The following is a 144,179-nucleotide window of genomic DNA, read 5'->3' as shown; positions in this document are numbered from 1 at the left end:
TTATGTTATGTACTTTAATAAGAAGAAGTTCAAAACACCGGCATAAAAGTTATAACAATAATCTGATTTTAATGGTAAAAAACTACAATACGAAATACAGAGTACTCTGGACTTCCAGTTCTACTGCCGTGCGATACAGGTATCGGGACCAGCCAGTCAGAAACAGGGAGCCCTGTGCATGCCCCCCTCCCCAAATCGTGAATCAGAGTTCTGGGAAAAAGTATTTTACTTCTGAACAGAGCGTGAGAGCTTCGGAACTAAACAAGGACAGAGTCAATCTTTTATCTTGCAACTGAATTCACTCCTTTACTTTCCCAAGGAATATTTCACACAAACTATTCTTTCCCAGACAATCAAACATTGTACACAGATATATTGGTGTCCAGAAAGGACCTTGAAAAGAATATGTGTGTGTGCTGGTATCTAGGTCAGTGAGTGTGAGTGAGAAGGTTATATATATATATATATATATATATAGGATTACTTGAAAACAGTCCCCAATAATACATGTTTACTTCAAAACAGTTCAAAACAATACATGTTTACTTTAAACAGTTTCGAGCAAACAAATTAACTTTAATCTTTAATCCCTCTTTTGATCTCACCTCAAGAGATCAATTTATACAGCATTTGAAACATAACCACTGTCATTCTTTTCTACTGTGTCTGTCCCCTAACATTTACAGTATATCAATCCATCAGAAGCTGGGATTTAGAGCACTTTAAACCTTTAGGAACAGTCCACCATAACAACTTCTTATGACAGTGGAGGGAGACCAAAATATGTTTAAAAAAAATGTGTCCTTGTCGGCTGAGTCAACGTGCTCGTCCTCCTCCGACGCATAAGCCAACAAGGGCATTTGGTACGAAGGGGAATGGGCAGCTTTTCCCTAAAAAAATGGCTTATTAAAACAAAGTTCCACAAAAAATGGGTTATTAAAACGAAATCTCTCAAAAAATGGGTTTTTAAAACCAAGTTCCACACCGGCTATATCAACCTGTTTCAGCGGAAAGTGGAGTCCCCTGTGCCGTCTTGGCTTGCCGTGTCTTTGTCCCCCCAGCCCGCTGACGGTGGCTTCTGGGCTGCCTGCTAGAGAGATGTCTTCTGGATCCGGAGGATTCCCCGCCGCACACTGGCTCCAGTGGTACCAGCTGTCCCCCTTTCCTCCTAGGCGGACGGCATGAGAGGTCCGCCGGGTCACTCTGTAGGGGCCGGAGAACCTGGGGTTGAGCCACTTAGGCCTGATGACCTTCAGCCAGACGAACTCCGCTGTGTCGGCCTCGTGCTCCTCGGGTCCCCCTTTGGCGTCAGCAACCTGTGTGGAGAAATCTGATTTTAATGGTAAAAAAAACACAATACGAAATACAGAGTACTCTGGACTTCCAGTTCTACCGCCGTGCGATACAGGTATCGGGACCAGCCTGTCAGAAACAGGAAGCCCCGTGCATGAATAAACATCAGTATACATAGACAGATTTGGAGGCAGAGTTTGGTCGGCTGCTAGTGTTTCCTATCCCCCAAACCTCCAGGGATGTACACAGTTTAATACTGGCAACTTCTTATTATGGGAAATACAAAAACGTCTTTTAAAACGACAACTCCCAGTAGAGACGTGCCATAGATAGAGAACATGTTGCGAAACACAATAGCCAGCATGTGTAGTTCTGGGGACGGGGTGGGGGAGGGGGGGGACGAGGTGGACCAGTTCAAATCCAGTTTTGGACAGTCTGCCTTGGTTCCATCCCATTTCAAGTGCTGTTCGACGCTCGGCGTAACCCTCGGAGCACAGTCTCCAATCACAGAGCTTGAGGACTATCACGGGGTTTGTCAAGCGAAGCGGAGAGAATACTTACTTCCTGGTGTAATATTCTCAAAAGCAAATGAGCTGCTCCGACCCTCGGTCCTGACGGACTCCAACTTGTGTTTATTAATCAAACAAATAAATAAACACAAGGATAATTATGTGTTATTGTTGAGTAAATGGAGAATTGCACAGGGGAAAATAACGTATCTATGCCACAATTTTAGATGCGGATTTTGTTAAACTAATACATTTGCGCTGTGGACCAACGCTATACATTGACGGCGAAGGGCTTAGCAATAAAGATAATACCATTAAACAGTTACACAACAAAGCAGAAATAATATCGATAGCAGCGTCCCTAGCAAGCACCTTGGTAACAATGAAAATGTTGTATGGACAACATTTCCTGAAGTAATCTTCGTAATAACTAGTAATAACATCCACTGCACACATAATCTGAAATAACAACTCATATGTCTCGCATCAAATGACATCAAAATGCATTTTAATGGCCAAACTAACTTTATAATAGGCATTTTCCACCGAGAATAAAACGAAGTTCGGCCATGTTTTTAAAAAAAAATACAAAAGCATTGCACACAATTTAAACCAATCAATGTTGTGTAATTAACAAGGATAATCTGGTGTTTTTTAGTCGATGAGTAGTGCAGATATCACTGTAAAATCGACAGTAAGGGGAATACTTACTTCCGGGTGTACAATTCTCCGTTATCCAATGGGAATGGACGCTCACATTGCCTTTAAGGGCAGCCGACACAAAATAATGCCGTGCTTCCATGAGCGTCAAATCCCGCCGCAGATGGGAATACATTGCAATCAGTTGAAAGCTATTTGCGTCCCTTTATGAAGCTGAAGGAGCCTAGGAGCGTCACAACTGCACGCCACAGGACCCTGACCAAGCGTCGCTCCTGGAAGATTATGGAGTGAGAGTGTGTTGCCTGCTTCTGTGATTTTAGAAACTCACCACAGTGTATTGTCAGTGACACGAACAGGCACAGGGCAAATGTCAAATTCACTGAATATAAATGTATCCCCATGAGAGGAACAGCATTAATATTTCACATCATTCTCCATTTATTCCATCTCTTTCCTAACAATGGGTTTCCAGCAGTGACACTGTGTAAGATTGTTAAAGAAGGTGGTGGTGCCCGGGCACAGGTCTCTCACCTTGTCTAGAAACTGACTTGATGTACACCCCTGGAACATGTGATTACATCAGCTAGCTGCAAGCATTGTTCTGCAATTGTGGGTAATGGTGGGAATCAGAGTGCAATTTTGGAAATAATGCAGTCTGATGAAGACTGTGGGGGGCTTTTGAGATAAAAAAAGCTCTGCTATTTAATTTTATTATCTTTCCCTTATTCAAAAAGTAGCATAGAGGGTTTAGGAGTTTAGTGTCAATCCATCATTGAATCAAATTTGATTTATAAAGCCCAATACCACACATTTTACTCAACAGGCTTTGCAATCTGTATAGCAAATGACAAGTTGCAAATGTAATGGATCAAATAATACTGAGCAATGTACAGCATGTGGTAGATTGTATGCAGCACAGACACAAGGAAAACTGTTAATCTTACCTACCGTTGGCACTATGCGTTTAATGCACTTTGCTCACGTATTTGTACATGCAGCCTTTGACTGGAATTTAGGGTAATGTTTTTTATCAAATAATAGCGTCTATGATTTGGTTTTTTATAAAAGCTTATTACTATCTTTCTAATGTATTTGTTATCTATAATAATTTGTACTTGATCAGCCAAAAATGAGTGAGGTTCAAATCCTAGTCCTTGAAATGGAGGATCTTATAATAACCAACACCATAGAACTCTCTGATCTGCATATTGATCCGTAGTTCCAGCATACTACGGTTCATGCAGAAGTCCATGAAAATATCCCATCATTTTGTAATCCACATAAATATCACAATATTACTCTTGTTTGTTCTGCTGTCCATTACCTACCTATTGGCACTAGACTACAGTCATGCTAGCATCCCTCTATTCCAGCCCTGTTAGAGAATGGCTGATCTGGGTCCTTAGCTTGAAAAAAATAAAAGAGCGGGAGCTTGTGCCTTCTCAGAATTCTACCGGCAGATACAGCTGAATGCTGCCGTGATTAAACGCCATATCATGTTCCAAACCACATCAAGGATTATTTCTGAAACAGTATGAGTTCTTTTTTATATTTCCTGCTTTTTTACACATACTCTCTCCAGTACAGGTTAGCTCTGAGTGTTAGCGATGCTTGCTAATGTAAACACAGACCATATTACGTCCAAAACACGTCGGGTATTGTTTCTGATAGCAACTGCTCTGATAGAGCTGTGGGTGTAAAGCCAGTCCACATTTCAGATATTACGTAAAATCAGCAGCAAATCTGGATCAGCTCCGTTGTACCCCCGTTTTTAGAGATGTGAGTACGGAGGAAAGGACAGGGGGTTTTGTGTTCTAACACTTTGTGAGTTCCCTGACACACCGGGGACACATATTTATGTATAAAAGACATCAAGAACTGCATGATTTTGCATGATAGGTCCCCTTTAAGGATAGATTACATTCAAGACTATGATGAATCAGCATTGGTGTTTATAGGCTCAGAAAAGTCTCATAATACACACATGCACACAGAAGGATTCAAACTTGTATTTCATGATCCGCAAAAGGATTCACACTTGTATTTCAGGCATAGCCGTGGGAACATGTTTCAAATGGGGGGTGCTGTGGGGATGACACCAGGGCTGGTTCTGACCAATGTGCTGCACTATAGGCAAGATTTTAGCTGGCAATGAAAAACCTCCGCAAAAGACAAATACACTACAAAAAGAGAAACATATTGACATGGTGGACAGCTTATATAACAAGGCTTCAAATGTATTTAGTATTATAACATGTTTTAATTGGAGGGGTGGACTTCACATCCTCTAGGGGGGTCCAGGGGTACCCCCCGGGAAGATTTTTTAACATTTTAAAGTCAAATGCTTCATTCTGGTGCACTTTGAGCGCTCAATTACAAGAGACTGATCTAGAGGGTACAACTCTAAACACCCATATGAAAAAGATCGGTTTGCATTTTATTAATCAAATAAGTATGTGAACATTTCCAATAACCTACAATAGCCAATCACAAATAAATGTAACTTATTTTATTTGTGTTTATATTTTTTTATATTTTTTAATCTCTCCAGTTTTAAACAATATTTTTGGTTTACTGTCCTATAGTATACATTGGAATGATTTCAAACCTGTTTTTATTTATCCTAATAATTATAAAAGGTGTGCCTTGGAAATATTTGTTTACATAAATTGTGATCAAAACGTTTGAGACTCACTGAGATAACTTAGACTAAAGTGAACTATCCAAACCCTCAGAGTCCTTCACCTCACTGAGCCTCTCAGTCTGACAGGACAGAACTCTCTCTCCACATTATTGTAGAAGCAGCTTCTTATATCCGTTAGCGCAGCAGAAGCTAACAACAATCCCCGCCGGTACCGCGGTATCCCCTCTCTCTATCTCTCTCACTTTGGCTGTGAGGTGCGGGCGCCTGCTAAGCCAACATCCCCCACTTTCATCACTACGGCGCCCATCGTACAGGGCAAATGGAAAATGTTACCGGGTTGAAAAGGGTGTTATCTTTACTTAATTATGAATGTTGTTACATCAAGGCTGAAAATTCGTTTTTTTTTTTATTATATCTTTTTGAAGTGCAGATCCCCTGTACTCCACCAGGGGGTGCTGCAGCACCCTCAGCACCCCTACTTCCCACGGCCCTGATTTCAGGATCCACAAATGTGTTCCGTTTCATATACATGTAAATAAAATCCAAATACAGAAAAAAGTTTTACAAAATGTATTTTTTGATCCACACATATTTGTCTATATGTGTTTGCTGTATGGCGAACACAGCTTTATTTATTTCTGTATGAAGTAGTTGTGAGTGTGGAAGGAGCAGCTACAGGTTAGCTTAGCATGATTGACCAGTGCCCTGTAGCCCTACTAGGAAGCCAGTTCAACAGACCCTGGATATCTCTGAGTTATCTGGCTTAACTAACCCTAACAAGCGAGATCTCGCTACGACGCTGCTTATCAACCCAGGGTTTCTCTGTCCGGCCGAGAGCATGTTCACGTGAAAGGGGCGGGATTAGCAACATTTGACCAATCACAAACAGGGACAAGCGTACTGACAGCGCAGCGTCATACTTCATGAATGAAAAGAAAACTATAATGTTAGACACATATGAAGAAGTTAAACTTTAAACATCCATGACTTAAACACTTTATCCAAGATACAAGCAACATAGTTGCACCTGCAAGGTGAATACAGAACAGCTGGTGAAAAAAGATTACAGTGTTTGAATGCGTACATTAACAGTTTTATTATATCACTGCCCCATCTAAGAGTGGATCTGATTTTAGTTACATTTGAGTCAAGTGTTTCGTCAACTTAATGTGTTGCTTAAAATAACACTTCTGCATACAGTATTGGCGCCTTTCCCCTACAGCCGTGCCCGGCCCGTTTTTGATTGCGTTTCCACTAGGCGTAGTTTCGGCTAGAGGGTACTTTTTCACAGTTTTCTGGCTCTCCAAAATCGAGGTTCTTTCCGGGCCAACAACCGGGCTGAGTATGCTAAACTAGTGAGAGAATCGCTGGCAACTACAACAAAATGAACATATTTTACCGTGATTTAATTGTAATACACGTTTCAAAATAATTCCGAAGTAACAACATACTGATACCGGTTAGCAAAAACCATGAATTAATGCTTTGACAAGTCTGCAGACAGACGGCAGGCGAAAAACCTTTTAAAATGCGTGTTTTCTAAATGGAGCTTGGCTAAGCTAACGCAGTATATGCTCCGACCGTCCACACTCACAACAACGGCCTATACAGATATAAATAAACCAGCGACTGTATTCACCATGACACAGACAGTCTGTGGTTTGTACTTGTTTAACTTTTGTCTAGCTTCTGAACAGATATGAGGAGCTGTGAGCTCTGAGGGCTAACAGCCAACGGCTGATGTTGGTTTTGTGTTTCGCATTGAAGATGAAGTCACGGCTCCGCCTACACTGCGTTACTATAGTTACTACCCCAGTTCTAAACTGTAATGGAAACGCAGCATAAAGTGAGCCTGCACTAACAAGGCCTAACGAGGCCTAGCCATAACGTACTAAGCCAAGCAAGGCCCTGCAGTGGAAAAGCGCCATATGTAACAATGTACGTGTTGCACTGCCAGATACGGCTCGAGAATCTGACACAGATGAATGAGGCGAGTAAACACAGCTGACAGCCGGCAAGAAACTCGAACGATTATTCGCATCGCGTCCAGTTTGAACGCACCATTATTACAAGTAGGCTATTACAAAATTATATAATTACAAAATAAAATCGCCACTCTCAGTACAGCGCCACTTTCCGAACAGGAAATGCACGCAAATACAATCTTTTATATTATTATTATTATGAATAATATATATATAAATAAAGACATTTTGTATTTTAGTTACACCCGCTATTGATTAATTTAGTCAACATTGGACCTTGACACCGTCCACATAGCTATTGTGAAATAACATAATAGAAAACATCAAGCCTCTTTGATTTAATAATTGGTGCTGAAACCTCTCTGCCATCTCATATAACACACACTTCCTTATTTATCTTTGAATAATAATAACGTAAAAATAACAACGACTATACTACGGTTCATTCGGTCCGGAGATTAGCGCCTGCAGGCAGGCTCCATGGACCCGTCAGCTCCGGACAGCGCAAAATGCGTATATGAAGTGCTACGTCAAGAATGCAATAAATCATACTCTCGTGGGGGCGCGCTCATGTGATTGGCTTAGAATGGAGGTGACATCTGATTGGCTATAGATAGAAAAAATTACAAGTACGAATCAGGTGACTGTCAGGGGAGTCTCAAAAAACCCACACACGAATGCACAGCGATCCGTGCACAGAAAGCGGTTTGTGTTTGCAGGTTCAGAGGTTTTAAACGGAAAACAAATATGTGAGGATCAAAAATACATATGTACAACTTTTTTCTGTATATGGATTTTATTTGCATGTATATGAAACGGAACACATTTGTGTGTGCATTGACAAACACAAGTGTGGATCCGGAAATACAAGTGTGAACCCTTTTGCGGATCATGAAATACAAGTGTGAACACAAACTTCAGAAAGACAAATTCTGAAGTTTGATGAAATGATTCATTCACTCAATGATCTTCCATTTGCTCACCTCCTTTCTAGCTTCTAACAGACTCATAGCTTATACAGTTGCAAGAGGGTCAACAATGTAGCTTGGTGCATTTGTTGGACCTATTGATGATGATGTTGTTCTCCTAGACATTGCTTTTGTGTCTTTAAGAAATAAAGGTGAAAGTGTTGTTGTTTGTCAAACTGACAGCAGAGGCAAGCTGGTTACTGATAGATTAATAAGTGTTGGCATAGTGATTACATTAAGGGACATCCCTTGAAGATTCAACCTTTGTTTTTTAAGATATTACTATAAAACAAGGTATAAAAGGTAGGAGGGGGAAATGCTATTGGGACTATGGACATTAATGCCAAGTTTCATATTGATCTGTACAGTAGGTCCATACAATATTCTAGGTCTATGTGTTGGACAGACCACCAGACTCACATCTCATTCTTAGTCCCTGCTGCTGGCAAATAAAACAGAGCTGGAGCTGTTGGATGTTCCCGTCCATACACTGCAGTGGTCAGTGAGCTCCGGGGCCTATTACTCCTCAGTATGATGAGCAGACAGGGGAAGGGAGCAGAGACTGGGGATGTGCAGATGGATAAAGGTTAGATACAGTATCTTCCTTCTGGGAGCACAGAACAGCAGGAGTGAAGGATTACATCCCTCTGTCTCCCCTTCCTCTCCCCCAGCTGAGACGTAGCTCAGATCATTTGACCTCCCAGCGTGGGCCAGCAGCAGCTAATTAGCAGCCTGCCTGTCTCTGTCTGAACCATGAAACCAGTCATATCTTGAACTAAAATGAGTCTGGAGTGATACAACACAAGTCTGATCCTACTAATAAACACTTATAAATCCAAGTGTAAATGCTCCCTAGTTGCAGCTTTGCAGTGGAATTCACTGTTCTGGTAACTTCACTTGTCTAAACCTGGACTTGAGAACAACACATTTCAACAGAGCGCCTTTGTTACCAGTTATGATTTAGAGAAATAAGGCTATAAGAGGCAGGGAGGGTCTAACAGAAGATGCCATCAAGTTGCATTATGTGAAGAAAACATCTGTGTTGTGAAAAATGATGATTCTTTATGTTATACTAAATAACTGGTGTGCCTCTTTAGGAAGGTTTAATGACAATGACAACTATTTCTTTGCATGTCCTTGGAACAAATACAAGCTGCTTTGTTCAATATGATCTATCTCTTCCTGTCCCACAAACACTGTGGGTAATGGTTCCCCCCCTGACTTTCAGCATTCAAAGTCCAACATTCTATCTTGGACAAGACACTGAGGGTGTCCTCTCTATTTGTCTGGAATTGCCGTTTCTTTACTGGAGCTGTATACTACAATAAAGAAATAACTTACCATATACTGTATATAAGTACAGATCACTCAATATTTGTCAATGCAACTACTTTTAGGACACCAAATAAAACACAAATATCAGCAATATTAAAGGTGGGGTAGGTAATTCACTTCAGAAAAACTTGTTGTTATATTCCATGGAATCCCGATAGCAATGAATATATTAAATGTTTTGACAATAAATGCATAAAAATGTTTATCTATGGAAGCCGCGTAGTACTGTAAAAAGCACGACCAATCATCTGAGCCGGTCCGGCTAAAATAACTGGATGGCCTACCTGCCTGTCAGCCTTCCATCTGTGCACAAACTTATCTTGTGCCCTCATTGGTCATGTGCACGTCTGTGTGTGTTGGAGCTCTGTAAGGAAGTCTGTGTACTTTCAAATTCTAGCGCATTCGAGCTGGTTTCTCCAAAGTTACCTACCCCACCTTTAAGCTAAATAGCTATAAGGAGGGCCATCAATCACGCTTCAAAGGTATTGATCTTGTATTTTAGGCCATCAAGCCTGATATGAAACCTGTTACACCTGGCTGGGTTGATTTTGAGTCTATTCATATTATCGCAGAATGTTTCCAAATACTTTTCTCTGACCATGCGTCTGAAACCGGACCTTTGCTTCTCCAGTGGGTACATTTTCAACTAAAAAGCAAAGGAAACAGGAATACACCCTGCTTGAGTCACCATTTACACCCTTACCTTTCTGGTTTTGCACTCTTGGTTTGGATTTTTGTTCAACAATTCCTTGCTGTCATCTTGCAGACCTTCCTTGTTGGGGCCATGCTATTCTCAGGCTGTTTGTGGCAGTGTGCTCAGCACAGTCATCTTTCTTCCGAAACAGGCATGTCATGTTAAGGTCGATTCTAAAGACCGGCCTGGATTCGCAAATTAGACTCTCTGAAGTGCACCAGGTTCCTTAACTTTTACCCATGCAATTTCTAGCTTTGCGTAACAGTTTACTCTTTATTGTTAATGCATTTCTATTACTCCCACTTTTGAAATCTTTTTAGCCCTTTTGGACAAACACTCCTGCTGCTTTTCTTGGTATTTGTAGCAGAAAATCCTGCACTCGTACCCACCCAAGCACTTCCAATTGCTTTCGGATGACAAGCTGATCAGAGTCCACTGAAGGCTGTTGGTCAAGGATATCTTGTCTTTGATAAAGCAAGACGTTGAGACCTTCTACTTTGGATCATTTTAGTTATCTTAATGCAATCACTGTAGTCTTGCTATGTGGTGAGTGGGCATAAACAGTGTTTGTAATAAGGTTGCATTCAAGCACAATATCCAGGAGAAATATGAACTAAGAAACTTTAAACTAATAAGGTCCATCCATCCATCCATCTTCTCCCGCTTATCCATGGTCGGGTCGCGGGGGTAGCAGTTCCAGCAGAGAGCCCCAAACTTTCTTTTCCCTGGCCACATCAACCAGCTCTGACTGGGGGATCCCAAGGTGCTCCCAGGTCAGCGAAGAGATATAATCCCTCCACCTGGTCCTACACTCTAAAAACAAATGCCTTGGCTCAACAAAGAAAATCAACGCAACAGTTTGCATCGATGTTTATTGAGTTAAGACAACTTCTAATGAAATTGTCTTAAAGGTCCCATGTCATGCTTTTCCGGTTATTACCCGTCCCCTTGTGTGTTATGAAGGTTTTTATGCATGTCAACGGTCTGCAGAGTCAAAACCCTCAAAGTACACCCTGTAGCGAGTAAAACTCTAACACAGAAAATACCTCCCCAAAACGCCTCGTTGGAGATACGTCACTGTCCATTGATTCTCCCGGGTAACTCATGATGTCATAAGTTATTCGGAACCAAATGGACCAATCTGTGGAGCCGTTACGTTACGTCCGCGGAGCCGTTACGTTAAGCCCCCGCTGATTGGTCCAAATTGACCAATCCACGGACTTCCTCACACACACACTCAGTGCATGCAGCTCTGCTGATCTCTCCTCCCTGGCTGCAGGTTGATAACAGACAGTTGGGATTGCGGCGAAATTCTCTCTGCAGACCCATTCTCACAGCGTTTATCAACCTTTTTCTTACTCAATATCAAGCCACACTTATTGTTTTTACTTCGGCTGTGACTTTGTGTGTGCTCAGGGTGAGTTTGGCTGTGTTTGGCTGTGTATCGCTAAACAAGGAAACCACACCTCCACGGAGCTCAGCGCGATTCACAACGTCCCAACCAATCAGAGCACACTGTGCTCACAGGGAGGGTGGGGGGTGGAGCTATTGGAGCTACAACGAGCCGTTAAAGGCAGAGAGTGAAATTCAGTGAATACACGTAGTTTACAGAGATGCTGTATGAGAAACCAAAGTGATTTTGGATAATTGCACAATATAAATCTATTCTAGTAGACCTCAACAATGGAATTATGACCGGTGGAAATGGCCATGACATGGGATCTTTAAAGCAACAAAGTTATTTGAGTTAGGGGAGAAGGCTTTTCCTCTACAATCAGAGGTGTTCTTAATTACCACTTACTTAATAATTGGTAGCATAAACACACGTTTTGAAGTTGATTACTCAAAAGATTAAGTTGTTCCGACTAGTTTTACCACATGATTTAAAAGGAACTTGAAGTTCTATGTACTTAATTACCCTCATTCGGGATATACGTTTTTAAGTTGATTACTCCAAAAATTAAGTTGTTCCAACTTGTTTTACCGCATGATTTAAAAGGAATTTTAAGTTGTATGTACATAATTACCATAATTGTGAACACACGTGTTTAGGTTGACAACCATTTATACATTAAGATGCTCCAAATATATTGTATTCAATAGTTTTTTTTCTCAGCTTTTTCATGTTTTTGCCTTTAAATAAATAAATAAATTGATTCCACAACAAAAATATTAGGCAATTCACTTTTTATTTTGAACTGCAGTTGTTTATTTCAACACATGATATTTCAATCAGGAGATAATTCATTTAGTTTGAACATTTATTGACACATGCAATATGATAAGGTGCATGAACACCTGTAATCACAGCTGACTGCAGGAGAGAGGAGAACCATTTTATAGTTTGGCTGCAGCACGGTGATTGGCCGCTGGAGATATGTAATAGGTTAAAGAGAACGCCTGTGATAAGCTGATTATAAGCAGCTGCGGAGTGAATGTATATACACCCAGTCTTCCTGAAATAACTTGCGCTGAGCTTCATTTAAATCTTGAAAAAAAAGATAAATAACACACATTTAAATTGCCCCACAAATAATTAGCCATATTACCATGGGAAATGGGGACACAGCAAATACATGCTGCCATCACAACAAAGTTAGAGGCCTTTGCTATTTAAAACCAGTGCCAAATATGTAACATCTGTAAAGTTTTTGTAAAACTACAGTAACAAACTCTCAATGGCCACCAATCAGCAGATCACACACATCAATTGTACAAAAGATGTAACAAAGATGTTTACACTGCCGACAGTCATTTTTTCAAACAGTATGAAGACATTTAACGCAGAATGCTTGCTCATTCATTTGTTTCCCTCGACCACGATGGTTGCCATAGTATGGTCAGATCCTGGGGTGGACCGGTCACTGATGAAGGCGATATTCATGTCCTTTTGAAGCAAATTAAATATTAGGTTAGCGCATTATATATTGTAAAGTCAAGGCTTTAATAAATACAAGAGTAAAAACAGACTACAAGTAGTCAGAAAACAAGTCACCAATTAGTAGGGATAGTCAACAGGTGTAAACGATCGCAGGCAGTCCTGCCTCCCTAATCCGAGAGCCCCAGCTGCATTAGGAAGAAGGTATTTAAATAGTTGCTGTGTGCGATCCAGGGAGACGGAAGCATGCAGACGGGAGGCATTTTTCTACTAAGTCAGGACAGGCAGCCGGTAAGAGCAGATCAAAACGTTGTGTAAGAGCTCCGCAGAGCCGCTGATGTTATGTTTGGATTGTTTGCGTGTGTGTCAAATGTATTGTCAAAACTCTGCGCAGCATCGTTTAGAGAGTAGGTTCAGTGTGGTGCGCTGGTTGTGGGGGGCATTCTGTGCTTGGACGCTCTGTTGGTTATCTTCAGAGGGATAGGTGGGAGAGAGAGGGATTTATTCTTAGAAAGTTTAATTTTTGATTTACTTAGAATCCTGTTGTTTTGACCCACTGAAGAGTCCTGCTAAAAAGGGGAGAAAGTTATTCATTCATGTTCATTTTGTTTGTTAGAAGCATTTGATAGTGAGATTTATTTACTTGTTTTGATCACTAAAATGCACCTTTCTTGTTTCAAAAGTTTTTCACCTGAATAAAGCTGCTGAATAAAGCTGATGAATAAAGCTGCTTAAAGCTGCTGCATGAAGCTGCATAAACTACTAAATAAAAAGTCTAAAAGCAAAGCTGCGTAATGGAATCCTGTTATTAACGTCCAGTAGATGCCTCGAGTCCCTTTAAAGTGGGGAAGCTGCACCAAAATCAGAGGAAACTTGACAGTGAAAAACCGGGAGACCAGGAACTGGAAGAACTCCTGAGACGCTGAACTACAACTCAAGCAGACACCTGAGACCTGATCATCCAAGGTTCCTCGTTCTTGAATCACACCACTCCTCAGGCAAAGGATGAATGAATGCCCAAAAGAGGGGAAATCATGGCGGATCAAGCGAGAGGAAAGGCTGTTCAGCAACTAAAGGTGGAGAGAACGACGGCAAAGCGGTTAGCCTCTCAACTGGCCAACACCATCACCAGGACTTATAAGGACATGTTTGAAGAAGAACTTAGAGATAGTTTCAAGAAATTCACTGAAGAAGTTGAAAAATTCATGGAAGCAAATGACGATTTGGAGGCTGGGTTCATCGCAGAGCTGGACAAAGCTGAAGAAGCTGAGTTAACGAGTCAGCAAAAAGAAGACCTACAAGAAACTGCAGAGGAGATTACGCGGAAGCTTGAGGAGTTAAAGAGACTTATTCAAGAAGCTCTGTGGACTACCTTTGGAGAACATGAAGTGTCAGTAGCGCTTCATGCGGCGGAGGCTGAAGGTGAACGTGCTACTGCGGCAGAGCCTGGTGGTAATCTGGAGGCCTATGACTTCACACTCAACTATCTGAAAGAGCTTATGAGGACTGCAAAAGAAGTGCACAGTCGATGGAGGCTGTGGATCCCTCAAGAAATGCAGGAGGACAGGCAAAGCCAGCTACGGGGGGTTGAACTTCATTTCCCAAGATTAGTCTCCAGAAAGGCAGACTTCATTCAGGCAAAAATGAAGGAGGACACTGAAGGATCATGGACGCCTGCTTCAGCCAGATATCCAGTGGCATCCATTAAGTTGAAGCCAACAGCACTTCCCAAGTTCAGTGGCATCAAACGTGAATTCCACAGATGGAGAATGGACTGGGAGGCACTTCAGAAGAAAGGTGAGCCTACTGTATCAAGAGAGGTGAAGAAGGTCCAACTGCTCCACAGTCTCGAAGATAAAATGACAAGAGATCTTCGCCTCACTAGCTACAACACTGCAGATGATATCTTCCGTGTCGTAGAAAACCGCTATGGAAATCGCACATCCATCGCCATCAAAATAGTGGATGAGTTACAGAGGATGCCAGCTGTCAGAGGATATCAGCCACGTCAAATTGTGGAATTGATCCAAACTGTTGAAAAAGCTCTTCTAGATTTGAGTGACCTTGGGGACACAGGCAGTGCTTAATTTGTAAAGTGGGAGGTGCCGGAACGCAGAGGGGGGGTGGATCCGGCGGCTCAGTACGGGGGTTAGAGGTAAGGGAACAAACAAAAAAATACACTTACAGACGATGTTTCTACATCAGGTCAATTTTTATTTTTGTAGCCTGTTAGCCTTCAGATTACAGAACGATGTAACACTGCACCAAATGAGTGCGGAATGTAAAAAATATATATACTGCAACATTTTAACAAGCAGCAATTATATCTGTCCGTTAAATTAACGGGAGAAACAAAACAACGTAACACTGCACCAAATGAGTGCGGAATGTAAAAAATATATATACTGCAACATTTTAACAAGCAGCAATTATATCTGTCCATTAAATTAACGGGAGAAACAAAACAACAGGTGGGAAAATTACGATTTCTACGAAGTTACGATTTCAATATAGATTTGCAGACATATTAAACCATAGACCACCCAATAATCAAACACAGCATGGACAAATATATTCCTACCATCATTTGTCCAAAACGGCCCATACAGCAGCCATAGAGCCCCCGGCCTCCATTTTCCTGCTTCTGTCTCTGCACCTTGTGTCCAGTGCAGTTCGATGTCCTTTTGCAATCCATGACCTCACATATGGAACGGGGTTGAACCGGGTAAGTGGCGGGCCGACAAGGCAAAGGAAGAGTAGGGAGGAGATCGTTGAGGGGAGAAGAGACGCCCTGTTTTCTGAACAGATTAGGTTCATCTGGGAAAAGCCCCTCTCACACTCAGCACTTGAGATGGGGTTCGTGTTGACCGCAGCCAAGAGGTCTTTCAGTTCATCTGGGATGAATGTCCCATCATTGTCACGGTATTCCCTGAATGCCCTGATGACCCTCCGCGGGCTTTCGATGCAAAACTGCTGGCAGAGCGTCTCAACTTCACTCTCTCCAAACAGCGCGTCTGCGTCACGATCCTGTGGCCAATATTGTGGATAAATCACTTTTAAATCATCAATTAGCTTGTTGTATCCTGATTGGTCTCCCCCAAGTGATAGCATGCGTTTCTCCAAGTTTCTTGCCAGACTCCCAAAAAACGTCCTCTGGTCCAGGGTTCTGTCAGTGAGCCGACCTGCATGAAGGGGTACTCCCTGAAAGGTGTTTTCCTCGACCCCGCGCTGGCTTAATAGGCTGTGTCGTCCGGGCCGCTCAGACATAGCCTCGAACACCCTGATCTGTCGGCAAATGGCTTTATGAGCCGTTATAATATTGCATTCTCGATTTAGGAGCTCGAGAGATAGCTCTGACAATTCATGCAGTGCGTCAAACATAAGTCCTAGATTGGAAACAAAGGCATGGGATGAAAGGCGCTTTGCCAAGCCATGGTAGCTTTCCCGAGATGTGCTCCCGCGAGCAGAATCCTCCGCTGCGTGTGTAAAATGTGTGTTGAGGGCAGCAAAACTTTTCCACACAGCTTCGACTGTTCTGAGACTGGATGCAACCCACCTGTTGTCTAACACCCGGCCAATTTTGCACAATTGAATGTTCAGACCGTCAGCACACTCTTTGAGCTCCAGCCGGTTTTTGTTTGATGTGCTGTAAAGTGTGTAAAGCTTATCCATGAAGATCTTGAAATGATTAATAGCCCCCATCTCTTTCATCACATCACCAACTGCAAGCTCAAGTCGATGCGCAGAGCAGTGCCACACCATGATGTTTGGGAAGAGATTTTTGAGTCGAGCTGCCACCCCACTGTGGCGCCCGAGCATCACTGACGCACCGTCACATGTGAGACCGACGAGAGTTTTTGAGAGGAAGGCCTTGTCTAACTTGGCGTGCTGTAAGGCATCCAGCAGTTTGCGGGCAATGCCTTCTGCACCAAAATCACACAACTCCACGAGCTCAAAGAAAATGTTCTCGGGTGAATCCATCTCTGGCAACTGCACTCGTAAATACACGATTAATGCGCTCTTTTTATTCAACCCTGTGGCCTCGTCCAGCATGAGTCCGATTTTTGGAGCGCAAGTGACAATCCTTTCAAGCAGTTTTTTTTTCATGTCAGTTGCAATGTGCTGTTGTATATGAGAACATGCGACGTTTGAGTGGAGAATCCTCCCCATTTCCACACCATTCATTTCCTGACAGTCTATCTCATGTTCAAATCCATAAGATGGCCTATGACGCTTGGCCTCCTTGTAAGCTGTGCGAAAGATTCTGGCAGTCGTTTGCACCTGGTCATTTTGGGCATTGACTACTGTGTTAACAAATACATTTGCCTTTGCCTTATCCAAAATAGTTGATGCCATTGCGTGTGCTTTGGTATTCCCATGCTCAAAAACCTTTTTCCTTAAGGCTCTTTGCTTTTTTTTTTAAATCGGGCGCAGATGATGTCACCGAGCCCGAGATCCATTCTTTTGCAAGTTTCACACCTGCAGTTTTTTCCGGACCCAGTGATCCCACTTGTTTGCAAATGGCACAGCCCAGTCCAGTGGTTTCCATTGTCAGCCATGGATAACTTTTTTTTTTCTGTGTAAACTGGGCATCTGTCCAGATGTGCCCATCGTGAGTGTCCCTGACAATACCTGCTTCATCGCCATCACTATCTCTCGCAGATTCCAAGTTCACATCATCCGTCTCGTCCCCTTCATCTCCTTCCCCGTGGGGGTCTCTAATATCCCCTCTAACGACAGGTGCATTAGCAGCATCGATGGTAGGCTGCATACTACTGCTCTGTCCACCGTGGTCTTCACACTCATGATTTTCGGAAACTATTTTTGATCGTTTTGGATCTGACTGCTGGTCACTGACTTTGAAAAAGTTAAGTAAAGTTTGTTGTCTATTTGACATTGTAGACACGAAGCTAACTGTTATGTATTCAACCAGCGCAAGCGTAGGCTATGTGTCACACCCCTAGTCTCCCCCCCTCCCCCCCTCTCCCGCTAAAAACCTTAAAAATGTAAACGCATCAAAAAGGCAAACACAAGATTTTTGAGGAACTTCAATGGGGAATAAACACTAACAAGACATATAACAACATTGAACACCGAACAAACAGTCGTTTTTTTTTTTTGGCGTTTTTTTTTTTCATAGTGACACGGGAGGTGGCGGATCCAATAAAAAAGGTTCCGGATCCAATTTCAGAGGTGCCGGAACATGTTCCGGCGTGTTCCGGCTCAAATTAAGCCCTGGACACAGGTACTATAAAAAATCCACTAGTAACCAAATCCATTGAAAGTAAGCTGCCAAATACCCTCAAGAAGGAATGGCTTGTCTATTCCACTAAAAGAAAAAGTTCTGGTCTGACTGTCTCCTGACTTTCCTTAAAGAGCAAGAGAGCATACTGTATATGAGCAGCTCGAGCAACTGAGGGAAGAGGAACTACGCAGAAAGGAGGCCAAGGCATGCCAGGACCAAGTCTACCAAAATGACTGACGACCAGGCAGGGTGTGTAATCTGTGGAGACGAGAAACACAGGAGAAAGCTTTACTTCTGCAGAAAGTTTAGAGCACTGGAACTAACGGAGAAAAAGAGTGCAGTGAGGAAGCTGGGAGCATGCAGGAGATGTCTTGAGGTCCATGATGGAAGCTCATACTGCAAACCTGGCTTTCTGTTTAAGAATCAAGACTGCAGGAATGAGCATGTTCCTGACCATCACTTCTACCTATGTCCCAACACCAAGGCCAGGAGAAGCCAAGAAAGTCAGAATTAAAGCGGACCTGGTTCAGAGGGAAATAAAGACAGGAGGAGATGTACAGAGAACCAAGAAGACTTCCTCAACAAGCTACCTCCGGAGTTGGCTAAACAGTGTGGGGATGTGTTCTCAAATACTGAATCAAGAACCCTCAGCACTAGGAAAGACCAATTAGGACTTCTAGAGGAGAGTGGATTAGAGGAACCACCGGTGCTGATGATGATTCTTGAAGTCACAGCCAATGCTGGAGGAAAACTTGGGACACTAATTGATTTAGCCTCCGACACGAACTATATAACCCACAAGGCTGCAAAGAAACTGAACTTAAGGAGTGAAAAGATCACACTTGTCATCCATGGAGTTGGAGGGATGAAGGTTTTCGTGGAGACCCGAAGATACCTTCTAAAGATCAGAGTAAAGACTCCAAAGGGCACCCTCAAATCACAGCAATCGGTTTGTTATGGTCTGGACAGAATAGCAGATGTCCAGGGAAGTGTGACTCCAGAGCAATTGAACAAACTGTTTCCAGACATACCACTCTGTGAACTGAAAAGACCCAGGGAAATAAGTCTGCTGATAAGCCACAGAGAAGGTCAGCTAGCACCTCAAAGAATCAGAGCTGTTGGAGACCTAGTCCTATGGGACGGACCTCTAGCGAAGACTGTTGGAGGAGCTCACCCTGAACTCTTTGAGGATGTTACTGTGTCGGCTCACATGTCCAAGACACATTTTGCCAGGTCAATGAGGGCAGCTGCTGTCCAATACAAAGAGGTAATTGGAAGGCAGCCTGCACCAAACGAACAGGTCATCGACAGGTTCTGGGAGTCATGGACTTCAACCAGCAACTGGGACTTCCTAGAGTGGTGGAAATGGGACAGCATTGGAGCAGCTTGTGAGCCAAAATGTGGAGGTTGTCGCTGTGGTAACTGCCAGCCAGGTGGAAAAGAGATGTCTTTGGCTGAGGAAAGAGAACTGGAGGTCGTAAAGGACGGCCTTTCTTATGTGGCATGTGACAATCACAGCAAAGAACCTCATTGGCACGCCAAATATCCATGGTTGGAGGATCCCGTGTCATTGCCAAACAATAAGCGGGCAGGCGAAGCCACATTCCTCAGAACGGAGAGACAACTAGCCAAAGCACCGGACTGGAAAGATGCCTACACCACACAAGTGCATGAAATGGTTGATCGCAAGGCTGCAATCAAGTTGTCTAAGGACATGATCAGCAACTGGGACGGGCCTGTCTGGTACGTAAGTCACCTCATCGCTCCCAACCCACACTCTGTCACATCTCCAGTAAGGCTTGTGTGGAACAGCAGCCAGAGATTCAAGTGCATAAGCATGAACAATCTGCTAATGAAAGGTCCTGACGTCCTCAACCCTATCCGTGCTGTCCTCCTAAGATTTAGGTGTGGAGTTCATGCTGCTCTGGGTGACGTGAAGAAAATGTATAATTCAGTGTGATTGGAAGACAGAGAGATGCACCTATATAGATTCCTTTGGAGAGACTCCGAAGATCAAGAGCTGGAGGAATATGCAGTCACCAGGGTAAACATCGGAGATAAACCTGCAGGGTGCATCGCACAGCTAGCCATGCGGGAGACTGCTAACCTGCCCCCCTTCACCCAACTTGAAAAGGAGCGGAAGGCACTTCAGCAGGACAGCTACGTTGATGATATACTCACTTCACACAACAATCGTGAGCAGCTGTATACCATCACAGCAAATGTGCAGCAGATTCAAAGGGCCGGAGGGTTTGAGCTCAAGCCATGGGTGTTCTCTGGTCAAAGTGGGAGGAAGAAATGCGGCAACAAGTTGGGATCAGAGGAAGACCATGATTCTACCAAACCAAATGTGTGAGGAGAACAATAAGGCGCTAGGCTTGGGCTACATGGTGGAAGAGGATAAACTCCATGTCATGGTTGGAATAAACTTTTCCAGGAGAAAGAAAAAGATGCGACTTGGTCAAAACCTTCTACAGGAGGAAATCCGAGCCCAGACACCAAACCCTCTTACAAGAAGAGAACTGCTGAGCCAAGTGTCAGGACCTGTATGACCCAGTTGGTCTGGTAACTCCTGCTAAGCGGAAAGGAGCCATTCTGGTGCGGCGGCCTTTCCAGGAGGCAAGAGGCAAAAGTTGTGCAGTAAAGGACACGTGGGACATGGAACTCTCAGATAGGCTCAGGAAGGATGCAATCAAGCTTTTCGAGGAGTATGCCCAACTTTGCAAAGTCAAGTTCAGCAGGGCACTAACGCCCCCATGCTTTGCAGAGCAACCCTGGGGAATCACACTCTCTGATGGAAGCGAGCATGCTTACGGAGCAGTACTGTATCTAAGATGGAACATTGACGATGGCCCGATTGTCAGGCTGGTGGAATCCAAAGCCAAACTGTCTCCTTTGGACAACAGAGGTGATGCTGTCAAATCAGAGATGTGTGGGGCCGTGTTTTCCACTCGCCTGAAAAAGTACTTTGAGATACACAGTCGTATCAAGGTGCAGAAGTGGTATCATCTCATTGATAGCCAAACAGTCCTTGGTGCTATACAAAGGGAAAGCTATGGTTACCAGACTTTCTTTGCAAATCGGATCGACAAAATCCAGAACAACTCAAATGTACTTGACTGGCATACTTGCCAACCTTTAGACCTCAGAAATCGGGAGAATTTCAGCATGCTTATTGTATTTGTAAGTGCACTGACTTGCGGCCTGAAGCACCGTCCTTGATGGAGCATACTGTATGTGTGGGCTGGACCTCTATTTTACAGGAAAGGAGTGAGCAGAGAGTAGAGCAGTTGTCCGTTCTTGTTCTGTTTTCTGTGAATATCTGCCTCACCCTCTCAGACTTTGAGTTGCGCGCGCTACTAAAGAGACGTGTTACCATGGAAACCAAACAATGGTGTAGCTGTATTGAAGTCCGAGTGGAAACAGTCGTGTGTAAATCTGATTTTGTCAGAAATCGGGAGAAATGCGGGAGAAATATGACCCCGGGAGGAAACCGGGAGAGGGCAATGAAATCGGGAGTCTCACGCGAAAATCGGGAGGGTTGACAAGTATGTTGACTGGTGGTGGATTCCTGGTCCATACAACATCGCTGACATAATCACCAGAGGAGCAAGCCCTCAAGACCTGGACGAGAACTCAGAGTGGCAAAATGGGCCAAAGTTTCTGAACTTGCCAGCGAAAGAGTGGCCAATCAAATCTGGAAGGGACCTCGCTGACACTGCCAGAGAAGGCATCAACAGGCTGCAAAAGAAGGCATTTGTTGCTGCACTAACGAGGGCCAAGGCATAGAAACAGTAACCACAGCAAAAGCAGAACCCAATCCAAACAGAGAGGAGACCACCTGCAGGGTTAGCTATCCAAAACCTGGTGAATGTCAAGCAGTTCAATGTGCTGAGCCGATTGGTTAAGACAGTTGCATGGATCTGGAGGGCAGCAAAACACTTCATCAAACCCAGCAAATTTGTGGGAAGTGGGAGGCAGTATCCTCTTCGGGAGTCATCTCTGTAAAGGAGCGAGAAGATGCCCTGCGAGACATTTGACTGTCAGCCCAAGCAGGTGTATCATTCTCTAAAACCACCACAGACAGACTCGTAGTCGACAGGGACATGATCTCTGGGCTGTCGCTTTGTGGGGGCAGATTCCAAGGTTTCAATGAAGACAAAAGTGGTGTTCCCATTTTACCTTATGATTCCTGGGTATCAATGTTGCTGACTCGAGAGGCACACAATGCTGGACATGATGGTGTGGCTGGAACCTTGCTTAAAGTGAGAAAGAAGACATGGATCATACGAGGAAGAAAACTTGCTCAAAAGGTTGTTGATGACTGCATAAACTGTAGAACAAATTATGGGAGACCTGCCAACAGAAAGAACAGAGTCTGCCTGTCCATTTCAGTTTACAACAGTAGACCTCTTTGGACCCTATCATGTGAAAGATGACGTCAAGAAAAGAACCACACTGAAGGTCTGGGGAGTTGTCTTCTGTTGCATGGTCAGCAGAGCAATCCACACAGAGCTAGTAAGCACAGTGTTGACTGAAGGGTTCCTCATAGCATATCAAAGATTTACTGCAATCAGTGGGCACCCAAAGAAAATCTGGTCAGACCCAGGAACCAATTTTATTGGAGCAAAGCCAATCCTGGAAGATCTATACAGGTTCCTAAAAAGCCAGAACAAAGTTGCCCTGGAAGAGACAGCAGCAGAAAATGGAACGTAATGGATGTGGAAAATCCATCCGGCTGACTCCCCATACAGGAATGGTGCCGCAGAAGCTGCTGTAAAGACTGTGAAGAGGGCACTCCAAGGTCTTGGAGGGGGAGCTGGGCTCAGCTATAGTGAGTTTCAAACAACCCTTAGCATAGCGGCTAACTTGGCAAATGAGCGCCCGATCGACGCCGGAGTAAAGACCAGAGAAGACTTTATCCGCAATGTCAGCCCAAATACTCTTCTCCTGGACCGAGGATCTCAAAGCGGGGACTTCAGGACCTTCGACTTCTCAAGCTATCCCTACAAGAGACTCCGAGCAATGCAAGAAGAGGTAGCCAAATTCTGGCGGAGCTGGAGCCAGCTAGCTGGTCCAAACCTCTTTATCAGGAACAAATGGCACACTTCACAGAGAAATGTCACTGTTGGGGACATAGTCTGGCTGTGTGACCAGAACGCGCTAAGGACAGTTTAAGCTTAGCCGAGTCATAAATACAAACCCGGATAGCAAAGGAATAGTGAGAGATGTCAACATCAGGATTTTCCCAAGCTATCCTGTCCCTGTGACAAGAGCCCAGCAGAAGACACTAAATCCAACCTCTAAGAGAAGTGAAAAGATCCCTTCTACCATTCTGCACAGAGACGTCCGGCGGCTGGTCGTCTTGTTACCTGCTGAAGAACAGAAAGAGTGATAGGGTTTATGGTTTGCCTCAAAGTAGCAATCTCTCAGTTTTCCAAAAGAGACAGGAAGATCGAGTGGGAGGTGTAAAGTCAAACAGAGCCAAAGGCTTTAATAAATACAAGAGTAAAAACAGACTACAAGTAGTCAGAAAACAAGTCACCAATTAGTAGGGATAGTCAACAGGTGTAAACGATCGCAGGCATTCCTGCCTCCTCTAGGAAGCTGGGTGCAATCACCCTAATCAGAGAGCCCCAGCTGCATTAGGAAGAAGGTATTTAAATAGTTGCTGTGTGCGATCCAGGGAGACGGAAGCATGCAGACGGGAGGCATTTTTCTACTAAGTCAGGACAGGCAGCCGGTAAGAGCAGATCAAAATGTTGTGGAAGAGCTCCGCAGAGCCGCTGATGTTATGTTCTGTTTGGATTGTTTGCGTTTGTGTCACGTGTCTTGTCAAAACTCTGCGCAGCATCGTTTAGAGAGTAGGTTCAGTGTGGTGCGCTGGTTGTGGGGGGCATTCTGTGCTTGGACGCTCTGTTGGTTATCTTCGGAGGGATAGGTGGGAGAGAGAGGGATTTATTCTTGGAAAGTTTAATTTTTGATTTAATTAGAATCCTGTTGTTTTGACCCACTGAAGAGTCCTGCTAAAAAGGGGAGAAAGTTATTCATTCATGTTCATTTTGTTTGTTAGAAGCATTTGATAGTGAGGTTTATTTAACTGTTTTGTTTGTTTTGATCACTAAAATGCACCTTTCTTGTTTCAAAGGTTTTTCACCTGAACAAAGCTACTGAATAAAGCTGCTGCATGAAGCTGCATAATCTACTAAATAAAGTCTAAAAGAAAAGCTGCGGAGTGGAATCCTGTTAATAATGTCCAGTAGATGCCTCGAGTCCCTTTCAAGTGGGGAAGCTGCACCAAAATCAGAGGAAACTTGACAGATATACAGGACTGTCTCAGAAAATTAGAATATTGTGATAAAGTTCTTTATTTTCTGTAATGCAATTAAAAAAACAAAAATGTCATACATTCTGGATTCATTACAAATCAACTGAAATATTGCAAGCCTTTTATTATTTTAATATTGCTGATTATGGCATACAGCTTAAGAAAACTCAAAAATCCTATCTCAAAAAATTAGAATAGTTCCTCAGACCAAGTAAAAAAAAAAAGATTTATAACAGCAAAACACAATCAAACATTTGAAAATGTCCATTAATGCACTCAGTACTTGGTTGGGAATCCTTTTGCACGGATTACTGCATCAATGCGGCGTGGCATGGAGGCAATCAGCCTGTGGCATTGCTAAGGTGTTATGGATGCCCAGGATGCTTCAATAGCGGCCTTTAGCTCATTAGCATTGTTGGGTCTGGTGTCTTTCAGCTTCTTCTTCACAATACCCCACATATTCTCTATGGGGTTCAGGTCAGGGGAATTTGCAGGCCAATCGAGGACAGTAATGCCATGGTCAGTACACCAGTCACTGGTGGTTTTGGCACTGTGGGCAGGTGCCAGATCATGCTGGAAAATGAATTCCTCATCCCGCATGTAGTGCTCTAAAATCTCTTGGTACACAGCTGCATTTACTCTGGGCTTGATGAAACACAGTGGACCAACACCAGCAGCTGACATGGCTCCCCAAACCATCGCTGACTGTGGGAACTTCACACTGGATTTCAAGCAACTTGGATTTTGCTCCTCTCCAGCCTTTCTCCAGACTCTGGCGCCTTGACTTCCAAATGAAATACAAAACTTGCTTTCGTCTGAAAAGAGGACTTTGGACCACTGTGCAACTGTCCAGTGCTTCTTTTCCTTAGCCCAAGTCAGACGCCTCTTCCGTTGTCTTGAGTTCAGAAGTGGCTTGACCATGGGAATACGGCTATTGTAGCCCATTTCCCGGACACGTCTGTGAACAGTGACTTTTGATACCTGGACTCCAGCTTCAGTCCACTGTCTTTGAAGCTCCCCCAAATTCTGGAAGCGACTCTTCTTCACAATGCTGTTAAGGCTGCGGTCATCTCTCTTGGTTGTGCAGCGTTTCCTGCCACATTTCCCCCTTCCAACAGACTTTTTGTGGATGTGCTTTGAAACTGCACTCTGTGAACAGCTTGCTCTTTGAGAAATTTCTTTTTGTGTCTTACCCTCCTGATGGAGGGTGTCAATGACGGTCCTCTGGACAGCAGTCAGATCAGCAGTCTTCCCCATACTTGTGATTTAGTTTACTGAACCAAGCTGAGTGTTTTTCAAGGCTCAGGAAACCCTTGCAGGTGTTTCGAGTTAATTAGACGATTCAAGTGATTCGTTGAACACCCTACTAGTATACTTTTTCATGATATTCTAATATTTAGAGATAGGATATTTGAGTTTTCTTAAGCTGTATGCCATAATCAGCAATATTAAAATAATAAAAGGCTTGCAATATTTCAGTTGATTTGTAATGAATCCAGAATGTATGACATTTTTGTTTTTTTAATTGCATTACAGAAAATAAAGAACTTTATCACAATATTCTAATTTTCTGAGACAGTCCTGTAATGAATTAGGTAATTGCATACTTTTTAAACTGTCACTCTTAGCTAATTCAGAGCCATTATTACCAGCTGCTAAAGCAACGCTGGTATTGTTTTCACCTATTGAGTCTGCATGTGTGTGTCATCATGGCAATGTGGTCCTGAAGACACACAGAGGTGGCTTTGAGTAGCCTACTTTGCCTAGTGTTTAAATGCATGTGGACAGATTTTGTCAATCACAACCGTGCAAGTTTTAGTGTATCTTCTCATCGTTTTTGCAGGTTCCATACAATATTTGAACTGGTTAAGTGAAGAGCAGAAGCCACTTTTCAAATTGTACACAATCCTTTGCATGCCATTGCTGTCAACACCTATCCATGCTGAACGTTGCTAAGATATTATTGATTGGGGTGTGGACAAAAGTGCAATATGCTTCGAAATGTAACTGACAGAGAGCAGTGCTTTTTTCCTTGGATTTTATTTTATTTCAAGATTTTGAATTACGTCGCTAAACTCCTTGAAAAGCTCCTCTTCCTTTTCTCCAAGGTACACGACAAGGCAGCGGATGGCTATAGTCCTCGGAGTACTTCAATTGTATTGTGCTATTTTTGAAAAAGGAAAAAAAGAGAAATTACCTACATGAATATATTCTGAATGGGTGACTGCCAACAACTTGCATTTCAATGACAACTCTAAATAACGATCCTACCTCAAGAAGCATGTCCTTGATCTGCTTCACCAAGATTCATTTTTAATAAAAAGCGATATCACAATAGTAACCAAAGTATTTTTACTCTCACAGTAGCCTCTACTACTTTGTATCCTCTCACATAACTATTCACAGTTCAAAGGATGCTAATTTTGGTCAAACAGCAATTTACCTATACAGTGCAACTACAAGGCTATCTACTGTATTTGAATGACTATTTGAAACTATGCGGATCCAACCCGTTTTGTTCTCGTGTAAACGAGGCCTTAACTGTCGGAACTTGCCCAGGCATGTTAAGTGGGAGTGGACTTGAAATCCTTAACTCAAGGTGTAGAACAATTAAGTTATCAAGCCAATTACTTACTACAACTTGAATTTTTTGTTTTAAGTCAATTAACGCAGAAATCAGAGTTCAAATTACACACAATATTAAGTTGATGTAATTACCAACATTATTACATCAACACAACTTATAAATTAATGTTTGCAACTTAAAATGTTTATCTAAATCAATTAACTCACATTTTTATCTTGCAACCATGCATTTAATTAAGTGGAGGTGAAAGGTCGCCTGAATTCGTTTTTAGAGTGTAGGTCTACTCCTTGGTCTCTTCCCAGCTGGACGTGCCTGGAACGCCTCCCTAGGGAGGCGCCCAGGTGGCATCCTTACTAGGTGCCCGAACCACCTCAACTGGTAAAGTAACGTGTTATAGCAGAAAGTTTAATACAGCGTATTTCTGGTATATTCATTTTAATGTCACCTGATGTATAGGATGTGTGTTAAACTTGAATGGACGAGTCAATTTTTTCCTCTTGATTATAGAGGTTTTTTTATATATATTCCAAAAATGATGTCCCATTTTAAGTAGAAGTAGATTAGCGCGAATGCTCTTTTCTTCCACTTTTGTGTTATAATCAAGAGGTGTTCTTTTGGCTATTTGTGAGTAGGTAAGGTACAGTACAACCTTTGATTTCTGCCATGAGTAAAATGATTACCCGTTGATAAGAATTTTTCAGAAAGTCATTTTGGGCTTTCAAGGGCGGAACTCAGTAGGTTATCTGTAAGAGTTTTTTGTATGATCTGGAAACTTAAATTAATAAAAGGAGAAAATGTTATGTCAAGTCTTGGACCTTCTCAATATAACTATAATTTAATTACAGTTTCCAGATATTAGAAGAGGCCCATGAGTCTCTTTGCTAATTATCAATGGTCTTTGCAATTAACAGAGGAACTCCAAGAGAGGGCTTCCTCAGATATAATACAGTTAAAGTCTTGTTAGTTAGTGGTTCATATCCTGCAAGACTCCTAAAGACGCCTTGAGACGATTGGGTCACACAGTTGAATTATCAATAGATATATTCATTTTAAGTGAGCTGACTTCAAGGTTGGAGGAAGTTCAGAGAAGGCCTTAGGGTATAAGAACAGTTAACCTTTGTTAGTTAACTAATCGTATGGATGTCATGGGACGATGACGTTTAAACATATACAAATATAGCTTTCAGAGAGATAAACATGTGACATTTGTGTGGTGGGCTGCATGATCAAATGTGTGTGTGATCTAAAGTAACTGACATGTATTACTTGTATTAGCCAACTATAAACAACTATATCTTAAACATATCTTTAAGATGCTAAAAGTATGTGAACAGTATCTGTATTAAACTGATGGGGGAGGGGGCCAGAGAGAAGGAAGTCTATGCAAAATGTGTGTGTGTGTGCAGGCTGCCAGCAGTTCGTGCTGGACACCAAATGTGTCTGTTTTACCTCAAACTTAAGACTCTTGTTTCCGGGTCGCCTCGGTTGGTTTGAGCTGATTCGCTGCGACAGGCTATCGTTTTGTATCTCCCAATAAGATGACCTGTAGGGAGGAGCAACCGACACAACTCCTCCCCACTTGTGTGTATGAATATTATGATATTCTTATACACGGGGCTCCTTCTGACTGACCATCCCGATATTGTATTGCACGGTAGTAGAATTGAGCCCAGAATACTCTGTATTTTGTATTGTTGTTGTTAACCATTAAAACAGATTATTGTTTAACCTTTATCCTGGTGCTTTGAATTCCTTCTTTTATAATTTAACCAGCTCTTCAAAGGAAGCGCAGAGCCGAGGTGGGTTTCAGACTACTCAGCGCTCCAACACTGGCTCCTTTCGACACGAAGGAGGAGCGGTTCAACTCCGAGTCCCTCCCGGATGACTGAATTTCTCACCTTGTCCACACAGCAGCTTTGAAAAAATCTTGAAAATCTTGGAGCTGGGCGTGTCTGAAAGCTTGGGGATTTTTTGCGAGCAACACGACCAACAACCAATCACATGAATCTCCCGCCCCGACATACAAAGCAATAGCAATGTTAAAATGAAGTAAACTGGATATAAAATCCCCAAACAGACGAAAACCTACCAGTTTCACCCACTGTCTCTGCCACCTCCCTCCATGCCTGGTTCCTCCGGTTTGTATCTCGGTAAATAGTCTGGTCGTAAAGAACAGGGTGATTTGCTACCGTAATTTCTCGTTTGGAATATGAGGAAATGAACTGCGGTCTGTCTCTCCCAGCTTACACACGGTTTGATTGGCAAGCGCTTGTACTGTCAGATTTGCATAAACAGGATTTGATTGGCTGAGGCTTCCACCTCAGCTTCAAAAGTTGAACATTGCTCAACTTTTGAATCCTGAAAATCCTGGAAATCCTGGAAATCTTCGCTTTGCTTCCCCACAATGCAATTCGGCGAAAAGCGAGGCAAAGTGACGTCACCCCATTCAAAGTGAATGGACAGAGAAGCATTGGAAGCGTTGTAAGATTTTTTTAAAGCTGCTGTGTGGACAGGCCGTAAGGGAGACACCGCCACCCTGCGGAGAAAACCCATCTCGGCCGCTTGTATCCGCAATCTCGTTCTTTCGGTCATGACCAATCCTTCATGACCATAGGTGAGGGTAGGAACGAAAATGGCCCGGTAGACAGAGAGCTTTGACAGAGAGCTTTGCCTTCTTACAACGGTGCGGTAAAGCGACTGCAGTACCGCTCCCGCTGCTCCGATTCTCCGGCCCATCTCACGCTCCATTGTTCCCTCTCTCGAGAACAAGACCCTGAGATACGTGAACTCCTTCACTTGGGGTAAGGACTCATTCCCTACTTAAACTAATAAGGTGAAACTGTAATATCTTGTCACTAGTTAGACACATATTATTGTTGTTTTTTGGTTTGGAACATCGCTCCTGTCATTTCAGATCCCGCCTTCCTCCAGGCTCTTGCAATCAGCTCACTCCCCTGGAGCCTCATTTATAAAGGGATATACGCCAAAAAAATGGCGTACGCCAGTTTCTACGCAATGTTTGCAATTTATAAAATACTAAGTTGACGGGAAAATGTGGGGTCCTCCACGCAAACTCTAACCCATGCGTACGCACAAAAACGGGAGAGACGAGAAACTGCGACACGTTGGCAGAAGGAAGAATGGAGAGAAATATGAGGAAATAATACCATAAATAAAATGTTACCTCATTATTGAATTGAATTGAATGTATGTGCTTGGACCTAAAGGGCTGCGCGGGGGCCTCCACACGCTGCGTCTCACTCCGACTCATCATGAGGCTCGTACACGCTCAGGGGATGGATGGAGGTGTGTGCAGTGCTGCCCACATGAGGCGTTATAACGGCGCTCATGGGTTTATTAAGGCCGTGTGTAGGAGGCGTATCTCGGACAGAGGAATGCCGCGAGCGCTGTAGTTTATTAACCGATATGTTAAAACCAGGCTTTAGCAACGAGCCCTGCTGGCTATTAACCGACAGGTTATAGGCAGCTGGTTTACACAGGGCGTGAGGCAACCCGATTTGTGTGTGGTCCACGGGTAGGTGTTGGACTGGATGGTAGAGCGACTCCCCGCTCTATCTCCAGAACTTTTACCCTTAGGTGCATGGCTTCCACCTCCAACTCCTTGTGTCGCAGCTCTAACTCCCTGATGCGCAGAGTCAGATGTAGCTCCTCTACAGACATCCCAGCTTGGGAAGGCAGGCCTTGGAGTGGGGAGGACAAACCTGCGAGATCATTTACTTCATGTGTGTGAACTTTCTCCTCAAACACACCCTTTTCGAGTAGTTTTGCATACAAGAGGTCTTTTAACTCTTGTTTTTGTAGGCACAAATACATCATAAAACTGTGCAATTAATACTAAATCTGCTACTGTGCAGTCATCTAGTATCTCAATGGAAGGTTCCTGAGTAAACAATTCTAATTGACTTTCCATAGTGAACTCCAAACAAAACAAAAAAAACTGTCAACCAGAGACTTAGAATGTACGAGAAGAGGAAATAGCCATGTTTACCCAACACGATGAAAAGAACGGAAGACCGGATGAACGAGCCCCCGATTATGTTACGCCTAGACCTAGGGGAACCTAGGCGCAGCATAAAATGCACTCTCCCCACTTTTCCCACTCCCAAGAAAATGGACGCCAAAACAGAGAAAGCTTTGGTAAATGTAATGACCCAAAATTAAATTACACACAGGAGTAGCAAAACCACAAAACAAAGAAAACCTTTTAACACAAATCTTACCTAACAAAGGAGAAAAATAAATATTACCTACTCTTATGCAAAAACAGGAGAAAAAGAATATTCCAAAAGAAAAGGGTTTTGCACTCCTAAGAAAAACATAAAGTGTGTGTGTATACACAGACAGGTTTAGTCGCTTTTCTAACACAGTCTCACAACACAAGAGACTGACCGGCATACAGTATAACTAAGCACTCGGCATTTAAGGACAGACATCGCAACGCAAAGTTGTGTAGGGAGTAGGAAAGGTCTAGTCGGAGAGAGCGAGGAACTGCATGGCTGCAGCTTAAATGCTCCCCTCTTCTTCCAACCCAGTCTCACGGCATTTCGCGTTCACCAACACGATTTTTAATCTATTGATTCGTGTTCACCAACACGATTTTCCCCTTTTTTTCGTGTTACACAGCACGATTTTAAAAGCAATGTATTTCTACTGGTAGTCTTTCCCCTTTTTTTTCGTGTTGCACAGCACGATTTTAAAAGCAATGTATTTCTGTTGGTAGTCTCACGGCATTACGTGTTATAGGAAGACCGGAAGCTGTGTGGTTCATAAAAACATGTTCTTACTCAATAGCAAGCCACGATTATTGCTTTTATTTAAAATCGTATAATTTCGGACTTTTGTTGCTGTCTGTGAGGAAAATAAATGGGGCTCATTTTTCCTTTTAATTTGTTATTCTCTTCAAAATAACACACTGTTATTTAGTCAACAATAAAACACAATTATCCTTGTTTTTATTTATTTGTTTAATTCTATAATCTCTGGCTTTTTTGCCGTCCTTCAGGAACTGAATTTCAAAATAAAAATAACCGGAAACAGACGTAGGCCTATAAGGGACATTTCGAGCATCATCGAGTTTAGGATGGCCGAAGACACTACACTACCCATAATCCCCAATTAAAATGAACCGATTAAACATCTCTCTGACACAGTTTAAACGCATTTCAAGTGGAAGAATTGTTCGTGTCTCCTCTTCGTGTCTCGGGAAGCTGGAAGCTGTATTATTTAAAAAAAATAAAAATAAAAAAAAAATTTTTTTAACCATAACGGGTACTTTACACAACATTGAGTCAAACTTATCCTTGTTTTAATCCTTGTTTTATTTATGTTAAATTGTTGTTGTCGGTTAATTTTCCATTTTATTTATTTTGGTTTAAGATATCATTATTTTATTTTTTTTATTATCATGTTAGATGTTTAAACTTTTCTGCATTTTATAAGGCAATATATACTTTTTTGTTTTTGTCCGTAGGCTACTTAGTTTATTAAAGAGTTATCGTGTCAAAATATAGGAAATGTATTAATATTTTATTGTATAATCGGTACAGGAAATTACATAATTCAGAGCACCACCTATTGGCCAAAGACGCTGCCACCGGCATTGCGATCCATCCTCTGACAAAGTAAGTTGGGTCACTAAAGTCTGATACATGTTTTGCTTAGATTTAATAATTGGGGCTTTTTTTTAAGCCTTTACTCGCATGGTTCATCATACATACTGAACATTTCTAAGTCTGAGAAATGCTTTCGCCATAATCAGCAAAGCAACATTAATGTGAAATTATTCTTGCGGGCGGCTAGCTAGCTAGCTCACGTTCAACATAAGCTTAAACTAGTTTAGCTACATTTATATCAGCTCATAAGTGGTGTGTGAAAAATATTTGTCTTAATTACGGCTACATACGTCGGTGTTAAAGTGTGAGTTATACGTTATCTTAATCGCTTTTGTTTTACACATGACAGTACTAACGCTGGCCGACATTTTAATATATGTTTGGGGGGGAGGGTGTGATATAATTATTTTAATCTCACCTTATATATTCGTGGGTGTTACATTTGAAAGTACATTTTTACTCACTTTACCCACTACTTAGTAATAATAAATTAAAGCAATAGTCTTTTCTTCCACTTTTCATGTGTAGTCAAAAGGGTGGTTTTATGACCTTTGACATCTGCTTTGCAGTTCCCAGCAAGGAAGGGGCCCTGAGTCTCTAGCTTCCTCTGCTAATTGCTAAAACCCGTATTGATTCGCCCAAAGGGAGATGTGCCTCAGATACAAGACAGTTGAAGCCTTGTAGAATTAATGATTTATCTCCTACAAGACCCCAAAGAGGCCTTGAGAATTGAGTCAAACAGTTACCGAGGCCATAGTCTTTTGTTCTCATTGATGTCTGTATTCATTCCAGTAAAACGGACTTCGAGGTGAAAGGAAGTTCTAATAGGGCCTTAAGCCACCAGAACAATGAAACTTCTGTTAATCAACCAAAACTCATGACTGTCAGGGGACAGGACATTCGGACCTATAACAAGGGTCACTTCATAGAGAATATGTGTCTATTCCTTACTGTGATCATATGTCCTGTATAATCATTTATCAACTATTCCTGTATTGGTGTTTTATTTGATTCCTCTGTTTTTATTCTTTCATGTGTGGGTACTGGAGGGCTACAAACAGTGTGGAGAAATTAGCTTAAACATTTTTTATTACTCTATATGAAATGGAAGCAGCTTTTATGACAGGGACGAGAGAGCTGGGGGAGGGAACATTCTTCTTAAGATTTTCAGCATGTCAATTATCAGGGAAATCTACTTGTTTTAAATAGATGTGTGTGGTTGATTACTTTGTATTAATAATAACAGTATGTGTAAAGGAAGTTGGAAATATGCAATGTGAAACCTTTCATTTGAAATAAAGATTCTGCAGGGAATATTCTTAAAGAACAATAGCTCAAGTGTCTGGAAGAGCTGCAGGCTAAATGAGTGTGCGGTACTTTTCTACTGCTTGAGATCAGAGCTGATGTTTTCCTCTTGTTATTATTGTTTGAGGTTAAGGTAACTCACATGTGTTATTTGTATAATCCAACTATAAAAAACTATATCTTAAACCTATCTTTATAAAATGCCAAAAGTATGTGAAACTTGCAAGGAGGGGTTTGTTATCTCGAATGTAAAGGTCGCCTCTGGCTCGCGCTGATTGGCTGTCTTTTCTAAGTGGAGGACCCCTCGGGGGGGGGGGGGGGCAGCCGCATAGCTCCTCCTGGGTTTTTTGGATATAAGCCTGTGTTTTCTTTAGACCAGTCTCTTCTTTTCTTCAAACTGACCAGATCCGTAAGATTGGAGGAAGAGCAGGAAGTACTTCCTTTGTATTTGTATTGTTACTTTTTATCATTAAAACAAGATTATTGTGTAACTTGCATTCTGGTGTTTCTTAATCCCTTCCTTTTTTACGAATTTACCCAGCTTACCAAACGACACGCGGAGACGAGGTTGGTTTTAAACATCCTCCAATCTCCAACAAGGGGCATAGTCCACGTCCATGTGCTTGTTACGCGTATGGAACAGGAAACACGTAAATGAACTCAGTCTGTCTAAAGTAGTTAAACCGTCACAATGTGCATTTAAAAAAACTAGTTTCACTACAGAATTCACTTTTTCTGTTCTCTCCTGCAGCTCCTGTACCCACACCACAAACCCATACACTGATCTACACCATCATAAAACCAACGGCACTTTTAAGAGCCAAACTCAACCTATCTCCCTATCTCCCTATCTCCCTATCTCCCTATCTAGCTCTCTTATATCTATCATCTATTTCTTTATTCACCCTTCTATCTATGCTGTGTACTTCTCTACTTTCCTGTGTTTGTCAGTTTGTCTGTCTGTCTGTTTGTTTGTAATCCCGTGTTAATCATGCCAGGTGGGTCTACAAAAAAGACATGTCCCTTCTGTCAGAACATTTTATTTTGTGCACAGAAGATGTGTGAACATTGCCTTAAGGAAACGCCAAAAAAGCCGCGGCTTGAGAAGAAGCTCAAGAGGTTTGATGAGAAGCGAGGGGGTTGGGTGTCAGGGCGGAAGAAGAACCACAACATTGCTTCCATCAAGGATGAAGCCATCGTCTTGGTATGTACACTTTTTACTGTATGTTAAGGCCCGGACACACCAAGCTGACACCAAAGAACTGACACAGACGGACCCTGACTGTTTGCCAATATATTGGGCCAGGATCAAGTTGAATGTTGTTTTTACATACATTTATTTCTTTATGATGTTTGTATCTTATTAACCAATATACACTTTGATATCAACTTCAAATATAGATATTATTGCAAAGGTATTATTTAATATTCTCTTTTCTTTCAATTTTAAAACTACTCTTATCTTAACTTTCACAGCCAAGGGACACTATTTTAATTTAACTACACATTTCAATAAACAGAGCACTTCCTTCACTTCCATGTTGTGTTCCATTCTTGCTTATGTACACACTTTTAGACCTTAAAGGTAGGGTATGTAAGTTTGACAAACCGGCTCGAGATCGCTAGAATTTGAAAATACACAACCGGAGAAAATCTGCCACTTCCTTATAGAGCCCCTCCTCCGACACACACGAACTGCACATGACCAATGAGGGCACGAGATAAGTTTGTGCACAGATGGAAGGCTGACAGGCAGGTAGGCCATCCAGTTACTTTAGCAGGGCCGGCTCAGATGATTGGTCGTGCTTTTTACAGTATTACGGCTTCCACAGATGACATTTTTTTATGGATTTGTTGTCAAAGCACTTAAGATATTCATTGCTATCGGGATGTTAAGAGCATTCCATGGAATATAACAAAAAGTGTATCTCGAGCCGGATTTTCAAACTTACCTACCCCACCTTTAATAAGACTACATAATTGTATGTTACTACTCTATATTACTCTTACGACTGCAGCCACAACATACGGGAACGTTTTACATCGTAGCACGCAATTTCAATTTCAACAGTGTCAAGCTATGCTTGGATTGTGTTACATTTTTAATTATGCAATAGTCATTGTAAGTGTTAATTGTTGAGTGGTCACACATTTGTATCTTATTGTAATTTAACTTTAAGATTATCAGGGTTTGAGCTGGGACTCGGGATACTGATTTATTTGTATTTTGTGTTTGTCTATAAAAAAAATTCTGCTTCTACTGTGTAACCCTTCCTGGTAAATACATGATTCTGCAAAAGCTTAACTCAGCATCTAGGTTTATGAATGGCATACAACTAGATGCTGTCATCAGTAATGTTATAGTTGTAGTTATATAGTTGTTGTTGATGTTTCCTTTCCATTTCTTTAAACAGTAAATATATTATTTTGTCATTACAGCTTGAGAAACTCCATGCCATTGGCTTCAAACCAGTGCTGCTTCTTGGCAAGGAGACCAGGAAGAAGGACGTCAAATGTGAAATCCTAACCCCTCGCTGCACACTGACCGCCTATGCCCAGGATTACCTTGACAAGATAGGCACTTTTTATGAGTACCTTTGTGAAGGTGAGATGCTTGCACTATATCTTCACAGTATTGTGTACACAAAATGTTTGTATCAATGGAGAGCTTAACATTTCCTTATAACCAACACAGTTATATGGAATGAGTTTGGATCAACTCATTTAATAAAGTCAGTTAAGTTAACAACAACTTACAGTGACAGTTTTCAATCCATCCAAATCTTGTGGGACAACAACTTGATCCAGTATTTATCCTTTGATACAGCCAGAAAGCAGTCATTCGAGCCATTTATTTGGGTTTGGCAAACTATATTTTTGTGAGACAACTAACACACATCCTTTCTACCTGTTGACTGTCACTATTTTTAGCTGCAAAGTATTACAAAAGTTGAAAGTAATTGCAAAAATATTTAGGGTTATGGACAACGTTTTGACGGTTTTTATTTTGGCAAACTACATACAATAAATACATTTTTAAACACTGAGTATGTAGCCTAATGAGACATGGCTTACTCTGCAGAGGGGACTTGTGGACATTTAACTGTTATTTATCAGGAAATAGTTAGGCAAGTTTACGTGAATCCATTTTGGGGTATGGTGCTACCACTTGCGCATTCATTGTATACAAATTGAAAGTTGTAAAGTTGTTAATGTCAAGGTAGTTAGGTTTGAGGAATGAAATGTATGTTTAGGCTTGAGCCATCCCTTAAGCAATTTCTTTTTAGCAAACCGTTCCTAAACGATTTCCTTTATCAACGCCCAAAAGGGAGAAATATTTTGAGGTTAATGGTAAGAGCACAATACATGAAGACGATCCCAGTTGACCACATATTCAGTTTGGCAGTTCTGTATTAAGGTCATGTTTCTCAGGGTTGTAAACAAAAGCAGTTATCCAGTGCATCCAGAGGTCCCTTTACATTACATTTATGTTTTTATCCAAAGCGACTTGCTACTTATTTGATTGCACTTATGCAAAACACGTTTGCGTCAGTCTCATAAATTCTGAACAAAATGTGTGGATGTAAATAATGTAAGGGAACATACATGCACACGTCTATATATTGTCTACCGACAAATTGACATGTCACATCACATGTAGAATGTAGGCACAAATCGGAAGAATAATATCGCAAAAACAAAACCATAAATGGTTGACTGGATAAATACCACTATTTCTCTGCTATTAACTTTGACTGCACACTATGACACACACTATGACATGAAGAGTATATTTTTGACCCTTTCTGGAAACGTACCTTAAGCACGCTGTATTTCTTATTTCTAGATATATGAGTTAACCTCTTTGTCTTAAGCAAGTCAAGACCAACATTTGTTTAACTTGCACAGGTTGGACACAGGACTCCACTGGCCAGGGGGTTGCGGAAGATCCTGAGGAAGAGACAGTCACGCTGAACCTCACACCCTGTGACCCATCTGAACCAGAAAACAACTGGCAGGAGGCAGGGACCACAGAGAGCCAGGTGCCAGAGACAAGCACCGTGCAGGTGGAGGTGCTGAAGACCCCCCCCCCCCGTGTGTAGCAGTGCACCATCATAGAGGTGGGGCAGGAAGAGCAGCCGCAGCGGGATGATGTGAGACAGGCTACCACCACGGAGGGGCCAGGTAATCAAATAGATAGATAGAATCGGAGGGATGAAACCCTCTTTAATGGTCACACATGCAGAGCACACAGCACACACAGTGACATTTGTTCTCTGAGATTTGCAGCTGTTATATTTATAAAAGTCAAGAGTGTTTTCCGATATTTTCCTAAAACATTATTGTAGGTAACTTGTTGACAAGTCATGCTTCTACAATAACTCAAAACACCTAATTGCACTTCTTGCATTTTTGGGAATAATGATTGTTCCAATAGGTAAATAATAATAACAACAATAGCTTAATCTAAATAACAATTTCACCTACAACTTCATAAATATGAAAGGAAAATGGGATACTTGGGTATGTGTATATCCTTAGGTACTCGGATATAAATAAATATTAAACGTTTAGAAAAATACAGTCTTTCATTTCTGAACAGACATGTGGTTACTATATGGTTATACCTTTTTCACACAAAAATGCAAAGCAACAGCAGGCTTACTTTACATTTGATAAATCACAAAATAAAACTCCTATGTGATTTGGTTTACACACAGAAAGGGTCTTACATTGTAGCGTTGGGCAGTAGGTCGATTACATCAAAAATGATTTGGCTCATGTCCATATATTGTACGAGAGGTTGATATCATTAATATTGTGGTCTACCTAAAGCAATCCCTGACCATAGGGGTAAACTTCGAAGCAACTAATGCAACAACGTCATGCAGCATATTTAAACTTTATACTCAAGAACTGCATTTAGATACGACACTGTCCCATAATGAACATACGGGGAATAAACTTAGGTTTTTGAATCAAAGTTAAATTCATTTAACGTTACAGCACAACATGTTAATATTTATCAAACTATTCCTTACACATAAAGTATGGAGTCAATTATATAGGCAAGACAACAAAACACCTAGACTTCATAGATCAACCTCAATTAAATCGCAATAACAAAAAAATATCTGTACCTAACACCTATTGCATCATGTGATGCTGCATTTGTGGGATGTATTTTGAAACTTGAGTTTTAGCTTAACTTGGTGTACTGTATGTATATAGTAATATTTCTTCTTCAACCCACAGCTGTCAGGACAGGGTCCGTGAGGGACACAGTACTTGGTCCTAGACTGAAAAAGAAAAAGTCAGGTATATTAACAGTATTAAGTATTTTTGACTGATTATAAACATTTGCATGAGTCGAATTGATTGGTATTCTAATAAATCTATCGACATGTACTTTAGCAAAGTGCATGTAAACGCAGTGATTGATGCTTCTTCAGTGAATTAACAATGCTATATTGTGACTAATAACTATAACTGATACATTATCCAAAAATCCAAAGGGCTTTAATTGTGTAATTAGACTAAAATACATACAGTCATAGTTGATAAGGTGGTGATGAGAATGCTAGGCAGTAAAGGAAGCAGCAGTGCAGTATTTTCTTTGGTCATCTCAGGCTCAGCAGTGGTATGGCCATTCAAACAAGCATCCCATGTTAGGACTGAGAGCAGCTTGGTTCCATTTCAATGATGTATACACTATACAGTAACTTTTGACCAGTGATAACAGTGTGGTCACTTTTCATCGTGCAAGTCTGGTTGTTACTTAAGTGTTCATAGTTGTATTTATTTTATTTCTAATATGACTAATACTGTATGTGGAACCTGCTTTGATGTTCACAGATTGCTCCTACCACACTCGCCTAGAAATGTTCCCCATCAGGAGTGTAATAAAAGAAAGAATGAGAAAGGTTGGACGGGAATAAAAGTAATGCATAGGGTGTGCTTTATGATTTACAAACTTCCAACACAAATGTTTGCTAAATAGCTAATATGCGTTTGGTCTTTCCGAAATTAGAGATTTGTTTTCTTCTCTTGATAGGGAAAAGCAGAAATGTTGGTGGAGTGGGAGCCCTGTCCAGTATGGTATATATCTTCCAGTTACTTGGCTTCATGTCATCTGATGTAGTCCCATGTTGGAGAACAAACACATGATATTTAACAAATGCAAAACATCCAAATCTACCACCAGTCCTCTTATATATTTCACTGCTGTTGTTCTGAAGCAGCTGAAGTAGTGTAGGAACAAATGATTGTTTAACTTTATTGTTGTTAATGTATGTGTTTTTGTTTGTTTTTATTGTTTGTTAGAACATTTGTTTTCATTTCTATGTTCACTTTTTCTAAATGGTAAATGAAACATTTACTTATATAAATTGAGTTATAAGATGTTTGCTTCACACATGGTTTATGCTTTTCGGAAAGACGAAACCAGTAACTGTAACTAACATTATTCCATTCTGTTTTCAGTGGCAAGGAGTGGGCTCATTCCTGGCAGCCGAAGAATTCTCCGGGATAATGCATAAAAATAAAATCTGTTATTTGGACACCAGTTTTGTTTTTGCACATTTGTTCTCTTGTTTATATGCTCCATTTGAGTCATATTTAATGTTTCTATTAGAAATAAGATGAAAACCTCCACCAAAATGCATTTGACTTTTTAGGAAATTACAGTTGAAATACTACATGATTTCATTGTCAGTGATAGGAACACCATAACCTATTTTAAGCATATTCATGTGTGAAATCTGGTACTTTGCCATCCACTGCCTTATCTAATTTGTTTAACTTTCGAAGTATAATGCTTTGGAGGTAGGCTTGCATATAAAGCGTCTTTGGGTTTCAGAAAAGCGCTCTAAAAATAAAATGTATTATTATTATGTCATTTAATTATAGGCCTAATTAAAATGATCTTTATCTGGATCACTGGTTTTGCTACTACATTTGAAAGCTTTTGGGGACAAATGCTTGAGATATTAAAATAATAGTGATTACTTTGAATTTTCTTTTTCACTTATTGAAAACCACAACTCGAGTATCAGGATGGTCTTTATCTGGAAAGTTATCCACATCTCATCACCACGTTGTCCCGGGGACCCTTTGTCACGTCACAGATACGGTACCCGAACTCAGATCGCCACCCAAACGATACTGCCGTTGCTAAGGAGGCAAAAGTGCAAATTTTTATTTTATATTTTTTTAAACACAGGGTTTGGTTTCGGATCGCGCCCGATTGACGGATTTCTGAAAGGGAATGGAGCCTATACGGCCGTCAACGCAAAACAAGTCGAACGAGTCCACGCACACACGCCGGAAGAACTACAAATATGTCATCTCTGTGTACTTCGTAACGATTGTTGGGCGCGTATCTAATGGGAATTGTAGTTTGTAGCACTGCTCTCATATCATTTCAATGGGTTAACTGTCTATTCTTCTGTGTTTTTGTATGTTTTGAGCTGAGGTGCCAACTCAACATACAATGTTGATGAAATGAATGAAATTTGGTGATGATTCATGGTTTTTGTGTTAATGTAATAGCAGTTAAAACAGGACCGGTCAAATTTGACCGCGAACACCAAAGTAAGGGGGGGAAACGAATACAATAGGAGGGTTTTAATGTAACCATTGCTTATGACATTGATGATATTTTAAATCAAAAAACATATTCCCTAAAATGTGGAAGCTCTGGATGCCATACAAATGAATAGTTGATATTTTTTTAGGGCCACAACTTTGGCACTAGAGCACCTAGTGTTATCAAACGCATTTCAATGGTGAAACTATCCAAACATATTGCATATGACAACATTGTCCACTACGATGAAAGGCGTGTAAGCCAAAAAAACCTTATTCTGGTTCCATCATGGGTAACCCCACCCATCCTCTCCACCTGCAGCTGGACAGACAGATAACCCCCCCACCTGGACAGACAGGAGCTCCTTCTCCAACAGACTGCTGCAGCTCCGCTGTCACAGGAACCGATACAGGAAAACATTCCTGCTCACTGCAATAACTCTGTACACAAAACGTTCTCACTCCCAACCGGTCACATGTTGACGGACGGTCAACTCCTTGCAGTATCAATACTAATTCGGCTGACTTTTATATTTGATCCAATCGGTATATTGGTATATTTACACCATAACGGTGCACAGCTGATAGAAAGGGACACCTAGTGGTTAAAGCACGTTATTGAAATTTATTATTTTTATTATTAGATATTAATAGGAGACACAGACAGACAAACTAATAAGGCTTTATTTAAACATTAAAGAATACTTTAGGTTAAAGTCTTATTTTGAATAAGAAAAAAGCTTTGGGGGTATAAATATTAAGCCTTACAAAGTACTAATATATTGCTTTCCTGCAATGTTAACTACTGTATGTTTAAGCACTTATTTTAACTGATATTATACATATGTATTATACTCTTATAAGATGTATGTAGATAGTATAAGAAATGTGCAGAATATGACAGTTTAATGGTGGAGATATACACACATATTGATAGATGTCTTGTAATGCACTGTTGAGGAACCTGCGACCCAAGTTGTTCATCTCCGACCTTGTCAGGTATTGAACATTCAATAAATAAAGAACACAGAATTATTAAATATAAAACACAGAATTTGTGTGATTATACTAAATGATTTACAAATAAACACCACTGCATATTTACAACTGTTACACATGCTGATGTAACGCAAATGTTTCCAACTTGGGATCAATAAAGTATATCTTATCTTAAGATGATCGATGGCTACTGCCATATTTGCAAAATTTGCCTCTGAACCTTGACAAGTGCATGTTTCAGGCTTATCAATTTACAACAGGAGGGGTCACAGACATAAGACGAGCTGTTAAATAAAGCTCTTCTGACCTTAGCTGGCATGTGGGTATATATACCCACATGACAGCTAAGGTCAGAACAGCTTTATTATTTATATTATATTATATATATATGTATATATTATTTATATTATATTATATTATATATATTATATATATTATTTTATTATTTATTAATGCTGCCCATAATGGGCAGCATTAATATATATATTAATGCTGCCCATCATGGGCACAAGAAATTTCCCCCCATTTATTAATTATATGTTTTAAATGTGAGTGTTTCCTATCCCCTAAACCTCCAGGGATGTACACAGTTTAATACTGGCAACTTCTTATTATGGGAAATATGAAAACGTCTTTTAACAATTCCCAGCAGAGACGTGCCATAGAACATGTTTCGAAACACACAATAGTGTGTAGTTACTACACAGTTACTACATTTGTAGTTCTGGGGACGGGGTGGGGGAGGGGGTGGACCCGTTCAAATCCAGTTTTGGACAGTCTGCCGTGGTTCCATCCCATTTCAAAGTGCCCTCGGCGCACACTCAAACATCCAATCAGAGCTTGAGGACTATCACGGGGTTTGTCCATGGTTATGGCTAGAAAGGATCCGTCTAGTGTAAATATGACGTCACGTTCTCGTTGTAACTCTCGTTGTAATCGGAGCGGCTCGGAAACACATCTACAGCAGTAACATGATGCAACATAGACATTAATGCAGCAGCAATATTAATAGAGAAACATCAGACATAATAGTAAAACACTGCAAGGGAACATTTTATTGCACCAGGAGCTATCTTGGGACTTTTACTGCGACAACGTTGACTTGTCTGTGAATAAAAAATAAACCATAGTGTTGGTGATCTACAGTGTTGTCATTCTTCTTTGAACACCAGCAAGATCGCTAACACCCTATTTCAACAATCACACTCCCTGTAATTGACATAATTAATAGATAGTTTAGCTTCTCATCATCAGTTGCTGTGGCCCACTGATGTTAACGATCGTAACTGAAAGGCTGCCTGCCAAACGTAAACATTCAGCCATGTGACATTTAGCCAAACTCTCGCGAGAGTTTTACACAAGACGGATCCTTTCTAGCCATAACCTTTGTCCATGGATGGGTTTGTCAAGCGAAGCGGAGAGAATACTTACTTCCGGGTGTAAAATTCTCTAAAGCAAATGAGCTGCTCCGACCCTCGGTCCTGACGGACTCCAACTTGTGTTTATTAATCAAACAAATAAATACACACAAGGATACTTATGTGTTGTTGAGTAAATAACAGTGTGTGGTTTAGAAAAGAATACAAAATTAGAAGGAAAAAACGATGAAACAATAGATTTCAGTATTCTGAGCCCCTACTCTCCCCATAACTGACGGCAACAAAAGTCCTACATTATTCAATTAAAATAAAGTAAAAAAAATAAGTGTGGCTTGATATTGAGTAAGCAAAAGATTGATAAATGCTGTGAGAATGGATCTGCGGAAAGCATTTCGCCGCGATCCCAACGTGTCTATTACCAACGTTCAGGGAGCTCTATGCAAGTCGGTGACGGGGAGGGGCCCTGAACGTCCGTCAACATGTGACGGGTTGAGAGTGAGAACGTGTTGCTGTACAACAAATCACCTCTGGCTGGAAGAGAACTCTCTGCTCCATAGTTTCTCTCTTCACTGTACATTTGACATATTCAGTGTAATATTTAATATTCCATCTGTCACATAGTTATGTAAATATAATACCTTGCATATCTTGTTATTGCTCATTTGTAAATTCAACATGTATATTTTCTTCTTTATTTCTTGTCTTTTTATTTGTATTGTATAATGCCATGTGTTTTAATGCTGCTGCAACGTAAAGATTTCCCAAATTGGGATCAATAAAGTTCTATCTTATCTTAAACCAACAACCAGTGTTCCGGATGAGGATCATCTCTTTACAAAAATATTCAAGTGCTAACCCATATTGTTACTTCTAAATGAATTTATTTCCAAACGCATTGTAATGCAGTGTGATGTAAACAACAAAAAGTACCACAGACGTATGCTTAATTTATATTTATTCATCAACCAACCACATCAATAACATTGTTTTTAAAACAATAAAATGGTCCTCTCTGGCAATGGTTTACTTATTTGTTTCACCACAATACAAGTAAAAGTCCACCATAAGGGTGTATGTCTTGACTCTAGAGCGTTGGGGTTAGTCTAACATGAAAAGCATGGACAACAGAACATAAAATCAAGTTATGCAAACGGTTATAACATACAGTATTAAGAAATCATACAACACAACCATTTTTTTTATGATTTAACTATGTATATTAAACATGTACATTCTATGTGTAAATCAAATATAACAATTTATAACAATGTATTATTTGGTTTTAAGAACAACAATGAGGTGATTCACCAAATAAACTATTTGTTGTTTATCTCAATGTCCCTAATTATACATCCTAAAAGACTGTGCATTGTACATGTTGATTGAAGTACTTCAATCAATCAGGTTAATAGCTGGAGACCAAAAAGGAAATATAACTGACAAAGCAATTAAAGCAAGTAACGCAAAAGAAACAAAAATGAACAATTAGAGGAAAGCTGTTATTGGCCTGCGGTGTAACAGGTGCAGTCATATAAAGTTAATGACAGGTAAATCCTATTCGAGATCGAAAATAATAATGCATAGGCATCCCGTTCTGGGAAAAAAGGGAAAGACCTCCTGCTCTTGGACAATGATGTGCTCACCAAGTTGTATGGTAACCAGCAAGATATACTTGGAGATTTAGGAATTGACATTCTAGTGTTTCAAAAAGGATCAAAAGTGAATGGTTCATTGCTCAGGATGCATTCCAGGGATGCTGAGCATTTTCTTCAATACAATTTAAGTTGTGTACAAGTGAAATGTTTGGCCTGATGCTGCGGCATAGGGAAAAGTCATATGGTCAACATATTCAAGGGTGATCTTCCATTGAGGAGTATGAATACAATCTCTAAATATAAAGTCAGTAAAGTATTTACATTTCTGATAGCACATCAAGTCTTGGCGGATATTCGTGCTTGAGAGCAGCAGCAATCTGGGGAAATACAGAGAAACAAAAAAAGAGGGGCAGATCAGAAACCAAATTTGAGGTTTTTGAATACACAATGTATGTTTAGCATTAATGGATACAAAAGTAACAGCAACATGTCTAGGTTGAGGCTAAATCAACAAAGATACTGTACATTAATTCATAAGTAAATTACCTAAATTATGTTCCCTTCTTCATCTTCACTGGTGTCTGGACTGCTTAGGCCACTTTGACTTTCCTCTTCATGTTGAAGGAAACAAGCATCAGGACCTAAAGCAGTCTTGTACTGCTGCAGTACCACCTGCAACCTCTCCAACGCCTCAGCATGCTTCCTTCTTAGGGTGCACCCAAGTCCTCCATTCCCCTTGTCTACATCTGAAAATACACAAAATATTGTTATATGGACATACTATAAAGTAAGATTGCTTCACGAGGCCAGAGCACTTCAATGGAGTATATTCTCTCCCATGTACATATAAAGATGATTGTCACTGTCAAGGGACTTCATTATGTAAAATGGCCGGGTCGAATGGGCAAAGGCCATTATACTCCATCCAATTTCTGTGACCAAGAATGATTTGGGCTGACTTTTCTTCCTTTAAAACTCATACTTTACAAGGTAGGTTAAGTTTTGCTTTCAACTTACCTTCCTCAGCCACCTTATTTTTTAGAGCAACTGCCATGTTCTGCAACAATGTGCAATGCTGCGCCATCTCCCACAATAGGATGCCTTTCTCCTCTTGCAGTCTCCGTGTAAGCATGACTTGATCAAGTATCTTTTTCTTGGCTCTAAAGTTAGCTAAAATCCAATCACAGTTATGTATATACAGTACTGTACATGAATCACATTTTCATTATAGCATAACAATATGTTTAAAACTCCAAACATGTACTTTCAAAATAATCAAATGTATACACAATAAGAAAACTTAAGATATGCCCTTAAACTAAATGAACGTTCTAACACTCTACATGATATGTGCATAACTCAGCAAGGTATACCTTCATATAACAGAACTTCAAATTAATTATTATGAAATATCTGAAAACTGACTGCTACGTTCCCTATTGGGCTAGGGGAGCCAAAGGGTAAATAACACGACCAGAGTGGTATTGGTAATAATTATAAGTGGTTTTATTACACCAAGAGAGAACTTCAAAAGGAAGTTTATAAAAACAAAATGGTGACTCAAGAAAGCTGCACACACACAGCTGTAGCTGGTCTACAGGTGCTAATCACCTGGGTCTAAGCTAATGCGTTTTAAACAGATCCCAACGTCACACAATAGGAAGGTACAACACTCTACTTACACTCGGCTAAGTATCGGCGGATTACAGGGGGAGCTAACAGTATAACACACACAATAAGTATCGCGATGCTAGAGGCGTCTGTCTCCCAACACAGAGCCTCCCGAATGATCTCCGTTCCCAGCCTTTGTACTCCTCCCCCCGGGGAATGTGCCGGAAAGGGCGGGGATTGGATGACGTCTCATCCAATCACCTCTTCGGATGCAGCGAGGGCCCGACGTCAGAGCCCCCAGGAAAGCAGCGGCTGTAACACTGACCCATGCCATGAACTTCCCACGGCCACAGCGTGGACATGATGCTCCCTCCAGAGAGGGAATGCTCCACCGCAGCAACATCTATGCCTCTGGCAGAGTCGTGTACCAGCTGGTTGTACTTCAGTACCTCCTGATTAAGGCGCTTTTTGTCGTCTGCAAGCTTCCTTCGAAGTCGATGGCGGAGCTTGCTGCTGTCTGAAAAAGACATGAATTAGTGGGATAGGGATATGTGACAAACTATATTTGCAAGTGCAACAAATATATATAATTCAGTAGGTTGAATCTGCAACCTAAAACATTATATTGTTATACCATTCTGTCGGTAAAGGGATTGCTTCCGCTGCCTCACACTTAGGTAAAGCCCTTCAATGCTTTGCTGCAGTGCTGTTGGAAGGATGTCTTCAGAAGTACCCGATGTTTCTGATGTTCCTGTAGAAATAATATTGGCAGTAAAATGTACTGTTACACAACACGTAACGGTTTTGAGAAACAAAATTGTGCAACATATTTAACACCTTTTAACACAAATTGATCATACAACTATGGAAACTGGAACATATCAGAGATAAACATGGACACATAGTTGGCTTGCTATTGCTTGAAGATTATGTCCCTGTCTACTGAAATCCAGTGAGGGTCCCATTACGTGGCATGAAAAATCAGCCTTATTGCCTTAAAATTGGCTGCTCTTTAGGATCAAATCTGTAAATTAAAACAGTCATGGACAATGATATGTAGCTGGTGTTATCTCGTCGTGCTTACCAGATGCCCATTCCTTCACGTCGGAAATCCACGTCGACACCATGTCATCTGAGACACAATGTAGCTCCGTCTTGAGTTCCTCAAGACTTGCAGTCTCTTCCAGGAGCCTCTTACTAGTCTGATAAACAGTAGACGATGGACATTTATCAAGATTAAAACTTGCTATGATTAACAACAAGCCATGTGCAAATGACAAAGGACACAACAACACCTTCAATAGGAGGCTCACCTTCACATATCTTGTGGAAAGTGCCTGATGAAGGAAGTCACCTTTTTTCCTGTTCCATCCCATTGCATGCACTGTGAGCATGTCCAGTCGTGCTTTTGAAAGCAATAATGAAGTTATGATGTGTCATCTATAAAATTATGCAATGATAGGGCAAAACCTTCCACTCACCTGCTTTGGACATGTATTTTGTTGTCAGGGCACAACGGGACAGGTAGCTGTTGACCTTCTCCACCTCTTCCCCAGCGGTCATCCCTGCTCTCTCCTGGTTCTTCCAACTCCATATAATCTGATGTTAAAAGGTTGCTGGAATTGTTGTGCAAAGAGGCTACATACTACTATACTAAACAGTGTAGCTTAGATATTTACTACTTCAGTATTATAAATATAAAAAATATAAATGTACGTGATACAAAAATATTTCACATACCTCGCATTTGGTAGCATGGGCTCGAGCATGCATTACACTGAGGAATGGCTTCATGGTGGTCAGCTCCTGGAGAGCAGGAAGGACACTTGCAGCTTTCTCCATGTACGGCCAGTACTTGCAAGCCACATCCATGGCGAAGAACTTGGCTTTGGCTGGCATGAGTTCCTTTTGAAGATACAGGGGGTAGGCGAATATCTCCCCCCTGTACATATTTAAGGCCTTCAAAAGAAACCCATGGCGACATACAGCCACCTCCATCCCTTCTTCATCCAGCCCTCCTTGACGTCTCCCTCGCTGCTGTCCACTGGGAGTCCCCACATGTGCCTCTTCCCTGGGTCTAAGACACACATTACATCATGACAAATCAGTTAAAAGCAATGGAATCACGATCTACAACATTTGTTCTAATTATCTGATTTTGGAGTAGATGGTAAGGAGAAGTAGCTGAATTTGAAGAAAGTCAGGGTCGGATATATGTACATGGCTATTTTTGTGATATACCTATAACGTAAAATGACGAATAAAAACTTCCATTTTTCAGTGAACTCTGTATTTTGTCGACAAATGCAGCCACCGCGCTGTCTTCTGCTACAAAGAGCCCATTAAAAAAGGCGCTGCCATCAGAACTGAGGAAAAAAAGATGAGCAAATATATCCATGAAATATAAACAGTAATCAAAAAAGTTAAATAACAACATTGTAAAAACAGCACCTTCCACTTCGCCGAAAGCGATACAGCTTCCTGTTTCCATCGGCAGAAACAGCCAACATCTCCGGCGTGCAGGCAGGGCAGATGAAAGGAGCACCACAGCAGAGCTGGTCTTCCTCATACGAGGCATAGGAGAACTCCAGAAAGCTGCGCTGCAGTGCATCTCCGTTGACAGGTCCAGACTGGAAGATAATTACATATATTGCTGTGATTTTGTCTATTTACGGAAATGTTATAATGTATAATATGGTAAAGAATATTTACACTTACTCTTCCTCCACACTTTGTGCGATGCTCCAGCAGCTTTGCAAAGGCCTGTCTGGAGAATCCCGGAGAGATGACCTTGAGCTCTTCAAAGGAGCTCAGGAGGTCCAAGGTGTAAAGTGTGGAAATACTGACCGAAGCTGGCCAGTATCCACTCTTAAGGAGAACTTTCAAGTCGGGGGTCCACTGCTGCTGGCAAGTTTGACAGACATATAGTGGGAGATGCAAGTCATAACGCCCTTGGAACAAGTAAATAAACATAATTAAGACACATTTTACAACAGTTCCATCTACAAATAGTCAAAGATGAACATATATTACATGAAGGTTTTACTCCAAGTGGAAGCACAATGTCTCAGCCCACAACAGTAAACATATAACAACAATTCAATAGAAATCCAAATATATATATATATTTGTTTACCATTGATGGTAATTACAATCACTGGTTTGCCTGGTACCACAGTGAAGTTTGTGCCTTTACCGGAGCAGTTGGGTGCCTTCACAGTTGGCAATATGCAAGCTGTCAAAAAAAAAAGAAAAGCACTAATTACCATTATATGCTGGCCGAAGAGACTTGTGAACATCAAAATGCAAGTTTGAGAGAGCATACCTTGGTCATGGGTGTCATATCCACCTTCCACTCTAACAACACATGTTGTTGGACTAATTGGTTTAAAAAAAAAACATTCATTAAACTGTCCCTGTTGTGGAGTGGCTAGTTCTTGTGATGAAGTACATCACAGTCTCCACAGAACCACTCCTCGGGGAGACACTCTTTACACCTTGGGAGGAAATACAAAATTATTCTAATATCCTAGAATTACTTTCATTTTCATGTGGGTTTTCTCTAGGTATCCAGTTTTCTAACATCCCAAAAGTCATGCATGTTAACTGAAATAGCAGGGCACTGAGCATTAATACTGAAAAATTACAATTAGGTAAAGTAATTTAAATAAAGGTAAATGTTATCTCACTTAATAACAGCCGGCTCTTGGCAGAGGCCATACAGGGGATGACCAACAGCCTCTTTTTCTAGAAGGCATTGTAGGTGGTGTGGTCTCGCTTCTTTCCAGCGCTCTGAGGCTTTCTGCTGCCGAAAAGACCAGGATGAGGCAGAGCTTTTTTGAGGCTCAGGAGGAGGACATGAGGAAAGAATGTCAGAGAGTTTCTCCATATTCTCTTCTGTGAACAGAATGGGAAACTTTAACTGTAAATGACTATATTTAAGATGAACACTAAAAATCAAGGATCATTTCTTTGCTCAGAATGGAACTGGCCAATATCTTTACTGAATTACATTCCTCGTTCGAGTCCTGAACTGTCAGTTGTGTATAAGGTTATTTTCTCTCACGAACACAATTTATTTAAAAATTGATTTTAGTTTTAAACTTAAAGCCATTTTTGTGATTTACCAAATTCGTGTTGTGCTGAAGGTTCAGTACGCAGAACCTCCACACTGGAAGACTGGAAGCCCTCAGTCGGGGGGGGGGATGTGACTGTAAAACATCACACAGAGGGTTAACAACAGATAACTGATGATTTGTATTATCTACCTATTGTTTAAACGCTTGTGAAATTAGATAAAGCATAGTTCTTATGACACCACAGTGGGAATGTCTCCGACTGTAGTGTCACTATGCGTTTATATATTGGAATTATTGTAGACCCTCAACAAGCAATTACTGTGTTTTTTCGATTTTCCAACCATTTACTTAGTAAATTCATAAAAATGTAAAATAATTGGGATTTCAACCTGTAGCTGAGCCTTGGCGTCGCCCTCCACGCCTCCCTCTCGGCTTGCCACGTCCTACACAGCCCCTTTTAGGGGACTGTAAAGTGTCTCCTACAGAGCGTGCACGTTTCCTCTCCTCAGCTGCTTTCTGTGACCAAGTAACAACTCATGTAAGGTTGATGTTGCTGATAAACTGATACCATATGACAGTGGACAAATAAAAGTAAATTCATTCACTTGAAGAACATTTTTGCTTCAAGTTTTTCCTACCATATACAACTAATGAAGTAAAACAAGTTGAACAAGCTTTATTTAGTAAGCCTCTGCCCCCCATGTTGTAATGATGAACCGTTTTGCAAAGGCCCTATACATTGATCCAAAATCCAGTTACTCTTGGCCTGTTCAGCATTTTTTGGATAACAGATAGTGCCAAATTAAAGTGGGAAATGAATGAGGTCATATGGGTTAAAACACCAACCTTAGCTTCAGCTAGCATGTGTTCATGCTTCAGCTCAAGAGCCATGCGTTTCCCTTCTTTGGATGTGGGATTATTGGGGTCTGGGTTGTGTTTTGTTGCCATTGCAACACAGCCAGCCAGACAGACAGACAGACACAACAGATATGCAACAGCTGCTGTATGAGACAAACAGAGATAGAGAGACAGATTGTAAGATTGAGATGGATAGATGAAGAAATAGATAATGAATGATAGAAAAAGATAGAGACAATAACTATAAGAAAGGTAGGTAAATAGACAGAGAGATAGGTTGAGTTTGGCTCTTAAAAGTGCCGTTGGTTTTATGATGGTGTAGATCAGTGTATGGGTTTGTGGTGTGGGTACAGGAGCTGCAGGAGAGAACAGAAAAAGTGAATTATGTAGTGAAACTAGTTTTTTTAAATGCACATTGTGATGGTTTAACTACTTTAGACAGACTGAGTTCATTTACGTGTTTCCTGTTTCATACGCGTAACAAGCACATGGACGTGGACTATGCCCCTCCCCCCCAAACATATATTAAAATGTCGGCCAGCGTTAGTACTCTCATGTGTAAAACAAAAGCGATTAAGATAACGTATAACTCACACTTTAACAACGACGTATGTAGCCGTAATTAAGACACACACACCACTTATGAGCTGATATAAATGTAGATAAACTAGTTTAAGCTTATGTTGAACGTGAGCTAGCTAGCTAGCCGCCCGCAAGAATAATTTCACATTAATGTTGCTTTGCTGATTATGGGGAAAGCATTTATCAGACTTAGAACAGTTCAGTATGTATGATGAACCATGCGAGTAAAGGCTTAAAAAAAAGCCCCAATTATTAAATCTAAGTAAAACATGTATCAGACTTTAGTGACCCAACTTACTTTGTCAGAGGATGGATCGCAATGCCGGTGGCAGCGTCTTTGGCCAATAGGTGGTGCTCTGAATTATGTAATTTCCTGTACCGATTATACAATAAAATATTAATACATTTCCTATATTTTGACACGATAACTCTTTAATAACCTAAGTAGCCTACGGACAAAAACAAAAAAATATATATTGCCTTATAAAATGCAGAAAAGTTTAAACATTTAACATGATAATAATAAATAAAAAATAATGATATCTTAAACCAAAATAAATAAAATGGAAAATTAACCGACAACAACAATTTAACATAAATAAAACAAGGATTAAAACAAGGATAAGTTTGACTCAATGTTGTGTAAAGTACCCGTTTATTTTTATTTATTTTTATTTTTTGAAAATAATACAGCTTCCAGCTTCCCGAGACACGAAGAGGAGACACGAACTATTCTTCCACTTGAAATGCGTTTAAACTGTGTCAGAGAGATGTTTAATCGGTTCATTTTAATTGGGGATTATGGGTAGTGTAGTGTCTTCGGCCATCCTAAACTCGATGATGCTCGAAATGTCCCTTATAGGCCTACGTCTGTTTCCGGTTATTTTTATTTTGAAATTCAGTTCCTGAAGGACGGCAAAAAAGCCCGAGATTATAGAATTAAACAAATAAATAAAAACAAGGATAATTGTGTGTTATTGTTGACTAAATAACAGTGTGTTATTTTGAAAAGAATAACAAATTAAAAGGAAAAATGAGCCCCATTTATTTTCCTCACAGACAGCAACAAAAGTCCGAAATGATACGATTTTAAATAAAAGCAATAATCGTGGCTTGATATTGAGTAAGAACATGTTTTTTTTAACCACACAGCTTCCGGTCTTCCTATAACACGTAATGCCGTGAGACTACCAACAGAAATACATTGCTTTTAAAATCGTGCTGTGCAACACGAAAAAAAAGGGGAAAGACTACCAATAGAAATACATTGCTTTTAAAATCGTGCTGTGCAACCCAAAAAAAAGGGGAAAATTGTGTTGGTGAACACGAATCAATAGATTAAAAATCGTGTTGGTGAACACGAAATGCCGTGAGACTGGGTTGCTTCTTCAGGTGGACCAATCAGCAGGTTGAAGGTAGCTAATCAGCTAACGGGCACCACCTGCTTACTCACACACACTCAGACAAACTCACAGACACAGGAGGAGGGGAAAATGCACACACAAATGACCTTACGACCCAGGGTCGTAACAGTGGGCTTGGACCGAAAGGGCTACACGGGGGCCTCCACACGCTGCGTCTCACTCCGACTCTCATCATGAGGCGCGTACACGCTCAGGGGATGGATGGAGGTGTGTGCAGTGCTGCCCACATGAGGCGTTATAACGGCGCTCATGGGTTTATTGTGACCGTGTATAGGAGGCTATCGGACAGAGGAATGCCGCGAGCTCTGCAGGTTATTAACCGAGGTTAAAACCGGAAGGCTTCTGCAGCGAGCCCTGCTGTCTACTTAATCAACAGATTAGTGGCAGCCGGCTTAATTAGCGAGCTCTGCAGTTTATTAACCGAGGCCAGCGAGCTGTGACGCCGTGGCGCTGCGGGTGCTGCCGCTGGGGGCACTCAGCCTGGAATACTGCTCATTCCCCCGTTCTGGCTTCTCTGTGATGTGCTGTAATGGTCGTCATGGTGACGAGCCACGCCATTGCCCTCGCCGCCGCTGCCCGTGAGGCGAAAGGGCTGCGAGGAAGCCTCCACACGTTGCATTTCACTCCGGCTGTCATCATGACGCGTGTACACGAGTGGTGAGTGGTGTGTGCAGTGCTGTCCACATGAGGCATTATAACGGCGCTCATGGGTTATTATGACCGTGTGTAGGAGGCGTATCTCGGTGAGAGATTCCGCGAGCTCTGCAGGTTATTAACCGATAGGTTAAAACCAGCAGGCTTCTGCAGGGAGCCCTGCTGTCTACTTAATCAACAGATTAGTGGCAGCCGGCTTAATTACCGGCTCCGCTTCCTCTGAGGCTCTCGCGGAGCAGACCAGGAGGGGGGAGCCTCACTCGACGTAGCGGACGTAAAAGTCGGGACGCCTTCGGTATGCGTTCTTTGGTCTCAGGTTGGTGTGTAGCAGCCTTTAAGCCTCCTGCCCTGGCTCCCCTTCAGCAGGGTCACAGCATTTCTCCTGTCTAAGGTGCTCATATGACACCCTCTCATTGTTTTCCTAATAGTGTCTGTATACAAATAAATATTGAATCAAAGCCAATACAACAAAATTGTGTATGTACAACCTGTTAAGATCGATGAAAAGGTAGGAACCAAAAGCAGACTACAAAAAGAGGTAAAAAGGTCTAGAAAACAAAAGAGAGCTTTATTTTAAAAGCTGATGGCAAATAACATGGCATAAATCACAACGGTAGCACAATGAAGATACATTACCAAAAACCTGACCGTGACTGACATGGAGGGAGACAGGAAAGACAAACAATGAACCGACAAGGGAACACAGGGAAAGACAAGACTAAATACAGAGAGGGGTAATCACGGGACGAGAAACAGCTGGGTAAGGGAGGCAGAAACACAAGGGCAACAGGTGCACACAATGAGACAATCAGACACAGGAGGAAAACAAGAGACAGGGAGAACAGAACAGCAAACAAAACCCATAACCAGACAGACAACACTAAAACCGTGACATAACACCAAGATCGTGACAGACCCCTCCCCTCAAGGGACGGATTCTAGACGTCCATAACAAAATCCAACATTCCCAAAAGGGTGGGTGGAGGGGGTCCGGAGGACGGGTCTGGGTCGACAGCCCAGAGGCAAGGCAGAGTTCATGGAGGGGGTCTCGGGCGGACGGCCCGGGGGCAAGGCAGAGTTCAAAAAGGGGCGAAGGCCACAGCGGGCGAACTCAGGTGGCCGGGCATGAGGGCGAAGGCAGCGACTGGAAGAGTCAGGGGGCCGGGCTCAAGGGCGAAGGCCGCTGGGGAACTCAGGAGGCCGGGTACAAGGTCGGGCAAGAAGGCGGCGAGGGGACAGCTCCGGAGGGCGGGCAGGAAGGCGGCGATGGGGCAGCTCCAGAGGAAGGGCACGAAGGCGGTGATGGGATAGCTCCGGAGGACGAAGTATGCCGCAATGGGAACCCTCCAGTGTCAGCTGGATCGCCGGAGCACTGGGATCGAGAGCAGGAGCTGGTGGGACCCCTGGCGGGACAGGCGTGGACGGGACCTTGGACGGAACATGGGCTGGTGTCAGTGGGACCCCCGACGGAGCAGGTGTTAGCTGGACCCCCAACGGCACAGGACATGGAGTTGGCAGGACCCTCAGCGGAACCCCCAACGAAACAGGACAAGGAGTTGGCAGGACCCCTGGCGACACAGGTGACGGCGGGACCCCCTAATGGAACAGGAGACAGAGTTGGCAGGGCCCCCAGCAGAACCCCCAACGGACCAGGACGAGGGGTTGGCAGGACCCCCGGCAGAACAGTAGTCGGCGGGACCCCCAACGGAACAGGACACAGAGTTGGCAGGACCCCCGGCGAGACAGGTGTCGGCGGGACCCCCAACAGCACATGGGGTTGAGACTTGAGAAGGGACTTGAGAAGTGACTAGAGAAGGGACTAGAGTAGGGACTTGAGTAGGGACTGGAGAAGAGAATCGAGAGGGAACTTGAGAGGGGACTCGAGAAGAAACTCGAGAGGGAAGCGGAGAAGGAACTTGAGAGGGGACTCGAGAGGGAACTCGAGAGGGAACTTGAGAGGTGTCTTGAGAGGGAACTAGAAAAGAGACTCGAGAGGGCACCTGAGAAGGAACTTGAGAGGGGACTCGAGAGGAGACTTGAGAGGGAGCTTGAGAAAGAACTCGAGAGGAGACTTGAGTCTTGAGTTGGCGGCACCCTCGAGTCGGCGGAACCCCCGATGAAGAAGGAGCTGGAGTCGGCCGGTACGCCGACAGGACACGAGGAGTTGGCGTCAGCCAAATAGCCAACAGGTGACGAGGAGTTGGAATCGGCCAGTACGCCGACAGGACACAGGGTGCTGGCGTCGGCCGAAGAGCCAGTACTGGAACTGAAACCGGAGTCGGGACCATGGCTGCTGGGCCCGGTACTTGAGCCGGAACTGGAGCCGGAACCATGGCTGTTGGGACCAGAACTGGAGCTGGGACCATGGCTGTGTGGGCCGGTACTGAAGCAGGGACCATGGCTGCTGGTACCGGAACTGAAGCCTGGATCATGGCTGTGTGGGCCGGTTCTGGAGCCGGAACCATGGCTGTATGGGCCGGGTCTTGAGCCGGAACCATGGCTGTGTGGGCCGGTATGGAGCAGGGACCATGGCTGTGTGGGATGATACTGGAGCACGGAACCATGGCTGTGTGGGCAGGTACTGGAGCACGAGCTGGCCTCCTGACCTTGTGTCTTTTAGACACAAACGCCAGGCGGGATCCCAAGAAAGGGTCCGAAAATGGAGACTGGCACTCAGGGCTACGTGAAAAAACTCTGAGCCATTCAGGCAACGAGCTCCTAAACCAAGGCATGTTGGCCACCTCCATTTGTGTCTGGTTTGACACATACAGCTGGTTCGAATATTCTATTTATATTCTGCGGAAAAATGCAACAGGGGCTTTCAAAAAACACAACGGGAGTGCAGCACACAGGTTTGCCATGGAGCCATGGGCTGAATTTAAACAGACAACAAAAGATGGCTCAAGACTGGGAAACATGATTGATGCAGGTCATTTAAAACTTGTCAAAGAAAACCGTGAGTACATGAAGGCTGTGGTGATGTCCTTACATTATACTACATGTCAAGGCATTGCACAGCGAGGTCACCGGGAGCAGGAGGGTGAGGAGGACTCGGTTAATAGGGGAAACTTTAGAGAGCTGCTACACTTAATTGGTGAATTTGACGTGACTGTAGCAAAGAAACTGAACAACAATCCTCAAAATGCTAAATACACACATCAAGACATCCAAAACGAGATTTTCCAGATAATGGCAGATATGGTCCGAAGTGAAATAAGTGCAGACATTAGGGAAGCTGAATGTTTCGCCCCAATGGTTGACGAAACCAAATATGTCAGTAAAAGCGAGCAACTGTCCATCGTTGTACGTTATCTAAAAGGAGAACAAGGGTCGGCCACTATCTTCCCTGCCCGCCTCAGGGTCCTGGAGGCATGCAGGTCGTGGAGTGATGGCAGATTGCAGCCGATCACCTTCTCTGCAGAGCGATTGAGACGCTGCAGCCTGCCCTTATCCTTGGCTGTGGCGTACCAGCTGGTGATGGAAGAGGTGAGGATGGACTCGATGATGGAGGTGTAGAAGTTCACCATCATCATCTTTGGCAGGTTGAATTTCTTCAGCTGCCTCAGGAAGAACATCCTCTGCTGTGCTTTTTTGATGAGGGAGTAGATGTTCTGCTGCCATTTGAGGTCCTGGGCGATGATTGTGCCCAGGAAGCGAAAGACTCCACAGCAGTTACTGGGGAGTCACACAGAGTGATGGGGGTGGGTGGGGCTGCGTTCTTCCTGAAGTCCACGACCATCTCCACTGTTTTTAGGGCGTTGAGCTCCAGGTGGTTTTCCCCACACCAGGTCCCCAGATGGTCCATCTCCCACTTGTAGGCAGACTCGTCCCCACCAGAGATGAGTCCGATGAGGGTGGTGTCGTCTGTGAACTTCAGGAGCTTGACAGACTGGTGACTGGAGGTGCAGCTGTTAGTAGTAGCCTTGAGGGGAACCGGTGCTGATGGTCCGGGGGTCAGAGACGTGTTTCCCCAGCCTCACGTGCTGCTTCCTGTCAGACAGGAAGTCTGTGATCCACCTGCAGGTGGAGTCGGACACGTGCAGCTGGGAGAGCTTGTCCTGCAGCAGAGCCGGGATGATGGTGTTGAAGGCGGGGCTGAAGTCCACAAACAGGATCCTGGCGTAGGTTTCTGCTGTGTCCAGGTGCTGGAGGAGGAAGGGAAGGGCCATGTTGACAGCATCGTCCACAGACCTGTCGGCTCTGTAAACGAACTGCAGGGGGTCCAGCAGTGAGTCTGTGATGGATTTCAGGTGGGACAGGACAAGGACTTCATAACCACAGAGGTCAGGGCAATGGGTCTGTAGTCATTTAGTCCTGTGATCCTTGTTTTCTTTGGGAACCGGGATGATGGTGGAGGTTTTGAAGCATGCTGGGACGTGGCATGTCTCCAGTGAGGTGTTAAAGATGTCAGTAAACAAAGGAGACAGCTGATCAGCACAGAGCTTCAGGGTGGAGGGGGAGATGTGGTCCGAAACGTTGAAGCAGCAGCCTACTTTTTTGAAACTGTACAAATGCTGTACAAGTTCTTCGCCAACTCAGTCGCCCATGATATTTTCATCAAGAAACAGAGAGAAATGGAGCCAACTTCACAACCAGTTGAACTTACAAATCGGAAACACGCTGGTCATGTCAATATACAGCACTGGTGGCTATCCGCAAATCACTGCCTGCAGTAAAAGCAACATTTACAGAGATCATGTCTCAGCCCAATGCAGGGAGGAAAACGGAGGCCGGAGCGGTTAGTGGACTAATTGCTGAGCAGTTTGTCTTGCTTCTTACGCTTTTCGAGGATCTTTTCCGTGTCACAATATTCATATCTGACCAGCTCCAATCTCCCAGCCTTGAGCTGTCCTCCGCAATGGACTTGGCTGATTCGGTCATAGCTACACTGACAGACAGACGCGTCATGGAGGGACATTTGGGACAGAGCAAGCAACCTGTGCACCAAAGCCAATGTAAAGCACAATGACACACCCGAAAGGAGACAGGCCCAGCCTCCTCGACATCTACAGGAGTTTGTTGTGGAGGCCCAAATCGAACACACACCAGTTACATCCCTAGATGCGCTGCGCACAGAGTGTTTCTACCCGGTAATCGACAGACTTGTGGTTGAAATGAGAAGACGTTTCTCAACCGAGGCCGGTGGTGTCCTATCTGGAGTCTCGTCACTCAGCCCCAAACATGCATCCTTCATAGACAATAAATGTCTGCAACCCATGGCCAAGTTCTATCATGGGAGTCTGCCTGCAGACCTCCATTCTCAGGACAGTTCCGGTGCAGACCTCCACTCTCAGGACACCTCCACTGTCAGTACAGGAAGTGACGATTCTGACGAACACGTTTTTTTCCCCGCCCACCGAAAGAATCGTTTGATGGAATTTTTCAAATCACAATGGAGACTCATCACGGAGGTGATGAGTCCGCCCACCATGCACTTTGGGTCGGCCTTGGTCAAGCCCTTTTGACCCCCCAAGCCTGGTTATCGTAAATGTTTTTTACTCTTACTCTGCCCGCCTCACGAGTGCCTATTTTCGGACACTTCTTTTCCCCTTCCCCGGTTTTATTATTATTATTATTTTTGGCTATTTCACCCGGTTTCTACCGGGGACATTGCCCGGTCTCATGTGTCCCCCCACGGCCTGTGCCCAACCCCCCCCCCCACCCCCAATCATCCATAAATTAACGGCCATTGACCATTGTTGTTGCATTTTTCTCCTCTCCTCTCACTGATCGAATGGCAAACGCGACCCATAGTCCAGCAGCAAGTCCTCAAAAAAAGCTTTAGTTTTCGAGATACCCCTATCCGAGGTAGAACAAATGAAAACAATGTTTTTTCTTATCTTTAGGGTCTCCAATTAATGAAATTGATTGTTGTCAAATTTAATTTTGGGGGAAAAAATGTTTTTTGCGTTGTTCTTTAGAACTACCCCAATCCCTGAAAAAGAGCCAAATTAGACCAGGCCGAATGTGGGAAAGGTGACTAAAAAGCCCATAACTTCAGAATGACCTCTCTTATCCTCTTTAGATTTGCTGAGGTATGAACCAGGTGGCTGTCCTACATCACCAAATGGTCAGACAATTATTTAAGTAAATAAATACTGAATTATAGTCCTGTAAACTTAGCTTTAGTTTAGACGGAAATTGTACTTTTTGGTGATAGGAACATAGGACTCAATCACTTTTCTCTCATTTATCAGAAAAATAGAAATCCCTAAAAAATATACCATGAATTAATTGTCTAGGGTGCTATTGAACACCAACCAGTAGTTGTATGGAAATATCTGGTACAGTTCTATTGCAAATGAGATTTATTTAGACATAGGCCTACCTCTTCTCTGAGACAGTCAAATTCCGAATGGGGGATAAGTGGCATAATAGGCTATAAGTTAAGAATGCTTACTCTGATGGTCATTATATTTGGAGAGGGAAATACCAGGTGGCTGAACTACATCACCAAATAGTCAGAATAAGAGTAACCCAATACAATCAAGTGTATTAGTTCTAAATGGCAAGCCTCTAAAACATACAGTAGGTGTAAATAGTACAGGTTTTATTGAAACTGGAACCTTAATTCAAAGTACAGTATACAATTCATCAAATAATTCTGTGAGAGGTCAAGTATATAGATATTAGAATATAATGTTAAATGTCAGGTTCCTCAGAAATGTTAGGGGGCACATTTTGACATTCTGCACAGCAGGTGAGGAAATCCGTACAGGGAAGGCCAACAGAGAGGCACTGGCACTTTCCACTCCCTCCACACTTTTCATCTTTGCAATACAAGTGAGGAATGTCTCTCACTTCTGTAGGTGCTGGGGGTTTATGGTCTCAGAACAGTATCATAATACACACATGCACACAGAAGGATTCACACTTGTATTTCATGATCCGCAAAATGATTCACACTTGTATTTCCGGATCCACACTTGTGTTTTTCAATGCACACACAAATGTGTTCCGTTTCATATACATGTAAATAAAATCCAAATACAGAAAAAAGTTTTAAATGTGTATTTTTGATCCACACATATGGACTTTCTGTGCACGGATCGCTGTGCATTCGTGTGTGGGTTTTTTGAGATTCCCCTGACGGTCAGCCGATTCGTACTTGTAATTTTTTCTACGTGTAGCCAATCAGATGTCTTCTCAATTCTAAGCCATTCACATGAGCGCGCCCCTACGAGGGTAGATTTCTTGCGTTCATGACGTAGCGCTTCATGTACGCATTTTGCGCAGTCCGGAGCTGACAGGTCCATGGAGCCTGCCTGCAGGCGCTAATCTCAGGACACCTCCGCTCTCAGTACATTGCCAGTTTCCGAGCAGGAAATGCACGCAGATACAAGCCTTTATATTATTAAGGTACAGCGCCACTTTCCGAACCATTGATGAATGCTTGTGTGTACACAAAAATGGCAGGCAAAACCATTTTAAATGTGTGTTTCCTGTATAATAATAATAGTAATAATAGCCTAATTCATTTATTTTATATAGGCGCCTTTCAAGGCTCTCAAGGTCGCCATACAAACACATACAAAACAAGATACACAATACATAACACCAGCATAAGAGACATAAACAAGACAATGCAGTATATAACGCAACTGTATGGCGAATACAGCTGCTTTATTTATGTCTGTTTGAAGTTGTTGTGAGTGTGGAGGGAGCAGCTACAGGTTAGCTTAGCCTAATCGATCAGTGCACTACGAAACCAGTGCTAAACAGTGAACTGTCAACGGGGGGGAGCCCCGCCGGTCATTATTAACAGGAGAGCTGGATCTGATCGATATGGACATAAACGCGAGGGAAGTATAACCGGACGCGAGAGAGAGATCAGATCAGCTGCTGAGTCTGACGGAGACACGCAGCTCTGCATGATCACCTGAAGCTCCGCCCTCTGTTTAGCGAGCTGACCGGACTGCGCAAAATGCGTATATGAAGTGTCATGAACGCAAGAAATCCTACCCTCGTGGGGGCGCGCTCATGTGATTGGCTTAGACTGGAGGATATATCTGATTGGCTACAGATTTAGCACTCCAGATAGGACTCACATGGGTGTGTCCCAGTCAAAAGCCCAGCGGATCCCAGTGGATGGGGGTGTTGCCAAATTTCCCCATTTGTTCAATTACAGGATTTAACCATGAGATGGCGCTTCATTCACAAATACACAAAGACAACTGGGTGTTGTAGAACTTATTCTGTTTGCAATGTTTGCAGCTCTGCAGTTGTGTTTGCTGAATACTGTAGCATTTAATCACTTATTTGTTATGGTTTTCACAGGCTACTATAATGAAAAAACATCAATATTTTAGATCAAATAAAGTATATAGTTTGCTTTATGCAGTATATTATTTGTAATATTGTTGGGGTGTTTTTACACAGTACAGCAGATTGAAGTAAATCAATTTATACATTAAGATAAGATAAGATGGACCTTTATTAATCCCCGTGGGGAAATTCAGTAGTTCAAACAGCAACAGGGTAAGAGTGAAAAACAGGATAGCACAGATTCACACAGATTAATCAAATCAAAAATAAGATGAGCGATAAAAATAATAATAATAAGAAACTATGAAATAAGAAATGAATAAAACTAAAATATAATTATCATATCATATCATATATTATAATGTATTGTATTATTAAGTAATATCATACATTAACCCCATTATAGCAGATGCCACATTGAATGAATGAACACATTTATGCATCAATAATTACAACAGAGTATTTCTAAATACAAGTTGTAAAAATACAATATGTATTTAATATGAATAAAATAATGAATAATTTCAGATGATAATGCTTTTCAGGGTTAGGTCCGGTCTGACAGCGCTTAGCTCTCTGCTGAAGATCACTGCTGCTCTAAACAAAGTCAAAAATCCTACATCCAAACGGAATAAATATAATTAATTGTTATAAATACGTTAAGTCTTGTTCATTGTTTTTCACTTTTATTAAATGTTTGATATTTCCGGCACAGACCCTTTCATACCGGCAATGCGCGATAGAAACAACAGAAAGTGCGACAGTTTAAAGAGCCTGTGACAGCATCCCAACAACTGTTGTGCAATGAAATATTGGGCTACTAGTCATCTCGAATCATCAGTTTAAAAAAGAAGGTGCGATACCGTTCCGATAAATATCAATAATTTCGAACATTGCGGGGAAATTCCTTCGACTCATTTTGAAGTATTGGGGGAAGCCGGAAGTGACGTCAATGCGGGAACGCTTCACTGTGCGGCGAGAGAACCAAACACGGACAAAGTTTGTTGTCATGCGTAGAAATGGTGAATTACTGAGTTTAGGCACGTTAATAACGTTTTAATGAAGTTGACTACAGTATATTCATATTTGTCAGTGCTTTCATGTCAATTCGGGGAACATAAACATAAATGATCGTGGTGAAGATGATGATTAAATTAGGATTAAAAATCGGTAGTGAGAGCTGCTGAATTTCCTTCCGTGGGATGTGATATAAAAACAAATCGATTATTTTTGTAGTTGTAAACTCAAGTGGATGAAACTACATTTATTAGTGCTTTCATGTCAATTCGGCGAACACATGATACATTAAATGATCGTGAGGAAGATGATTTAAAAATCTTTTGTTTGAGCCGGTCTGAATTTCCTGATCAGAAAACAAACCGATGCTTTTTGTAGTTGTAGTACACCAACATGGATTAAACGTGTGTTTTTTTTACCACAATGTTGGGGAAATTAATGGATAAAATGACTGGATTATTATTATTATTATTATTATTATTCCCACTCCGGTCGGGACACTAGGTCCAGCGTTCCCCCAGCAGCGAGGCTCCCCCCGTTGACAGTTTACGTGAGCTGGGCTGGGTGCAGTGGCGGACTGGCCATCTTGTCTGTCAAAATGCATCTTACGTTTCTAACTTGCAATATCATTATTTCCGCTCTCTTCACTCCAGAAGAGCGATCTCCCTGTGTCTCTCTGTGTGCGGGGGGCGGTGCCTAACAGACATGCTGCAGCGAACACAAACCTAAAGACTGGGGGTTGGGAGATCACAGGAGGGGGTGGGGGGGGAGCTGTGGAATGTGAGCATCCCCCTTGTAGTCCATGGGCCAGAGGCCAAAATTGGACTTTTTGGTACCACTCAGAGTGGCAAAGTCTAGTAACATTTTTTGAAAAGGTACATGTCCATAGATGATATTTTGGTATGATAACCCATCCTAAGTGGTAGCTTTTTGACAGTTATCAGCTCATAAAGTTATCAACCCCCTGCAAAAAATAGGCCTCTAAACGCTGGGGGCATATTTTGTTTTGTGCTCATTTTCAGAACTTTACTCATATGTTATGAGGGCATGTTTGGTAGCATTTTAAAGTGTACAATCCTAGCTTTCATTTAGACCTAGTTTTGGCCTATCTAAAAAATATAAAGGTCACATGGTCAAAGGTCAAACTGTCTCAACAACATTTTTTCCACTATTTTCGCCTAAACTGTAGTCTTTTTTATAGCACTGTGAAATGTAGGAACAGCACTGACACAAATAACAAAAACTGAAATACTCACAGGACTGTAACAATTCAGGAAATGTTTAATCTTCCCATAATATCCTGCTATGAGGGAGGATATGGGTCTTTAAGTGGAACATGGGCCCAGGCGAGAATTGACAATAACTGCTAATTATTTGGTATTTGTCACAGAGTTTTTATTTAGATTTCTATATATCTTTGCCCTAATCATCATCATCATCATCATCATCATCATCATCATCATCATCATCATCATCATCATCATCATCATCATCATCATCATCGTTGTTGTCCAGAGTTAAGACAACTTCTTCATCCTCCTCAACCCTCTGATTTGTGCATGTTTGCAGTTTGCACATTTTCGTGCAGTCAAGATTGTTGGTGAGGCAGGAGAAATCTGGTAGTCTACAGGTCTTCACACACTTGCAGGCCATGAGAGATTTTATTTAGTTTTCTTTACATCTTTGCCCTAATATCAGCAGCAGCAGTCCAAAGTACATACAGTAGCTCTGGAGGTTTGAGCATCCTAGCCCTTTAAATTTGAACAGCCAATGGCTGACAGTTATTTCAAATTGTTGCTAAATTGTTGCAACTGTGCATTTAAAAAATATTACAGTTTAAAAATCATACAGTTTTTTTGATGGGTGGACAGTTGCTGTTGGGGGTGCTTCACTGTTCCTGCCTGTGAGGAGAATTGTGAGGTGAGTGGCCTAGCAGACAATTCTTTCTTGAAAAATGTTGATAAATTAGTTATAAATACCCCTTTCTTGACGTATATCTGTTTTCAATACATATTGGGATTGCCTCCATCGGATATAATGTAATTTATTTGCTTAGCTTACTGTTCATTCTTTTTAGGTGGCCCAATATTGTGGTAAATTGAATCCTAAAATTAGCCACCTACACAGTTTACTTTTGATGTTTCCCCTTATTAAAATCATTAATATATGTATATTAGGTAGGTATATTACTATATAATGACATATTCATGAATATGTCATTATATAGTGCATACCTCTTAAAATGTCCCTCCTATTTATGGAGCCCTGATGTGTTTAAGCTTCAGTGAAGGATGCAGTGTCACCTGCACAGACAGACAGACAGACAGACAGACAGACAGACAGACAGACAGACAGACAGACACACACGGCCTATATCATTAGAAGGGAACACAGACACATGCACACACAAAAACATGAAATCTGTGCGTGGAGGTAGCTTTGATTGAATGATGAAATGGACATCTCAATGGTGATTTTAGATGTGCTAATGTTAATGTGCCTTTTAGAGTACCTCAGTTTACATCACAGCAGTGGTGAGCTCATTAGATTTATTTATTGTGTTTGTGTTTGCAGGGGATGTACATCACAGAATAGAAAAGTATGGCAGAACAAAGTGAGACAGAGCCGAAGTGTCCCATGACAGAATGTGTCATACACTGTTCAGATGATAATTCAAAGCTTGTGGCACCTGTAAATATAGAGTCATGGAACACGTTACTGGGAGCAGCTAAAATAAGAGGCTACAGCCCCATCCTCGATCTTGCCAAAGACCTCCCTGAAGGTAGCATACCATCATTATTCTATCACAGGAAATGTCGAAGCATCTTTACAATGAAGAAACTGCTTGACAGCATTGTTGCAAAAGAAAGCTCTTCAGAAAATAGTTTGCCAGAAGATTCAAGAGAGCTTACTAGACGAGAACCACAACCATCAAGGGTTTATGAAGCAAAGTGTATATTTTGTGACAAAGTCAGCAAGTATTTGAAAGGTCAAAGAACTAAAGAAAGTCTGACAAAATGTGCAGAGTTAAGAGCAGATGACACCATCAGGAGCGCAGCGATCAGGAAAAAGGATACAACTTTGTTAGCCACAGTCAGTCGTGAGCTAGTGGCAGCTGAAGCTCATTACCACAGAACCTGCTACAGAGCTTACACAAAGGACCTAGAAAAAGACACTGATGAAAGTAACATGGATGAAATAGAGTCCCCATATGAAGCAGCAGAAAAAATGGCACTCTCTAAAGTGTTTGCATATATTAGAGAAGAACTGATTGAACATCATACAGTAGTCGCATTCACAGACCTGACTAATATGCTTGTTACAGAAATGGCCAAGTGTGGTGTAACACAGGTGATACCCTCAATAAAAAAACACTTACGCCGCAGAGTTGAAGCTGAATTTGGTCCATCTTTACATATCACACCAAATGACACAGGAAAGCTGTTGGTATATCCTGACAATTTGAAAATGGATGAACTTGTAAAAGTTTTCCATGAACTTAAAGAGGAACAGAAGTTGTTCAAATCAAATACTGGCAGTGATGTGATATCACAAGTGGCACTGAAGATCAGAAATGATATCCAGAAACAGGATATTACTCAGGCATGGCCACCACATGTGTCAGATCTGGAAAAGATGAACAGCATTCCTCTGTGTCTAGTAGAGTTTCTCCAGACACTCCTAACAGGTAAAACCACAGGAAGTGATAACCCATCGCAGAGAGTGCAAAGGCTCACTGCATCCTTTGGTCAAGATTTAGTTTATGCTGTTACCTCTGGCAAAGTTAAGCCTGCAAAACACATTTTATTGCCCTTTGCTGTCAAATCTCTTACTGGAAATGTGGAACTGATACAGATGCTAAACCGACTCGGCCATAGTGTATCATATTCTCAGGTAGAAGAAATAGACACGGCCCTCTGTCTTCAGAAGCAAGCAGCAAGTAAAGACACCATCCCATTACCACAAAACATCAAACCCGGTCTGCTCACAACATTGGCATGGGACAATATAGACAGACTGGAGGAAACAATCAGTGGCAAGGGGACATCACACAGAGTGAATGGAATCGCTGTGCAAGCAAAGCCTATCACTGACCATTCTGCTGAGATCAGATCTTTGCCTTGTATCCCAAAAACCAAGATGAGAAGCATTGGTGCAGTTGAGATGATGCTTCCTATTTACAACGCAGGAGAGCGTGCCAACCCTCCTCTTGTACAGACAATTGATACTGATCACACCACATGTCTAAAGGATGCAGCAGACAAAAACCACATGTGGCTGATGGCTCGTCTTTCCAACAAAGATATATGTAGCTGGACTGGGTTCAACATCCTCACCCACAGTGAAACATGTGTACAAGAAGATAATATAGGCTATTTGCCTACAATCAATGCTCCTGCTACACAGCTATCAACAGTAAATGAGATACTTCTCCAGTCACTAAACATCATGAAATCTCTGCAGCTTAACAACATAATTGTTGTCTTTGACCAGGCATTGTATGCCAAAGCTGTTGAAATTACTTGGAAAAACCAGGAGCTACTCAAGGACATCATCCTTAGAATGGGAGTCTTCCATACCACCTGTGCCTTCATGGCAACAATTGGCCAACGGTTTGGAGAAGCTGGTCTAAGAGACCTTTGCATAGAAGCAGGAGTGATAGCTGACGGCTCAGTCTCAGGAGTTATTGATGGGCACAAGTATAATCGTGCAGTAAGGCTCCACAAACTGCTCTATGAGGCTTTCTTGAGACTAGCATGGGAAGGTTTTCAACCTTGGTTAGAAGAGAATCACCAGGATGATATTATTCACCTGGAAACAACTCTGCAAACTGCCAACAACCTGTGTGAAGAATTAACACAGACAAGATTTGAGGAAACTCTCAAGCAGGATTCATGTCAGCGTATTCTGACACAATTTAATGAGTACCTCAGCTTCCTCAGAAAAGACAATGGTCCCCTGTCTGCCTTCTGGATGTCCTATGTGGACATGGTTGAGATTCTGCTTTGTCTAATTCGAGCATCACGAGAGGGAAATTGGATGATGCATCTTACAGCAATAAGAGCCATCATTCCATGGTGCTTTGCATATGATAGGATCAACTATGCCAGATATCTGACATACTACTATGCACAAATGTCTCGCCTGGAGACTGATAATCCTGCTGTTCATGCACACATTGCAAAGGGTGGTTTGTCTGTCCAGCTCAGTGGGAACAATCCCTTTGGAAAGATTCCAGTTGACCAGACAATTGAGGAGACCATAAACAAGGACACCCAGACTGCTGGAGGAACCAAGGGTTTCAGCCTAAAAGCAGGAGCAGTCACCAGATACTATCTCACTTCAGAAAACAGAAGTCAGTACCTAAGGCAACTCAGGAACATGACAGGCACCAAAACTACAGGCAGTTTCAGTCATCACGATCTACAGAAGACCAGAATAGAGAAGGACAGGGCTGATGTGAATGCCTTTGTAGAGCTTATGAAAAATAGCTGGGTAAACCCTCTCAGTCCAGATCAGTCTGACATCATCAGTCTTTCCACAGGAATCGCTGTGTCACCAGACATAGCCAGTGATCTGCTGCAAGCTCACCAGACTGGAGAGGAAGCATATCAGAAGTTCAGAAGTGAGCGTTTGGAAAAAGAATCACCAGAAACCAAATTCCACGACAGAATGAAAAAACAGAATCTGAAGACATTCTCAAGCCTCACAAAAAGAGACAGAGGAAATCAAAAACAAAACAAGGAGTTGATATTGAAAGCAGACAGAAATCTCTTTGGGCATATGATAATTGTTTCACAAAGTAGAAGTCTTCACATTAAAGATGTCCTGGCTCATCCACTTGGTCCACTGCCTTGGTCACTTTCAAATCCAGACGGTTCGCTGCGAAAGACCAATAAGGCCGCTCTTGCTAGAGAGTTAGAGAAATCAGCATCAGCAGTTGAAGATATTGGAAATCTCTCTGCATGCATCATTGATGGAATGAGCCTTGTTCAGAAACTGAAAGGTGATGGCAAGACTTTTGGAGAGATTGCTGGTTCTGTGCTGAACTTTGCTTTGCATGAAGGAGGAAAGAGTACACGAATAGATGTGGTGTTTGATGTGTACAGGAAAACATCCATCAAGAATGCTGAGAGAGACAATCGAGGTGCAACAAGTAGCACTCAATGGAAGAACATTGCCCCGGGACACAATGTTGTGCAGTGGAGAAAACTCTTAAGCAATCCAGAGAGCAAAACTGCCTTGATCAAGTTCATTGTGGACCAGTGGAAGCTGCCAGAAAACCAGGTGAAGCTTCAAGAAAAGCAGCTTTTTGTAACATGTGGAGAGACATGCTATTGTCTTAAGAACAAAGATGTGAAAGTTGTGATGGAGTTAAAGTGTTCCCATGAGGAGGCAGACACCCGCATGCTCCTACATGCTGCTCATGCCAGCCAGAATGGCTATAAAACTACAGTGATTGTGAGTGAGGACACAGATGTCATGGTCCTTTGCTTAGGGAACTGTAAGAAGATAAACTGCACCATGTACCTGAAATGTGGGAGTCAGAATAGAACAAGATACATCAACATTAGCACCCTTGCTGAACTCCATGGAGATGATCTCTGTGATGCTCTTGTAGGTCTCCATGCCTTTACAGGTTGTGATAGTGTGAGTGCTTTTGCAGGAAGAGGGAAACTCTGTGCTTTCAAACTTGTTAAAGGAAACAGGACATATCAAGAGGGCTTCAAATCCCTGGGAACATCATGGGATGTATCAGAGCACTTACACAGAGCCATGGAATCCTTTGTGTGTCAGATGTATGCACCATCATCCGACATATGTGATGTGAACGACCTTCGGTACCTGATGTTCTGCACCAAAAGGGGTGAAATGGAGTCAAGCCTTCTTCCGCCTTGCAGGGACTGCTTACAGCTGCATACACAGCGCGCAAATTACCAGGCAGCAGTATGGAGGCAATGTCTGGAAGGACAACCAGGCATACCAGAGCCAAAAGGTTATGGATGGAAAACAGACGTCAAAGGTATGCTTTTAGTAAATTCACTGCAACAGTATAGGTAATTTCTGTACATTTCAGTTCTTTAGTGAAGTAGATGAGACATGGAAAGTGTGTGACTTGGATCTTACACTTCTTCTTTTACTGTAGGTATGCTGGTGTTGGACTGGATGCGAGGGCTCCCAGCTCCAAAGGCTGTCTTGGAGCTCATGGCCTGCAAGTGTGTAAAGACCTGTAGGCTTCCAGGCTGCTCCTGCCTCGCCAACAACTTCAAGTGCACAGAAATGTGCAAACTTCAAAAATGCACAAATCAGAGGGTGGAGGAGGATGAAGAAGTTGCCTTCACTGTGGACTATGATGATGATGATGATGATGATGGGTGTGATGATTAGGGCAACCCCCACATGAGACCCCAGGTAAGATACAAAAAATAGTAAAAGGTAGCGATAAATTAAAGATTTAAATAAAATAAGATAAAATAAAATAGAATAAAGATAAAGATCGATCTATATAGGATACAGAAAAAAGTTATTGTGCAAATGTTCCTGTAGTTTTTATTCCTGTGCCCCCATGTGCTCCAGGTGCTGGTGCATCAGACGCTGAAGGAGCTGCTGATCCTAAGAGCGGAGCTGCAGAAGGAGGCCACCTCCCACTCCCTGTCCTCCTCCTCCGAACACTGCCCCTCCGCCCACACACACCACAGGAACTCCCCTGCACTTGGCCGTCTGATACACACACAGTATAGTTCATGTTTCAGTGTTTACACTCTGAGGGATTCTTCTTACATTTCTATTAACATTATAACAAAAACCCATATGTTTGTAAAGTTTTTTGAAAAGTATTTAAAGAGAATTTAAAACCTGACGCCCCACCATGCCCCACCACCCCCACCCCACCTTAACGCTCTTAACGCTGACTTCAGATGTTCAATGTTTTCAAAAATGCACAAATCAGAGGGTGGAGGAGGATGAAGAAGTTGTGTCTTCACTGTGGACTATGATGATGATGGATGTGATGATTAGGGCAAATCTAAATAAAAACTCTGTGACAAATACCAAATAATTAGCAGTTATTGTCAATTCTCGCCTGGGCCCATGTTCCACTTAAAGACCCATATCCTCCCTCATAGCAGGATATTATGGGAAGATTATACATTTCCTGAATTGTTACAGTCCTGTGAGTATTTCAGTTTTTGTTATTTGTGTCAGTGCTGTTCCTACATTTCACAGTGCTATAAAAAAGACTACAGTTTAGGCGAAAATAGTGGAAAAAATGTTGTTGAGACAGTTTGACCTTTGACCATGTGACCTTTATATTTTTTAGATAGGCCCAAAACTAGGTCTAAATGAAAGCTAGGATTGTACACTTTAAAATGCTACCAAACATGCCCTCATAACATATGAGTAAAGTTCTGAAAATGAGCACAAAACAAAATATGCCCCCGGCGTTTAGAGGCCTATTTTTTGCAGGGGGTTGATAACTTTATGAGCTGATAACTGTCAAAAAGCTACCACTTAGGATGGGTTATCATACCAAAATATCATCTATGGACATGTACCTTTTCAAAAAATGTTACTAGACTTTGCCACTCTGAGTGGTACCAAAATCTGGTCTGGCCCATGGACTATTGGGAGACTTACTCCACACATTCCGATGGCCAATTAGCTTTAAACAAAGAGTTTGCAACATGGGGGGTGGGGGCTTCTCAAAAGAGAAAATGCAGATATAAATCACTCTCTCGACTCGCTGGTATCTCGAGCTGAGCGCTCATTGGTGGTTTGTACCCGCTGCTGATGAAACTCTCCATTGGCTCGGCAAAAGTTTGTTGTTGTTTTGTGTCAGTTTTACGTCGCCACTTCCATTCACATTTTTCATCATTGTTCCACAATGTTTATCATGAAATTAATATCCATATATTTTATACTATACTACATGCCAACCCTACCGATTTGGGCGGTAGTCTACCGCTTTTTACATGTTTCTACCGCCTACCGATTTAGCTGGCTTTCCCTACCGATTTTCAATCTTCCCAAACTATAACAAATACAAATGACACTCCATAGACACTGGACTCCACTTTTGGTGGACATCGTTTGCAGCGTGATCGCATCATACAAACAGTAGTCCTCTGTGTTTCTGAAAGAGAAACAACGTGCAGACCGGGGGTAACGCTGCGGGAAAGGCAGCTTAACCCCCGACGAGGCATCGGGATTTGCAGGATTTCCCCGTTAATATCAGTGTCTCCAAAACACATGTTGGCGACTGAAAGACATCCAGTGTTTGGTCTTTTCCGGAAGCATCCTACAGTGTCTCAACTGAAAGAGGATCACAAACGCACACAAAATATAATGCAATTTTGAGATTTGGGGATATTTATCTCCCATTCTTTCACTTTTTCTGACATTTTCAACACCAAACATGTCGTTAATGTGTTTAGTGAACTACAGCAATCTGAAAGCCTGTACATTATTTATATGACACTTTATCAGTATAAAAATGCAGGAAATGACTTTTCTAATGCAGTATTTTCTGATTTATGGCGCAACACAAAGATATTTCGCTCTGTACAAACCTTTGACTCTAATATGTCAACAACATGAAGGAATAATAATGTAGCGATCTGCATTTATTGTTCAAGTGTTCTGTTAACTGTTTGTGTCAGGCTTCTGTGAGGAGAGCAGGTAGGGGCGGGGTTGGGGAGCAGAGGGTTTGGTGTGTGTGTGTCGGTGTGGGCGCGTGCAGGTGGGTGAGAGGTTGGCGCGAGAGGAGAGAGAGTGAGAAAGGACGGATGAGAGCCGTTGGTTGTTAATAAACCTATTTAACTTGAGAACGCTTCACTCGTCATTCCGACACGTCCGGGTGGATGTTACATTGGTGTCAGAAGTAAAAAAAACAACAAAAAAAACAGAGTTTTATCCGCTAATCGCCGGTAGCCGCAGCTAGCACTGACTCGGCTAACGTTAGCTCTGCTTCATCGGCCGGTAAATAATGGAAGCACAGATGAACCGGACCGGAGCTCGTCCGAAAGTCAAGGAGGAGATGGATGACTTATGGCGTGACTCAGAAGACAATTTATGGCGTGAATTAAATGCTGCTGCCGGTTTCGACTCGGCCGGCGGGAAGCGGCACGTCGGCGCAGGGACCTCCCCCGGGAGTGGCGCGGCGCCGGTTGTAAACAATGATGGCGGCGCCCGGCTCCAAGTTAAAACACCGAAATACAACGGTAAAGCCGACTGGGAAGCCTTCCATGCCCAATTTGAACTGTTATCACGGGCTGTGGGCTGGTCTGAGGACAATAAGGCGCTCCAGCTGGCCCTGTGTATTACAGATGAAGCTTTATCCTGTTTGCTACTGCTCAGCCCGGCTGAAAGAACTGACTATGGGGCCTTGGTTGGGGCTCTGAAGCGGCGGTTTGGACAATGCAGCCAGCCTGGGGTGCTGCGTTCGGAGCTGTCAAGCAGACAGAGACAGCCGGGTGAGCCGCTCCGCATATTGGCTAATGACATTGAAACCCTGGCGAGAAGGGCATACAGCCACATGTCCCCTGAGGTGCAGAGCGAGCTGGCTAGGGACCAGTTTATCCGGGCCATAACCCCCAGGGAGCTGCGCGTCCAGACACAACTGGCACATCCCCGCTCTCTGCAGGAAGCACTGGAGCTGGCGTTGGAGAGAGAGGTTGTAGGAGGAGCGGCAGAGAGCACGCACACGGGAGGCGGCCCGGTTGTGAGAACGGTGAGACAGGAGGAGCCAGGACAAGAGAAACCAGCATGGGCCGCTGAGTTGACTGAGCTAATCCGTGCTATGGCACTGCAATCGCCGCAGGGCAGCAACCGTCCTCGTCGGGGTCCTCTGGTGTGTTGGGGGTGCGGCCAGGTCGGCCATATTAGCACAAGGTGCCCCATGAATGCTGATATTCAGGGGAACGCCCCCGGGTCTGTGTAAATGGGACGTCACAGACCCCCGCCGTTGGGTCCCATCCTGCCTGGTCTCCAGTGGACAGAGCCCAGCTGCACGGAGGGGGGAGCGGGGCTCCGCTTCCCCCAGAAGCAAACGACATCGCAGAGTCTGTGAGGGTGGTGGGCTGGACTCACGCGGGGGATTTCTGCCATGTCCCCGTCACCCTGGCAGGGGCCCCATGGACGGCCCTTGTTGACACCGGCTCCACAGCGACACTGATGAGACCGGACGTGGTCCCAGCGGGGACACGGTTGACACCCACTCTGGTGAAACTGCGAACAGTAACCGGTGAGCTAGCCCCTATGCTTGGGAGAGGGGTGGTGGTTATACAGGTGGGGGGGCTGTCAGTGTCTGTTAAGGTGTGGGTTGCGGCAGTACAGGACTCCTGCATATTAGGACTTGACTTTCTGCGGGTTGCACGCTGTGTGCTAGACCTGGGGAGGAACACGCTGGCCTTTCCAGGGGGTCCCACAGTTGAAATGGTGCACCCCACACTTGCCACGACACCACACCCACCTACATCAAGAGTGACTGAAACACTTCCCCCACCCCAAAACCCCCCCCCTGCAGCCATGCCCCCTGTCATCAATGCTAACCCCAGCCCCAACCCCACACCCCGTACTCCAGTTGATGTACGGCCCCCGGCCCCGGAACAACAACCTGCAGCTCTAAAGGGGGACAGACGGGCGGCAGTGAAGGAGGTGTGGAAACGCAGCTGTGATGACTTAAAACCCGAGCAGCGGGAGGAACTGTGGCAAGTGCTGTGGGAGTTTAAGGACATTTTTGCTCTGACAGAAGAGGAAGTGGGCCTGACACACCTGGTGCAGCACGATATCGACACGGGCGACGCACGGCCCGTCAAGACACGCCCCCGCCGCCTTCCCCTGGCCCATCAGACAGCAGCAGACAGCGCTATTGATGAGATGCTGTCAGCTGGCATTATTGAGCCCTCTGACAGCCCCTGGGCCTCGGGGGTTGTGATGGTCAATAAGAAGAAGAGTTCAAAGATGAGGTTTTGTGTGGACTACAGACCGCTGAACAGTGTGACCAAGAAAGACTCATACCCGCTGCCCCGCATAGATGAGTGTTTGGACTTGGTGTCTGGCTCATCCTGGTTCCCCTATTTAGACCTGCGCAGCGGGTATTGGCAAGTTCCCCTCAGCCCAGAAGCCAGACCAAAGACAGCTTTTTGCACTGGGAGGGGGCTGTGGCAGTTTCGAGTCCTCTCCTTCGGCCTGTGCAACGCTCCGGCCACGTTTGAGCGGCTGATGGAAAGGGTGCTCGCTGACGTTCCCCGACAGGAGTGCCTGGTCTACCTGGACGATATCCTGGTCCATGGTAGCTCCTTCCAGGCGGCTTTAGGAGCCCTGCGGCGGGTTCTACAGAGGATAGCAGCAGCGGGGTTGAAGCTCCACCCCGACAAGTGCTGTTTCTTGAGGAGAGAGTTGGAGTTCCTGGGGCACCGAGTCGGAGGAGAGGGCATCAGCACGCTGGAGGAGAAGGTGCGGTCAGTAAAGGACTGGCCAGCCCCCATCAATCTGCGGGAGCTGAAGAGCTTCATTGGGTTAGCGTCGTACTACAGGCGGTTCGTGCGTGGCTTCTCTTGCATAGCTGCACCCCTGTTCCGCCTGCAACAGAAAGACTGTGATTTTGCTTGGACTCCAGAGTGTGAGCTGGCCTTCAGCTCTTTAAAGAAGGCCTTGACGGAGTCTCCCATCCTCACTCCCCCAGACCTCAGCCTACCGTTCGTCCTGGATACGGACGCCAGTGACGTCGGGATGGGGGCGGTGTTGAGCCAGGTGGGGCCTGGGGGGGGAAAAAGTGGTGGCGTATTTCAGCAAAACCTTCAACAAAGCTGAACGGCGCTATTGTGTGACACGCAGAGAGTTGCTGGCAATTGTGAGAGCAATCAGCCATTTCAGGTACTACCTGTGTGGCCTGTCCTTCACAGTGAGGACTGACCACGCAGCCCTCCAGTGGCTGATGTCCTTCAAGGAGCCCGAGGGATAGATTGCACGCTGGCTAGAAGGACTGGCGCCGTACGTCTTCACAGTGGAGCACAGGGCGGGGGTTCGCCATACCAACGCTGACGCCCTGTCCCGGCGCCCCTGTGCTCCCAGCGGCTGTCGGTACTGTGAAAAGAGAGAGGACCAAGAAAAGGAGCTCTGTGCAGAGGAGGAGCGAGACCACAGGCATAAACCAGCCGAGCCGGTCTGCAGAGGTGCACGGATCATCGACTCACCCGAATGGAGAGCGCGGCAGGAAGAGGATGCTGACCTACAGCCAGTGCTGAGGTGGGTGGAGTCAGGACAAAAGCCACTGTGGAATGAAGTTGCTGGGTGCTCGCTTGCCACCAAAGGACTGGTTGCAAAGTTTGAGGCTCTCCGGACGAAGGATGGAGTGCTGCAGAGAGCCTGGAAAGAGCCTGCAACGGGGGAGGAGAGGTGGCAGGTGGTGGTCCCCAGGGCGCTGAGGGAAGAAGTGCTTAAGGCCTCCCATGGAACTACTGGGGCAGGACACTTTGGGGTCTCCAAAACCTTGCGTCGACTCCGCCAAAGCTGTTACTGGGGCCAGCTCAGGAGAGATGTTGAGGACTTCTGCCGCCGCTGCGACCTTTGTACGGCGTACAAAGGTCCCACTGATCAGTCACGTGCCCAGCTTCAGCAGCTAGCGGTGGGGGCCCTGATGGAGAGGGTGGCGGTGGACATAATGGGCCCATTCCCGTGCACAGAGAAGGGGAACCGTTACCTCCTGGCCGCCATGGACTATTTTACAAAATGGCCAGAGGCGTATGCTATACCAGACCAGGAGGCGGTGACCGTTGCAGGTGCCCTGGTGGAGGACATGTTTGCCAGATTTGGAGCGGCCGAGGTCATTCACAGCGACCAAGGAAGAAACTTTGAGTCGAGGGTGTTCGCCGCTATGTGTGACCGGCTGGGCATGCAAAAGACGCGGACTACTCCTCTGCACCCCCAGAGTGACGGACTGGTCGAACGGTTCAATAGGACTCTGGGAAAACAACTCGCTATCCTCACCGCGGAGCATCAGCGTGATTGGGACATGCACCTCCCTCTTGTTCTTTGGGCCTACAGATCGGCTGTGCAGGAGTCCACCTCATGCACACCGGCCCTGCTCATGCTGGGGCGAGAGCTGCGGACACCAGCAGAAATGGCTTTTGGCCGACCCCCCGACACACCAGCGGTTGCTCCGGGACCGGAATATGCCAGGAGGCTCCAGGATAGAATGGAGTCAGCACATGCCTTTGCCCGCGATCAGCTGCAGAAGGCGGGCATGAGACAGAAAAGAAACTATGACACGAGGGCTAGAGGGGGGGACTTCAAGGCCGGGGACCTGGTGTGGGTGTATAGTCCAAGAAGAAAGAAGGGCCGGTGTCCTAAGTTGGACTGTCACTGGGTGGGCCCTTGTGAGGTGCTGGAAAAGCTGGGAGAGGTGGTCTATAGGGTCCAGCTGCCGCCTAGAGGGAGACGGGTGGCCCTCCACAGGGACCGGCTGGCCCCATACAGAGGCGATGCACATCCGCGGCCTAGACCCCCAGCATCGTCTAGGAGAAACCAGACAGTCACTTCCCCTGATTCACTGACTGTGTCCCCTGCTGACCCCCCACATTCACCCCCACCCCCAAACTCACCCCCTGTTCCGGGACAGGATGTTCCAAGCCGGCAAGCGCAGCCGCCTGTGTTCACTCCAAGGCGGCCTCAGAGACCAAGAAAAGCCCCGGGCCACCTCAGAGACTTTTTATGCATTCCCTCGGGGCGAGGGACTTAGTAAGGGGGGGGGGCAATGTAGCGATCTGCATTTATTGTTCAAGTGTTCTGTTAACTGTTTGTGTCAGGCTTCTGTGAGGAGAGCAGGTAGGGGCGGGGTTGGGGAGCAGAGGGTTTGGTGTGTGTGTGTCGGTGTGGGCGCGTGCAGGTGGGTGAGAGGTTGGCGCGAGAGGAGAGAGAGTGAGAAAGGACGGATGAGAGCCGTTGGTTGTTAATAAACCTGTTTAACTTGAGAACGCTTCACTCGTCATTCCGACACGTCCGGGTGGACGTTACAATATGAACCTGGCTTTATCCAATGTTCACACAAGAGTTCTACATCCTGACACATCCTTCATCTACACTATCTCAACTGAAAGAGGACCAGAAACACATTAAAAATATGGAGACTTTGGGATATACATTGATAAAAAAACATAGCGATGGTTTTGTACTTACACCTACGTGAATTAAACAACATTATTTTGTTAAATAAAAACATGGTGATGTTTTGTAAATGATTACATGTCTCTTATTTAGCACAGAATATGATCCTATCCGTGACATATGGATCTTAACAAATATCCGCTATATCAGACTGTAGATCTATCAGCTATTTCACATGAGTTCCAGTGTGGCAGCTTTTCACGGCTCCCCCTGGTGGATCCATGATCCATTGCAGTTGGTTTAATTAAAATTACATTTATTTATCAAGGGGGCGTATCAAGTCCTGCGGGGGGGTTTTCCTTTTCAGCAGGGGCCCACCCCGTGCAGATCAAGGACCCGCACAGGTAGGCGTCTGAAATGAAACGCTACATCTGTATAGATGAGAGAAATTACAAGTACGAATCGGCTGACCGTCAGGGGAGTCTCAAAAAACCCACACACGAATGCACAGCGATCCATGCACAGAAAGCGGTTTGTGTTTGCAGGTTCAGGGGATTTAAACGGAACACACTATGTTTGGATCAAAAATACATATGTAAAACTTTTTTCTGTATTTGGATTTTATTTACATGTATATCAAACGGAACACATTTGTGTGTGCATTGAAAAACACAAGTGTGGAGCCGGAAATACAAGTGTGAATCCTTTTGCGGATCATGAAATACAAACTTGTATTTCTGTGTTCATGAGTGTATTATGAGACTGTTCTGAGCCCATAGGGCAGGGATCACCAACTACATTTGTCCAAGGGCCAACATTTATCCAATAGACAATATCGCGGGCCAGCAATTTTTATATAGCCAAGAATTTTGAAGTTGTTGACCGGGGAGGGATTGTAAATGTAATCAGTTACTGAATACTGAATACATGCTCTGAAAGTAATCAGAATACAGTTACAGTTATGTGTCTTAAAAAAGTAACGTATTCAGATTACTTTTCGAATACTTTTGGCATACTTTCTTTTTTCATATAACAGATGGGTATGTTTTGGTGAACAGGAGACACTTATTTTACTGTTTTAATGGCTTATTAAGAACTCAAACACAACATATTGGTGTCATTCTGGACAGCTCCCTCTCATCTGCACCCCACATAAAAAACATCACGCGGACTGCATTCTTTGTACTGTCTTAAAACCTTTCGTTGGAATATGTTATGAATTGTAAGGTGTCCTTGGGTGCTTTGAAAGGCGCCCCTAAATAGAATGAATTATCATTATTATTTATTATCTGAAACGATGTAATAACTTTTAAAACGTTTTCCGGTCACTTGCCCCATGCATTCAGCAGCAGCAGGCCATTCACTTCGATTTGATCACGTTATGAAATGTCATCATGTCGACAATAAATAAATGCTACATAAAAGTTATCTTACACATTTTATCTAACCGTCTCCGTTTCTAGCTTTCAATATATTTTAAAAGAGATCTCTCTCTCTTATGCGTGCGGAGGCGGGGCCTGAGAGACACGCTGCATCTCTCTCTCGCTCACAGACATGCTGCAGCGCTGTGCAGTGTGCACACAGTTTTGTCAGTAATGAATATTACATTTTGTGAGGAAACTTTTCCACCAATAATTCCAATAAGTATTCCAAAATGTATTCACTTCAGGTTTATGAAAGTAACTGTAATCAGATTACTCTTTTTTCAGCTGAATACAGCTAGCCTACTTGATTTTTGTATTCTGATTACGTAACGCCGTTATATGTATTCAGTTACAACTACAACCCAACCCTGCTTCTAGGCTACTGTCCCGCAGCTCCAGCTTCTCTGTTGGACTCTGTCGCAGCGGGGCTGCTGCTGTGGTGCCGAGCGCACAAAGCAGACTCTTCACAACAAGGATCACTTCTTCTTCAAGGCAAGGAAGGTTTCGCAGTACGCAGTCTACTGTCCCGCAGCTGCTGCCTCTCTGTTGGACTCCGGTACTGCACCTTACTCACGAGACGTTGTAAAAAATGGGTGGGGGGCGAACGCACTAACCACTCCGCCAACGCCACAGTCACCCCCGTCGTGCGGGCCGGATAAGAATGTCTGGCGGGCCTGATGTGGCCCGCGGGCCGCCAGTTGGTGGTCACTGCCATAGGGGTTTTGTAAGTAGCAGTGGTTGAATGGCCCCATCTCTGACAATCCACCCCTTGCCAACAGGACTCCATAACAAGGGTTTGGGCTGTGACACCATATCGCTGTCTGAAACATTGCTCTTTGTACATGTTGTTGAAATGCATCCTCTGTTGGCGGCAGATTGTCCGAGGCTGCATCTGTTGTTGATGCAACTATGAACCTCAGTTCATCCAAGTTAGTGCACATCAGTCCAATTTCCTCTTTATTTTTTTTCCATGCAAATTCTCTTGCAACTGGCAAAGACTCTTCCAAGCTGGCAGAGAGTCCAAAATGGACCAGATCTTTGAGCTCGCTGAGATGGGTCTTGAGTTTGGTGAAAGCTGTTGTCTTTCCTATTCTGTACAAACTACTGGTTGTGCCACAGCCAGTGAGTGCATGACATGCTGGTAGACAGTTAGACATGTAGTTGTCGCCAGTGGCGTTGCGCAATATTTCGGGGCTCCCCCGCAGGTCGGACAATGGGGCCCCGCCCCCTCCCCTATATCAATAATAGAGTGACATGGGATAGACATCGCGGCAACTTTTTAAAATGTTTATCTTTTCAGGCATCTTTTGTAAACAGTATAGGTCATTAGGAACTTTCTGTATAAAGATACATCTGATTTAAACAGTATAGGGTCAGTAGGAACTTTCTGTATAAAGATACATCTGATTTAAAGAGTAGGGTCAGTAGGAACTTTCTGTATAATATACATCTGATTTAAACAGTAAGGTCAGTAGGAACTGTATAATAATATACATCTGATTTAAACATCATTGAAAAATACAAACAAGTGGCTGTGTATTTTTTGTAACATGAAGGTATATTGTAGAACGTTATAGCCTATCATCATTGGAGTTCACACAACGGAACGGTTCACAGATATATAACATTCTGTATAAAAGAAAAGTAGCCTACAAAAAATAAAACACATCCTATAGGCTACATAGAGGATGCAATCAGGAGCTGCTTTGTAGGCCTATTATTTTATACGAGCTCATCTCCTGGCATTCTTCTGCGCAAAGTCCTGTATAACAGTCTTTAAATCTATACTGCGCGCGCGTCGGCTCTCAATACTAAGGACTGCTAACCCAGACAGTCTCTCTTGCGACATTGTGCTCCTCAAATATGTCTTTATTAATTTAAGTTTTGAGAAAGATCTCTCAGCACTGGCAACAGTCACGGGTATAGTTAAAAACAATTTCAGTGCTGTGGCAACATCGGGGATACTTGGCAAAATGGACTGATTTTCAATGAGCAGGGTTTGTGCAAGGTCTTTGATTGTTCCATGCTCAATTTTCTTTATGGTAGGCCTAAGAGCATTACGGAGGGACAGGATCTGGAAAGCAAACTCGGCTGACAGGTCGTCTTTATACTGGCCTGATAAAGCACTTGCGGACTCAGACAAATCCTTGTCTGTTGCGCGCAAAAGTTTGCGGGGAAGCAGAAAAGAAAATCGCTGTGCAACTTCGCTCATTCCAACAAATCGATTTTTGAGTTGGGCAACGACAATATCGATATTTGCGTAAAATACCGCCACTCTAAAATGCTTCCCTGGGTCTTGGAGCCGCTGGTCCTCGCAAAGCTCTGAAAAGTGCCTCTTTGTGCGCCTTGCGCGTCTGTCTTTGAAGAGACTGTGGACACCCCGTGAAGATGCCAGGTCTTGCGCTTTTAAGCCATCAAACTCTCCTCGGAGTTGGGCAAGTGTATCGGTTGCGTTACCAAGCATTGCTGTCGCCTGTAAGAGGTCCACGTCTTTGCGCTGGAAAGGTTGGGACACAATGTTGACTGTTTCAAGGACCTTGCCCTGTATTACAGTCATTAAAACAAACTCAAAGCTCTCCATGGCCTTTTTCAAGCCAGTCGCCTCGGCACGTTCCTCGCTTTTTTTGGAGAGCAAGTCTATCTTAGTTAGCGCTTGCATAATGTCAGCATAACGGAACCGCAATGATTGGACGGCGTCTTGTCTTGATGCCCATCGTGTCGGGCATAGTCTCTTCAGTGTAGGCTGGCCAGCCTTGGGCACTGAGAGATGTGTTTCCAAAAGACACTTCCACTAAAGCAGTGGTTCTCAACCTGTGGTACGCGTACCACTGGTGGTACGCCAGCTCCCGCTAGTGGTACGTGGAGGAATCTGACATAATTTGTTTTTTTAACCCTTAGATGCATGAACGACCAATACCTACACTCTTCCATGAGTGGGGTCAAAAATGACCCCAATTAGAATCAATGTGTTTTTGCAATGAATTAAAAAAAATGTCTTTAATTTTGGTTAAAGGTGATTATATTTATTATATTCGGGTCAACAAAAGACTGATTTTACATTTAACATGCTTATTTATAACTTTTTATAAAAACAATTCACAAGAAAAAACATCAAAAATCTTCAAAGACTATTGTTAGTATGTCCATCTGTCTGGAGGACAAAAAAGAGAATGAACATACATAAGACCAGAACACTGTCCACTCACATGTGCCCACACAAACGTCTTTTCTCTATTCACTGTGTGCAGTTGTCACAAACTATTTGCTTTTGGCTGTGACCATTGCACACTGGGGTACTGCATTTCCAACAGCAATTGGTGGCTTTGCGATCTTTGTTTCTTGGACACATCTGGCACCTCTTTCTCTTCTGTTGGCCCTCTGTGCTTCTCTCCTGTTGCTGGTTTGCAGCTTTTGTCACTCCACACCTTCCCATTGCTTCAGTGATGTAGGTTGGTAGGTTCGGGGTACCTTCCAGTCGACTTTTTATATGAGGAGTCACAAGCTCCTTTGACAGCTCTGTGAGGAAATGTCGCCGTGCGTTGGTGATACCTGTGGAAATTTCAGGGTGCTGAGCCCTGAAAAATGAGTAGGCGTTTAGAGTGGCTATATCAATCATGTTGTACCACAGCACCATGAGCCACCTCTGTGTCTGGCGCTTGCAGGTGTAGTAGCCAACCATCTGGTCAACGGTATCTACACCTCCTTTGGTCTGGTTGTAGAAGAGGATTATTTCTGGTTTTTTCTTTTGGCTGTTTTCATCCACCATCTTGCTGTGGTGCATTGTGCTGAGAAGCAGAACAGCCTTTCCCTTTTTTCTGATATAGCTGATCATGGTCATGCTGCCATTGAACCCAAATTCAGTGCTGTGGACCTCCCTCGACTTGGAAGCCTTCATCACTGGAGGGATGTCTGGCTTGTTCTGTCGCAACGTTCCCACAATAGTCAGACCCTTCTCCAGGAGATGCTCTGCAAGAGGCACACTGGTGAAGAAGTTGTCTGTGGTGATGTTGCGACCTGTGTGTCTGAATCCATTGCACAACTGACGGACAGTGTTTTCCCCTAGATTCTTCTGGACTTCTTCCCCTGGTTGTCTCCCTGTGTACACAATTCCATCAATTGCATAAGGGGTGCGTGCATCACAAACCCAGAATATCTTTATGCCGTACTTGGCAGGCTTGCTTGGCATATACTGCAAAAACTTGGTCCTCCCTCGAAATGGTACAAGTTGTTCGTCCACTGTGACACAATCACTGGGGATGAATTTCTGCCTGCAGTTGACCAGGAACAGGTCCCATATGTAGCGGAAGGCTGTCATGTGGTCTGTTTCCAGTCGGGAGGCTCTGGTCCTCTTGTCATCAAAGCGCAGCAAACGGCGAATATCTTCAAAACGTCCAATTGACATTGTGGCCTTGTACATTGGGTTGTGTAGAGCAGTGGTTCTCAAAGTGGGGTCCGCGACCCCCCGGGGGTCCGTGGCACTCTGCCAGGGGGTCCGTGAAAAGTTTTCAGATTCATTAATTTAAATGATCATGATATCATTTTTTTTTCATTTTTTTTTTTTTTACAAAAGGCTTCATAGTTCAACAAATAATATTTTATTTTTTTAATCTAAAATAGTTCATAGATTACGTTCTAATCTAACAAATCTATACATTTAAAAATCAAGCGCCTCACTCGTTACCATGGAAACAACAATAACTGGTACGTCAGTCAGAGAGCGCCACTGCTAGCATCATAGAGATATAACACGGCTAGCATACTACGAAGATGGACCGATTTTTAAAACGACAGGTTACGGCTACAAATGAAGTAAATGAAAAACAAAAAACAAAAGTAAGGAAATACGATGAGGAGTATCTCCAATAAGGATTTATTGAAGTGGAAGGGAAACCGAAATGTCTGATATGCCTGCGGTGTCTTGCCAATGAGGCGATGAAGCCTGCCAAATTGAAGAGGCACCTCGAGACCAAGCATCCAGATTATGTAAAAAAAGACCGGGCTTTTTTTGAGAGGAAGGGCGAGGACTACAGCCAGCAACAACAACGGATGGTTAATGTTACGTCTGTTTCTGCTAAAGAGCAGATGACGAATTTAGGACATGTCTGCTGATATCAAATCACAACTGCTGGAAAGACTGAGAGGGTCTAAATTCGCGGTTCAATTGGATGAGTCCACTGATGTGTCCGGCTCTGCGCGGCTCATCGCACTGGCGCGAGAGGAGAGGGAGAGCCGCAGAAGTGAGACTGACTGAGATTACTTTGAGCAACATGCATGGGAATAAGTTACAATGTAATACATTTGTGTATATTTCTCGCTATTCAGATGGTCTGCTGCCTGGTGCTGCTGTTGCGCAATGTGCAGTAGTGTCCTCTTTTCGCACCATGACATTATCAGTTATGAATTTGTTTTTCACTGCTTGAGAAAATGGACTTGTGGCTGAGAGCGTGTGAAAAATGTCAATTGTGTGAGAGTTGGCAGCCCTGTGAACTCGCTTGACATTATTATGTATGAAACTGCCAATCAGATTTATTTACTTATTAATCGAAGGTGCCGAAACGCTGTTCTGGATCGTTCCCGCCCACTTTAAACTGTGTGTGTGTGTGTGTGTGTGTGTGTGTGTGTGTGTGTGTGTGTGTGTGTGTGTGTGTGTGTGTGTGTGTGGTTATGTGTGTGAGCAACAGAAATGTCAGATACTGTATGTTGCATTTATTGATTTAGTTTGATATGTGTGTCTTCACTTACAGAGAGAAGCAATCAGCTTCATGGACTGCCTTGCATCACTCCAATAGTGTCCAGAGCTGGCTGCCATTATAAGTAGTGGTTTGGGATTGTAGCAATGCAGTTGCAGTTGTTTTGCAATTTACTTGATATATGTTGCAATGCAGGCATGTGTTCAATTGTTTATAGCCTGCATTTATTTTGTTATTAGACTTTTATAAATCATTTAATTTTAACTAAGAGTGAAACACTTGGTGTGTGTGTGTGTGTGTGTGTGTGTGTGTGTGTGTGTGTGTGTGTGTGTGTGTGTGTGTGTGTGTGTGTTCTGAAATGCACTTCAAATTATCACTTTTCTCTTGATTTCCCTTTGATATTTTGTTTAGGTACAGTATTACTTGCAGCTAATTGATTGATTGTTTTATGGGTATTCTGTGTTGAGATGGTGCAAATATTTTTAATACATATCTAATATATTTCTAATACATTGCTCTTGTGTTCTTCTTTCACATAACTAAGACTATAGAAGTGTAAAAAATAGGCTACATCAGATTATTCCAAGGGACATACATGTCGAGTCAAGTCAAGTCAATTTTTATTTATATAGCCCAAAATCACAAATCAGAATGAGGGGGTCCTTGGTGTATTCTCTATCTTGTAAGGGGTCCTTGGCTGAAAAACAATTGAGAACCTCTGGTGTAGAGGACTCCCAAAGAGCACACGGATTGGTACATCCCAGTTTTTCTCACTTCCTGCAAGAATGGTCAATCCAATGAAGGCCATGAGCTCCTCTTTGCTTAGCTTTTTCCACTCTTTTCCTCTGTTTGTTGCGACTCTTCTTCCCTCCATGTTTGTGCATCTCAACACCTCTTCTAATATACTATCAGTGATAAACAGCTTCCATGCATCTATTGGAGAGACGGTGCTAAACCCAGGTGCAGGCCCTGACCGACTTCTCAGTAAATTGTGGCTTGGTGTTTTAGCCTGGGTGGGAGGTAACTCTGCCCAGTAAGAGCCCTTGCGGCTCATTCTGTTGGATACAATATCCATTTCCTCTTCGGAGGACTCAGAGGACACCTCCGTGTCCGACTGATCTTGTTCGGCAGGGGCAGGTTGGTTCCCAGACGGCCTGACATGTCCAGGTGGACAATAATCTGGATCCTCTACATCTGAGTTGTCAGATTCCGAATCAATCCCACCGATGGGCTCTTCATCCCACCCGTTCAGGATCATATCTCGAGCAAGGTCTGCGGGTATCCTAGCTGGCCTCCAAGTAGCCATGATAGTCTAGATGAGAAAACATAAAACAGACAATGTTTGAATGACACACAAAACTATAAATCAATATGTAGCTATCTAAGTAAATGTCGGTATGTCGGTGTGTGTTTGTGTGTGTGTGTGTCACACACACACACACGCACGCACGCACGCACGCACGCACGCACACACACACACACACACACACACACACACACACACACACACACACACACACACACACACACACACACACACACACACACACACACACACACACAGACACACAGACACACAGACACACACACACACACACACACACACACACACACACACACACACACAAATCAATATTCAATAATCATATAATAGGTTACCTAACAGGTTAGCTTTTATTACTAGTGTAATGTTAGCTAACACAGTACTAACATTACTACTAACATTATTTAGCAGTTAGCTAACTAGTGTCTACTTTGTTGACCAACATGATACTCTATCACAGAAAAGTCATGGAGTTGATAAATGAAGATAATACTTACATGTATGCTGCTGTGTCAAACTGACCTCCTGGTGGTGAGACTGCAGGCATCAGATGTGTAAGTGGGACAGAAAATGTATCCTGACAGTCACAGTTGGTAAGAATCAAAGGTTCCCAAAGCAAACCCTTGAGATTCTGTAGGAAATGCTTGGGGTCATTTTTGACCCCGCTTATGAAAAACTGGGGTAGTGACACAAAAACTGCAATTTCTTAAAATGTATAAAAACATTAAAAAAAATTCAAATGGCCTCAAGTCACAAACATGTTTTATGAGGAATACCTGGAATATGGAAGTGTAAAAACTTTTAATTTCAGAGATTTTGAAGAATAACAACCCTCGGGGTCATTTTTGACCCCACTTATGCATCTAAGGGTTAAAAAAGATTTTTTTTTTTTTTTTTTTTTTTATTCAAAGGTGGGGTACTGTAGGTAATTTTGGAGAAACCAGCTCGAGTGAGTTAGAATTTTAAAATACACAACCGGAAAAAATATGCCACTTCCTTACAGAGCCTTCCACAGATGACATTTTTTTAATGGATTTTTTGTCAAAGCACTTAAGATATTCATTGCTATCGGGATGTTAAGAGCATTCATGGAATATAACAAAAAGTGTATCTCGAGCCGGTTTCTCAAACTTACCTACCCCACCTTCAACCTTTACACATAACACAGACATATAAAATACAGGAAACACAACTAAGTAAACAAAAAGGCGAAAAGCAGTCACTACATTATGAACATTTGGGACATTAAGGTACACTATTATTACTGCAAGAGCAGCTGATGGTAAGGACCTCAGACAACTTCAATTTAAAACAGGCTATAGGGACAAGTGCCATCAGTTTGAGGCTTGATTAAATAACATTAATACAAAAATAAATCATACTATCAAAATACTACAACGAATGAAAATAAGCTTGAGATAATTGAAACTGTGTTTAAATTAATTCTAATAGGCTATTGCTGTTTTTAGATTTAGAAACGAAAACATTTTTTAAATTGTATTTCTGGCGTTGCTAATTACGACCTTACTACCCGCTAACGTTGCAAGCAAGCTAAAGAAATAAGAAAGCTGAATGATGTTAAAAACGTGGCTCAAAACGGGAGATATTCAGAAGAGAGGTACAGAGGAGAATATTACCAGCGAAAGTGAACAAGTGAATGAGGAAGAGGACAGTCATCAACCGAGCACAAGCAACGCAAAAGTGATATGCACAGCCGCTGTGATGGAGGAGAGAAGTGACTCAGGAAGAAGGCATTTGCTCAAATAATGGAGAGAAGGCTGTGACCGAGGTCAAACGCTGAAAAAGCACACACTTGTCCTTAATTGTTGTCTTTTTTCTTATCTTTTTTCTTTTCTTTTTTACTTTGCCACCACAGAAATGGCAATAGCAAACATCAGCAGACTGAAGATGAGCTATTAGCCCTTAGGCTCATCTGCTCCGGGAGGCTTCATTATTATTGTGGAACAGAATTCCCAATAGGACATTTTCTGTTACGATGTAGGTTGTTGCAGGAGGCCTACATTCAAACTTTGGTATAGGTCCAGGAAATGACATGTGTGTACAGTTGACATTTGTTGTGTGAGAATAAGTTATTATTTTGTTCTTTATATTCTCACCTGTGGTGAGTGAGAGAGAGAGTGAGAGTGAGAGAGAGTGAGAGTGAGAGAGAGTGAGGGAGAGAGAGAGAGAGTGAGAGAGAGAGTGAGCCAGAGTGAGCCAGAGTGAGAGAGAGAGAGAGAGAGAGAGAGAGAGAGAGAGAGAGAGAGAGAGAGAGAGAGAGAGAGAGAGAGAGAGAGAGAGAGAGAGAGAGAAAGAGAGAAAGAGAGAGAGAGAGAGAGAGTACATTTGCCTCAGAGTCCTGCATGGACTGTATTTTAACATTGGTCATATGGTGGTACTTGGAGAGCCAACTATTTTCTCAGGTGGTACTTGGTGTAAAAAGGTTGAGAACCACTGCACTAAAGAATACATATAGCCTTTCAACAGTGTCGTAGAATTCTTTTATCTCAGGTATATTTTGGCATGCGTCATTGAGTACAAGGTTTAAATTGTGCGCAGCACAATGAATGTACACTGCGTTGAGCTCTTTATCCCTTATGCGTTTTTGTACACCGGAGTAGACACCACTCATATTGCAAGCCCCGTCATATCCCTGTCCGCGGCACTTCCCAAGTAGTATCCCCTTTCTCTCCATCGATTCGAGAATTTCTCTCTCTAGACCTGCAGCAGTTTGGTCTGTGACTGCATGGAAGCCCAAAAGACTTTCGTTTATTTTCACCTCTGTAGGGTTTCCATTTTCATCATTTGCTATAGTAACATATCTGAACACTTGACTCAGTTGGTCTACTTTTGAAATGTCCTGTGTAGTATCCATTATAATCGAATATAATTCTACATTCTGTATGTCTGTAATGATTGTGTCCTGCACTTTTTTCGATAGCAATGAAATTATTTCGTTTTGAGTTTGAGGACTTAGGTAGTGCACCTTCTTTTTGCTTTCAATAAGCCTTTGCAAAACTGGATCATAACGCGCCATAAGTTCTATGGTAGATAAGAAATTACCATTATCTATATCACCTATTTTCTCTCTGTGACCCCGGAAAGCAGAGTTGCGAGAGGCCAGTGTTAGTGCAACATCAGTTATTTTGGTTAGGACCTCGGTCCAAAACCACACCTCTCTCTTAAACTCAGATTATATTTGCGCGTCAATGGTCAGATTATTTTTCCATGTGTCATACATGACACATGCTGCCAAATGAGAGCGAGAGAATTTGTGTTCCTTAATCTTTTTAGAGAGACCCTGCCAATCATGTATTCCTATTCTTCACGCTTGGTGGAGGTGATGGGCAGACGGTCTGTCACCGAAAAGCCAGCACTGCTCACAGTACACCCGGTCCATAGATGGCGAGCAACATAGCCACTTGCGCGGAATTCTACATCCAATTTTAGATGTTTTGTTATAGAACTCTTTTGAAAAGCACCTTCCCTTCCCATCCCTTTTGAATGGCCCTTCAGGCTTGCATGGCCCGTTATTCAGAATGTACCGTTTAACATCATCGTCCTCTAAATCTACAGGGAATTTCCCCCTATCAGTAGGGTATTCAGTCACAGAGTTGTTGCTGGCCAACGTGTCCCTAGGGTGGGTGGGAGCTGCTGTCACTGTCGGGGCACGGCTAGCTGGCTGGGCAACCTTGGCTATGTCTGAACTGGCCTCGGAGGGGGCACAGCTGACTTCTTGCTGACCTGCAAAAATGAACGGATTAGATTCCAATTCCAATGTAACCTGTAGCATACTCTTACTGGTTATGGCGAATAAAACTTTCTATTATTCTAATGTCTAACCTGTCTCGAAGCGTGAGCCACGACTAGCTGGCTCGGCTGTAATGGGGCTGCTGGGCTGTCTGCCTGGACTCGGAGCTGACGGCCGGGGGCCGGGGGGGGTTGCTAGCGGTCTATCTGCAGTAATGTTAGAGTCTACGTCTACCTTTGCTGCCTGCCAGAACAATGACGTTATCTTAGGTAGTTTTGCCCTCTCTTGTTCGGCTTTCGCTCTCATTTTGCTTTTCTGAGCACCGCTTGGGTAGTGGCGCTTCATTTTTCATGTTTACCGGCAACGCAACTAATGAACGTTATTTATATGAGCAATGCTTCCCGCTTTGTTTTGAACGCTGCCCAGCCTGCCAATGAACATTAGTTATCAGCCGGCTAGCCCAATCGCAGGTCAGCAAATAATTATAATGATACACTGTTGTACTACTACAGGCAGCGTACACATGACGGGGACGGGGTGCCTAGCAACATAGCAGGGAGGGGGGGCCCCGCCCTCTGCGCCCTGTTTCTGCATTACGAAATCTAAGAGGAGAGCCTACAGTGGGGGCGGGGCCCCCTAAGGTCCGGGGCTCCCCCGCACTGCGGGGGGTGCGGGGGCCTCCGCTACGCCACTGGTTGTCGCCCAGCTTCAGGACCATCTCCAACTAAACGGCCTCTTTGAGAAATTCCAGTATGGTTTCCGTTCCGCCCACAGCACTGAAACAGCTCTGGTCAGGGGCCAACCAAAGATCCGTGGCGCTATGGTATCGTTTATGGTATCGGAGACAGACACAAGGATGGTGCTCCATGCCCTACATCTTAAAGAGTCATATTCCAGCATCATTTTGAGGTCTGATAACACAGGTGTGGAAGTACTGCTCATATATTATGCAAGCAAATACATGTTTGGTTCATCTCTAGTGTACATGCATGCAGGCCATGGAATGAGAGAGAGATATGTACCCGTCAACACCTTATGTGAGAAAATGGGAAAAGACATAATAATAATAATAATAATAATACTACATTGTATTTGTAAAGCAATCCCAAAGTGCTACAGGAGGGGTAAGAAACAAACAAAATAAACAAAAGTTTAATCAAAGGCTTTTTTAAAAAGAAAGGTTTTTAGGCCTTTCTTAACGGCATCAAGGGTCTGGGGAGTCCTCAGGTGGTCTGGGAGGGAATTCCACAGGTGAGGAGCAGCTGCACAAAAAGCCAGATCCCCCATTGTGTGAAGTTTGGTCCTGGGGGGTCGAAGCAGATGGTTGCGTGTGGAGGTTTGTGATGTGAGAAGTTCCTTCAGGTATGAAGGAGCGTTCCTGTGGATGCACTGATGGGTCAGTAGTGCGATCTAGTATTAGATCCTGATTGAGACAGGAAGCCAGTTGAGGGAATGAAGGACTGGTGTGATGTGGTTGTACTTTCTCACCCTCATCAGGATCCTAGCGGCACTGTTCTGTACGTATTGGAGCTTCTGATGGCTCCCGCTAGAAGTCCCGATGAGGAGAGCGTTGCAATAGTCAAGCCTTGAGGAAACGAAGGCATGGACCAGTTGTTCAGCATCTGACAGAAGTTCTGCAATGTTCCTGAGGTGGTAGTAGCAGGTATTGCATAGGTGTTTGATGTGGATGTCAAAGGTCAGATGTCAGTCAAATCTTACACCCAGGTTGGTAACTGATGCAGAGAGGGGTATGTTTTGGCCAGAAAAGGTGATGTGGGTTATGGGGGATGACTGGACCTGGTTTGGTGTGCAAACTAAAATAGCCTCTGTTTTGGAGCTATTCATCTGCAGGAAGTTTTGTTGCATCCAAGCCTTTATCTCCTCAATGCAGGTGTTAAAGGATGTTGATGGGAACGGTGATGATAGTGACAGTGAGGATGCATGTGGGATAGGGTCTGTCTTTATATATAGCTGCGTGTCATCACCATAGCAACGGAATGATATTCCATGCTGGCTGATGACACGGCCAAGGGGCAGAGTGTACAGGGTGAATAGAGTGGGCCCGAGGACCGACCCTTGAGGGACACCACGGGTGAAAGGGTGTGTCTGGGACCTCACACCTCCCAAGGAGACGTACTCTGTTCTTCCAGACAGGTAGGACTGGAACCAGCTCAGGGCGGAGTCAGAGAGTCTGATGCTGTATTGGAGGCGCTGAAGGAGGATGTTATGGCCGACAGTGTCGAATGCTGCAGTCAGATCCAGGAGCATGAGGGGAGATGGGGAACCAGGTTCAGCCGCCATCAGCAGGTCGTTTGTGACCCTGACCAGAGCTGTTTCAGTGCTGTGGGCGGAACGGAAACCGGACTGGAATTTTTAAAAGAGGCCGTTTAGTTTGGAGATGGTCCTGAAGCTGGGCGACAACTACATGTCTAACTACCAGTATGTCATGCACTCACTGGCTGTGGCACAACAAGTAGCTTGTACAGAATAGGAAAGACAACAGCATTCACCAAACTCAAGACCCATCTCAGCAAGCTCAAATATCTGGTCCATTTTGGACTCTCTGCCAGCTTGGAAGAGTCTTTGCCAGTTGCAAGAGAATTTGCACTTCTGCTATATTGAAAAAAGAAAAAGGAAATTGGACTGATGTGCACTTGGATGAACTGATGTTCATAATTGCATCAACAACAGATGCAGCCTCGGAAAATCTGCCGCCAACAGAGGGTGCATTTCAACAACATGTAAAGAGCAATGTTTCAGACAGCGATATGGTGTCACAGCCCGAACCCAAACCCTTGCTATGGAGTCCTGTTGGCAAGGGGTGGATTGTCAGAGATGGGGCCATTCTACCAGTGCTATTTACAAAACCCCCAGCACCTACAGAAGTGAGAGACATTACTTGCTTGTATTGCAAAGATTGCAAAGTGTGGAGAGAGTGGAAAGTTCCAGTGCCTCTCTGTTGGCCTACCCTGTACGGAGTTCTGCACCTGCTGTGCAGAATGTCAAAATGTGTCCCCTAATGTTTGTGAGGAACCTGACATTTAACATTATATTATCTAGTATCTATATACTTGACCTCTCACAGAATTATTTGATGAATTGTATACTGTACTTTGAATTAAGGTTCCAGTTTCAATAAAACCTGTACTATTTACACCTATGTTTTAGAGGCTTGCCATTTAGAACTAATACACTGGATTGTATTGGGTTACTCTTATTCTGATTATTTGGTGATGTAGTTCTCTTCCTTCCCGGGCCGGCCGATATGAAACGTGACCAAGACGCACCGTCCAGGGGTCTCTCAGCGGGGTGGAGGTTCCCAGCTGGAACCTCCCCACCTCCGCCTCGTATATATATATATATATATATATATATATATATATATATATATATTATATATATATTATATATATATTATATATATTATATATATATATATATATATAATATATATATATATATATATATATATATATATATATATATATATATATATATATATATATATAGGGACACCTTGTATTGTATTTACACCCGCTATTGATTAATTCGGTCAAAATTAGACCTTGACACCGTCCACATAGCTATAGTGAAATACAAATAATTAAGCCTCTTTGATGTAATAATCGGAGCTGAAACCTCTATGCCATATAACACACACTTCCTTATTTATCTTTGAATAATAACATAAAAATAAAGACGATATACTACAGATGATACTCCATATGATTAACCGACAGCTGTGGGTATTTGATATAACAAGATGATTTGTCTACTTGTATGATACATATTTTAACTATGTCAGCATGACACCACTTAAGAGGGCAGTAGAAGTTAGTTAAAGCCATATTTATTTTCTTAAAATTATTAGCCTCTTATTTATGTCATAAGCCTGAAAATGTTATGTATAATTATGTTACTTACAGCTCTATAGTCTAATTACTGTTTGCTATTACAATAGACTGTTTCACTTCACTCCTACATACTTTATTTCTCCCTTTATTGCACTATTGGATTAAGAATCTGCATATTAACCAATTTGCTAGAAATTATATCCATTTTAAATTCCATTGTGTATTAAAATTTCAATTATTTTCATATTTGGTAGATATTTTTTCTGCTAGATCCCCTTGATGTACTCCTAAATTGCCCTTGTGGTGTGATGCGGGAGACAATAAAAGGCTTATCTTAAAGTAAACCAACATTCCTCTGTGGTGTTCATGGTATAATCAAGGTGAATTATCAAATGCTTCATTGAAAAACAAAACAAAGCAAAACACACAAAAACTGACAAAGTGTTCCTGTTGCCCTTTATTCAAACATAAATGCATTCGCAGAATGCCAGATACCCTCTTTTGTCTCTGATCTCGTTTACGAAGGTCCACATGTCTTCCATATGTTCAAACCTAAACTTGAATGGCTCCAAGATTCCCTCCATCTCATCCTCGTCACATTCGTCAGGTTTTTCCTCCCAAAGCTTGACAGCCTCTGATAGTTCAATCAGGAGAGACGTGATGTATGGAATACATGTTTATTATCGGGTCACATTATATGAATGAAACATAATGATGACAGATTATAATCGTGAATAAAATGGTGTTTGGCGATTAGGCCCGGGTTTTGTAGGATATCATTCGGGAAGGGAAAGAACCGTTTCCGATGAACCCCCCTGGGTCTAGACACTGGTGGTGGTGATAAGTGGTTAGGTCCGGTTGGAAGGGAGAAGGTTAAGCTTGGCCCTGAGTTGGAAGCAGGAGGCGAAGGGGTGGAGGAGGGTTGCGCGTTGACACCTGGAAGACAGCTGATGGAAAAGGGGAGAGCATATATAGAAGGATTAACAGGTTCGATAATTAGGCTTGTGGATGGAGGGGAGTGATAGGTTAGCTTGAGGAGTGGCGCTCCCTATCAATTAGTGAAGGGAGCGAGTATTGCCATGACGTGCAATACGAAGTGATAGGTCTTCCTGCCTGCGAGCAGCTTGGTATCCAGCACGGACCAGTCCAGGCGGATGTTAGAATGAGCTAAGTGCAGCGCTGCTTTGCTAGAGAAGCTTTTATGGTATTGGTAAAACACGGATTTCCCGTATTTGATGTGAAGATCGCCGATCATGGCCAGATAAGCATCTAACCCCACTCTCCTTTCAGGGTAAACTGCGCAGAGGGCATCGCGGAAGATGCTAAAAGCTACCAGAAATTGCCCTAGAGAAAGGTCTTTGAGGAGCCGGGGGTCTGCAGATTTAAATACCGCAGTAATGCTTCCTCCCGAGGCGATGGCTTTGTCGCACTCCGGGGATGGCAGAATAAGGCTGACTAAATTAATGTCTTTCCCGTCGAGGATCTTAGCTCTGAGCCGTGAGGAGATGTTAGCGGCTTGGGGAATATAGGGCCTACCTGAGGGAGGAGCCGGGAGGGCGGAAGCCAGAGAGTGAGAAGGAACTACCATGCCAAATGCAAAATCCTGACCCGGCGGGGCCGCCGCAGAGGTTGAAGCTCCGGCCTGGCCTCTCTCCATGGACTGGAGGCGAGCGTCGATTATAGTTGGGGGCCTAGGGGGTAAAAAAGGACCGTTTGGTTCAGATTCTCGCAAATTCGCCAAATTTGGCACAGATGTTGTCCATACCGTACTTAATCATTTTAAGATGGGTGCCAAGATTGGCGCCCCATGGTACTGCCATATTGCGCAATCCAATATGGCTGCCACCCGAAAAAAACAAAAAGGCCTAGAATCATAAATGATACCACTTTTTAGGGGTTTTCTGGGCCGTAAAATCTGATTCTGGTGTTATTTAAATGATTTGAGGTCAAGATTACCCCTCAAGGTCAAGTTTACTCATCAAAGTTAGTATATAAAGGTAATATCGGGGTAAAATTCAGTATTTCTGGTGCAACATGCCAGATTCTACCCCCATTTTTTTTTCTCATTATAAGCTATACTTGTATGTATCAATGTTTTATTTCACAATTCAAAACAATCTGATTCTGGTTTCATCTCAATGATATGAGGTCAAGTTTACCCCTCTAAGTTAACATAAAGGTCATTTTGTGTCATAAAAAATAAAATGGTATCATTATTTATTGGAAATAATGTTTTGCCATTTAACCTATTTTCAAACTTGTTTGAGAGACAAGGCAGGAGTCAAACAGTAACAACATGTGCTGTGTTTGCTGAATCAGCCTGCCAGTTAAACCAGGTGAAGGTAACCTAATGAGGCTGTACTGGTGATTCATGGTCCACATACAAAAGACAGGTAAGTTGTAATGTTAGCAAAAGTGCATGCATTTTCTGATAGACAACATAATGAAATTAGTGTGCTGTTATAGTTTCATGGTGTGAATACTGTCAAAGAACATGTAGTTGATGTTTTCAAGCTAGCTAACATTAGCTATATTAGCTCTGACTAACATTAGCTAACAATTGCTCAGAGATTAGAAGCTAGCTAGCTCAGTGATTGTTGGTGATTGATATCTTGCTGAGCTAAGGTTAATCTGCCTGTACACTTGCCAGCTAATAAGATAACTAATGTCATTTTGAGAAATTTCATTATTAATTCATTATTTTGCCCAAATAAAGTCATCAATAAATTAGAACAATGATATGAAGTGAATTAAATGAAGTCCTGGGGATACTAATATTGCTATCATTTTTGCATGTGCACTCTGCTCTCTGGTCCCAACCAACGTTGATACCAAACCTATGTCCTTGTTTTTAGGTGCCTGCTATGTCACCTATAAGACGGGATGGCAAGTGAAAGTTCTTTGTGTCGACGAGCCTACATCATCATAATGGACTAGAACAAGAGTGTCAAGTCAAGCATGTCTTCTATCAAAATTATGAACTGGGAACTCTGTTGTCTTTGTCAAATGGTCAAACCTGGAGAAAGCTTGACAACTCCAAAGACAGAGGGACTTGTATCACTTGAGAGGGATCTAAAAGACTTCAATGATATCAATGCCAATGATCTTCCTTGTAACGTCACGATTAGTCAGTTGAATGATGGTTCAGGCATTGCAGCAACTCTTACATTGCATAAGGCTGTGTATCACAAAACGTGCAGGCTTTATTGTAGTAGTTCTCGGGTTAAACGGGCGAGAGAGAAGCAAGACAAAGAAGCTGCCCCCAGTGCAGAGACTGGCCCTAGTCCCAAAAAACTCAGATCATCTGGGAATTTTCAGCAACAAGGCAATGTCAAATATTGTATCATCTGTGAGGGCGTGGATCCAGCTAACCTCCACAGGGCAACATCTGATGATGTAGATAACAATCTAAAGAGTTGGGCGAAGACCAACAAAAACTTTGCTTTACTTGGCAGACTAGTTGCCCCAGCTTCTGATGCACATGCGGCTGATTTCCATACTCACCATAACTGTTATGTAAGTTTAAGAAACACCGCTATCGCTACTGAGAAACGTGATTCGGTGCGGCCTGCACCTTCGCCCTTCAATACGATCATCTGCGCTCAGATAATAGCCCTGATCGAACATTCAGAGAACACTTTATTCAAGCTCTCAGAGCTACGCAATATGTATCGAAAGTTTACGAGTGATCAAGGTCATCAATGCCAAGATGAAAAAGTGCCACACTCAACCCGATTCAAGGATCACCTTCTCAAGTTTCTACCTGAATGGGTTGAGGTTTCCAAGGAAAATAAAGGCCGGAAGGATATTTATCTATCTCACAAGTTTAAGGTTGCTGATGAGCTTGCCAAGACATATAGCGCACAAATTGGTCAAGAAGATGCTCTTATTTTCATGCGGGCTGCCATGATGATGCACAACTTTATACAGAGTCAACTGCCTTTTGATGGCTCCTTTCCTGCTAACTGCCTCACAGCTCCAGTTAGTGAAGAGATGAGGAGTTTCTTCAATGTAGTGCTCCAGGGCCCATCAGCTCTTGAGAAGATTAGTGAAGACAGCAATCTGAATGCAAGGGAGAGAATTGCATGCAACATCTCACAACTGCTTATCTACAATACTAGTAAGGGTACACACCACGCTGTGAAGACGGATACAATACGCCACAACAAGGAGCGAGAAACCCCCTTCCCCCTGTATCGTGGCCTCAGGCTGCATGGACATGGACGGAACAAAAAACAGATTGATATTGAACATGCTCAAGGCATGTCAGTATCATACAAACGGGTCATGCAAGTTAAGCGAGGTATTGCTCAAGCGGTGTGTGCTCGCCATGTCTTAGATGGAGTGGTACTACCAACCAACAGCCGTCTCAATGTCTTCACCACCCATGATGTGGATAATTTAGACAGCAAGGCTCAGGGCAACTTCTCACTTGATGAGTTCCACGGATATGCCCTTAGCGTGACCAACCATCTCTCGCATGAGAACCTAGGTGTGAAGCGGGATCCAATTAAGCTTGACCCCTCTGACACGTCGACTCCAAAGCTACCAGACTCTTACGTGATCCAGCCCCCAGTCCAACTTACTCAAACAGATGTCTTTGCACCAAAATATGGCAACAGCAAAGTCAGACCACCGCTTGATGTGCAAGGTGCCACGGTCAAGGATGAGGTATGGATGGCACACGTTAACAGTGTGCTGAAGCAAGGCACGTTAGCAGAGGGTGACATCATCACTTGGTCGGGATACAACTCTATGCTAGCCAGCGAGCAATCAGTGAAGCCCCCAGCTGAGATCGGCATCTACCCCCTATTCCCAGACAAGGCCGCATCCGCATCTTCAATGAAGCACGCGATGGAGCTGACGATGCAAGGCACAGAGTTCCTCAACCCAGGCCAGACTAGCGTACTCGGTGCAGATCAGCCACTATTTGCTATCATCAAACTGCTCCAATGGCAATACCCCAACACTTTGGGAGAAGACAAGTTGGTTGCCATGATGGGTGCGCTGCATATTGAAGACAAGATGCACCTAATGATTGGGAAGCTGCTGCTCGACTCCGGGTGGGCCACCATCCTCGCTAAGGCTGAGGTCCTGACATCCGGTCGCGCACAATCTGCGCTCAATGAGCATCACATCAAACGCACAAGGTATGCCCATCAAGTTTCTCTCATGTCACTTTATGAGCTCAAACAGACCGCCTACGCAGAGTATTGTGAGAGTATAATGGGCCCACCTGAGTCATTTGATATGTGGGATCAACGTTCACAAACTGTTCCCCAGTTCAATTTCTGGTCAACCATAATGAAGCTGGAGCTTCTGATGTGTCGCTTTGTGCGGTCCCTGCGGGAAGGGGACTTTCCACTATATGTGCAAGCATGTGACGAACTTTGCGGCTGGTTTCACGCCCTGGACCACACAAACTACGCACGTTGGATGCTAGTCCATGTCCGTGACATGGTTCAGATAGCTGATAAACACCCTCAAGTACATGCTGAATTCATGAAAGGCAACTTTGTTGTGCAGAAATCAGCTAGAAAGTTCAGCCTCATGGCCAAGGACCAAGCACATGAGCAGTCCAACAAAAGCCTCCAGGCGCATGGCGGAGCCGTTGGACTCTATGAGAATCCTGAAGCCCTTACATTGTTTATGCTGGCTGGACCTGATTGCACACGGATAGTTGAGGAGTTTGAGGCCATCAATGACCCACCAACGTCATCCACTGCTCATCATGAGGAAGGACATAACTTGCAAGTAAAGTTTCGCAAGGATGTACTCTCGTTCATCGATGTGGTACAGCAGCTAGGCAACCCCTTCCTTGCTACAAGCCAGGAGCTTATTGCACTCGATACACAGAATGTCATGGAGCCGGCAGTTGTTGCTTCTTTATCTCAAATCCATGAAGCCGGCCAGACCCTTCATGCAGCATATGTCAAGGAAAGATTGGAAATGGCTTCAGTACCAGTATCTGATACCGTCAAGCGGAAAAACATGCTAACATTCGCCAACCGAACTGGCCCCAAGAAAAAAGGTACAAAGGACGGTGGCATACAGAAGCAGAACATGGTTTTAATCACACAACTGTTCCTTTCACTCCAGTCACGTCCCAATGCTGACATGACAGACTTCTTTCAATTCGAAAATCAGAGAGAGCCACCGAGCCTGGCGGACAGAGGGTCTCTGCGATCTGGGACAAAGTCTGACATTCTTCAATGCCTCAATGCTAGCACAGGTCGTGCAGCTTCTGCCAAACAATCTACCGTTGTGGTGTTGGATATGGCAGCAGTCATCCACATGGTGCGCCCCACAACAGCAAAGACATTCAGCGAGTATGTCTTGCTCAACATTACACCATTTCTGGAGGCCCAAATGACAACTAGTACCCACCGCATTGATGCTGTATGGGACAACTACCCAGAGGAAAATAACCTAAAATATCTTACACAGAAACGGCGTGGGAATGGTTCACGGACAAAAGTCGGTGATGGTAGCACTCCAATCCCTAAGCATGAATGGAGTGGCTTCCTAAAAAACGAGGACAACAAAAAGGAGCTCTTCTCATTCATCAGCACACAGATCTCAAAGAATGACATGCGTGGAAAGCTCCTTCTGACTACCCACTTTGAGACTGTGCTCTCCAACATGCCTTGTGATGTCACAAAACTACAGAAGTGCAACCATTCTGAGGCAGACACCAGGATCCTCCTGCATCTGGCACATGCAGCAGAGCAGGGTCATACAACAGCCTTTGTTCGCACCGTAGACAGCGATGTTGTCATTTTGGCAATCCGGTTTTTCGAGACCCTTGGCCTAACGGAGCTCTGGGTGGGTTTCGGTACTGGTCGAAAATATCGTGACATACCAGTCCATACCATCTACTCTGATCTCGGTCCATCAAAGTCATTGGCACTACCCCTCTTCCACAGCTTAACAGGGTGTGACACAACTTCCCAGTTTCTTGGATGTGGCAAGAAGACAGCTTGGGCAGCCTGGAGAAGCATACCAGACCTCACCAACACACTAGTTGCTCTCACAAACACCCCTGACCTCTTCAGTCTTGAGTCTGTGCATATGCAGAACATTGAACGATTTGTCGTGCTCATGTACAGCAAGGGGTGTGGTGCAGCTGGTGTCAATGAGGCCAGACATTGCCTCTTCACCACTGGAAGTAGATCCCTGGAAAACCTCCCACCTACCCAAGCTGCACTGTTCCAGCATGTCAAGCGAGCGCTACTGCAGGCAAGTTTCTACTGGAATCAGGCAACCTCGGTCCAGCAGGAAATTCCTGACTTCAGTGAGTGGGGCTGGCACAAAGATGGCACTGGCACATGGCAACCACTGTGGACCACTCTTAGTGATGCATCAGCAGCATGTGACCTTCTTGTGCGCTGTGGCTGCCTCAAGGGATGCATGGGAAAGTGCAAATGCCACTGTATCGGTGTCCGATGCACAATCCTCTGCAAATGCGAAGGTGGGTGCCTTAATAATGAAGATGACAGCCAGTAACTCCACACCTTGCAAGGGATGGAGACACAAAGAATGTGAAAGACAACATTGTGATCTAACTTTTTGATTTTAGCAAGTTTTACGGAGTAACTATTTTGATTACATTGTCCCCTACTGTTGTTTACTGTTGTTGAAGTTGGACTTGTATTAGTTTGTTGTTTATAATAAACAATCTACTGTTTTGAGTTGTGAAACATTGATATATATACAACTACAACTTATAATGGAAAAAAATAACTTTTTGGTGGTAGCATCTGGCATGGCGCACCAGAAATACCGGATTTTACCCCAATATTACCTTTATGTACTAACTTTGATGAGTAAACTTGACCTTGAGGGGTAATCTTGACCTCAAATCATTAAAAGAACACCAGAATCAGATTCTACGACCCAGAAACCCCCTAAAAAGTGGTATTATTTATGATTCTATGACTTTCCGTTTTTTTCGGGTGGCAGCCATATTGGATTGCGCAATATGGCAGTACCATGGGGCGCCAATCTTGGCACCCATCTTAAAATGATTAAGTACGGTGTGGACAACATCTGTACCAAATTTGGCGAATTTGCGAGAATCTGAACCAAAAAATCCCCTAGGCCCCCGACTATTAGGAGCATAGAACTTGCCAGAGATTGCAGTGTGTTGACAAAGCTGCCATCGAAGAGGGGCTGAGTGCCGGAGCTCCCGGGCTAAGCGGCGCTGGGCTGGGCGGCGCTGGGCTGCTGAGCGGCGCTGGAGCGAGCCTGAGGAGTGGAGGATTTTTTGGCCAAGCCAGCTCCTGGAGGACTCGCTTTTTTAGTCCTTTTGCCCCCGCGGCCGCGAGAGCGCCCTCGCCCTCTTCCGGGGGGGCTGGCTGGAGCTGCTGGCCTGGGCTGGGAGATCGCGCCGGAGGCTTGGTCCGACAGCTCACGGAGCTGGGAAAGCAGGAGATCTGGGCCTGGGGTGATGCCCTGCTTGCGGAGATGGGCGACGAGGAATTCTGCCTCTGCTGTGCGAGAGCCGCTGCGGGCGCTCAGACGAGAACTGAGGCGACGGTGACTTGAGGAGTTTGACGCTTCCTCTGGAAGTGCATTGGAATCGGGATCAAGATCCTTCGAAAAAGGTAGGATCTCTGAAGAGTCTGAATTAGACATGTTTGTTTTCTTTTTCTTTTTTCGTATCAAGTGTTTTTTAGGCGTAAGAGGAGTGTAAGCTACCAACTTAGCGCGTTGACACCTGGAAGACAGCTGATGGAAAAGGGGAGAGCATATATAGAAGGATTAACAGGTGCGATAATTAGGCTTGTGGATGGAGGGGAGTGATAGGTTAGCTTGAGGAGTGGCGCTCCCTATCAATTAGTGAAGGGAGCGAGTATTGCCATGACGTGCAATACGAAGTGATAGGTCTTCCTGCCTGAACTTGCGCTGAGCTTCATTTGTGCTTCCCCCATGCTCACTGCATCGGGCAAATGCACCCTGGTGCACAAATGTTTGTGTGCCACCACCCATTCCGCTGCCTTCTTGCAGTCCTGCACGATCTTAGATGTTGGCTACGGAAAAGAGAGAGAAAATATATCATACCCACTGATACATATTAAGCATTAAGTAGCTTTTTGGCTGACTAACCCAAGGAAAGGGCGTCCTCCTTGGATATGATGCATGGAACTAGTAAACAAGCCTACCGCTTCAATTGTTTTCTCCACATCTTTTCCAACTGAGACATCAGCTGGATGAGGCTGAAGTTCCTCCTCTTTCTAAAAAACAAAAAAACTTTGAATGTTCAAAATACAAGGGACTATTGCCAGGAACCACCATACTTTTAGTAAAGTATGCTATTTTCAACATTCTTTAGTTTAAGGACTGTCCTCCAAGATCGTCCTAAATACTGATACCACGAGGAAGAATAAATGCAGTAAATATTGACAAAATACATATATTTGTAAAGACAGAGTGGTGAAACAAATAATGAAATTGAAGCTTTAGTGTGAGAGTACAGTAGATACAAACACAATTTAAATGAAATAGATTGCAATGCAAATCTGACCTCAGTGATGTCATCCAACTTCCTCTTCCTCACTCTGAACACTGGAGGCACCTCACCTCGCAGGAGGGCTTTAGATGTCTCCGTCCAGTGGGCAAACATTTTGCCATGACTCAAATAAAAAGGGTTAAACAAAGAAACAAATAAAGGTACTGTAGGTATAACATTGTGTTTTTTAACCATTTCAATGTTAATCTAACGTCAACATTTTAGTGGTCTCACCTTCCGAGGTCGAAATTCTCCATTAGCATGACACACCACCATTTTCGCAAAGCTGGCATGTCAGTCTAAAAAAGGAAAGAAATATATTATCACTGTATGTCAGATTAAATGCCATAATGGGATTTTGAGTTTACTTTAAATGACCAGATCAACTTACAATAGTGAAATCATAGGGTGCATCTAGTATGGTGTAAAGGGCATACTATGAAAGATAAAATATATTATTTCATGTTATTATCTTAAAAACAACAGAATTAAATCAGACCAATAACGTAGCCTACCATCAACATGAAGATGCCACAGTCATTCCCATACAGTTGCCTGGGGAAACCCTAGCATGTCAGAAAGCATTTCGTTTTTTTGTTATGGTTTGACATTTCTGTTGAATATAAATGATACAAATTGTATACTATTACCTCTATTTCCAAACCAGTCGTCTCTTTCCACGGTCCAGGATGTATTGACTGTGAAAGGTTTCTAGAATGAAAAACACAGCTGTATGAAGATCTAAACAGGTAGCTATCAAAATGATCAATATGGTCCTCTTTCATGCACAACACACACCATCAGAGGTGGCAAAAGTACACACTCTTTACTTAAGTAGAAGTACAGACACTTGTGTAAAAAAATAATTTGGTAAAAGTAGAAGTACTGATACAACATTTTACTTTAAAAAGTACAGGCTTTGTAATCACACTACAATGTAACTTTAAATGCCCCTTTTTCGTGGTTTGCGGTTATGGTGCATGATGTGCACACCAAGGGCTCGTCTTTGTGTGTTATTGTCACATTATCTAATTAAGTACAGTAACAAAAGTATTTGTACTTCGTTAGTTCCCACCTCTGCACACTCTCTTGAACATTTCCATGCAGTCAAACATTCGATTTAAGCAGGCTTCTTATGGTGCAGGTTTATTAATTTAATTGCTGGTTTGAAATATTGTTATGGTCATCATATTAACTTTAAGATTGAAATAAATTGATGTTTGTTTCCCTTGCACCATAAAAAGGCTAAAACACAGATCTGAACTTGATCTGGTGAAAAAAAACTAACTTCTCACAAGGGCATAGGAACATGAACAACAATGAGAACCAAATTGTTGAACAAAAGTTGTTGTTAGTGACCTCAACAGCTCTCTCATTTCCTGATCACCAAATCCAAATTGTGCATGTGCACATTTGGAATCCAGAAAGACTATGTCTCTCTGTGTTGGCTTCAAAACCTACAATTAATCACATTTAACTCAGCATTGCATGACAGCATCACTTCACAACACAACGAAAGACGATCACAGTACAGTGTAATGTAAAATACAATTACTTTTTAAAGGCATTAGATTTATTAGGTCTCCCTTGTAAAAGACAACGTTGATCTCAATGGGATTTTTACCTGGATAAATAAAGGCTACAAACAAATTAGTAATTTAGAATGTTCCTCGTGAAATCCACGTCAGTTAGTATCAGTACTTACAGCCAACAGGAAGTGCCCAGGTTTCCACACAGGAATACAGATGGCGTCTCTGATGGAAGCATCATTCTATAAAAAAGGAAAAGTTTAAAACAAAACTTTAATAGTCCGGAAAAAATATATTTTTGTGACGAAACCAGTAGAGCATGCAATACTTACAGGTAAAGTTGAGAGTGGGTTGCATAAAGCTGGGTGTCGCCCTGTTGGCACAACATACAGATCAGCAACACAGATGTTCTTCCCCTGTGGAAAATATTGATATGAGCCCAGGCCCCACAAATGTATAAGAAGGAAAAAAGTGTATTCCGAAAAAAAGTGTTATACCTTTTGATTGAGTAATTCTTTCGATAAGCTCAAAACAGGCGTTTCCTATCTGCAAAAGAAACCGAAAAAGGGTTGATTTTGTTAGCCTTAACTACATGAGCAATTAGCTGTCAACAAAATAACATAAACTGTTAACTTACAGTTGATTCCATTTCATTGGTTAGGCCAAGGGTCCAAAAGTCACCACGTGTCAGGCAACTATTTTCTGTTCTGACAATCAACTCTGCCTCTGGCCTCTCGATATCCAAGACATAGGTGAGCTTATATTTTTTAAAGAAATAAAAAATAATCAATTATTTAAACATTCATAAATAACAGTATATAACAGAAATCGTTTTTCGCAAGGACACATTAAGAGGACTTTCCAGGATCGAACTGGTTCATTTGTATTTTGTTATATTTACCAGTGTCTTTGCTTCCGGCAACAAAGAATGACGTAAAAGAACAAACAAAGAAGGTAGTGGAGGGGTCTGACAAAACAGTAACATACAGTTCTGTTTAAAATACACCCTTCCTCCTCCACTCTTATTTTGACAGTTAAGATATCACCATGTACACTCCTCTGATCGTTCTTTTTTGATTTGCCTTGTTTTTTTATGGCAATATATTGTTTGACATGTAAATGATCGGATGGAACATACCATGATGACATTTGGGATGCGGATTTCTATATACCCGTCCCCTGTTAAGGAGGAGAATTAGGAAGACATTTATTTATTTTCAATGAGAACTGAGGATGGGAGCTCCAAGTTGCCAACACAAAGAGGACATTTCGTTCGATCTGAGATGCACATTTCTCTGACGTTTGTTTCTCTCTGGGCTACAATAAATTGGGTAGATGAATTGCCAGGGTCAGAAGACCCTGGTTTGGGTGGGATGTTATATTGTTTTCTTTTTGTGTTTTGCGTTTGTGTTACATTAGTTATAATGTTAAATAATAAAAGCAGTGACAATCCGTTTTGTGTATGGGGCCAAAATATACAACATATTAAATATAATCCCACAGATATGCAGCAGTCAGCATGCAAAACATGAAAATCTATTCTTGGAATATTAAAGGCTTGGGAAATCCCATAAAAAGGAATAAAGTACTATCTCTTCTTAAAAAAGACAAAGCTGATGTGGTCTTCTTACAAGAAACCTTTCTCTCAGATACTGAACATCTTAAATTGAAAAGAGATTGGATAGGTCAGGTGTATTTCTCATCATATAAAACCCATAGTAGACGGACAGCTATTGTGATAAACAAAAGTTGCCCATTTGAATTAGAAAAATTAGTTACGGACCCAAATGGTAGGTTTGTTTTGGTTGTTGGTACTATTTTTGGAACCCCAATCACCTTTTTAAATATATATGCTCCCAATATAGATGAACCAATATTCATGTCTGACATGGTGCTGCTGTTCAATGAAAACTGCAAAGGATCAGGACTGATGGGCGGCGATTTTAACTGCACTCTTAACCCTACATTAGATAAAACTAACCAGTCCAAGAGCCACAATCTTAAATCCTCAAAGGTCCTTCAGGGGCTTTGTGCAGAATGTGGCCTTATTGACGTATGGCGTCAATTAAATCAAGATGTCAAAGATTACAATTTATTTTCAAATGTCCACAACTCTTATTCTAGAATAGATTATTTTTTTATTCCCTCAAAATACATGCATAGGGTAAAAGAATGTAAAATTGATTCCATTAATATTTCAGATCATGCAAGAGTTCATCTATCTATTCACTTGGAGAGTGGAGAATTGGTATCCAGGCGCTGGAAATTTGATAACTCCTTACTTAGAGATGAAAAATGCGAATGTGGATAAGGTACTATATAAAAGAAAATAATGACCCCTCTATAGATCCGAATATTATTTGGGAAGCTGCGAAAGCTACTTTAAGAGGACTTATTATCTCATACACATCTTTTAAAAAACGTGAAAATGTTAAGCTCAGACAAGAACTTGAAAGAGAAGTAAACTGATGCGAAGTACTTCATAAATCCGCATCAACAGATGAAAACTGGAAACAATTAAACACAGCCAGAGCTAAATTAAATATTGACTTAACAAATGAAATCATACCACAAATGAATCTTATCAGACAAAATAATTATGAATTCGGCAATAAACCAAGTAAACTACTTGCCTATCAATTAAAGAAGGAGCAAGCAGAAAGGGCTATAAAGGCAATTCGTCTGAAAGACCACCCAAAATAGATTAACCAGACTTTTTATGAATTTTATAACAAATTATACAAATCTCAATGTGATTACTCACAAGATGAACTGGACAATTATCTCCATAACATTAATTTACCTACATTATCTGATTTAGATCAAGAGTATCTAAACTCATCAATTACAGAAGTAGAAGTTTTGGCTGCAATTAAATCTATGCCTATAAATAAAAGCCCAGGGCCAGATGGCTTCTCGGCAGAATTGTATAAAGAGTTTTGGACTGAACTTCAACCTATATTTATATCAATGGTTAACAACTTCTCTCGCAACAGAACACTTCCTCAATCAATGAATCTTGCATATATTACTGTTCTACATAAAGATGGGAAAGACCCCTTGAATTGTTCTTCATTTAGGCCTATAAGCCTCTTGGATCATGATTATAAGATTATCACCAAATTATTAGCAAAACGATTGGAAATTATTTTACCTAAACTAATTAGTCCTGATCAAACAGGTTTTGTCAAAGGCAGATATTCTTCTGATAATATAAGGAGACTTTTGAATATTATAAACCATTTGGACACCTGTCAGAAGCCATCTCTGCTTCTTTCTTTAGATGCCGAGAAGGCTTTTGACAGGGTTGAGTGGAATTTTCTTTTTGCTATCTTGAACAGATTAAATATGGGCTCTCTATTCATAGAGCGGGTCAAATCAATTTATAAAAATCCTAAAGCAGCGGTTATCACTAACTGCAGTTCCTCAGATTTTTTTTCACTAACAAGGGGGACAAGACAGGGATGTCCACTGTCACCTTTGCTTTTTGCAATTGTAATTGAACCACTGGCGTCATGTGTGCGGGACAACATAAGTATTAAAGGAGTGAAGATTAACGATGAACACAAAATGTCTCTGTATGCTGACGATATCATTCTTTACTTAACAGACCCAGAAAATTCAGTACCACATCTGCTCGACACGATAGAGCAATTTGGAAGATACTCAGGATATAAAATTAATTTTAAGAAATCGAATGCTTGTTTCTTACATATGACGCCAACAGCAAATCTGGAAAAGTCTTGTTCTTTTAATTTGTCACCAGGTGGCTTTAAATACTTACACCAAACCTGGATAATCTCTTTAAAGAGAATTTAAATCCGCTCATTGACAAAATCAAACAGGATTTATCCAAATGGTCCACATTACCAATATCACTGCTAGGAAGAATCAATGTCATAAAAATGAATATTCTACCGAGATGTATTTTTCTTTTTCAAATGTTACCATGCTATTTATCCGCTGATTATTTGAAATCTCTCAATAGACACATCTCAAAATATATCTGGTGTAATAAAAAACCAAGAATGTAGTTAATTACTCTTATGAAACCAGAAACCATGGGGGGTCTTGGTCTTCCCAACTTTCAACACTACTTCTGGTCAGCTCAATTAAGAAATGTACTATCTTGGTTTCTGGGAAGAAAGGATTCACTATGGGTTCAGATAGAAGCCAGTGTCTTTGACCCGCTGCCAGTGGAAACTCTTATATTTGTTAAAGACTTCAATAAGGTGAAAAATATGGCCAAATGTTTTACAGTGGTCAATACACTTTTAGCCTGGAGGGACTGTACAAAAAAAGTTAATGTTAACTCAGGTATTTCAATCTTTTCTCCTATTTTGTACAATCCTGATCTTAGCAAATATTTGTTGTCAATCAATATAAACAAATGGACGAAATCAGGTATAAAGCAATTGAAACATTTGTTTCACAAAGATATAACATTGAAATCATTTAATGATTTAAGAGCAGAATATGACATTTCAAATAAGGATTTTTTCAGATGCCTGAAAATTAGGAACGTGATCCAATCAATTATTAAAAGCAATAAATTGAGATCGGGATTGTTGGAAGAGGAGGAGATATTGATGTCATCGAGCACAAACAAAGGTAAAATTAGGGAATTTAATGCAGTTTTTTCAGAAGAGCTCAGTCATCCTTTCCAACCTTAAAAAAAATCTGGGAAAAGGACTTAGGGATACAGATAGATGAAACTACATGGCTGAATATCTGTGAAAGAACACATTTTCCATTCACAATCAATAAAATCAAAGAAACAAACTTTAAATTTCTCAACAAATTTTACCTCACACCCAGAAAGATGCATAACATTTCCAAAGAAAACTCTCCAAAATGTCTGAGATGTAAAGTAAAAGAAGGAACATTTATGCATCTGTTTTGGGACTGTGATCTCTTGAAACATTTCTGGGATTCGATTCATGCGCTCACAAAAGCCGTTTTAGGAATCGAAATGAGCCAAAATCCATGTTTTTTCCTGTTAAATGACATGCCAAACTTTAAACTGAACCCCAAACATTATAGAATACTAATCACAATAACATATTTTGCCAAGAAATGTATACTTTTACTCTGGAAGAATGAACGTCCTCCAACATTTAAACTTTTCATTGATCAGATAACACATTTTTTACCTCTGGAGAAAATGACTTTGGAAAAATATAATCATGGACATATCTTTCAAGCTCTGTGGTTGCCATTGTTTTCATATTTGGAAAATATATCTGAGATATGACCAGTGATGGAATGGTGCATTCTGTGGCTATTTTTCCTGACGGCCGGAAATACTAGTTGTGTTGTCATTGTCTATATTGTCGCTGTATTGTATAATTAATTGTATAATTATTTGTTTGTTTTACTTTGAGGTGGGCTTATTATTATTATTTTTATTTTTATGTTTATTTTCATTTTCATGGCTCTGCTGTTTGAGTTATATTGAGAAGCATTTTTTCTTTTTTTTTTCTAAATGTTTTTGGTTTCGTTAGTGTGGGCATGTGCGGGTGGAGGGAGGGAGGGGGGAGTGTAGTGAGTGTTCTGTGATATTACAATCTATGAAATGGCATCGATTATTGTACACTATAATGAAATAAAAAGACTTGTAAAAAAATAAAAAATAAATAACAGTATACTTTCCCAAGGCATTTCATGGGTGGCTGGGTTTCAAGATGAGAAACACAAACCTCTCAAGAATTTCAGAGCAACATTTTGCCTTCAAGAGACCTACTACGTACCAGCTGCTCTTGGGCAGGATGAGTTTGCAGTTTCCATGATGCTTGGCATGGTCGTACTTTGTCACATTTGGTGATGTCTTCACAATGTGTTCCACATGAGACATCATCTATCAAGGAGAAATAAAGTGAGCAAAAGCATAGCCAAAACAATGTTATGTTGATTTGACAACCTAATACCTACCTTTGTTTGTATGAAGCCCTTGTTGCTGCACAGAGGTTCCAACTGCTGATAGTTTGAACTGTACAACCTTTTCAGTTTGTGGGTGTCCTGAAGATTTAGGAAAACATCATTATTACTCACAAGCAATATATTTCCAATTACAGCTATAAAACCTAACACTTCTCTTCATATTTACCAAATACTGCTTGTCCAAAGTTGCCCAGAGTGACATCCTGCAAACAATGTGACTTATGCCCTCTCTGCAGCTGCTGTTCCAAAAGTTTTGCGTTTGTGTTGTTGTTTTTCGGTGATGTATGATGTTTCTCATCAGAAAGATATGTGTTGATGGTGCCATATTATCGAGGAAGTAGTTGTTTTTGCGCATACTTGAAAAAAGCTGCTCTGCAACCTGGCTATTTAACCAACCCTGAAGTTCTGGGACTAGGTTGGTCCTCCTTAGCACTTCCTGTGGATCTTTGGTTTTGCCCTCATGGAATTTATCATACAACACATAGTGGTTTGAGGAACCAGTGAGTGGATGTCCATCCTCATCAGGAATGTTCAACATCTGAGTTATCCATGGTAGAGAGACCTTTAGTTTGTTGTTCTGAGCAGCTGTGATGTTATCATGGGTTGATGCGGCCAGTCTTCCTTCATGTGGCTTGAAAGGTAGTGATGCTGGGAAATGGAGGTTTGCATGAGTTGCCAAACCTCGAGCAAAATCATAAATACTGGCATTTGGCAGATGTTGCCATGACAAAAGAAGATCTGTAAAATCTCTTGGAGACTCTGCCCTGAGGTTGAACTTCAAACTGTAGACCACACCATGAGGGCACAGAATCACTGAAAACCCACCTTTGAAGGGAATGTGAAAAACAAAGTTATATAGTAAATGTGCAAATATCAAATCTTTAACAGTTTTTATGAACAATGTGTGACCCTTACCAGACGCTCCCCAGATTTTCTGGAATATCTTGTCATATCCATGTCTTGTCTTCATCTCCTCCCTTAGTCTATTGACAAGATCATCCCTTGATCCCTTTGAATCTAAATTGCAGGCCATGCACAGCTTGCGCACAGTCGAAACCTTTTGAAATACAGACAAGAGAATAGGTAGGACAACATGGCATTACACAACTCAAACAAACATACATAAAACAGTTGTACCATCTGCTTCTTAAGCTCATCCACAAGACGATCCTCTGACACCATGCTGAGTTCCGCTTCAGGGGAGGACTTTGAAGAGGATACTTTTTTGAACTCTGTGTTCAACACTGTGTCGGATTTGTGTGTGTTCTTCCCAATCCATGGGCCCCAGTGCTCAAAACTAGGATTTACAGCAAAGCTGTTTTTTGCACGACCTGGGTAAAAACAAACCACACATTCATAATATGATAAGGTGCATGAAAGGGGTATATAAAAAGGGAAATACTAATTAGGAGAAATGCAAGAGCATGTTAATACTTTGGAAAAAGCCACAAGCAATTATCTCATGATGAACAGAATCCCAGAACTCTTCAATGTTAACTTCGCCAGTATAGTTCTCAGAGGCCTCTTTCAGATCACTCACTGAAATAAAAAAACAAACATTTACTTACCGGTACTCTTATATTTGTAACTAACACAAGATTATCATTAACATAAACATGAGACATTGGGACTTACCAGGCAAGTTGAACACTCCTTTTTTGTGCAGGCCCATCACAACTACTGGAGGATAGTAGCCACAGCAAACACAAGAGTAGGAATAATCATTAGTCGTCAATGCCTCAAAGTGCATGTACCATTGGAGGATAGTGTCTCTGGCAGGAAATGTTACTTTCCTCACAACTTCCAGGGAGTTTAACACCTTGGACACGGAAACATTGTTCTAAAAGAGAGAGGGGCAACATTTGAAAAGAAATGTAGGTTCTAAGCCACACAGAAAAAAAAACACTTAAGCATTTTTCCTGACCACAAATACCATTGCCCTTACCTGTAAGCTGGCTCTCAAGTAAACGCATAGCTCAAGGTTCAATATGACATGGTCATCAAAGTTGTGAAGACTGTCCTGCCATTCCTGGTATCGATATATCATGTGGCACTGTGGGCATCGCCGGAAATAGGTTGATACGTCTGATGATAATAAAACACAAATAACTAAGGAACACCGTTTGATTTTTAAACATTTCAAAATGTGATAATATGAGGTGAACCATTAATAACTTACTTTCAATTACACCATTCATGGTGATTATCCTGGCATTTCTGGTGATTCTTGCCGACTTCTCCAGAAGAACAGACCCTGGACAGACAGTGCAAAGGGTTTCTGTTGGATGCAACTCTGTGATGTATTCTGTTGGTGCCTCTGGTGTAACAAGATCATCTGGTAGGTCGGCTGGAAGCTTTTTATTACTAAATATGTAATCCACAAGTCGCTTCAAGTCTTCAGCCAATGGTGGATAGACAGTGTCTTGATGCTGTTGAGGTGCACTTGAGCAGCCAGTCTCTGTTCTAAATATCTCCCGGTTTGTTTGAAATAAATGCCATTTGCCTATGTTTTTGTGCACACATGACATTCTTGGTTTGGCACAGGGACAATGCCATGTTTTGGCTGGTTAATTGTATGTCACCATGAATCTCCCAAGGCGACTATATTGTTTCAAAGTCGGCTCGTGGATTGAAAAACAATATTGCCTGTGGGTCTCTTCAAATGCCACTTCGACACAGAGAGTGGCGTGGGCTGTCTGGGCATTTTTTTGCCTTTTCACACAGATTGCCCTTTTAGCCTCACCAAAGAATTTCAACTCCACCATTTCAGATAAGATTTCTTCTTTTAGAAATTCTTCGGTAGCTGTTTCACTGCAGTACTCCAGTGACCGAATGTGTTCACAATGGCTAAATATGAATCCACTTCTCAGACCCATTAAGTGATAATGCCTGCTAACTTCCAACTCGCACTGAATGTTATGAACATGACCCCAGGTTTTACTTTGGATATGTATTGAAACAGAAAAGCCGTGACATGCTTTTTGGACTGCAGATATCCCCAATGTTGCATCTATACAGACACTCTTTAAATGATTTATTTCCGTTATGTCCTCTGATTTTTTTGTGTGATTCCTCTTGATGTGTTTGCCCAGGTTTCTTTGGTAGCGAATCAGGGTGCAGTGTGGGCATTTTTCCTTTTTCAGAGTTGATTTAGTAAATTGGACACCAGAAGATGATACTAGTGGGGAGGAAGATCCAGGTTTCGAAGTTTCAATGTCAGCCACTTTTGCAATCAAGCCGGGAGTGGGGGACACTGTTGTTTTTGGAAGCAGGAGGGAGAGCACAGCTGATGTGTTGGGTTGTGGTGAGGAAGAGGATGGACCAGGGCAATGTTCAGAAGGTGATGTGGATGGCAACTTGTGGCAAGCCTCCAGGTGTACCTCCATATCTCCTCTTCTTACAATGGTTTTTGCACATTGAGGGCAATGGAAGTGAGCCAAGTCTCTGCATGTTAAATTGCACTTGTAGATTGCCATATCTAAGAGACAGTCAAGAAAAAGAAGTTTGCCAATGACAGACACGAAACAAGAACAAAAACAAGCACAAACATGTATCAGTATATTTGTGTGTTACCTTTAAACATTATGCAATTTTTTAAGTGCTCTTCCAAGTGCTTCTCGAGTCGGGATGGTGCGCAGTGTTTGAATTTCGGGCACAAAGGACAGTGGAACAGTTTGCAACATGTTGTGCAGCGTTTCACTGCAGGCTTTGCAGTGCCACAGAGGATTGAAAGATGCATCTACAAAAAACAGGAACAAATGTTATAAAATGTATAGTACTAAAACTTCAATTAAAACAATACTTCATACGGCCAGACAACAAAAAGGAGCTCTTCTCATTCATCAGCACACAGATCTCAAAGAATGACATGCGTGGAAAGCTCCTTCTGACTACCCACTTTGAGACTGTGCTCTCCAACATGCCTTGTGATGTCACAAAACTACAGAAGTGCAACCATTCTGAGGCAGACACCAGGATCCTCCTGCATCTGGCACATGCAGCAGAGCAGGGTCATACAACAGCCTTTGTTCGCACCGTAGACAGCGATGTTGTCATTTTGGCAATCCGGTTTTTCGAGACCCTTGGCCTAACGGAGCTCTGGGTGGGTTTCGGTACTGGTCGAAAATATCGTGACATACCAGTCCATACCATCTACTCTGATCTCGGTCCATCAAAGTCATTGGCACTACCCCTCTTCCACAGCTTAACAGGGTGTGACACAACTTCCCAGTTTCTTGGATGTGGCAAGAAGACAGCTTGGGCAGCCTGGAGAAGCATACCAGACCTCACCAACACACTAGTTGCTCTCACAAACACCCCTGACCTCTTCAGTCTTGAGTCTGTGCATATGCAGAACATTGAACGATTTGTCGTGCTCATGTACAGCAAGGGGTGTGGTGCAGCTGGTGTCAATGAGGCCAGACATTGCCTCTTCACCACTGGAAGTAGATCCCTGGAAAACCTCCCACCTACCCAAGCTGCACTGTTCCAGCATGTCAAGCGAGCGCTACTGCAGGCAAGTTTCTACTGGAATCAGGCAACCTCGGTCCAGCAGGAAATTCCTGACTTCAGTGAGTGGGGCTGGCACAAAGATGGCACTGGCACATGGCAACCACTGTGGACCACTCTTAGTGATGCATCAGCAGCATGTGACCTTCTTGTGCGCTGTGGCTGCCTCAAGGGATGCATGGGAAAGTGCAAATGCCACTGTATCGGTGTCCGATGCACAATCCTCTGCAAATGCGAAGGTGGGTGCCTTAATAATGAAGATGACAGCCAGTAACTCCACACCTTGCAAGGGATGGAGACACAAAGAATGTGAAAGACAACATTGTGATCTAACTTTTTGATTTTAGCAAGTTTTACGGAGTAACTATTTTGATTACATTGTCCCCTACTGTTGTTTACTGTTGTTGAAGTTGGACTTGTATTAGTTTGTTGTTTATAATAAACAATCTACTGTTTTGAGTTGTGAAACATTGATATATATACAACTACAACTTATAATGGAAAAAAATAACTTTTTGGTGGTAGCATCTGGCATGGCGCACCAGAAATACCGGATTTTACCCCAATATTACCTTTATGTACTAACTTTGATGAGTAAACTTGACCTTGAGGGGTAATCTTGACCTCAAATCATTAAAAGAACACCAGAATCAGATTCTACGACCCAGAAACCCCCTAAAAAGTGGTATTATTTATGATTCTATGACTTTCCGTTTTTTTCGGGTGGCAGCCATATTGGATTGCGCAATATGGCAGTACCATGGGGCGCCAATCTTGGCACCCATCTTAAAATGATTAAGTACGGTGTGGACAACATCTGTACCAAATTTGGCGAATTTGCGAGAATCTGAACCAAAAAATCCCCTAGGCCCCCGACTATTAGGAGCATAGAACTTGCCAGAGATTGCAGTGTGTTGACAAAGCTGCCATCGAAGAGGGGCTGAGTGCCGGAGCTCCCGGGCTAAGCGGCGCTGGGCTGGGCGGCGCTGGGCTGCTGAGCGGCGCTGGAGCGAGCCTGAGGAGTGGAGGATTTTTTGGCCAAGCCAGCTCCTGGAGGACTCGCTTTTTTAGTCCTTTTGCCCCCGCGGCCGCGAGAGCGCCCTCGCCCTCTTCCGGGGGGGCTGGCTGGAGCTGCTGGCCTGGGCTGGGAGATCGCGCCGGAGGCTTGGTCCGACAGCTCACGGAGCTGGGAAAGCAGGAGATCTGGGCCTGGGGTGATGCCCTGCTTGCGGAGATGGGCGACGAGGAATTCTGCCTCTGCTGTGCGAGAGCCGCTGCGGGCGCTCAGACGAGAACTGAGGCGACGGTGACTTGAGGAGTTTGACGCTTCCTCTGGAAGTGCATTGGAATCGGGATCAAGATCCTTCGAAAAAGGTAGGATCTCTGAAGAGTCTGAATTAGACATGTTTGTTTTCTTTTTCTTTTTTCGTATCAAGTGTTTTTTAGGCGTAAGAGGAGTGTAAGCTACCAACTTAGCGCGTTGACACCTGGAAGACAGCTGATGGAAAAGGGGAGAGCATATATAGAAGGATTAACAGGTGCGATAATTAGGCTTGTGGATGGAGGGGAGTGATAGGTTAGCTTGAGGAGTGGCGCTCCCTATCAATTAGTGAAGGGAGCGAGTATTGCCATGACGTGCAATACGAAGTGATAGGTCTTCCTGCCTGAACTTGCGCTGAGCTTCATTTGTGCTTCCCCCATGCTCACTGCATCGGGCAAATGCACCCTGGTGCACAAATGTTTGTGTGCCACCACCCATTCCGCTGCCTTCTTGCAGTCCTGCACGATCTTAGATGTTGGCTACGGAAAAGAGAGAGAAAATATATCATACCCACTGATACATATTAAGCATTAAGTAGCTTTTTGGCTGACTAACCCAAGGAAAGGGCGTCCTCCTTGGATATGATGCATGGAACTAGTAAACAAGCCTACCGCTTCAATTGTTTTCTCCACATCTTTTCCAACTGAGACATCAGCTGGATGAGGCTGAAGTTCCTCCTCTTTCTAAAAAACAAAAAAACTTTGAATGTTCAAAATACAAGGGACTATTGCCAGGAACCACCATACTTTTAGTAAAGTATGCTATTTTCAACATTCTTTAGTTTAAGGACTGTCCTCCAAGATCGTCCTAAATACTGATACCACGAGGAAGAATAAATGCAGTAAATATTGACAAAATACATATATTTGTAAAGACAGAGTGGTGAAACAAATAATGAAATTGAAGCTTTAGTGTGAGAGTACAGTAGATACAAACACAATTTAAATGAAATAGATTGCAATGCAAATCTGACCTCAGTGATGTCATCCAACTTCCTCTTCCTCACTCTGAACACTGGAGGCACCTCACCTCGCAGGAGGGCTTTAGATGTCTCCGTCCAGTGGGCAAACATTTTGCCATGACTCAAATAAAAAGGGTTAAACAAAGAAACAAATAAAGGTACTGTAGGTATAACATTGTGTTTTTTAACCATTTCAATGTTAATCTAACGTCAACATTTTAGTGGTCTCACCTTCCGAGGTCGAAATTACCATTAGCATGACACACCACCATTTTCGCAAAGCTGGCATGTCAGTCTAAAAAAGGAAAGAAATATATTATCACTGTATGTCAGATTAAATGCCATAATGGGATTTTGAGTTTACTTTAAATGACCAGATCAACTTACAATAGTGAAATCATAGGGTGCATCTAGTATGGTGTAAAGGGCATACTATGAAAGATAAAATATATTATTTCATGTTATTATCTTAAAAACAACAGAATTAAATCAGACCAATAACGTAGCCTACCATCAACATGAAGATGCCACAGTCATTCCCATACAGTTGCCTGGGGAAACCCTAGCATGTCAGAAAGCATTTCGTTTTTTTGTTATGGTTTGACATTTCTGTTGAATATAAATGATACAAATTGTATACTATTACCTCTATTTCCAAACCAGTCGTCTCTTTCCACGGTCCAGGATGTATTGACTGTGAAAGGTTTCTAGAATGAAAAACACAGCTGTATGAAGATCTAAACAGGTAGCTATCAAAATGATCAATATGGTCCTCTTTCATGCACAACACACACCATCAGAGGTGGCAAAAGTACACACTCTTTACTTAAGTAGAAGTACAGACACTTGTGTAAAAAAATAATTTGGTAAAAGTAGAAGTACTGATACAACATTTTACTTTAAAAAGTACAGGCTTTGTAATCACACTACAATGTAACTTTAAATGCCCCTTTTTCGTGGTTTGCGGTTATGGTGCATGATGTGCACACCAAGGGCTCGTCTTTGTGTGTTATTGTCACATTATCTAATTAAGTACAGTAACAAAAGTATTTGTACTTCGTTAGTTCCCACCTCTGCACACTCTCTTGAACATTTCCATGCAGTCAAACATTCGATTTAAGCAGGCTTCTTATGGTGCAGGTTTATTAATTTAATTGCTGGTTTGAAATATTGTTATGGTCATCATATTAACTTTAAGATTGAAATAAATTGATGTTTGTTTCCCTTGCACCATAAAAAGGCTAAAACACAGATCTGAACTTGATCTGGTGAAAAAAAACTAACTTCTCACAAGGGCATAGGAACATGAACAACAATGAGAACCAAATTGTTGAACAAAAGTTGTTGTTAGTGACCTCAACAGCTCTCTCATTTCCTGATCACCAAATCCAAATTGTGCATGTGCACATTTGGAATCCAGAAAGACTATGTCTCTCTGTGTTGGCTTCAAAACCTACAATTAATCACATTTAACTCAGCATTGCATGACAGCATCACTTCACAACACAACGAAAGACGATCACAGTACAGTGTAATGTAAAATACAATTACTTTTTAAAGGCATTAGATTTATTAGGTCTCCCTTGTAAAAGACAACGTTGATCTCAATGGGATTTTTACCTGGATAAATAAAGGCTACAAACAAATTAGTAATTTAGAATGTTCCTCGTGAAATCCACGTCAGTTAGTATCAGTACTTACAGCCAACAGGAAGTGCCCAGGTTTCCACACAGGAATACAGATGGCGTCTCTGATGGAAGCATCATTCTATAAAAAAGGAAAAGTTTAAAACAAAACTTTAATAGTCCGGAAAAAATATATTTTTGTGACGAAACCAGTAGAGCATGCAATACTTACAGGTAAAGTTGAGAGTGGGTTGCATAAAGCTGGGTGTCGCCCTGTTGGCACAACATACAGATCAGCAACACAGATGTTCTTCCCCTGTGGAAAATATTGATATGAGCCCAGGCCCCACAAATGTATAAGAAGGAAAAAAGTGTATTCCGAAAAAAAGTGTTATACCTTTTGATTGAGTAATTCTTTCGATAAGCTCAAAACAGGCGTTTCCTATCTGCAAAAGAAACCGAAAAAGGGTTGATTTTGTTAGCCTTAACTACATGAGCAATTAGCTGTCAACAAAATAACATAAACTGTTAACTTACAGTTGATTCCATTTCATTGGTTAGGCCAAGGGTCCAAAAGTCACCACGTGTCAGGCAACTATTTTCTGTTCTGACAATCAACTCTGCCTCTGGCCTCTCGATATCCAAGACATAGGTGAGCTTATATTTTTTAAAGAAATAAAAAATAATCAATTATTTAAACATTCATAAATAACAGTATATAACAGAAATCGTTTTTCGCAAGGACACATTAAGAGGACTTTCCAGGATCGAACTGGTTCATTTGTATTTTGTTATATTTACCAGTGTCTTTGCTTCCGGCAACAAAGAATGACGTAAAAGAACAAACAAAGAAGGTAGTGGAGGGGTCTGACAAAACAGTAACATACAGTTCTGTTTAAAATACACCCTTCCTCCTCCACTCTTATTTTGACAGTTAAGATATCACCATGTACACTCCTCTGATCGTTCTTTTTTGATTTGCCTTGTTTTTTTATGGCAATATATTGTTTGACATGTAAATGATCGGATGGAACATACCATGATGACATTTGGGATGCGGATTTCTATATACCCGTCCCCTGTTAAGGAGGAGAATTAGGAAGACATTTATTTATTTTCAATGAGAACTGAGGATGGGAGCTCCAAGTTGCCAACACAAAGAGGACATTTCGTTCGATCTGAGATGCACATTTCTCTGACGTTTGTTTCTCTCTGGGCTACAATAAATTGGGTAGATGAATTGCCAGGGTCAGAAGACCCTGGTTTGGGTGGGATGTTATGTTGTTTTCTTTTTGTGTTTTGCGTTTGTGTTACATTAGTTATAATGTTAAATAATAAAAGCAGTGACAATCCGTTTTGTGTATGGGGCCAAAATATACAACATATTAAATATAATCCCACAGATATGCAGCAGTCAGCATGCAAAACATGAAAATCTATTCTTGGAATATTAAAGGCTTGGGAAATCCCATAAAAAGGAATAAAGTACTATCTCTTCTTAAAAAAGACAAAGCTGATGTGGTCTTCTTACAAGAAACCTTTCTCTCAGATACTGAACATCTTAAATTGAAAAGAGATTGGATAGGTCAGGTGTATTTCTCATCATATAAAACCCATAGTAGACGGACAGCTATTGTGATAAACAAAAGTTGCCCATTTGAATTAGAAAAATTAGTTACGGACCCAAATGGTAGGTTTGTTTTGGTTGTTGGTACTATTTTTGGAACCCCAATCACCTTTTTAAATATATATGCTCCCAATATAGATGAACCAATATTCATGTCTGACATGGTGCTGCTCTTCAATGAAAACTGCAAAGGATCAGGACTGATGGGCGGCGATTTTAACTGCACTCTTAACCCTACATTAGATAAAACTAACCAGTCCAAGAGCCACAATCTTAAATCCTCAAAGGTCCTTCAGGGGCTTTGTGCAGAATGTGGCCTTATTGACGTATGGCGTCAATTAAATCAAGATGTCAAAGATTACAATTTATTTTCAAATGTCCACAACTCTTATTCTAGAATAGATTATTTTTTTATTCCCTCAAAATACATGCATAGGGTAAAAGAATGTAAAATTGATTCCATTAATATTTCAGATCATGCAAGAGTTCATCTATCTATTCACTTGGAGAGTGGAGAATTGGTATCCAGGCGCTGGAAATTTGATAACTCCTTACTTAGAGATGAAAAATGCGAATGTGGATAAGGTACTATATAAAAGAAAATAATGACCCCTCTATAGATCCGAATATTATTTGGGAAGCTGCGAAAGCTACTTTAAGAGGACTTATTATCTCATACACATCTTTTAAAAAACGTGAAAATGTTAAGCTCAGACAAGAACTTGAAAGAGAAGTAAACTGATGCGAAGTACTTCATAAATCCGCATCAACAGATGAAAACTGGAAACAATTAAACACAGCCAGAGCTAAATTAAATATTGACTTAACAAATGAAATCATACCACAAATGAATCTTATCAGACAAAATAATTATGAATTCGGCAATAAACCAAGTAAACTACTTGCCTATCAATTAAAGAAGGAGCAAGCAGAAAGGGCTATAAAGGCAATTCGTCTGAAAGACCACCCAAAATAGATTAACCAGACTTTTTATGAATTTTATAACAAATTATACAAATCTCAATGTGATTACTCACAAGATGAACTGGACAATTATCTCCATAACATTAATTTACCTACATTATCTGATTTAGATCAAGAGTATCTAAACTCATCAATTACAGAAGTAGAAGTTTTGGCTGCAATTAAATCTATGCCTATAAATAAAAGCCCAGGGCCAGATGGCTTCTCGGCAGAATTGTATAAAGAGTTTTGGACTGAACTTCAACCTATATTTATATCAATGGTTAACAACTTCTCTCGCAACAGAACACTTCCTCAATCAATGAATCTTGCATATATTACTGTTCTACATAAAGATGGGAAAGACCCCTTGAATTGTTCTTCATTTAGGCCTATAAGCCTCTTGGATCATGATTATAAGATTATCACCAAATTATTAGCAAAACGATTGGAAATTATTTTACCTAAACTAATTAGTCCTGATCAAACAGGTTTTGTCAAAGGCAGATATTCTTCTGATAATATAAGGAGACTTTTGAATATTATAAACCATTTGGACACCTGTCAGAAGCCATCTCTGCTTCTTTCTTTAGATGCCGAGAAGGCTTTTGACAGGGTTGAGTGGAATTTTCTTTTTGCTATCTTGAACAGATTAAATATGGGCTCTCTATTCATAGAGCGGGTCAAATCAATTTATAAAAATCCTAAAGCAGCGGTTATCACTAACTGCAGTTCCTCAGATTTTTTTTCACTAACAAGGGGGACAAGACAGGGATGTCCACTGTCACCTTTGCTTTTTGCAATTGTAATTGAACCACTGGCGTCATGTGTGCGGGACAACATAAGTATTAAAGGAGTGAAGATTAACGATGAACACAAAATGTCTCTGTATGCTGACGATATCATTCTTTACTTAACAGACCCAGAAAATTCAGTACCACATCTGCTCGACACGATAGAGCAATTTGGAAGATACTCAGGATATAAAATTAATTTTAAGAAATCGAATGCTTGTTTCTTACATATGACGCCAACAGCAAATCTGGAAAAGTCTTGTTCTTTTAATTTGTCACCAGGTGGCTTTAAATACTTACACCAAACCTGGATAATCTGTTTAAAGAGAATTTAAATCCGCTCATTGACAAAATCAAACAGGATTTATCCAAATGGTCCACATTACCAATATCACTGCTAGGAAGAATCAATGTCATAAAAATGAATATTCTACCGAGATGTATTTTTCTTTTTCAAATGTTACCATGCTATTTATCCGCTGATTATTTGAAATCTCTCAATAGACACATCTCAAAATATATCTGGTGTAATAAAAAACCAAGAATGTAGTTAATTACTCTTATGAAACCAGAAACCATGGGGGGTCTTGGTCTTCCCAACTTTCAACACTACTTCTGGTCAGCTCAATTAAGAAATGTACTATCTTGGTTTCTGGGAAGAAAGGATTCACTATGGGTTCAGATAGAAGCCAGTGTCTTTGACCCGCTGCCAGTGGAAACTCTTATATTTGTTAAAGACTTCAATAAGGTGAAAAATATGGCCAAATGTTTTACAGTGGTCAATACACTTTTAGCCTGGAGGGACTGTACAAAAAAAGTTAATGTTAACTCAGGTATTTCAATCTTTTCTCCTATTTTGTACAATCCTGATCTTAGCAAATATTTGTTGTCAATCAATATAAACAAATGGACGAAATCAGGTATAAAGCAATTGAAACATTTGTTTCACAAAGATATAACATTGAAATCATTTAATGATTTAAGAGCAGAATATGACATTTCAAATAAGGATTTTTTCAGATGCCTGAAAATTAGGAACGTGATCCAATCAATTATTAAAAGCAATAAATTGAGATCGGGATTGTTGGAAGAGGAGGAGATATTGATGTCATCGAGCACAAACAAAGGTAAAATTAGGGAATTTAATGCAGTTTTTTCAGAAGAGCTCAGTCATCCTTTCCAACCTGAAAAAAAATCTGGGAAAAGGACTTAGGGATACAGATAGATGAAACTACATGGCTGAATATCTGTGAAAGAACACATTTTCCATTCACAATCAATAAAATCAAAGAAACAAACTTTAAATTTCTCAACAAATTTTACCTCACACCCAGAAAGATGCATAACATTTCCAAAGAAAACTCTCCAAAATGTCTGAGATGTAAAGTAAAAGAAGGAACATTTATGCATCTGTTTTGGGACTGTGATCTCTTGAAACATTTCTGGGATTCGATTCATGCGCTCACAAAAGCCGTTTTAGGAATCGAAATGAGCCAAAATCCATGTTTTTTCCTGTTAAATGACATGCCAAACTTTAAACTGAACCCCAAACATTATAGAATACTAATCACAATAACATATTTTGCCAAGAAATGTATACTTTTACTCTGGAAGAATGAACGTCCTCCAACATTTAAACTTTTCATTGATCAGATAACACATTTTTTACCTCTGGAGAAAATGACTTTGGAAAAATATAATCATGGACATATCTTTCAAGCTCTGTGGTTGCCATTGTTTTCATATTTGGAAAATATATCTGAGATATGACCAGTGATGGAATGGTGCATTCTGTGGCTATTTTTCCTGACGGCCGGAAATACTAGTTGTGTTGTCATTGTCTATATTGTCGCTGTATTGTATAATTAATTGTATAATTATTTGTTTGTTTTACTTTGAGGTGGGCTTATTATTATTATTTTTATTTTTATGTTTATTTTCATTTTCATGGCTCTGCTGTTTGAGTTATATTGAGAAGCATTTTTTCTTTTTTTTTTCTAAATGTTTTTGGTTTCGTTAGTGTGGGCATGTGCGGGTGGAGGGAGGGAGGGGGGAGTGTAGTGAGTGTTCTGTGATATTACAATCTATGAAATGGCATCGATTATTGTACACTATAATGAAATAAAAAGACTTGTAAAAAAATAAAAAATAAATAACAGTATACTTTCCCAAGGCATTTCATGGGTGGCTGGGTTTCAAGATGAGAAACACAAACCTCTCAAGAATTTCAGAGCAACATTTTGCCTTCAAGAGACCTACTACGTACCAGCTGCTCTTGGGCAGGATGAGTTTGCAGTTTCCATGATGCTTGGCATGGTCGTACTTTGTCACATTTGGTGATGTCTTCACAATGTGTTCCACATGAGACATCATCTATCAAGGAGAAATAAAGTGAGCAAAAGCATAGCCAAAACAATGTTATGTTGATTTGACAACCTAATACCTACCTTTGTTTGTATGAAGCCCTTGTTGCTGCACAGAGGTTCCAACTGCTGATAGTTTGAACTGTACAACCTTTTCAGTTTGTGGGTGTCCTGAAGATTTAGGAAAACATCATTATTACTCACAAGCAATATATTTCCAATTACAGCTATAAAACCTAACACTTCTCTTCATATTTACCAAATACTGCTTGTCCAAAGTTGCCCAGAGTGACATCCTGCAAACAATGTGACTTATGCCCTCTCTGCAGCTGCTGTTCCAAAAGTTTTGCGTTTGTGTTGTTGTTTTTCGGTGATGTATGATGTTTCTCATCAGAAAGATATGTGTTGATGGTGCCATATTATCGAGGAAGTAGTTGTTTTTGCGCATACTTGAAAAAAGCTGCTCTGCAACCTGGCTATTTAACCAACCCTGAAGTTCTGGGACTAGGTTGGTCCTCCTTAGCACTTCCTGTGGATCTTTGGTTTTGCCCTCATGGAATTTATCATACAACACATAGTGGTTTGAGGAACCAGTGAGTGGATGTCCATCCTCATCAGGAATGTTCAACATCTGAGTTATCCATGGTAGAGAGACCTTTAGTTTGTTGTTCTGAGCAGCTGTGATGTTATCATGGGTTGATGCGGCCAGTCTTCCTTCATGTGGCTTGAAAGGTAGTGATGCTGGGAAATGGAGGTTTGCATGAGTTGCCAAACCTCGAGCAAAATCATAAATACTGGCATTTGGCAGATGTTGCCATGACAAAAGAAGATCTGTAAAATCTCTTGGAGACTCTGCCCTGAGGTTGAACTTCAAACTGTAGACCACACCATGAGGGCACAGAATCACTGAAAACCCACCTTTGAAGGGAATGTGAAAAACAAAGTTATATAGTAAATGTGCAAATATCAAATCTTTAACAGTTTTTATGAACAATGTGTGACCCTTACCAGACGCTCCCCAGATTTTCTGGAATATCTTGTCATATCCATGTCTTGTCTTCATCTCCTCCCTTAGTCTATTGACAAGATCATCCCTTGATCCCTTTGAATCTAAATTGCAGGCCATGCACAGCTTGCGCACAGTCGAAACCTTTTGAAATACAGACAAGAGAATAGGTAGGACAACATGGCATTACACAACTCAAACAAACATACATAAAACAGTTGTACCATCTGCTTCTTAAGCTCATCCACAAGACGATCCTCTGACACCATGCTGAGTTCCGCTTCAGGGGAGGACTTTGAAGAGGATACTTTTTTGAACTCTGTGTTCAACACTGTGTCGGATTTGTGTGTGTTCTTCCCAATCCATGGGCCCCAGTGCTCAAAACTAGGATTTACAGCAAAGCTGTTTTTTGCACGACCTGGGTAAAAACAAACCACACATTCATAATATGATAAGGTGCATGAAAGGGGTATATAAAAAGGGAAATACTAATTAGGAGAAATGCAAGAGCATGTTAATACTTTGGAAAAAGCCACAAGCAATTATCTCATGATGAACAGAATCCCAGAACTCTTCAATGTTAACTTCGCCAGTATAGTTCTCAGAGGCCTCTTTCAGATCACTCACTGAAATAAAAAAACAAACATTTACTTACCGGTACTCTTATATTTGTAACTAACACAAGATTATCATTAACATAAACATGAGACATTGGGACTTACCAGGCAAGTTGAACACTCCTTTTTTGTGCAGGCCCATCACAACTACTGGAGGATAGTAGCCACAGCAAACACAAGAGTAGGAATAATCATTAGTCGTCAATGCCTCAAAGTGCATGTACCATTGGAGGATAGTGTCTCTGGCAGGAAATGTTACTTTCCTCACAACTTCCAGGGAGTTTAACACCTTGGACACGGAAACATTGTTCTAAAAGAGAGAGGGGCAACATTTGAAAAGAAATGTAGGTTCTAAGCCACACAGAAAAAAAAACACTTAAGCATTTTTCCTGACCACAAATACCATTGCCCTTACCTGTAAGCTGGCTCTCAAGTAAACGCATAGCTCAAGGTTCAATATGACATGGTCATCAAAGTTGTGAAGACTGTCCTGCCATTCCTGGTATCGATATATCATGTGGCACTGTGGGCATCGCCGGAAATAGGTTGATACGTCTGATGATAATAAAACACAAATAACTAAGGAACACCGTTTGATTTTTAAACATTTCAAAATGTGATAATATGAGGTGAACCATTAATAACTTACTTTCAATTACACCATTCATGGTGATTATCCTGGCATTTCTGGTGATTCTTGCCGACTTCTCCAGAAGAACAGACCCTGGACAGACAGTGCAAAGGGTTTCTGTTGGATGCAACTCTGTGATGTATTCTGTTGGTGCCTCTGGTGTAACAAGATCATCTGGTAGGTCGGCTGGAAGCTTTTTATTACTAAATATGTAATCCACAAGTCGCTTCAAGTCTTCAGCCAATGGTGGATAGACAGTGTCTTGATGCTGTTGAGGTGCACTTGAGCAGCCAGTCTCTGTTCTAAATATCTCCCGGTTTGTTTGAAATAAATGCCATTTGCCTATGTTTTTGTGCACACATGACATTCTTGGTTTGGCACAGGGACAATGCCATGTTTTGGCTGGTTAATTGTATGTCACCATGACTCTCCCAAGGCGACTATATTGTTTCAAAGTCGGCTCGTGGATTGAAAAACAATATTGCCTGTGGGTCTCTTCAAATGCCACTTCGACACAGAGAGTGGCGTGGGCTGTCTGGGCATTTTTTTGCCTTTTCACACAGATTGCCCTTTTAGCCTCACCAAAGAATTTCAACTCCACCATTTCAGATAAGATTTCTTCTTTTAGAAATTCTTCGGTAGCTGTTTCACTGCAGTACTCCAGTGACCGAATGTGTTCACAATGGCTAAATATGAATCCACTTCTCAGACCCATTAAGTGATAATGCCTGCTAACTTCCAACTCGCACTGAATGTTATGAACATGACCCCAGGTTTTACTTTGGATATGTATTGAAACAGAAAAGCCGTGACATGCTTTTTGGACTGCAGATATCCCCAATGTTGCATCTATACAGACACTCTTTAAATGATTTATTTCCGTTATGTCCTCTGATTTTTTTGTGTGATTCCTCTTGATGTGTTTGCCCAGGTTTCTTTGGTAGCGAATCAGGGTGCAGTGTGGGCATTTTTCCTTTTTCAGAGTTGATTTAGTAAATTGGACACCAGAAGATGATACTAGTGGGGAGGAAGATCCAGGTTTCGAAGTTTCAATGTCAGCCACTTTTGCAATCAAGCCGGGAGTGGGGGACACTGTTGTTTTTGGAAGCAGGAGGGAGAGCACAGCTGATGTGTTGGGTTGTGGTGAGGAAGAGGATGGACCAGGGCAATGTTCAGAAGGTGATGTGGATGGCAACTTGTGGCAAGCCTCCAGGTGTACCTCCATATCTCCTCTTCTTACAATGGTTTTTGCACATTGAGGGCAATGGAAGTGAGCCAAGTCTCTGCATGTTAAATTGCACTTGTAGATTGCCATATCTAAGAGACAGTCAAGAAAAAGAAGTTTGCCAATGACAGACACGAAACAAGAACAAAAACAAGCACAAACATGTATCAGTATATTTGTGTGTTACCTTTAAACATTATGCAATTTTTTAAGTGCTCTTCCAAGTGCTTCTCGAGTCGGGATGGTGCGCAGTGTTTGAATTTCGGGCACAAAGGACAGTGGAACAGTTTGCAACATGTTGTGCAGCGTTTCACTGCAGGCTTTGCAGTGCCACAGAGGATTGAAAGATGCATCTACAAAAAACAGGAACAAATGTTATAAAATTTATAGTACTAAAACTTCAATTAAAACAATACTTCATACGGCCAGTCTTTGCACGCTGTTTAAGTGTGAAAACAGCTTATTTCACTATACATTACATTCTACAACTAGCGGCCAGAAACGATAGAAACACTTTTAATCTGCATTATCTCTTCTTTTAAAAGACACCAGTGTCATTGCGAACAACAACAAATGCAGACCTACCCTTGCTAACCTCTTTACACAAACGTTTAATAAATATATATTTTTTCACATTACACAATTTCCTCTGCATTCGATTATTATTGGTTTTAGTAATTTAGTAATAACGTTAATTAATTAACTAGCTGTGAAAGCAGACATTCAAGTGTACAACTATTGCACAATTTATTAAACACACACACACATACACACGGTTACTTAAGGTTTCTCACGCAATGCCACTGCCTCGTAGCAAATAAGACATACCGGCTTGTCTCCATTTATCACAAACTTGTGCTCAGTTTCCCATGTCTCGGTAAATGAGTGCATTAAATTGCCTTCCATCTGCATCAACTTTTTTTTTTATTAACGCTGATGATATTGAGACGCATCAGAGAATAGCGGCATAGGTGGCCTATGATAAGCAAATGATATGCTCTGCAAGTATATGTACATTATATCGATAAATGTTGTTTTGTCTGCGAAACAATACATTTAGACTGCATTCATTGTTTTGGATAGTGCAAACAGGTCACGCACTATCAATAAGCAGAGGAGTAAGGCACTGGATGTCCAGCGTGTCATTGACATTTTCACTTCCAACCACAACAACCGGTGGATCGTGCTGCTTTGAGAACGTCAATGGTGAGTTTTGAATATATTTTTAAATAAAGGGTCATTTGAAAAATTGTTTTATATGACAATAGAGACACAGGCCACCGGTCTGTTTACCTGTATGTCTCTCTCTCCCTCTCTCTCTCTGTGCCTCTCCTCTCCCTCTCACTATCCCTCTCCTCTCCGTTTCAATTCTATATGCCAACTTTTCTTGTTGCTGCCGCTTCGTAGAATTTTGTAACAACGTGGAATTAGCAGAATAGGCTATTGTATTGTTTAACTCACACCTGTTGCTCTCGATGTAATTTAGCTGATAAAAGGTGACAGGGAAATAATATAAGCCTCACGCGTGGCGTTTCACTGTCAAGGGGGGTGATATAGCGTGTATGTAATTACTAGGGCCGGGACTTTAACTTTTTTTGATTAATTAATTACACAAACATTAACGCGTTAAAAAAATTAACGCATTTTAATCGCACTTATTTTTGTACCGCGGAACGTTTCTCACTGGATGAGTTTCAGGGGTACCGATTATACTGGAGCACCAACTAACGTTCATGACTTCAGACAACAACAAACCACAGTGAACAATAGTCGAACGAAGAAGCTGATGAGACCGCTTTGGTTGGCCCCGTGGATGGGACATTTTGTTTTAAAAAACGGACGGATGGAAGCGTCGATAAGAGCAAGGTTGTTTGCAAATTATGCAAAAAGGAATTTGCATATCACCGCAGCACATCAAGCCTCAAGTATCACCTCAATGCAAAACCTATAGCAGCTAGCGTGGAAGCTAGCGTGGACGTTAGCCCGACTAGGAGTACAAGGACCCACACCCAATTCGCGTTGATCAAACAGTGGCCTATGCAACAGAGAGATTTTATTTTTCATCAGGATATTGGAAGAATAGGAGGGATTGAGGCACTGGCACTTTTTAATTTTATTTTAAATGGTACAGTACACTTTATGTTGAACTATTTATTATGTTGTTGGTGCAACTGGCACTTTATGTTGAACTGTTTATTGTTTTGGCCAAGGTTATTGAGAGAGTTGGACTGAAATGTATTAGATTTTTTAAATCAACTGTTGGTAAATCAACAAAGTCTGTTACAGATGTAGCGATTCATTTCAGACAGTTTGAAACGCGAGGGCCGTGATTGGTACGTGATCTGCCCTCGCTCAAGGGAAAACCTCCAGCTTGACTTGAGACCGCCCCCGTGATAGATAAATGTAATTATAATGAAGCCAGCTGCAATGGATCATTGATCCACCAGGGGGTGCAGTGGGGTTCCACACCGGAGCTCATGTGAAATAAAGTGAGATACAGTACTCTGGATGTACAGCGGAACTTTGTTAAGATCCATATGTCACGGATATCATACTACTGTGCTAAATAAGAGACATGTAATCATTTACAAAAAATCACCATGTTGTTATTTAACAAAATAATTTTGTTATTCGAAAAAAACGAACGGGAGGAAATGCAGCCCGGCTCTCGATTTTTAATCCTAATTTAATCATCATCTTCACCACGATCATTTATGTTTATGTTCGCCGAATTGACATGAAATCACTGACACATGAATATACTGTATTCAACTTCATTAAAACGTTATTAACGTGCCTAAACCCAGTAATTCACCAAAAATATGTATATTTTAAATGGAGTTTCGTCGGTCGATCAGGATCCCAAAGTGTAGCGGAGGGATCCTCATCTGGATGAAGGGTGTTATTTTCCCCATAAAGAAGAAGTCGCTGCAAATTATCCCGCTTATTACATGGCCACATTCTCAACAAAGTAACGACATGACTCCCAATATTAATTGAAATGCTTTTATGGATTTAGAAAATGTTTTTATTGATTTAAAAAATAGTTGGATGTATTGATTTAAATTCACATGCATCCGCCAAGAAAAATAGTCCGTTGTTACAGTTTTTTAAACAGTCTGAATGAAACGGCAGCTCTCAGCTGTGTATTTACACAACTAATGGCCCATCAACCACAGCTCTCTCCCCCCCTCCCCCCTGATCTTTCTTCTCCAGCAGCTAAATTAACAGTAGGTTACTCTGAGTGACCATAGACTGTATGTGACAAGCTTACAGTTAGTGACGTAACAACACCATAAAAGCTGGTGGGTTGAAAGCAATACGGGAGGTAAAAATAACTAGAATAATTGTGACTTATTTATTGTGGCTTTTATGTTTTTAGGTATAACATTTGATGTAATTCAGGCTTATAGTTCACCCTTCTCTAAAAGCCTTCAACAATGACAATATTCATTGTAATTTAATAAATCCTTCCAACACACATTGTAAAAAATAGCCTACTGTAAGTTAAGAAATCATTTCAATATGTACATCTTCTGATGTAACAACAATAACATTATAAATAGTAACATAGCTGAACATGGTATTGCACATTTAGCTTTGAGTGTTACTGACCTGAGATGTTTTTATTACATGAATTAAGGTGACTGAGGCTTTTTAACATACAGGGATGCAAACTCATCAGGTATGAAAAAGGTGACAAGGATCCGAGCCCCCGGCTCCCCCACCCCACGGAATGACAGAGGATTTTAGCAGTCAGAACAACTAAAGCAGCAGTGTTAATAATAACAGAAACGCCAAAGAGTCACATAATAGAAATATATAAATGCATTTATTTCAAATTGTGGAGCAGTCAGTTTATAATTTTGGCAGCACTGTTGAGCATTTTGAAAATGTATTTTCAGGCCTCTGTGCAAGGCTTAAGTCTTTTTATCTTTATAGCCACATGGTGTAAAGTAACTAAGTTCATAAACTCAACAAGTACTATACTTGGGCACAATTTTGAGATACTTGTACTTTATTTAAGTATTTCAATGTTTTGCTACTTTGTTCTTCTACTCCACTACAATTCAGAGGTACATGGTGTACTTTGACTCCACTACATGTATTTAATACCTTTAGTTACTTCACAGATCTGGATTAATTAAGTGAAATATAATCAAGTGTTAAATCAGACTTTAGTTCCACCTGGAGTAAATCCACAAGCTACCCTGCAGTATACAAAGTCATTCAAACTAGCTGCACCTTTAGCAGCTTTGAGAACACTTTCATGATCAATCATTATAAAACATATCATATCTATTATTCTGAAATGGACCAATCTGCACAATGACTACTTTTAATTAGCTACTTTCACTATATTTTGATGATAATACTTTTCTACTTTTACTTGAGGAACATTTTGAATGCAGGACTTTTACTGTAACAGAGTATTCCTACACTCTGGGACTATTACTTTTAGTCAAGTACAAGATCTGAGTACTTCTACTTTTACTCAAGTACAAGACCTGAGTACTTCTACTTTTACTCCAGTACAAGATTTGAGTACTTCTACTTTTACTCTAGTACAAGATCTGTGTGCTTCTACTTTTACTCAAGTACAAGATTTGAGTACTTCTACTTTTACTCTAGTACAAGATCTGTGTGCTTCTACTTTTACTCAAGTACAAGATCTGAGTAGGCTACTTCTACTTTTACTTAAGTACAAGATCTGAGTACTTCTACTTTTACTCAAGTACAAGATCTGAGTAGCCTACTTCTACTTTTACTCAAGTACAATATATATACTTTTACCACCTCTGTTTATAGCCTATGAAAAAAACTATTAGAAATAGAAGGCTAAAGCTAACGTTAGCAGATAGTGACAATGTATGCTAGCTAGCTAGCTCAACGATTCCTTAAATAATATTGCCACAGAAAAACTTTTCAGTTCACATCACGCTCTGCCGCTCCGACAGGGAGCTCTGCTCTGAACACCTGAACAGCCCGTTCTAACAGCTGTTCACCAGCGGTCCAGTCTGTGCCACAGTGACTCCGGACGCACAGTTAATATTAACGAACGCACCCGTAGGTAATGTAGCTGCTGAAGCTAGACCATCATCTCGGAGAAGCAGAGCCTTATTATACATCCATGAGCAGAGCCAACAGGCAGGAAGACTCGAGCACACAGCTCGTACTTCATTATAATATATAAAAAAAGAACACCATGCGTGTCATGATGGCACATAACAGCTCACGGCCGCAGATTACTCCGGGTCCCAGCCCCCCCCATACCCCAAAAATATTTGTATTGCAGATCTACATGAATCACACAAACGACTTATTTTGGATTCAAAACGGCGAATTTCGCCGAAAGGTGACAAGTTTGCATCACTGAACATAGACAGAGCACAACTGAAACATAACATCTGAAACGATGTAACAACATAATACACTTGTGGGGATGCTTGGGATGTGAGGAGTGAGGGACACGGCTTAAAACGGGCGTGTCGCCTCGCAGGACAGGAGAGTGTGTGCACCAGTCTGCCTTGATCTATGAATTCATGACACTCACTGCTGCCTACAGCTGTTTTATAGAAGGAAATTCCTTCACTTCCTGAAAGTGTTTTAACCACACACACCTCTACACACACATGACGGGTGTTATTTTCCCCATAAGGAACAAGTTGCAGCAAATTATCCCGCTTATTACACGGCCAAATTCTCAACAAAGTAACGACATGACTCCCAATATTAATTGAAATGCTTTTATGGATTTAGAAAATGTCTTTTATTGATTTAAAAAATAGTTGTATGTATTGATTTAAAAAATAGTTGTATTGATTTAAATTGACATGCATCCGCTAAGAAAAATTGTCCGTTGTTACAGTTTTTTAAACAGTCTGAATGAAACGGCAGCTCTCAGCTGTGTATTTACACAACTAATGGCCCATCAACCACAGCTCTCTCCCCTCCTCCCCCCTTGATCTTTCTTCTCCAGCAGCTAAATTAACGACCAGCTTTACAGTTAGACACAACACTGTCATTGCAAGTGACCCTCAGTTAGTTGACTTTTATGTTCAACTGCTAAATTCGTTACTGATAAAAAAGGGCTTCTACTGTACCTAATTACCTTAACACTAGAACCGCCAGAGGTTTTTGTATAGGCCTACCTAAACCCGTCGAATCCCGCTATTAGAATGCAATTTTTAACAACATAGGGTGCTACATAACACACTTTCAGGAAAAGTCAGGGACTGGGAGACTTTAATATTTTATTGAAAAAAAGTTACATTGCACACTAGGGGTTTCACAACTACCAATATTTACTAGTCGACTAGTTTTTCAAAATAGTAGTCGACTAGTCGACTAGTCGTTACGTCATAATAGAGACACACAAAGAGAGGTTTACAACTGTATTTTCTATTGGAACTCATACAGTAACATTAGACACTGCATTTTAATTTGTGTTACATGGCTGAGTAAATAACAAACACTGGACTCACCAAAATCGACAGCAAAAAACTCTTGTTTACATAAATGCCACGTAAATCCAGTGCGCAACAGCGCATTGCGCAACACTTTATTCGCTGTCCTCCACGATAACGTCCACCTTTCCATATTTTTGGTTTGAACACCAACGCATCGACATGTAGAGGAGGCTTGATCGCTTTCGGGTGACAGTGTTGCCTGCCAGGGAAAAAACCCTCTCAATCGGGGTGCTTGTGGCTGGAATAGCTAGGTAGCTCCTCGAAAGCGGGGGAAGCGGTGCACGTTTTCTGCCCACCACTCCAGTGGATTATCCATTGTGGGGATATGCGGTGTCCGCTGGCAGTAATCCCGTAGCTCATCATCCGCATCACTGTTGCCTCTGTTCAGTGCTGACGCCGGTCCGTTGCTCACTGGTGGTAGCATTACTGCTAGTGCTAGCTGTCGGCAGCGGGTGTTTCATCTTCAGATGGTTGCGCATAGCAGATGCATTTGTATTGTACTTCAATACAGCTGTACACAACTGACACTTCACTGTGGAGTTGGTTACATCTTCGTTGAAGTACTGCCATACATAAGAATGTCGGACGTGTTTTGAAGCATTTTGCAGCACCTCGTTTACCTCCATTTTTTCCACGACTAGTCGACTAGGGCCTACAGCGCCGACTAGTGGTAAAGGTAGTCGATTAGTTGGTGAAACCCCTATTGCACACACACAACACACATCACACAAATGGACCCGATTGGCGGATCTAGTATGAAATAAAATCACTAATTAATGAAACCAGTTCAATACGCATTATTCCTATTCTTATCATTCTTTATGAGCGCAGAAATAGTCTTAAAATCAGATCTGTTTTTTAAATGAAATCTGAAGGCAGGCAGTTAGCTCTGATCACCTATGACAAATGCGCCGCACCTAATCGCTGGCCATTCAGCCACAGACACTGTTCGAAATGGGGGGGAGCTACGAGGAGCTTGGCTCCCCCGAAGAGGGAGGGAGCTCCCCTGATGGCTGACTTTGAGATAAATAGGGGGAGCCCAAAACAGTCGTGCATATTTGTGTCACACAGATTAGAAATGTTGAGTTTCTGTAAATAACAGTTCTTGAAATAAATAATAGTTATTGTTCATTACAGTTTCTGAATATTTGTTTTATATTTGTGAATATGTCTGGGTGTTGCCATCTGTATGTGGCGGCGCTGCATTCTTACTTACGTTGCTATGATTATGGCGGTGATGCCGGCGCGGTATTTGAAATGTTCATATTGATATTTTTTTAACTCTGGCTGTGTAATTCAAAAATATGGCAAAACGAAAACAGCCAAGCGTCACAGCTTTTGGATTCACAAGCAAAGAAGCGAAGGAGTCTAAAAATGACAACGTCAACGGGAAACAACTTTTAGTTGGCCGGCTGTAAGCGGCGTTAGGGTCAAGTTTGACAGCTCCACACCGAGGGAGAGGCCTGCCGATGCGGAGCCTGAAGAGGCTTCAACAACGGCGACATCCGCCGGTATAGTGACACCGTCTGTATTAGTAGAAGAGTGTTTTTATAGCAATTGATCGCATCCGCGCTGCTGCGCCAGTCAACAGAGCGTGCGTGTGACATATTTAGTAGCAGGATGTGCTCTGAAAAATAGGGCTCCCCGAAAGCAAATGGGTAATTCGAAAACTGACAGAGCTCCCTCTATACAAATCAAACTGTAGACGGTGTGAAAGCACCTATTGTTTTAAATAATGGTCAGAATGTGACCTGTGAGCCTTCTGAATTACCGTGGGACAGCACATTCTAAACTAAAATGTTCAATCAATAAAGTAACATCTTATCTTAATAATATCTACATGTTAATAATAATAATAAATCATACAGTATGTGTCCGAAAGGGAGCAGGAGGAAGCAAACACAAAAATATACTGCATATTAAAGCAAACGATTGTAAAGGTTAAAGTATGAGCATAACAAAAAAAGAAGTGTAATGTAAACATTTACATTATAATTATGATTATTTAATATATAAAGACTATATATTATTGAATTACAAGATTAGATATACTTTAGTTGATCTAAAATATTGATGTGTTCAAATGCTCTTCAAAACACAACTGAAAGTCCATGAAACTTGTCTTTCTGTATTTGTGAATGAAGCGCCATCTCCTGGTTAAAACCTGAAATTGAAAATCTGGCAACGCCCTCTTGGAAAATAGTGGGAGGGCTTAACATTCCTCTATACTGGTCTTTGGCAGGCCGTAGGCAGGAAGCTGTGAGCTGGAGTCCGAAATTCAGTGCTCCATCTGTATGGCCTCTGAAGCAACAGAGAGATGTTTTCTAATAGTCAGGGTTTCCAATGTTCTGAATGTACTTGAAAGTATTGTGTTTTACTTAAAAAACAAAGTGTTATAGTTTACAGAAGGTCTACCTACCTATAGGCTACCTGAATCTCTGAAATGTACTATATTCCTAAATATGCTATTGCTACACTTTATGGCCAGTGTACCACCTTGAAAAAAATAAACAATGTTTTGTTGCTTAAGCTTATGTATTCAGTCATTATTCAATGGTATACTAAAATCCATGTGAAAAAAATTGCTTCTCACTGTTCTCAGGTCAAATATTTATATGTGATTAAAAATGCGATTAATTGCGATTAATTAATTACAAAGCCTGTAATTAATTAGATTAATTTTTTTAATCGAGTCCCGGCCCTAGTAATTACATTACAAATATTGACTTGAGCCCCACCACTGTATGGGTTAGCCCTACCATAGATTACCCAACAAAAATACTATGGCGCCGCCACTGCCTAGGACCCTAGTTTTTCGTGACACTGCCACCTAGCGAATTGGAGACATGAATATGAACGACAACGCACAGAGTGTGAGTAATGTGAAATGCTTTTAAAGTTGTATTTGTTTAACATTAATAACAATTCCGGTGTCTGGAATGAAGTTTGATTAGCTATCGTTAACTATGATAGTCTTAAGGCAATACAAACAATTATTCGTTAGCTATAGCTTTCGGCAAAATAAACTGTTAGCATATTTGATTACTTGTTTAATGAAACTGTAGCGTGATTTTGGCAAGCCAAACTAGGTGTCCTACATTACTTGTTGATTTAATCACTAATTACAATAATAGTGTGAGTAATGTGAATCGTGTTGTTTGCTTAAAGTTAACAACTATTCTGGTGTATTGAACTGTATAGCAATACAAGCAACACGTGCTAAATGTGAGTCTTACAGGGAAACAGTCATCTGTTAGCCTATGATGACTCGCTGCAAAACCAACTGTTAGCCTTTTTGTTTATTTGTTTAAACCGGGTGCTTTCAATGCGACCATCTTTATAAGGACGTTGGCACAGGCTACCGGGGAAGTGGACGGCGAGGAATCTTGGAGGGTTTTTACTCCGAAGAGGGCTTCTGCAGCTGGAGCTGTTTTCTGGTGGCTGAGGGAACAACAGACCCCGCCTCACCCCAGTGAAGAATCCTCTCCACTTTAAGGACCCTAAAAGGGTTACATTAATAATCTTTTTTCTCAAAGTAATGATAAACTTGTGAGTTGGATGTAGAAAAGTCAGAATCAATATAGATGTTTTTTATTTTAAAGAAAATTCAGATTGAACATAGTAAAAAACTGTAAATTAGAGTGTCAGTCCAAAACAAATGTTTTACTTATAGTGAAAATTACCCTTGGATGATGGTAAGGTAGACTAAAAGCTTTAGGAATCCAAAGTACAACATATAATAAGTACCCTGTATCAAGATCAGTGTTGGGCAAGTTACTTTTTAAAAGTAATTAGTAATAGTTATAGTTACTGCTTTTAAAAATGTAACTAGTTACTTTATTAGTTACTACATTATAAAAGTAACTTGTAACAAGTTACTTTACTTTACTTTAAAAAGAATAACAATAAAATTGAAAATGAAATGCTTTCACTGGTATTTTGCTGACTAGTTCTCTGAAGGCAACACCGTTGCGATGTCCTCAGCAACATATCTGGCAATCAATCTGTTTAGTTGACTGGGTGACATGTGGTGATTTAAAAAAATAGTTTTTGGGCTGTTTAGATGGTGTTGCTCCATCTGGGTCACTGCCGGTGGTTGAGACGGTGGGGTCTTTGGCGACTAGTTTTATAGCCCCATGTAGCCTACATTACTTAGGTGCTTCAGGAGATTGGCATTGCTGTTTTTCGATGTGGACAATGCTTTCTGTCCTGCACACAGTTTACATTTTACCGTAATAGTTTTGCGTCCTTTATCCCCACAAATTTAAAATAGTGGTTATATTTCCAAGTTGCAAATGCGCTGCTGCTCTCGCTGATACTTGCATCTGCCATTTTGTGTGTGTGTGTGCTGGTGGTGAGCGTTGCCGTGTGTGTGTGTGTGTGTGTTAGCATTAGCAAGTGTTCGTGTGTATTTTCCCCATAAGGCAAGACCCGCCCAACTCTGTCTTTGATTGGCTTACCCTGAAATGTTACCCCGAAATGTTACCCCACGTTAACCAGTCATCACTCCTCACTGGTCACTTTCACTTTTCCATGGTGCTGTGAGAGGACATCGCTGTATTTGCCTGTAAATTACATCCGCAGGGAGATTCGGTTAAGTTCCATCACATAATGTAACGCAGTAACGCACCCATTTAAATCACAGTAACTATAACGGCGTTACTTAATGGGAATAGGTAACTAGTAACGCTATTAGTTACCGCAAAAAGTAGTTGTGTTACTCTGTAACGCGTTGGTCCCAACCAGTGGCGGCGCTAGGGGGTGGCTACTTGGGCTCAAGCCCCGGATGTTTTCTGAAAAGCCCCGGATGTTTCACTTAAAAAATATATATATATATTTTTTAAACGTCTCGGGAGTAATGTGCAGTACCGGAGTCCACCAGAGAGGCAGCCGCTGCGGGACAGTAGCCTGCGTACTGCGTAGCCTTCCCTGCCCTGAAGAAGAAGTTATCCCTACTAGTGCCCAGCGCCATATGGCTCTGCTAGTGCCCGACAAGTTTTAACCAAGTGGCAAACTCTGTGGAAGAGCCGGGACGCCAATACGGAAGTGGCACACACTGCAGTTCATATATTGACCGGTAGGGACTGACTGCAGAAAGGAGCAATTTCCATAGACCCCCATGTTAAAATGCCCAACTTTACAGCAAAAAAAAACATGTTTCTACCCATGGATGGAATAAATATGGTTATGAATATAGTTAGATTCGACCTTCATGATTATGGATCTGTGAGTGAATTGTTTTCTAACACAACACTTTTATTTATATTAGGTCTTAAAGTTTTTTTATAAATTAGGGCATGGTCACATTGAGTGACGGCTCTGTGATGTGACTGCTGCTGTTAGCTTCTTGTCTCTCTGCTAGCTGCTCCGTGAAGCTACAGGCACTCTGCCTGTTCAGCTCATCCAGGGAACACAACTTGCCCCCGGCCGTGTTTGTTTGTTCTTCATGATTATATATCAGACTATTGTGACTCGCTCTGCGGTTGGAACAAACGGTGCATGAATGCGGTTTTGCGGTAAGTGAAATTTGAGTGCTTTATTTATTTGTTAATGATTTTAATCGACGTAATGAATGTTAAGGCTTGGGTAAGCGTGTAAGCGAGTGGTAGCTACACACTTGCCCCCGGCCGTGTTTGTTTGTTCTTCATGATTATATATCAGACTATTGTGACTCGCTCTGCGGTTGGAACAAACGGTGCATGAATGCGGTTTTGCGGTAAGTGAAATTTGAGTGCTTTATTTATTTGTTAATGATTTTAATCGACGTAATGAATGTTAAGGCTTGGGTTAGCGTGTAAGCGAGTGGTAGCTACACACTTGCCCCCGGCCGTGTTTGTTTGTTCTTCATGATTATATATCAGACTATTGTGACTCGCTCTGCGGTTGGAACAAACGGTGCATGAATGCGGTTTTGCGGTAAGTGAAATTTGAGTGCTTTATTTATTTGTTAATGATTTTAATCGACGTAATGAATGTTAAGGCTTGGGTTAGCGTGTAAGCGAGTGGTAGCTACATCGGTGCTAACGATGCTAATAGTAGCCTCCAAGTTAAAATCATAGACTGTATATATAAAGTTTAAAACAAAATAGAGAAGTGTTAAGTGTAAAGTGGGATAATACTGTTGAACAAACAGCTTCTGTTTGAGGTTGATAAAATAAGGTCTTCCTTGTAACTTAGAGAGATATTTTATTATGTAGGTAGAAACTGTATGCAGTACTAAGGTTAATTTAAATTGGCTATGCTCAAGTATATAGACAAGCTAATGTCGAAGGAGTAGTGTATTTGAAATCAACCTCACAATAAGATGTGTGTATATATTACAATTATTAATGTCGTATTTCAAGATGATTACTTAGATATTACAAGATGGTTGGTTGAGCTGGAGTTCATTATTGAGCTTACACGTTAACCTCACAGTCATCTGAAGAACGAACCCAAACCTTTTTGTTTTTATTAATTGCATTACTAAATGGGTATCAAATAAACAGTAAGCATTGGTAACACAACTTCCAAAGTTACAGTAAAATAAAAAGGACTCTGACTCGGACAATACACAATCCAACATGTTCAACAGAAGAGAATCAGTTATATTGTTTGTACACATGGTACTTTATATCTGTTTTTTTTAAGCCAGGGGTCGGCAACCTTTTTGATATGAAGTGCCATTTAAAAAAAAAAAAATTATCAGCGTGCCAACGATCGAGAATTATCAACGGGGGGGGAGGGGGGGTAGAGGAGCTTGACGCTCGTGAACTATCAGCAGGAGGGCGGGGGGAGCCTCGCTGCGGGGAAGCAGTGTGTGGACCTGTCAGCGCAACGTACATGATGTCGACTTTAACAAACACATTTAAATAATTGGTTTAAACGGCATAATAATAAGGACGATCGTCCGTTCTGTGATTCTCCAGAACACACATGTTATGATATTAGGGTCATGCAGAGTGAGATGAGATCGCTGTCCCTTTAAGAGAGAGAGAAAGAGGGGTGTGGCTTGTGCATGTGTGTTTGTGGATGGTAGAGCGACAGTGAGGGAACGTGTGTTTGTTTCTGGAAGTGAAACGAGGCAGCAGAAAAACAGAGGTCTGTGATGTATTTTGTGAAACAGAAGAACAGCTAAATAAATGCAACGGCCTCCTAAGAAGAGCTTGCCTCTCTCCAGTCATTTAAGCTAAAGTGGGTTATTGAACCTAAAGCTTGTTACTTCTTCCCTCCTCGACTACGGTCTGGGAGCCGACAGGAAAGTTCAATACACAGATGGCCAGTCCGCCCCTTTGTAGCATATTATTTCGATGAGAGATGAGCAGATCGCCACTGGGCTTTCAACTAAATACACAGCCACGCAAAAACTGCGGCATTTGTACAGCTCCTTATGGGTACTGGAATTAGTGAAGTGCTTTCCTCCGTGGTGAAATGATCAGCACTGCACCACGGAGGAATGCGGCAGAAAGTCACCTGGAGATAAAGAGAGCGGGGCTGCGTTGCGTACATTGCAGGTAACGGGGAGACTCTGGCGGCAGTCTCGTTCAGGATCCGAAAATACAATTTAAATATTGTGCACACTTATTCCACTTATTCCTAGTGTGCCACTGGTTACGGTGCCGCGTGCCAATGCTGGCACGCGTGCCGGGGGTTGCCGACCCCTGGTTTAAGCTGTCCAGGTGATGCAGACAGGCTGGACCAGAGTGAGAGACAGAACTGGACTCCTCACAGCAGTGAACTTCAGCTCAGGTAGAAAAGACTCTTTTTTTCATTCTGTACAAAGAATCAAGAAAGATATTGGTTTAAATGAATGAAGTATTGACTTTAATACACTGATATACATTCC

At 42.1% G+C, this 144,179-nt stretch overlaps 6 protein-coding genes and 3 long non-coding RNA genes across 11 annotated transcripts; 2 read left to right on the top strand and 7 right to left on the bottom strand.

Annotated features, from left to right (window-relative positions):
• Positions 1–36,306: 36,306 nt before the first annotated feature.
• LOC307038362 lies at positions 36,307–40,625 on the top strand. The gene is made up of 6 exons (XR_013807979.1): positions 36,307–36,669; positions 37,974–38,249; positions 39,321–39,383; positions 39,921–39,988; positions 40,120–40,163; positions 40,548–40,625. It is a non-coding gene; the product is annotated as an uncharacterized lncRNA (long non-coding RNA).
• A 4,976-nt stretch (positions 40,626–45,601) lies between these two features.
• Positions 45,602–47,915, bottom strand: LOC307036180 (uncharacterized protein). Its single transcript, XM_079676256.1, has 5 exons — positions 47,870–47,915; positions 47,561–47,752; positions 46,642–46,794; positions 46,171–46,370; positions 45,602–46,001 (listed from the first exon to the last, which is right to left on the bottom strand). The coding sequence occupies exons 2-4, from the start codon at positions 47,595–47,597 to the stop codon at positions 46,171–46,173; spliced, it is 390 nt and encodes a 129-aa protein (XP_079532382.1). The 5' UTR covers positions 47,598–47,752; positions 47,870–47,915; the 3' UTR covers positions 45,602–46,001.
• Positions 47,916–47,918: 3 nt separating this feature from the next.
• LOC307036181 lies at positions 47,919–48,772 on the bottom strand. Of its 2 annotated transcripts, XR_013807292.1 has the most exons (4): positions 48,717–48,772; positions 48,590–48,640; positions 48,320–48,437; positions 47,919–47,986 (listed from the first exon to the last, which is right to left on the bottom strand). It is a non-coding gene; the product is annotated as an uncharacterized lncRNA (long non-coding RNA). The 2 variants fall into 2 exon arrangements; XR_013807293.1 differs by lacking the exon at positions 48,717–48,772 and having other exon boundaries at positions 48,549–48,630.
• A 687-nt stretch (positions 48,773–49,459) lies between these two features.
• Positions 49,460–50,578, bottom strand: LOC307034810 (uncharacterized protein; the record flags this gene model as incomplete). Its single annotated transcript, XM_079673716.1, has 5 exons — positions 49,460–49,601; positions 49,687–49,865; positions 49,954–50,186; positions 50,372–50,447; positions 50,561–50,578. The coding sequence occupies 5 exons, from the start codon at positions 50,576–50,578 to the stop codon at positions 49,460–49,462; spliced, it is 648 nt and encodes a 215-aa protein (XP_079529842.1).
• An 855-nt stretch (positions 50,579–51,433) lies between these two features.
• On the bottom strand, positions 51,434–53,225 carry LOC307038367. 2 transcript variants are annotated; one of them, XR_013807981.1, is made up of 3 exons: positions 53,053–53,225; positions 52,161–52,528; positions 51,434–51,446 (listed from the first exon to the last, which is right to left on the bottom strand). It is a non-coding gene; the product is annotated as an uncharacterized lncRNA (long non-coding RNA). The 2 variants fall into 2 exon arrangements; XR_013807982.1 differs by lacking the exon at positions 51,434–51,446 and adding an exon at positions 51,717–51,830.
• A 12,036-nt stretch (positions 53,226–65,261) lies between these two features.
• On the top strand, positions 65,262–72,712 carry LOC307036594 (uncharacterized protein). The gene is made up of 3 exons (XM_079677047.1): positions 65,262–71,138; positions 71,262–71,527; positions 71,693–72,712. The coding sequence occupies exons 1-2, from the start codon at positions 66,716–66,718 to the stop codon at positions 71,501–71,503; spliced, it is 4,665 nt and encodes a 1,554-aa protein (XP_079533173.1). The 5' UTR covers positions 65,262–66,715; the 3' UTR covers positions 71,504–71,527; positions 71,693–72,712.
• A 30,734-nt stretch (positions 72,713–103,446) lies between these two features.
• LOC307037196 (uncharacterized protein) lies at positions 103,447–106,815 on the bottom strand. Its single transcript, XM_079677973.1, has 8 exons — positions 106,635–106,815; positions 106,479–106,544; positions 105,424–105,484; positions 105,289–105,339; positions 105,165–105,209; positions 105,008–105,072; positions 104,789–104,897; positions 103,447–104,294 (listed from the first exon to the last, which is right to left on the bottom strand). The coding sequence occupies exons 1-8, from the start codon at positions 106,688–106,690 to the stop codon at positions 104,097–104,099; spliced, it is 651 nt and encodes a 216-aa protein (XP_079534099.1). The 5' UTR covers positions 106,691–106,815; the 3' UTR covers positions 103,447–104,096.
• Positions 106,816–111,964: 5,149 nt separating this feature from the next.
• On the bottom strand, positions 111,965–113,979 carry LOC307034807 (uncharacterized protein; the record flags this gene model as incomplete). The annotated part of the gene is made up of 7 exons (XM_079673713.1): positions 113,878–113,979; positions 113,677–113,781; positions 113,380–113,573; positions 113,158–113,299; positions 112,919–113,067; positions 112,234–112,320; positions 111,965–112,159 (listed from the first exon to the last, which is right to left on the bottom strand). The coding sequence occupies exons 1-7, from the start codon at positions 113,912–113,914 to the stop codon at positions 111,965–111,967; spliced, it is 909 nt and encodes a 302-aa protein (XP_079529839.1). The 5' UTR covers positions 113,915–113,979.
• Positions 113,980–125,198: 11,219 nt separating this feature from the next.
• Positions 125,199–128,235, bottom strand: LOC307034806 (HMG domain-containing protein 3-like; the record flags this gene model as incomplete). The annotated part of the gene is made up of 8 exons (XM_079673712.1): positions 128,134–128,235; positions 127,933–128,037; positions 127,636–127,829; positions 127,414–127,555; positions 127,175–127,323; positions 126,490–126,576; positions 126,309–126,415; positions 125,199–125,226 (listed from the first exon to the last, which is right to left on the bottom strand). The coding sequence occupies exons 1-8, from the start codon at positions 128,168–128,170 to the stop codon at positions 125,199–125,201; spliced, it is 849 nt and encodes a 282-aa protein (XP_079529838.1). The 5' UTR covers positions 128,171–128,235.
• Between the last annotated feature and the right edge of the window lie 15,944 nt (positions 128,236–144,179).

Source organism: Notothenia rossii (genome assembly GCF_949606895.1).
Source record: "Notothenia rossii genome assembly, chromosome: 4".
NCBI classification, from domain to species: domain Eukaryota; kingdom Metazoa; phylum Chordata; class Actinopteri; order Perciformes; family Nototheniidae; genus Notothenia; species Notothenia rossii.
The sequence above is the reverse complement of the archived record's forward strand: the minus strand, read 5'-3'. Positions and strand labels throughout refer to the sequence as shown.

Bases quoted from the DNA above. Each gene is read 5' to 3' on its own strand.
- LOC307036180 (XM_079676256.1), bottom strand. From the start codon at position 47,597: ATGTCCACGCTGTGGCCGTGGGAAGTTCATGGCATGG. The intron at 46,795-47,560 runs GTCAGTGTTACA...ATTGGATTTTAG, and splicing joins GTGGGAAGTTCATGGCATGG to CTAACTTTAGAGCCAAGAAA. The intron at 46,371-46,641 runs GTAAGTTGAAAG...GTGTATTTTCAG, and splicing joins AAATAAGGTGGCTGAGGAAG to ATGTAGACAAGGGGAATGGA.
- LOC307036594 (XM_079677047.1), top strand. From the start codon at position 66,716: ATGGCAGAACAAAGTGAGACAGAGCCGAAGTGTCCCATGACAGAATGT. The intron at 71,139-71,261 runs GTATGCTTTTAG...CTTTTACTGTAG, and splicing joins ATGGAAAACAGACGTCAAAG to GTATGCTGGTGTTGGACTGG.
- LOC307037196 (XM_079677973.1), bottom strand. From the start codon at position 106,690: ATGTTGTGCCAACAGGGCGACACCCAGCTTTATGCAACCCACTCTCAA. The intron at 106,545-106,634 runs GTAAGTATTGCA...CCTTTTTTATAG, and splicing joins ACCCACTCTCAACTTTACCT to AATGATGCTTCCATCAGAGA. The intron at 105,210-105,288 runs GTAGGCTACGTT...TATCTTTCATAG, and splicing joins GTGGCATCTTCATGTTGATG to TATGCCCTTTACACCATACT.